Source organism: Rhipicephalus microplus, chromosome 1 (assembly GCF_043290135.1).
Source record: "Rhipicephalus microplus isolate Deutch F79 chromosome 1, USDA_Rmic, whole genome shotgun sequence".
Lineage (NCBI taxonomy): Eukaryota > Metazoa > Arthropoda > Arachnida > Ixodida > Ixodidae > Rhipicephalus > Rhipicephalus microplus.
In genome coordinates, this window is record NC_134700.1 from 300,211,474 (window position 1) to 300,333,596 (window position 122,123).

Sequence of the window (122,123 nt, forward strand, 5' to 3'; positions counted from 1 at the left end):
AAGCAAACGATGTTTCTTCGTAATGAACCACTCCCGTCTACACGCCCCCTTTACTCGTTGAGGGTCGCATACCATAACAAGCATTGGCGAAAAGAGAAACCAACAATTAAAGGGCAAAGAAGCTCAGAGGGTAGCCGCGGTTCCCGAAACGGCTTCAGCGCAGCCCCCGGTGAGAAGGAGAGTGTCGGAGAGAACGTGCCATGCCTACAAGATTGGGATGACGACAGCATTGCAGTTTGGAGCAGAGTGCATAAAACGATACAAACTTTGTACCGGCTACTTCCATAGTCGCATTAAAAGAGATCGTGAAGCTTTCTTCTTCTCTTGCCTCGCTTGTCGAGCTGCACATCCACACCCGTCGCGGTCGATGGTGATGAGAGAGCTCACGCGCGAACCCGAAGTAAACGCCATTGTCCCCGCGACCACCTCTATTCATTCATCGGCAGCGAAGAAATCGCCAGCGCGTCTTTAACGAGCATTTTTTCCTTTTCATCCTACGTACGCTTGCACCGAGCGCTGACGCCTCGCAGGTCAAGTGCGTGCCTTGGAGCACCCCACCGGTTTGTCATATAGATCGCTGCGGTCTTATGGAGGCAGCAAGAACCTCGTAGGGATAGTGCCGCATTGATTACTTCATTGGTTCATTTGCATGCACACCAGTTTGTGTGAGGCCACATTAAAGGAAGCGGCCGAAGAGCATTATCGCTGCTATTGCAAAGGGAGCGAACGTCTTATGCAGACTTACGCTAAGTATTCGGTAAAAGACGGCCAAGTGCTGAATGTTGTTGGGGCACGTATATTGATTTGCGCTTACATTAGTTAACGTTATGGCCATCCGATCATCTAATCTGGGACTGCTCGGCATTGCTCTCCCAGCCTGTTCGTACGCGTATAAGTTCAATGACGTGCTATTTTCAAAGGGCACGTTCCTGTGCTGCTCGTGTGTGGAAGTTGTTGGACCGAGTAGTAAAGGACAGTCATAAATACAGCTCTTGATTGAGTACCACTGCAATATGTGAGAATGATAAGAAGTGCTCCAGAAGAGAGAAAGACGCTATAATTTGTGACTGATTCGAAGACTAGCAGGCACTGGATGCTGAAAAATCCACGCCTCTCCACGAAGTGACAAGTGGGCCATATGACAGTACATATGTTTCGACTGTACCGTACGGTGGTGGCGGTAGTGGTTAGAAAACGAGAAAGGCACCTAATATCTGCAGCCTGGTCGGGAGCACGGCGCAGTGCCTATATACCGTACGGTACACGAGCGTATGATGTACAACCTAAAGATTCAGAGCTAGCTCCGAAGAACCTCTACGTTTACGTCAAATTTAAACGGTTCGTGCTTGTTTACATTGTTCTGTCAAAACTATGATTATATTTCTTGTGTGAGTCCACGCATCTCTCCATGACAGACGGGCAACCTTCGGGCCGGAAGTTCTTCACCTGTAAAACAGAATGCTAGTTGCTGTGGTATCAAACTAAAATCAATAAATACTGAAGAGTTTGTTTGCGATCGCACCGAGGTATCATAACGTATACGAGTGATTGAGTGATGATTTACAATTAAAAGAAATTTAAAACAAAAATGTACGTCGTCGAAACAAAAACCTACGAAAAACTATTGCTATCACTGTTACGTTATCTCCCGCCCATGCGTCATGTACTCTTTCTTGCCTTCCTCCTCCCCACTCCACTATATATCTGAGACGAGAATAAAACTACAGATTATGCCTAGAGACGCTCTTTCAGTCACTTCCGGATGCATGGGCGCTTCGCCCAGCTCGACTACACGATTGCGGGACTGAAACCAGAAAAGAATCTACTCGAAAACGATGTCCGCCATGGCCCACATAATTCGATGAGGTAAGTGGCATCTTGTAAAAATTGAAGCGTATTTTGAAGCTAACATTCTTTATTGTGAGGTAATGAAAAACAAATCCTCGGCCCACACCATAAGTATATAGTAGGCAATGCCAATTACAAAAGAAAAAAATGGCCCCGTATCTGCATGCAATCTGCAAATGTCGTCGCAAGACCATAGTCTTGCGTGTGGAGAGAGCGAACAAAACATTTATTTGATGTTCTGCAAAAGAAAACCGGGGAATGGTCTTGCGGAGGTGCTGCTATATGGTGGCTAGAAGGCACCATACTTCTGCCTTTCTCTCTACTCTTGTTTGCTTGCTTCAGCGAATGAGACAAAGAGAACTGTTCGACACAGCATATGTCACCCATGTAAAACACCACTAATTTCTCGCTCTCTCCCATTTTTTTCCTGCACCACCATGTCGATGCGGCATGTTCGCATAGCGTCGCACTTGTTCACGAACCCTGACGAAGACTGGTCCACCGGCCGAAACCATTGAGAATAGCAACCGCTAAGTTGTGTCTCTTCTGGAAGCTTACTGCACAAACGGGGTACCAATCTTCGCGCGACGGCTACAGCGAGGAAGCGTAAATATATATACTTACGTGCTGTAAGCGCACGTCGAGAAACAATATTTAAAGACGATAGTCTTTCTTGGGGACCTTGAACGCGAAAATTTTGGTCTGTCTGTCTGTCTGTCTGTCTGTCTGTCTGTCTGTCTGTCTGTCTGTCTGTCTGTCTGTCTGTCTGTCTGTCTGTCTGTCTGTCTGTCTGTCTGTCTGTCTGTCTGTACATTTGCCTGTTTATCCACTCCCAACGGCATCGAATACTTGAAACGGCTGACCCCGTCCGCAGCGCTAACCTATGTTGCTCAAGGTTGAGCGCTCATGCTTGTGCAATTGTGAATCTAAAAGCAATTATTGCGCATGTCTGGGGTACCATAAAAACGCGTATATATTCTGCATGTGCGTCTTTTACTAGAAAACGCATACATAAGTTATGTTAAGGACCGTAGCGCTTATCACGCTGCGCTGACCATGGAACGCTTGCACGGAAAGGCGAGTCTTTCCCACGCTTTTTTAAAACAAAACGGAGGTGGCACCTACCCGCCGCCTTGCGTTCTACATCTTATCGCCTCTGAAATGGGCGCGCACACCCGCCACAGAACCACGCGCTTTGTTTTCTAAGACAACTGCCAGATGGCGCTTATGTCTCACGTGTGACGTCACTTGATGCGCTATTTCACCTCCGCCGCACGCTCGACGCACTCTAACGAAGCGCCTGCAGAATACCATTCACCGATTTTCTTGCGCAGAACATCAAATAAATGTCGTGTTAACTCTGTCCACACGCAAGACTACCGTCTTTCGACGACATTTGCAGATTACATGCAGACACGGGGCCATTTTTTTTATTAAATTTCGCAATGCATGCAGTGCCCCAAAAAGCTTTGACGATTATTCACGAACTAGTCAGCAACGTTTTGTGTTCTCTACTTAGACCAAACGGCCACGGCACTGAAATCGACGCAGTCAGGCGCAATTTTGGGAGAACCTATGCCACACCTACAACTATATTTTGCAGCATCAGCCTCCGTCTCGCAAACACCTCCCTCCCACAGTCGTAAACAAGCATAAAGAATACTTTTTAAAAAATTCTTTTGGCTGAAGTAGATTCAGGCGATGCTATATACCATCAAACAAAAATCGATAGCTCAGATGTGTTGCTTCAGTACATCAGGCAGTCTTTAGCGTTACGACAGGCCTGTCTACAGAAATAATATGTCTGAAAGCCTTTTCTATTCGGAATAGGGGCAGAACTTGATGACAAATCGATTGACACTGCAGTTGAGAATTTTATTACTATGTAATCAAGGACAAGACAAGCACCATCTGGTCAGGTAGATGTTTCATGGATAAAACTGCTCTATGTCCAATGACAAGGAGGACCGAAATTCTCAGCGATGCTTTCGGCTCTGAATTCGTTTACAGACAGCGGTGTTCTCCATCCACCTGATTTGCATACCTAATTATTTTAAATCGATGGGAGTGGCGATTTAGGCTTGTTGGTATGGTACTTGATAACAGACTAAGGACATAGACAAAAGGAGGTAAATTCAAGAAGTGTTCAATTGAAAGCTGTGTCCTCTTGATTCCTAAATGTGTCTTTTGTGCGTATTCTTAGTCTGCGTTACCATCAACTATGTATTCCCGTGAAAGTGAACTAAAGCTAACACGTGGGGTTAACCAAGAACAAGGATCAGCTCCTGTAAAGCAGTCTGACCTAACAACGGATACCACGTCAAGAACGACTCCTGTGTGGCGTAAACATGTCATTATAGTCCGGTCAACGAGCATAGAATGTGCAAACTGGCGTGTCACGTAGCTTTTCTGGTCTGTTACCTCTTTGTAAAGAGGATGGAGTTTATATTGCTTCCGTTACTCCATTTCTCTGCGTTTTGCAGCGCGAAAAAAAAAATGAATGTTTACCTTAAAGCAAAAATTGCCAATTAAGTAATGAAATAGAAATATAAAAATAGAAATAGGAAAAAGTCAGCTTCACACTAATGAAGCCAAGTCTGAAAGAAGTGCGGCGATCCTTCTTCCTCTCTTTCTTTTTTTTTTCCTTTTCTCTTATCTCTGTTTACGTTTATTTCTTTTTCTCTCTTTCTCGATTTCTCACTTCCTCTGTTTTTACTTCTCACTCCCACTACCTATTTTACTCTTTTCTATCTTTCTCGCCATTTCTTTCTTTATATGCCTTCGTATTTCGCTACTGTTTTCTCTCTCTTTTGATTGATTGATTCGTATGTGGGGTTTAACGTCTTGAAACCACCATAAGATTATGAGAGACGCCGTAGTGAAGGGGTACTAAAATTTCTACCACCTGGGGATCTTTAACGTGCGTCCAAATCTGAACACACGGGCCGACAGCACTTTCGCTTTCATCGAAAATACAGCCGCCCCAGCCTGGATTCGATCCCGCGCCCTGCGAGTCAGCAACCGAGTACTTTAGTCACTAGACCACTGCTGCGGGGCTTTTGTCTTTTTTCACTTGTTCTTACGGGCATCAGAGTTATTGCATTCCACGCCGGACGAATCAGCGTCTGCTGGGAGCGACAAAAAAGAGGGGAAAAAACGAAGTGTATGAACAGAGCCGGTGCGTGACGATTATAATCTTTGTTCGCGGCTGACGGAGCTTGAAGAGCTCTACTGTTTAAACAAACATGATAAGCGACATTTCGTCAGCAAAAGTTCACTTCGCAATAGAGTTCACTTTGGTCCACGCTCGCTATATACATCCCTATACGTGTGATCGCAATCAATCAGTGTGCAGGGAAAAGTTCGCATTTTGCTGAAAAGCGTGTCCCGCTCCTGTCAGAAGTGGCATGGCTTATCTGTCCCCGGGCTTTTACGAGTCACGCCATAGCGTAGGCCTCCGGGAACTTCGACCATCTGGTGTTCTTTAGCGGTCACAGCTCCGTTCCCGGGCCTTCGCAAAGTGGCCGCCATCGAAATATGATCACCACAGCCGAGATGGAGCCCACGACTTTCGGGTCAGATAACAGCTGATGAATCGGGGCGGACTTGCTTTCAGCCGTATGCCTCACCACCAGCACATTCTGTAACTGCGCCATGTTTGCTGCCTATCATCATCATTCTCATAGATGGTTAAGACGCTTTCACAAGATATATTTGAACCTCGATCGTCATCCCCTTTGAGCCACTGACACTGTTCACGGGCGCGTCAGCGAAACTTGCATGCAAGTCTGCCGCCATTTCGTGAATAATTTTCACGCCATGCGTGGAAGTTAACGCAATTTAACATTGTGTGCACTGCACAGCAAATACTACAAAAGTGTCACGCTGAAACCATTGAACATTGCTTGTTCATGAACATTGAACTGCCTTAATTATTCATAAGTTTCAGAAATACCGTTTTATTTTCGGATGTGCTCCGACGAACTTTTGAAAACTCATTTAATGTAAATTCTCATACTCTTTGATATCCGGATGTCAAGTACGTTTAACGACGTTATCTTTCACACGTTTCTATTCCCTGTAAACTGTATTCAGCGGAAGACCGACAAGATGCAACGAAATTCTGAGCCGATAATCAGTTTAGCAACTTATTTATTTCAAGCAAAGTAATAAAAGAAAAAGTCAGCTAGATAGGCGTTTTCTCTTGGCGAGGTATACCTTCAATCTAGCAACCCCTGTGGCAGTGCTTGACATTACCCCTTTAGGGACGTGTGTAAACTCTATAATGATTTGTATGTGCCTATTCGTCGCCATACAAGTAAGAGATATATTAGATACGTGGGCATATTGAAGTTTTCTGCAAGTGCCATTTCATTCTAAAATAATTATAACAAATAAATGAAGGGTGGATAGCTTAGCAGAAAGCGCGCCTGCCTCTTCAGAAGCCATCGCCTCATCAGTGTGAGTTTGAATTAGTCGTCGCGAATCTATTATATCGTACTTCGGCAGTAGCGAAGAAGGGTACGTCGAAGTGCCCTGACGATGGTAAGAATAGCCGTTGTATGGCATCGACATTGATCGAAGTACTCATCAGAGTCATCTAACACATATGTACAAAGCAAACCTAATTCCCAAAAGAATAAATTAACGGAAAGGAGACAATGAGAGGTTGGGCGCGACCTCAAAACAGACTTTCGACGTAGAGTTTTTTTTCGCTGACGCTACTGCTGCCGTGCCGCACTCACGAAGAAGGCAGCCCTCTTTAGTCAGGGCTGACAACGGAACCGCTAACAAGGTCAGCTAACACTGAACACTTCTTCATCGACGGCCAACAATCCCCCTCGTCGCTCGCCGTCTGGCCAAGTGGAGCCGGCCACGCACGAACGCCGTTTCAATCCTTTCGCGTTGCCTTCTAGACTCGCCAAGCGGAGTGCGCCGGCGAGCAAGCCGTGTTCTTCGCTAATTAAGAAGCTGGCTGCCGCGAAAGTATCGGACTTCGTGGCGGGGCACCACTCCACTTAAGTGTCTTGTCCTCGGGGGAAAGAAAGTTGAGAAGTTCGCGACCCCGCCCGGCTGCCTGTTAGTGGTCAACGCTGGCCATAGAGCTTTTTCCCGCCGTCTTGTCCCGTTCGTTCAGGGTTCAAACTTTTGGGATTCCTTAAGTGCCGAGTCTGATTGAGCGCATGCTCGATCAGTGCTCCTCAACTACGCCGCGAGAGAAACGAAGGCACCGATTTCGCTCCTGTGTCGACAAGAAAGCGCGCACGCGCGCGGTGCAATCGTTACGACACGACAATGACTTCTTTACTGCCCTTGAACTGTTTCTCTTCGAGGGGTCCAATTATGCGATAACAGTACTAGCGAGCTTGATAAATAACATGGGAGCATTATCGTTTTCCTTCAAGTCTCCACCACCTTCGATAATTAACAGAGTGCTGGTGCAGACGCACAATCCCACACTTCACTCAAGGACGTCGTAAAATGAGTTGAATGAAGGGCTTCTTTTTCGTGATCCACTTTACATTATCCCAGCAGCCTCTCAATTAAAATGATTCATACAAATGATAACATTATCAGAAACTGTGCTTCGATCTCAAGCTTCTATCCGTACAACGAGCAGTGTCACGAAAGAGAAAATATTCTTCAATAATGTTTTTTCTTCAAATGTGGTATAAACGTCCCACATACGTTCCCGAACTTTCTTCGTTTCCTATTCGACGCCAAACTGAACCACAGTCATTTACTTAGTGCCAAAAAAACGCAAAAGTTTTGTTTATTTACAAACAATTCGCTTCTGCCTACATGCTCGTCCTGCAGCTACTTCTGGGGAAAAAATTGGACAAGGGTTTTTCCGACGGTTTAGCGTTGTCCTTGCTCGATCTTGCTCTGAGCGATAACGCAAAAAACAAAGCCTAATCAGGTTACCACCCTGCAGCTTTCGTAAACGCTTGTTTGGCGCAGGTTTTCAGCGTAGCACTAATGAGAGTGCCACTTGCCCCGTCTTGATTCATCAGCAACGAAAAGCTCAAATACAAGTACGCTGCTTCTCCGACAAATGCAGCGTAGTGCACATGAAAAAGAAGAACACGATCAAAACGTACGGTTCATCACACGACCGAAGCTTCTCATCAAGCTCGCGCCAACGAATCATCGTCTGCAGCGGGGAAAAAAGGACAGGCCGTTTCATTGTCTATAACGAGGTAAACAAGCGAACTTGCTCCGTCGATCGTCAGCTGTTATGACGTCCGCTTATTGTCGGCACGCTCGCAAACCGGGGGGAGGGTGAGGGAATCACTCTCGTCAGACTGGGCACCGCAAACATCGCGGCGTTTCAGCTGTCTTCGCTTTGCTTCCCTTTGCGTTTCTCGTCTTACTTTTATTCCAGGAACAAAAACAGAGGGCAGACTGATCGCAAAGAAGAGCGGCGGCAGCAGCCGGCATCGTGGAAGCAGGTGCGGCGACGGCCAGCGGAATCACGCCGCGCACGGGCCATCCAATTAGCAAAAGCCGCTCGTGTTTGCAGACCGGCTCATTGGGTGCTCCCCGAGCATGGCGGCGAAGGAAGGCAAGCCGAGGCGCTTCCCCGAGAGTGCGCGTCCTCTGGCAAGGGCCGCTCTTACTGGCAAAATAAAATCCCTCGCGGCCGTTCCTTTGTCTTCTACACGCGATTTTTGCTTCAATTGTTGCATGCAGCGCGCCGCGACTCACTTGACATCGCCGCATGGGGAACGACAGCAACGTGCAACCGTATACCTTATTCCGTATTCTTCGTTTTATTTATTAAACACGGCAGAAATGCTGCACAATTTACAAGCTTTTTGGCTAAATACACTTATCGCGTTCCCCAAGCTCTCGGAAAAAATCACTGTCATTGCTGCTGATCTTTTGCTGTTTCGCGCACCCTCAGGTAATAGGACAAGTGCAATAGGCGGGGACGAATGAAAGTGCTGCAACCAATCAAAGCACGAGGCTCTGCCGGGCATTCAAGCTTCACATTTTACGTCACTCAGTCGAGAGCCTGCCATTTCACCAGGCAGTTCCTTCAACTGTACTCGGAGAGCTTTCTTTCGTAGGTGTATTCGTGAGCTATCCGTAGTGTCGCGTTTTTTGCTAAAATTTGCCGTACCTATGTGTGTATCGCTGTTGGTTTTGCTTGCGAATAACAAATTGAAGGAAACTAAGTGCACCACTTCAATGTATGTATAAAAAAAATATAGGTTGACAGTTTGAGGCTCAGCCAAGACAGTTCTATGTACCGTTCGCACTTCTACTGAAACTTTCCACCCAAGTATTGGTTATTCTTGCATTAATTTATCTGGTCACCACTTCGATAGTGTTGTAGGCCTGGTAATGCATAGCTTGCAGAAAAAGGTGCGGAATAACCTGTCGCACGTCTCCGGTGGCTGTTTTCTTTTCTGTCTACTTGCAGTGAAAGGCGTAAATTATTCTTATCGAGCGCGCTCAAGCAACACCAACTAAACTATTTGTGAGATTCTCTTTGAATAGAAAAGAAAACAAGACTCGCAAGAACATTGTTTTAATAATTTCTTTGGTGTTTTCCTGTTCCCGGAGTGTTATTTTTTATATTGCGCGTTGAAGCCAAGTTTCATCCCAAGAATATTTACGAAGAACTCCTGCACTAAAGTTAATCTCGTCCCAAAACCAGCATGGGGCATGCCGTGAAGAACCTCTTGTGATTCTTTACAGTAGCCCTGCATATAAATACACGGGCTTCTGCCATTTCACCTGCCTCGAAATGCCGCGGCAGGGAGCGACTACTTGGTGAGCCGCCATAATCACTGCGGAGGCCTAATCGATCTTCTGAAAGAGCGTATCGCTTGGCTAAACAGAGAATAAGAAACAATAGCCCGAATAAAAAAAACTTTTGTGAGATTTCCCCGCATCCTGTCCAAACGTGACGGGAAAGTAACAGCCCTCTAACTGCACGCAACTAGCCGAACAGCCTTCCGGGAAAAGGAGGCTCACGGAGAGCCAAATAAGGAACGCTTTTCTCGCGTCTGGACGAGCCCAAACTTCGCCGTTGTTGTCATTCCCCACGCGCCCATCATTACGCGCGGCATCGAGTCGGCATACCGTGGCGCCTCTTCCGGGAAGCATCCGCAGTAGGGTACATCATGGCAGCCTTCGGTAGAATGGTGAACTAATGACACAGGAAGGAAACACACACAGCGCCTGCTTTAATTGCGCTGCGCCATGCTTCACCAACACGCCCACTCCATTTTAAATAGAAAGGCGTGGGCTCCCCTTGGCTGGCCAGCATCGCAGATATCGGAGAAACTATCTTAGGTACTCTTCGAGCATCCTGTACCTGTATCGCGGTACGTCTCGCAAGACGAATATCTGTATGTGTATTCCTGTTACGCTCGATAATGTATCGTGTATCTTAAGATACAAGATACTGCTGTCGCAAAGCTACACCGTGCGAAACATTATTCTCTGATTGAAATCAACTTCTAAGGCTGGTACTGGTGTCACTAAGCAACCTGAATAAAACTACGGATGGTGATATCACTTTATCTTTTTGTCCAACTCCACCAGTCAGGACAGGCGATGAGATGTGCGAGTCTCTTTTCGGGGAAGCAGAGCAACACGACAGCGTTCGCACCGTCTATTTATTTATAATTGTTGTCCTGTTTTAGTCCCCCATATTTTTTACTATTACTAATAGCCAGGTATTCGTAGCTATAGGCGGAAATAGCGGGATTAGTGGCGTTATTCCGCGACGATTTGTGCAACTATGCTGCCACGCACTCTGACTTTTTTTCATTTTTTGGGGATCAGGATTTCACAGCATATCCACGGAGTGAATGACGACGAAAGGGAAGAAGCGTGCGTCCGTACATCCGTCCACCTACCTGCCTGCCTGCCTGCCTGCCCGCCCGCCCGCCCGCCCGCCCGCCCGCCCGTTCGCTTGCCTGCCTGCCGGCCTGCCTGCCTGCCTGCCTGCCTGCCTGCCTGCCTGCCTGCCTGCCTGCCTGCCTGCCTGTCTGCCTGCCTGCCTGCCTGTCTGTCTGTCTGTCTGTCTGTCTGTCTGTCTGTCTGTCTGTCTGGCTGGCTGGCTGGCTGGCTGGCTGGCTGGCTGGCTGGCTGGCTGGCTGGCTGGCTGGCTGGCTGGCTGGCTGGCTGTGACGGACAAATGAATGGACGGACGGAAGCTTCATTCCACTCATCATCATTCACTCCGTGGATATGCTGTGAATTCCTATACGAAAACAACTAGCGCCATCTAGCGATATTATTTTCAACGGACGGATGGACGGACGGATGAATGGATGGATGGATGGATGGATGGATGGATGGATGGATGGATGGATGGATGGATGGATGGATGGATGGATGGATGGATGGACGGATGGACGGACGGACGGACAGATGGACGGACGGGCGGGCGGGCGGGCGGGCGGACGGACGAACGGACGAACGGGCGGGCGGGCGGGCGGGCGGGCGGGCGGGCGGGCGGGCGGGTGGATGGATGGATGGATGGATGGATGGATGGATGGATGGATGGATGGATGGATGGATGGATGGATGGATGGATGGATGGATGGATGGATGGATGGATGGATGGATGGATGGGCGGTTAGTGAAGGTGTAGAAAATTCCTCTAACAGCAGTTTCCTTCTTAATCTAGCGCCTTTCAAGAATCTCGATGCCGATAATACCTAAATACCAGGCACATTTAAAGATGACTTGGCCAGCGCATCTACCATTTCATTCTTATAAATGCCCTTATGGCCTGGAACCCAGACCAATTTGATCAGATTGAGATGTGAGGGAACTAATGCTTTGAAAGCACTCTGAGCATGCGAGTTCTCATCTGCAGTAAGGGAGGCAAATACTGATAGTGAATCTTTTAAAATTATTGTGGACTTTACTGAAGCAGTTATTTTACGGAGACCTAGAATTATCGCGAAAAATTCTGCGTTAAATATGGGCACAAAATCTGGAAGGCGAAGCGAAAAGTACCAGTCTAGGGCAGGAGAAAAAATATTAATTCCACAATTTTCTTCCCTTTGTGACGCATCAGTTGCTACGACTGCTTGTATTGGCGTATGAGCCAGGTAATTTCTTAATATAGCTTCTAAAGAACGGAGTGGCATCAATTTTGAATTTTTTGGAAATATATATTCAAACTGTAATTTAATAGCATTGTTAATGGTACTGATTAAAGGAACATCAATAATTTGAACGTCTAAATCATCTAGAAGACGCTGTATAACCAGAATTTGGGGTATACGATATCTCGACCAGTATTGTCCAAAAAACAAGTCAGAACGTTCAATAAAAACTGTTTCTAAGCGCCTTACCAGCGATTTATACAGCCTGAGAAATGCCTGTGTAGCTAATAATTTAAGACGGGTCGCAAGTGAGCGAAGCCTAGCTTTAAGATACAAGATCTTGATTGAAACAAACTTAGGGAGACCTAAGCCTAGTCTCAAGGCTTGTCTCTCTATGACTAACAGAGGATGTATCTTGTAGGCAGGTGCCCCCGCGTATAACACTCACCCAAACTCAAGCACCGGGCGAATATACATACAATAATACACTGAGATAAGAGTACTTCTCCGCATACCTAACCGACTTTCACTGAATTTGCTTAATATTTACACCGCACGACCTCCCTTTGCTGCAATGTACTCAATGTGTGTCTTCCAAGACATTGATTGGTTATAGATCACCCCCAGATATTTCCCATTCACTACTTAAGGGATAGGATCCAGATGATAGGAGAACTAAATGTGAAAAGGGTCTTTGAGTGGAAATGTTAAAACAGAACATTTCGTGACATTTAAATACAGATGTAAGCTATCAAGCCACATTTCTACGGCAGATAAATATGTCTGTAATATTTGAAATAACTTATGAATGTCCTCTGCTGCTGAAAAGAATGCGATGTCGTCCGCATACACATATAGTGTGGACGTCCTGGTGCCATGGTACAGAGCTCATCAAGATATTGAACAACACCGGGGAAAGGACGGCCCCTTGCGGGACTCCTCTCGTTTGCACATATTTAGAAGACGAGATGCCGCTTTTGTAACAGTAAAACGTTCTATTGCGTAAACATTCTGCTATCCATGATTGCATATAGTTTGGGAAGTTAAGGTTATGCAGATGGTTGATTAACACTATATGCTCAACGCTGTCGTACGTTTTTGCTATATCGAGAGTGATGAGCGCAGCATATTTTCCTTCACGCTTAACTAATTTTATGCGAATTTCCAGGTCTATATGGGCCTGCCATATGGAGCATGCGGATCTGAAGCCAATTTGGGACGGATTCAGAATTTCTCTCTCATGGGTGAAATTTGTTATTCGAACGTTTAGGATTATCTCAATTACTTTTACAAAGTTTGAGGTTACCGCAATGGGTCGAATGTAATCCAAAACGTATCCTTTACCCGGAACTTTCAGTATTGGTATTACCTTTGCTATTTGCCACTCCAATGGGAGCCATGCCGTTCTTAAAGAATAGTTGATTATATCCAATAGGTATTCTTGGCACTCTTTATGCATCATTTTCAACATGAACGACGTAACTCCATAAGGGCCCGGAGCCGCTGGTGGCAAGTTAGCCAACACCTGCGACACTTTATACCTGGAAACTTCTGTGATCTCCTCGTCCCTTAGCGCATGTGAAGGAGGTGGTGATAGTTGGCTGGAAAAACGTTGCCCCAATCTCTTACCAATCACTTCTAATGAAGCTTTTATTTCTTCGGCCGACAAAATGATGGAGTCTGCATTTATTGATTGCGGAATCATTTTATTTTTACGTAGGAATCTAAATAACGCTTTTTTATTCTTGGATTTGGAAAAATAATCGAACTTCCGCCTTTCGTAATCTTCTTTTGACTTGGCAACTGTACGTTTAAAAACACCTGCAACTAACTAGTAATCTTTTTAAATTCGAGGGCACTGATTGTACAAAAGCTTCTTCCATGCAGCCTTCCTGGGCCTGTAGGCCTTCGAGCAATCGTCGTTCCACCAAGGAGAATTCGAGTTATGATTAGCTGACGACACCACAAATTCAGATTTCTCACGGGAATTCTTTCATAAAGAATTTAAGCTCCGAGCCTTTGGCATTGTGCTATTATCTGACAAAGAAAACAGTGAAGAAAGGAAAGAATCCTTGAATTTTGAGTAGTTTATATGTGTACGAGTAATAGAGATTGATGAGGCTATCTGAATTTCTATTTCGAAAGCTATCGGTAAGTCATCGCTGTTTGTTGCGCAATCAACGACTGACCAAGATGAAGCATTAAGGTTCGAGCTTGTAAAAGTTAAATCTAGCGCTGAAGAAGTATTACTGCATACGTATGTTGGGCTTCCTGAATTATGACATGAAAAATGGTTATCTTGGGCCCAATGCCAGAACCGGCTGCCACACGTATCAGTTTTTACTCCCAATGTAACATGGTGGCAGTTGAAGTCACCTGCTAGTAAAATATTACCTCCTCACATGGTTATTAAAGTATCTAATGGTCGAGTGTCATGTACGCCTGAAGAAAGGTAAGCATTTACTACTGACAAAACCTGCCCGGTCTGGAGAGTTAAGCCTACAAATGATATTTCATCTAGACTCTCTCTAACTTTCTCTAATTTCGAATAATTTCGCTCAGCAGCTGTCACGGTTCTCGAGCGGAAAGATATGGGATAATCTCGGTTCCCAATACGGTGTGACAGCCCAGCGCCGACCCCAACCGGTGAAGCATCGCATTCAAGCCGCAACGGCTTTTCGGGATCGTAGTGTACGAGAAGTTCCGCTTCCACCATAGCGCGCTTGGCTGCCTTCAAGGCTTCCTCGTGTTTGGCTCTCCATTGCCATCGCGCTGCTTTAGCCAGCAGCTGATAGAGTGGATCCAACGTGGCAGCAAGGTTAGGCAAAAATTTGGCGTAATATCTAATCAGTCCCAAAAATGATTTCAGCTGGCTCACCATCTCTGACCTTGGTGCCGCGGTGATGGATTCCATATTGTCAGGGGGGTGGAGACCCGTTGCGTCGATCTTGTGGCCTAAGAACGATACTTGCTTCTCGCGAAACCTGCATTTGTCGAGGTTCAACTTGAGTTCATTGTCCCGTAGCCGCTCAAGAACTCGCCGTTCTGCTTTTCGGCTATGATGAAGTCATCCAGGTACACCTTGACGCGAGGCTGGCCTTGCAGAATGGACTCGAGGCGGCGCTGGAACAAAGCTGGAGCAGATGAGAAGCCGAAAGCGAGGCGGTTATATGCAAACAGCCCCTTGTGTGTGTTCAACACAGCCATTTTTCGTGCCTCTTCGTCCAGTGGAAGTTGATTATAGGCGTGCCGTAAATCCAAAGTGGTGAACACCTCGTCCCCGTGCAGAGATGTGAATATGTCCTCAATTTTCGGCAACGGATATTGTTTCAAATATGTTGGTGGATTCTAGGTCAATTTGGAATCCGCGCACAGCCTTATATCCCCGTTACGTTTCACTACGGGCACGACAGGCGTAGCCCACTCCGATACTCTCACTGGTGACAGCACTCCTTCCTGTCCTTGGTGGTTGATTTCTGCCGACACCTTATATCGAAGCGTGAATGGCACTACTCGAGCCTTGCAAAAGCGTGGTACAGCAGCTCTTTTCGTGTAGCTTCACAGGCGACCCACATGTACTAAATTTGGTATCACGTGACGTCAATAGACGAAGGTAAACGACACATCCAAACATGATAATCATGACACGGAAGTCATGTACGGCATTTACCTCTCCCTCGTAACGTTGTGCTGATTTTAAAGTGACATATCAACATTGCTCATTCATGCTTCGCATATAATCAATTCCCGCTGTACGTAGAATCTGCCAATTTTTTTCAAGCGAAATATTACGAAATCTTTATTATGCATTCATTCATTCATTCACATTTTGCGTTGCTATATGGGGTTGCACGGGTTGCACGTGCAAATCTCACCTTAAATCTGTTCTAATTATCCAAAGAAGAGCTCTACGCATAATAATGCTTAATAATTCCGACGTAAGAAATGTCGACTTGTTCCAGAATTCCGATGTATTAAGTGTACAGAATCTGCTTACTCATAATATTGCATTTTTAATATACAGATACTTTACGGTAGTCTCAACTTACTGTCGGTGTCTCTTCACCCGTTACCTCGAGCTACCAAGTGTTTTTTACGCACCCGACTTCAACTACCAAAAATAAATGCTAATTATGGTCGTCAAACTTGAGAATTCAGAGTAACTAACATTTCGAATAGCCTGACTGCTAGTCTGAAAACAGCCCCGCCACTCGCCTCTTTCTAAGCATAATTCAAAATTACAATCCATAGTAAGTATTCCAACTATATATATTTCTAGTATTGAATATCACACGTATTCAAATTACCACTTACACGTGTATATCACATATCTCCACCGTTTTGTACGCATTACATCAAATTACCGCGTCATTTAAGCTTTGATGGTTTGGTAACGATTATCATTTGTTATAGAAATAATATATGTAACTTTATTGCTGGTGTTTTTCCATATAAGCTACTATTTAGCGCCTTACCAATGAGAATTGCCGTTTATTTTTTTGCGTGTGTTGTAAAGCCGTTAGGGACGCTTTAACAAGTCTGCTGGGTGTCTAAGAGAGTAAATACATATACCACAGAAAAGACCAAATAAACTTCAAACTAATTTACTTCGGGACAAACGCTTTCTATTCCAACAAACATTTAATTAAAATGAAATTAGGCTCAATTCCGAATATTTCAAGCCATCGTACTTGTGCACACGAGTTCAATACTAGATTTGTGGGGGTCTACAACAACAAATTTGCGAATGTATCGAAGTATATTAAGATACAAGTGGCAAGCAGTGTATCGGATACAATTTTTGCGGCAGTATCTTGTATCTGTACCTCCAATACTATTTGTCTGAGTATCTGGTATTGAATCACAATAGAATTTCAAAGTATGTTTGCCCAGCACTGCCTTGGTTACACGCACACGTCGTGTCTGAGGCTGAAGCTGTATAGAAGTGGGAAAAGCCCGCACGCAGTGCGAAAGACCAAGCCCCGTGGCGGCATGTGATCAAAGAAACCGGACAGGCGCCCAACGCGAGGCCATTGCACCATCTCACTACTGATGGCGGAAACGCGGTGAAGTTGGGGAGCTCTGAAGACCAGTTTATGTGGCTTACCGTTAACCTGCATGACTACGTACAATTCGTGGCACAGTGGCTTGCGTCGCGCGATACTAAGTGAGAGGTTTCTGGTTCGATGCTCCACTACGGAACTTTTCCCTCTCGTTCTTTTTCTTCGCAATCTGTTAATGTATATTTTACTACATCATATTCCTGACGAAATTACGTACGCGGAGCCATGAAGGAGCCCGGCATAAAACACTTTCAAAAAAAGTGTTTTATTTATTTCATTAAGTATTTTATTTAAGAAAAGCTCTACGAAGTAAGCGGAATTTTTTTCCCGCAGTTTCGGAACATTTTTCTTTCTTTTTGCTGTCGGTTGCGAATGGTCAGCTTTCTTAGGTGTTTTTTTTTTATATCCGAACTGCCGCAACAAAGCTATATTTTTTTCTCATCTTTTTTTTTTTTTTGCTTGTAAAGCGTGTACAACCAGTCATGTTGCGGTGAAGTCACCGAGCAGCTTAAAAAGGCCCTCGAACACCTTTTTCAGCAACCATGGAATTAATTCACAGGAAATACGTATCACCTCACAAATTCAATGACGCAAAAATTTTAAGAATCCGTCCAGTACGAGCACAGTCACAAAGATTTGTCACACGCTGCAAAAACATGATCTCTTCTCTCGTCCTGACGAAAGCGCTGGAAGCTAAGCAGGGAGGGATGGAAGGGGCAAACAAAAAACGTCACTCGCGCCTCGAGGTCTTGAGCACTTTTTTATTTTTTTCTTTTCTTCGAACACACGGCTTCTTTAGTGCGATCACGCGTGCACGCGTGGAGAAGTGACGGCCTCTTGCGGCACCCTCTGTAACAACCGAGAGCGCCATGTTCAAATCAGCCAATGGCTGATAGATGGGCTTACTACGAGTGATTTTTGGGCTTATTCCGTGATTTGTCGTTAGAAAAGAAAGCAATTTTTAGCAGTTATTGGTAACTTATTGTGAATTCCAGGCCGCGTGCGGCGCTATAATATTTGACTCACGTGTTGTCGGGAGCCTCTACCACCGATCGGCAGCATTTTCTGCCAATGCTCAAAAAGTGTTGCAGGGCGCCTTTAACATGATAGATGAATGGATGGATGGATATGGCTGTAACCTTTAGATGGAGCGGTGGCTAACGCCACCAAGCCGTAATACTTCGTGAACCAAAAACTAGATTTATTTTTTCCTTTAAATAGTCAGAATGAGGACTCGTACTTTGCAGTGAAGGGTTTAATTTTTACTCGTGCCTTCACTTTAGCCACCGATCAGATAACCTCCTTCTAGTTAATTCTACCCACTTAAAGTCTATTTAGCCCTCCCTATCCCAAAACCGCAGTGCTTTGAAAAACTCTGCGCCATCATTCTGAACTATAGGGTGAGCCCTTTACAAAACATTATCAAGTGTTCGGCAGTTTCTTCTTCCTCTCCACACGCACTGCATACCGTGTCTACCCCTTCGTATTTGGCCCGATATGTCTTGGTTCGCAATACTCCCGTCCTGGCCTCAAACAATAGAGAACTACCCCGAGCATTATCATAGATCCTTTCCTTGGCAATTTCTTGCTTAAAGGTTCGATAGATCTCTAGTGCGGACTTCTTAATCATGCCAATTCTCCACGTGTCTCAGCTTCCTTCACCTTCTTCTTAAGCGATAATTCTTTTTGGTTTGGCCCCCTGATGTTTTCCAAGTATTTACCAGTCAATTTTCTTGTTCGCTTCCTCCATTTTGTATCGACATTTTTCATGTACAAGAATCTGAATACCTTCCTAGCCCAACGCTCCTCCCCCATTTCTCTCAATCGCTTCTCAAATTTTATCTTGCTGCTAGCTTCTCTGCCCTCAAATGATGTCCATCCCATATCACCTTGTACACCCTGATTTGGTGTATTCCCATGAGCTCCTAAGGCAAGCCTACCTATTCCACGTTGCTTAATTTCTAATCTTCCTTGAACTTCTGATCTTATGCACAAGACCGCATTGCCGAACGTTAGACCAGGAACCATGACCCCTTTCCATATTCCTCTCACAACATCATACCTATTGTAATTCCACAGTGCCCTGTTTTTTATTACCGCTGCATTCCTGTTACCTTTAGTCGACACGTATATTTCGTGTTCCCTTAGGTACTCGGCCCCATTGCTTATCCATACGCCCATATATTTGTATTTATCTGTTATCTCTAGCGTCACCTCCTGTATTCTAAGCCCACTACCTTCATTATCATTAAAAATCATGACTGCTGATTTTTCTTTACTGAATCTGAAATCTAACCTATCTCCCTCATTATACCACAGATGTCCACCAATCTCTGCAAATCTTCCTTGTTGTCGGCCATTAGCACTATATCATCTGCGTACATCAATGCTGGTAGTGCCTGTTCAATGAGTTTTCCTTGTTTGACGAAAGAGAGGTTGAAGCCCAGTTTACTTCCCTCTAATTTGGCCTCTAATCCTTGTAGGTACATTATGAGTACACCCCTGCCTAAGCCCCCGTTTTACATCTGCAGGCTTGGATACCTGTTTTTCCCACTTTATAATTACCTTGTTACCTTTATAGATATTCTTTAAAAGATTAGTGACTACATCTTCCGCGCCTAGTGTGTCCAGTATTCCCCACAATTCCTCTTGAACCACGCTGCCGTACGCTCCCTTGATATCCAAAAATGCTAGCCACAGGGGCCTGTGTTCCTTTTCTGCTATTTCGATGCACTGAGTCAGTGAGAACAGATTGTCTTCCAACCTCCTGTGTTTCCGAAACCCATTCTGCAGTTCCCCCAGCACCCCCTCACCTTCTATCCATGCCTGCAGTCTTTCCTTTATAATCTGCATCGCCAGCCTGTAGACCACTGATGTCACTGTTATAGGACGGTAGTTGTTTATGTCAGCTCTGTCCTCCTTTCCTTTATAGATCATGCTCATCCTGCTAAGTTTCCATCCATCGGGAACTTCTCCATCGATTATTATTTTGCTCACTGCCTCTCTCAAAGCCTGCTTAGTCTTCGGACCTAATGTTTTTATCAGCATAATTGGAATGCCATCTGGGCCTGTTGATGTACCACTAGGAACCCTTTTCTCAGCCCTTTCCCTCTCTTGTTGTGAAAGTGGAGCCATTGCGCCACTTTATTTATCCTTGTCTATTGTGGTGCATAAAGCTCTTCTTTGTTGAAATTTTTCTGTCACCCTTGTTCTTATATATTCAATAGCTTCGTCCCCTTCTAGCCTAGCACCTTGAGCTGAAGTTATAAACCTCTGCTCTAGGCTCGTCTCATTTCTTAGGGAGTTTAGATGGTTCCAAAATTTCGCAGCTGCCTTTCGATCTTTTTTATGTACTTCTGCCAGCCACTGAGCTCCCTTCCTTCTAATCTTTTCATTGATCAGAAGGGATGCATTCCTTTCTACAGCTTAGAAAGATTTCCCATTTTCTTTCAACATCGTCTGTCGATTCACTCCGCTGCTTAGCATGTCCGTGTTCCCTAGAGGCTTCCTGACGTTTTGCTATGGCTATCTTAACTTCCTCATAACACCAGCTTTTGGGTTTGTGTCTTCTTTTCCGGGGTGACTTGTCACGTGCCTTAGTAAGCTCTAGCTCAAACAGTCTAATTAGATTTGTGTATGTCCATACTGTTTTATTATTATACTCAGTGATTACTTTCTCAATTTGTTAAGCGGCTGTTCAAGTTGCCTTTCTGAATAAAAATTTTCTTGTAGTTGCTCATCTTGTCTTTTTCCCACTTTCACTGCTCTTCGAAAACTTAGCTTGATACGTTTCTGATCACTACCCAGACTTCTGGAGCCACCTTCATCTATGTGCATTCCCCTGAGCTTAGCATACATCCTATGTGACATAAGTGCGTAATCTATCGTCGACTGCAGCCTTCCTACCTCCCATGTTATTTGCCCTTCACACTTTTTGGTACTGTTGCAAATGATCAATCAAGCCTTTCACACATATCCATGATCATTTTGCCTGTTGGGTCGGTATACCCATCTATATCTTCTATGTGCGCATTCATATCTCCTAGTATAATTATCTCATCTCTCTTCCTAACTCCTGGATGTCATTTGATATACACTCTACCATTGCCTGGTTTTCATCTCTGGCCTTTGCTCCCGTCCACAAGCACACGAAACCAAGGAGTGTCATTTGCCTTGCCACTTTCCCTTTTAGCCATAAATGTTCCTTGCACTCCTTCTTGACCCTTTGCCAGTCTGTACTTTTATGAATGAATGCCCCAATACCACCCCCCTTTCTGCTACCTTCTGTTCTATTACAATATTCTCACGCGTAGTCCGCATTGTTAGGAGGTTGTTCCATGTCCCTGAGATGTGTTTCTATAAAACCGTATACCATCGGCCTCTCCTCCCTCAGCTGTTCTTGTATCTCTTCCCACTTCAAACTGTTCCTACCACCCTGCATGTTAATATACTCTATGTCTGAATTTGCTCGGCGCTCGTGGCTACGTCTATTTCTGCCCCGGACTCTACTTATCTTAGATACTGGTGCCACTTTGGAATCGTATCTGTCCATACCACCTGTTAAAGAGTCTCCCTGGTTGTTTTCCTCGTTACTCGCTATCCTGCACCCCGAAGGGCCCGCTTGCTCCCCAAAAAAGCTACTGAGCTTCCTGCAAGTCGCCAACCCAACTCATGACCTAGCCGCCCATCGAAGTTCTGTCTCGTTGAAAACCACCCCACCTATGCACCTCTCTGTTTATTTCCACCAACTCAAAGCATTTCTCTTAACTCATCCCCCATATCTCTTGGTTTGCGTTGACAACCGCTCTTTGCAGGTTGCTATCACGCAGCGGTACCTCCGGTGTCGTGCATATCACTACCTGTACCTGAGGAGAAATGGCGCGCATGTCATCGACGCCTTTCGCCAGTGTGGTTGCTAGTCCTGCTGTATCTTCATTTAAGACATCGTTTAAACCACCTGAAATTATCACGAGGTTTCGTCTATCAGCTGTAGTTTTGAGTTTTGAGCTCGCTGGCCTCATGACTGCTTCCAGCTTGCGTCCTGGGAACGCCCCTACTGCAACCCTCTTGTCACCTCTTACCCTCTCTTTGATGGCTTCTGTGCATCGATTTAAGTTCGAGTCCCTGGCGATTATCACATGCTGTGACTTTTCAGCTGGAGCGTCCTGCACCTGGGGGCTACTTGCACCTGTGACGCCGGCTGCTTTGTCCCCTCCCAGCCCCACCACTACTTCGCTGAAGCTGGGCCTTGCGACAATTGAACCGGCTGAACCTGTTTTTTCAAAACTTGCTTTCTCTTTCTTCTCCGCCATTCTGGTTGCCGGTTCCCTACTGTTCTCTCCGTAGGCCGCTCCTCTGTTTACCTTGGCTAGTGCTTCCTCGGCGGACTTCAGCCTTTCTCCCATAGCCCTCATTTTCTCTTGTTCAGTCGCCAACGTAGTCTCGAGCTCGGTGATTCTCTTCAGCAGGTCACTCTGGGTAACCATAATTTTCTCCATTTTTTCCTCGACCTCACATTGCCTACACTTTGCGTCAACCTCTTCTCCTTCCGCTTCTACACTTGGGTCCACTTTCAAACCAACCCCACATCCTGAACACTTTACAGTCTTTTTAACCATGTCTTTCCGACACCAATTGTCCCTATGACTTGTCTCACTCGATAATTACTAAACTTGAGCCCTGCCCCACGAAAAAAAGAAAGTTTAAGCTCTACTACAAAAATTTGCGTGTTCAATGTACGTGCACCTCCCCCACCAGGTAGGAAAAAGCAAAAAAAAACAAAAAATCAAACACATACACACACACGCACAAACTAATAAATACCTGGTGACTGACCACCGAAAAAGCCGTACAATAAAATAAGTGCGACAGGGATTTTCAGTGCTGCCTTATAATTTTAAAGACAAGCTCAAAACATGCAAAACAACTTATCTCCGCAGTCGATCGGGAGCGCTCAAAAAACACGTCCATCCACCATGACAGTCCGAACCGAAAGTTGGGGAATACCCGCGCCCCTTTCATAACAAACATAAACATGAAGAATAAAATTATTTATTTTATTAAGTAGTTCCTGAAAACACTTACTAGTTCTCAATCGTAGAAAAATTGGCAGATACCACGTACAGTGGTAATCGATGATATGCGAAGCACGAATAAAAGTTTGATATGCCACTTTAAAATCAGCACAACGTTACGAGGTGGAGGTAAATGATGCCGTAGATGACTTCAGTGCCATGATAATCATGTTTGGATGTGTCGTTCACCTTCGTCATCTATTTACACGTGATGCCAAATTTAGTATATGTGGAGCTAGCAAAACGACCGTGAGCACGCTATGAGCGTGGTATGTTGTCATGTTCTTACATGACACGCGTGTCCAGAATTATCATGTTTGCACCAGTCATGTATTTCGTCATCCAACGACGTCACGTAACACCAAATTTGGTGTATGTGTAGCTAGCAAAACCGCCGCGAGCGCACCATGAAGAGCCCAATATACTCCAGCGTAGCGTTGACGCGCACGCACGCTGGGCACAGCGACGCTACGTTGGCAAAACGCGAGCTCTATATGACGCCAGGCACGACCGAAGCGACCAGCGTCGGTTGGCGCGGCCCGACGGCAACTGGCGCACACTGCGCCGATGCGTTACTCAGACAACACTGCGTCTCCCTCTTTTCGTGACGGAGGGACGCCAGACGCGCTGAAACGCACATGCGTCAAAGCAACGCAGCGCGGCGCGCGCCTGCGACTTTATGGCAGGACCAGTGCCTGGCGTTGCAACGCTGGCGTGACCCGGCGAAATGAACGCTGATGAGCACGCGCACCGCGTCACGTCGAAATACATCGGCGCCTTGACTGTGGTATGAGGTCACGTTCTCGCAAGACACGCATCTCGTAATTATCATGTTTGAACCAGTCACGTGTATACCTTCGTCATCCATTGACGTCACGTAATACTAAATTTGGCACATGTAAAGCTAGCGAAATGGCCGCGAGCGCATCATGAGTGTGGCATGTAGTCATGTTGTTACATGACACACATGTGATTATTATGTTTGTATGTGTCATTTACCTATGTCGTCCGTTCGCGTTGCGTAATACCGAGTTAGTACATGTGAAGCGATCGAAGCGGCCGCGAGCGCATCATGAGCGTAGCATGTAGCCATGTTGTTACATAACACGCATCTCATGTTTATCATGATTGCACCAGTATCAAACCTTCCTCATCCATTCATGTCCCGTAATGCCAAATTTTGTATAAGTAAAGCTGGTGAAACGCCACCAGCACATCATGAGCGTGGTATGTAGTCATGTTGTTACATGACACGCATCTCATTATTATCAAGTTTGCACCAGTCGCATACCTTCGTCATCCATTCACATACCGTAATACCGAATTTGGTATATGTAACGCTAGCGAAACGCCTGCGAACGCATCATGAGCTTGGCACGTAGTCATGTTGTTACATGACACGCATGTCATGGTTTTCATGTTGGGTTCTGCCACTTGTGTTCGCTACGCAATCATGCCACATCATGCCAGTTTTGCAACATGCCATGTGAACAAAACCACCGCAAGAGCTGCAGGACCATGAAATGTAAATCATGGCATTCATGACATCCGTGCCATGATTTTCATGTTATGAATAGTCAAATATGTTTATCATACAGCCCTTTCTTGGGCCGTGCATAATCTGAGTTTTCTGCCAGAAGTGGATTTTTTTGGGGGGGTAAAGCTCGTCATCATTAACCTCTTGGATATGCAGGGATTAAAAACGGCGGTTATGCGGACTTCGAGCATGTTCTGTGGGGCTGTGCCTTTGCCGGTCCCCCTTTTCGAGAAGAGGAAATGAACACGCCGATTAAGGTTCAGGACCTCACCTCCCAAATCCTGTCCGTCCAGCGGGCCCAACGTCCCCAAGTGGGCCTAGTCAGGTGACGCTGAGTTAAGTCGCGTCTATTTTGGGCCCAATATCATCTCACTCACACGCAAAGTTTCTCTGAGCCTAGCAGGTTTCTAGAAAGTGGCATAGTGACCCAAGGAGGGTGCAGTTTTTCGACATTACCGCGGAGTTCACTTGCCTCGCGCGTGCGAGACGAGTGTGCATGAGTGCACATTTTTTCAAGGACACGTTTGTCGGTTTTGTTGCGGTGGCAGGAGATATAGTGTAAACAAACTCAAAGAAAACGTTTAACAAGCGGAGTACAATTGGAACAGAAACGAGACCCAGGGGTGCGAGCAAATTGGTTTCCACGTCACGGCAAGAACATCCAGCTAAGCTTTGATTGATCACATGATGATTTGGACGTTCCTCATGGGCGCTGGTAACTTTTCGTGTTGGGTGAGCTATCTCAGGGTTTCGCCTTACTGTACATAACCTGCCCCATGCAGGATTAGCGAAACCGCCGTAGTCTGCCAGCAGAACGTATACACCAAAAATGCTGGAAAAAATTGGCGCGTGCTGCCGCATTCTGTGTTTTGCCATCTTGTGCGAATGAAACCCGTGTTTTTGAGTGCAAGTCCAACCACGTGACTCGTGCCAGATTAAGCAGCATTCCTGCATTTGCAACTATGGCGTCGTCGAAGTATAGAAAACAGCTCATCGGGCTGCAGTTGTAAAGCGCAGTATGACGGGCGCACTCCCGTCTGTACTCCGAGCGGAGGATATAACAGCGCTATCACAACAACACGCACGCACAAGCGCTATTCTGTGCTCGCATCTTCGCAAGCGCGCTGCTCCTCGGCAGCTCTCCTAATGCGCAATTTACCCGCCACGCACGTGTACCGCTCCGCCTTTGGAGCTCACTTGGTGCTGCACTGCCTGCGGGAACCTTAAAGCGATCCATGAGGAGTGACATCATCTCGCCATGCACGTCGCAATGACAGCGCAACTCTTTTTTTTTTCGTGATTTGTGATGATGTAACGTCATCGCCCGCTCGGAGGATGTCACGAAGTGTTGTTGTTTTGTTTGCGGACGGACGAAGACAAGAGTACAAGCTACAGCTCCTTTGTAAAGGATACCTGCAACTGAAGGCGGGATGCAGACCTGGTTGCGTGGTAAAGTGTGCAGAACCTGTGAAGCACGAACAGGCGATGCACCGTCTATGCAATCAAGGGTACTTCGAGGTGCAGACGCCTCGAGCATTGGTGTGGACGAAGGCCAAACGTAAAAGAGGTACGTAATGCGCAGTCACTGACATAGAATAAAGGTTTCTCAAGCTGCACAAGGAAATGTGGCAATGCAAGTGCAATCATGATTTGTGTACAGTATTTGGAGGAAAGAAAGGTAAACCGGTTTGCGATCTTACTCCAGGGGATTGAGAGATGAAAAAAAGGGAACATGAAAAAACAAGCAACCTTTAACTAGACTGCTGCGTTCGATAGTAGTGGATGCAGAACTTCAGGCATATCACGTTCCACCACAGGTGTCGGTTCATAGTGCCTACTGAAGGCTTGTAAACACTGGACATAGAACGTCCAGTACTTGTCGTACGGCCTCAGTGTGTGCCGATTTCAGCCTGCCTATGAACACTTGAACGATGATTGAAGAACTATGCTCGAATGCTACAGTTCACAGAAGTATATATGCTAACTTCTATTGTAAAGCTGCAAGCTTATACGCTCCATGCTCTAAATTTTCTAAACATTAACTTATGGTTTCTTACATTAACGATTAGCTTCAGTCTGTAGAATTTAGCATCTTTACTGCCCTAAATACAACAAACTTACTTTAGGTTGGTACAGTGCGTGTATGCACTTGTAAGATGTATCTGTTCTCATAAGAACTTCAAATGCTTTGGAGCAGACAAATTTAAGTTCAGCCCAATGTAAAGATCTTCTCAATACACAATAGGACTAATACACAAAGATGATTCTTTGCTCATTTGTTTTATTTTACATTACACAGACAACAATTGCACAGAAAACAAACACTTGGAAAGACAATGGCGCCATATCACCAGCCTTGCATTAACAGTTTACTCACCAAAGGCCGCAAGGAAGCAAAGCCAATGACACGAGAGACACCCGCCTTTTAGGCCAAGCAATATTACAACAGTAACCAGCAACCTTGTGTATCAAGACAATAAATAGTAGGTATATGCTAGTGCACACACACAACCACACAGCAATAGACTGTAATGTACCTTCAAGTGACATCAGCAAGCCAAAATTGCTACATGCTGTCAACATATACTGAAACATAACGATAATATGTACTAGACATTATTCAAGTTTAATAAAATGACATATTGATATGTTATGGCTATATAGCTACAGGTTTTAAATGTAGGGATTTACCTAAATAATTTGAAATTTGGCGTACAAACAGGCATAAGCTGTCCAATCTCTTAACAGGGTGAGCACGGTTATTCAAATATTTTTACCTCATACATATGAAGGTTTAAGCATAAGCAAGCTTTCACATAAATTTTTTATCTGCAGGATCATTATGGTGAAGCCTAAAGCAAGAGTAATGAATTGGGACAAAGATCCAAGAGGAATGGTGTATACAGAAAAAATCCAATGGTGTCAGACGCTCAGCTACAAAGAACACAGATGATTTCATTACAACAGAGTACCTTTCTTTTTCGTGAACAATGAGGACTGTTAAATCCCTTGCATGCCTTCCTTTTCCCTTGCCCAAATTCAAAACCAAGTTCCCCGTTTTCTTGATACCATTCAACCTGTATTAGTCCAAGATATTTTAACAGCAGGTGTATTCCCATAAAATTTGGATGAAGAACCAACACCACTGCAATGACCAACTATTCGTTGAGCCTCAACACCTTCTGTGCAAAATGATGTTCTTCCCAAGCATTACCATGCATGATACAATTGTTCTCTCCACCACCAATCTCTAACCATGCATTTGTAAAAGTGTATAAACAAGAGTGATGAAGGCTCAGATGAGCCCCTGATATTGAGTTTTGCCATCTGTAATCAAATGTTGGCAAGATTTCTACATAACTCAACTTGTCATTGTGTTCTGGTATGAAAGATACATTAGGATCTTGTACAAAAGGTAGACTGTAGACTAACTGTCATTAAAGATGCTCAGACAAGCTAAACCTTCGCATGATAATCTTCAAAAGTTCAATGTGAAATAAAAGAATGACTGCAAGTATGCAAGAAAGACTCTGGCTTCCTTACTTGCACTATTTAAAACATTCACTAACTGTGGCGCACCCAAACTTGCCGGGTTAATAACACCCCTTATGGGCAAACATGTCTGGCGAATAGCCACTTGTAAACTGTGGAGAAGACAGTCATGCTTTTTTTCGGCCATTTTCTGTTGTCTTACGACCTGTTATGTTAATGTGTGAAAGAAACATTCAGTACTTTCGACTGTTTTCACCAGCTAGGTCAAGAAGCCAGCAGCCACATCAAAGGGCCTACTTAAAGCATTTCACCATTCACAAGTTGGCCACACAAAAAAGATGTGGCTTCAACCTAGGAAAACAATACTTCTATGCATCTCATGTGCTGCATGTCTCTTCCCATTCGCACAGCAATTGCCAAATGCACCCAGCCCACCCAAATGTTGCTGTCATCAACTTCTTATTGGAGATAGTTCAACTGGTTTTGTTAACCAGCATGCTATAAGGATGATTAATCCAGAATACAACCATCAAAAACCAAACCAACACCAAGTACACAAGGTAGGCACAGGCAACAAAGAAGGTGCACTTCAAATATGTTTTAGTAGACTGCATTACGTATTTCCCTCTTGCTTCAGGATGAGCTCTCGACAATGTTGTATAACACCTATGAACAAAACATGAACCTGCATAAGTTAAACACACTATACAGGCATATATCCATTTTCAGAAACTCGTCTAACAAACAGCAGTTGGTCCTCATAAAAACTTGCGCTAAATTTACATTCACAGGTAGTGTCAGAACTATTCTTAGGATTGCTAAAACCATACACAATGCTAATTGATATATATATATAGATAATGTGCTGTATGATGAGTAAAATCAAAACAAAATAATATCAAAATGTTTTTGTTTTTGCAGATATAAACATAAGGCAAGAACCAGTGTAATATGGCCACATCATTAGAACAAAAGCGAAAACAAGGACTGAAATGACATAATGAAGTAAAAAAAAAGCCTTACTGGTCCTTAAAATGCAGCTTGTATGCAATAAAGCCTAGTAAAAGTACAGAGTCTGAAAAATTAAAATATAAAGTTCACTGAATAATAAGGAAGAGCATAAAAATATATAAATAAAGAAATCTTTGGGCAGTCTACAAATAACAAGAAATAAATGCAGCAACAACAAATACTACTGTTGAAGATGACAGTAGCTTCACATAAATAAACACAAGCTCAACTGCATACAAATTTGTCATCCCGAGATACCTTCGTGTTAAATAGATGATTTTTTTTTCCACCATTATACTGTCACTACAACAGTGGCTATATGTCCTCCTCCCAGCAGTACAACACCATATAGAAATATCTGTAAAAAGACTCCGATTACAGCAGTGGCCGCAAAAGATATGCGACATGCATTACATATGCAACAAGATATATAGTAGTATATCATTGCACACGACAACACTGCCAGACAGCACTGACATATGTTACGTTTTCATGGCAGGCAGAACACTCAACAACCAGAACACTCAGAAATAAAACAGTATTTTCTTTTCACGAAGCAAAGAACAAACGATTTCACTAGTAAAAACCTGACATGCTTTAGCTGAGGCATTAAATCTAGAATTCAACTCGAGGAAAGCCCTAGACCATATGAGCCTATTGTTATGACAGCACAGCCTTCTAAAGATTGAAACACAATATGCATGCTGTTCTTTTGGTATACAAGTAGCTAAATAGTAATAAACAAATATGCATTTAGCATGCTCAATGTTTGTTCATGAAGAACAGAAAGACATACAGTTGCTGATACCATTTTTATGGCACTATGTCAGTAAGCTAACATCATGTGTGGAATAAAGAGATAGGAACATAAAACTTGGGCTCAATAATCAGGAAAGCCATTTCACGTGATCATTACTCTGACTAAATTGTTATTCGAGACATACTCTATTAAAGGGGTACTCTCCTTCTTTTACAAACACATCTCAAACATGCATAGTGGACTAAACTTCTAGGCATAAAACACTTCTGCTTCAGAACATCATTTCAGGTAGGCTGGCACTCGCATGAAATACGAGGTCTCATCAGACTGTAGAAACAATCATGCAAATGAAATGTAAACAAGCAAATGAAAATTAACCTCCAATAAAGATTACAGAAAGAATATGAATGCAGAAGGAGATACGGCTCTTCCAATCAAGCAGGCAACACTTAAAATTGACAGAATGGATGTGACAGGCCACAAAACTATAATTACCAACAGCTAGAACCAAATATGCAACACTGAAAATAATTATCAAGAACTACATTTCATAAAATATTGTTTTCAAGCGTCAAATGATACAATGAGGATAGGAATATTGAACACTGTCTGACTGCGTCAGCCAGGTAGCGTAAATCACAAACAACCAAGCTATTTCCATGCCAGGTACAATATTGTTTCAACAAGTGCACCTCAAACACAAAAGCAAAGATGTGTGATAAGCACTTAAAAAAGGTTAAGCAACTACCACTTCCAACTGATGAGACCGACTTTCTCCGTATAATACATAAACAAAGAAGCCTATAAAGGCACAAAGAATAAACCCCATCTGTCGCACAGTGTACATCACTGCAATCTACATGAATAGACTTTCTTGGAGGTCATATAAAGAAAATGAGCATAAGCACCCAATTAACGAGACGTCCTAAGAAGAAGAAAATGGACAGAAGAATCAAGCAAGTACGGTGTTTTTGGCAGACTACTGAGCATGCACAACGCAATGTATAAAGAACGTCTCACATGAAATCATTGCAGTGCTATCTGGAAGAGAGACAGCTCAGAAAAAGCAACATTGGAAGCAATGTTGATTGCTAATTTTCTAAACATCAGAATAAATACAATAATGATAGATTAGCCACTTCATGTGACTACTTTCTAATCATACAAGAAACAATAGGGAGATTGGAAGTAACATAACTTCAGGGAAAAAGAATGTTTTCTACCAACCAAAGTCAATGTTTTACTAGATTTAAATAGATGACTAAAATACAGTTCAGCTTTATGGCAAAACAAAAAAAGTATGATTACTTGGTAAAGCTATGCATGTCTTGGAATACTCTTAAAAGGCAACTTAAAACTGATGATGACCGATTCCTTTGTATGACAACCCCATTATGAGCCTGCTGAGACGAATTTTTTTTTCCAATCAATTCCTCTCTACCTTTACATCTGCATCAGCCGTGTAACAACACTTTGGGTAGAATTAGCCCTCTCAGCACCGCTTTCACTTGGACGTGCAACTAGGCATTATCATCACCACACAGGCTGCTTAGCATACATTGGAAAATTAAAGAAATGAAGCAAAAAAGTGCTGCCGTTACTTGGGTTAAAGAAAAGAAAAAGAACCCAAGAGGTGATTTCCAGAACAAATAGCAATATTATAGTTAATGCACATGCAGGCACAAAGCAATAAGTGTGCATAGTGGCAACAGAATTTGCCGCAGCAAACCAACTTTGCATCCACACATTGAAAGTGACCCAGCGTGCTGCACCAAGTAATTCTGAATCAATAACTGAGTAGAGATGGTTAAAACACTAAGAACGCTAAACCCGCAGAAACATAGCCTGTTCACCGGAGAAGAGAATACGCCTAAGAAACTTTTCACCAAAGTGAAATCCTCAATGCAGCATAGCCCTGGAAACACTAAAAATCCTTTTCTGGGACATTCACAAGCACATATACCTAATGTAATATTGCCAGCAAATAACACTTAATGACTAATGTGCAACACAATGTAGAAAATGCCCTAGATTCATAAATTTCACAGTTTTGCATAATTGTTTCAAAAGTGTAAAAAGTAAAAGAGATTCCCGAGAAGTAATGCTCTAAAAGCTGTACCTTGTTCTGAACAAGTTTCCTGAACATAGAATATACTTTTACAGCGCAAACATAAAACGATCCACAAAGAAAGCGACGACACACACCGTGTGTCGTCGCTTTCTTGTGGTGTGTGTCGTCGCTTTCTTTGTGGATCGTTTTATGTTTGCGCTGTAAAAGTATATTCTATGGCTATGAACCAACTAGGCCCAAAAGAAGTTTTACTTAAGTTTCCTGAAACATTCTCCAATCGTACCGTGACAAAGAGTAACTCGCGAAACCAACCTGAAAACATCTCTGAACACAAAAGTAGAGTGCGACAACAGACAATACAGACAGGCGTCTTCTTGTGTCCTGTCCTTTTGCGTAGTGCTTTTCATTTTCAGACAACGCACCAACTTGCACAGTAGAGCATTCTGTGAAAACAACCCAGTGGTTAAAACCAAACTGGAAACCAAGAACCAGCGTTATGTTGTGCTAAAGTATTTGCATTAACACCGTAGTATATTTACCTAAGAAAATTATGCACAGGGTCACACAAGTGAAATGGCTTTCAGTACGAATGTAAGCTGTCTCCAGAAGTGACAGAAAAAAAAGGAGTATGAAGACTCTATGATCTCTTCACATTTAATCATTACAATACAGGAAGAAAGGTCAATTCTAAATTAAGTAAAAACCCTACTGGGACTGTAGAAACTGCAGTAATTTCTTATTGCGGCATGTATGAAAAATTTCTTTTACGGGCGAAGCAGGCAGAATGTAAAATTTCTGAAATATGGGTCAAGAAAAAAAAGCAAACTCGTACGACTCCAATATTTTTTTTTATTATTTGTATTTTCATATGTCGCTTGTAGATGCAGTTTTATAATTCAATGTGACGAAAGCAACTTATTACATCCATGTCGCTAATTTTTAAATCATTATTGTCTCACAAAAAAACTAACAAGGAAAAAATATTTTTATGCATACAAGAAGCATGCATTGAAAGCCCCTTTAGCGAATCGGACAGCCAGATGAATTTTTTCGTTTCTGTCCATATCACTTGAATACATGCAGAAAGCCACAGCAGAAGAAAAATGCTAAAAGTTCGTGGCAAAAATCACATATAAGTCCAATTATGTTCAAAAGAACAAAAAAAATCTCTGGCAGCCTTTTGAAAGGTCCTCAATCGCAATTCTCAATTCACAGACTCAGGAGACAATTGAGGCAAGACTCTTGATAAAATATTTAGCATAGAGATCCACAATCAGTAAGCAAAAAAGTTACAAAGACCAAAATTATTAAAAGAGAATGAACCAAACTAATAAATTACTGCCCAAGACAGAGATCATTAACTGTCAGAAAGATAGATGTATAAGAAATCAGATCAACAGGGCAGTTTCAAAGCATTAGTTGTGTCATCAATCGGTGGGTGTGTGCGCTTGCAGAGGCAAGGTGGCCTCCTCCGGCAAAGGCGTTCGGCGGTATGATGTTCGGGTGGCCAAGTACACCACCATGGCCGCAAAGCACACCATGCACAGTGCTATCATGTGGCCCAGCACCGCCTCACCAGGCAGCGTCTGGTAGTTTGCTTTCCTGCACACATGAAAGCAACGCTGTTGTGTAAGGTAGACTTGCAGAAACACGTGGTGCTGAACAAAAATAGTGAATAATTTCCAAAAAGGCTTGCCACTACCATGCTCAGGAGTAAACAATCATTGATTATTAACAGGTTCATTAACTTTTTGTACATATTTCTAAATCAAAACAGTTGCAGTAATACTTAAAAGATGAACAAGGCATTTGACTGTCAAAAGGTATAGGAGTGCAAACAAATTTTGTACAGACAGAGCCATCTGTGGCCTCTTGGTGAAAAGTATATACATATGTGAATGATTGATAATAAGACAAAACATTTGATCAATAGTGGCTATTGCTGAACTCCCGATCTACAGCAGACTCTCAGTAAACGAAACCTGAAGGGACCGGCAAAATATGTTCCATTCAACAGGAGTTCCATTTACTGAGAGGTGAACATGGGTGCAGAATAAAAGCCTGAAACCGAGGATTGCCGAGGCCAATAGTTTCGTTCAAGCAGTAGTTCCGTTTAACAGATTTACGTTTACTGAGAGTCTACTGTACTGAGAATACTCACAGTCATAGGGGTGAAAGGTATATTCACTGAACAAAAGTTGTTCTAGCAGATCCCGATGACTAGGTGTTTGAACAACACTACCCCTCATTGAGAAGAGTTAGGGATAAGAGTTAATGGAGAGTAAGCTGCATTGGCTTGATGTCAAGGGATGAATTACAACTCATGATTACTGAACTGATCAAGAAAAGCAGAAAAGTTGGTCGGAAAATAAATATGCACAAAACTAAAATAATGTGCAACAGTCTCGCCAGAAAAGAGCGCTTTGCGATAGGTGGAGAGACACTGACAGATGTAAAGGAATATGTATACTTAGGACTGGTAGTAACCATGGAGCCGAACTATGAAAGTGAAATAACTAGAAGAATAAGGATGTGGTTGATCACATTTGGCAAGCATTCTCAAATCATGAATGGTAATCTGCGACACGCCCTCAAAAGGAAGGTATATAAATGCTGCATCTTGCCAATACCTACCTACGGTGTAGAAACCTGGAGGCTTACAAAGAATGTTCAGCTTAAATTGAGGACGACGCAACAAACGATGGAAAATAAAATGGTAGGTGTACCCATAAGAAACAAGAAGAGAGCAGAGTGGGTCAGGGAACAAACCGGGGTTAAGGATATCATCGCTGAAATCAAGAAGAAATGGACATGGGCCGGGAATGTAGCACATAGGCAGGATAACCACTGGTCCTTAAAGGAGCAATGACGTCAAATTTCAAGATCGAGATGGGCCCATCATTCGATAGCTTGGTATGCATAGGTCTTCTTGGGCAAATTTGAACGGCATCCGTCGCGTGTAAGTTATTTTAATTCGATGTCAAACAGCATAGAAAAGCTAAGGAGAAAAAACGGAAAATAGACTGCCCTGCGACATCGACACTAGTGCTACACGTTCGGCATGGTACATTCCACAAATACCCTCCTGAGTGGCAATGCCCTTGTAGCGATGACAAGTACGATCCGAGTGTTCTTATCATGGCGCCCACTGGTGCCGAAGTGCAGAAACGCACTCGCTCGTCTACAGCGGGGCTAGTGAGCGCAGGTGCAGTCTAGCCCGGCCGTGGCTCGTGGCGTCTGATCTTCATCACACCGGTTTGAATGATTACGCGAAATTATCAAGATAAAAACCACCTTTAAAAGAATATCGAAAGAGCATGATTAAACGTGTGCTTGTCGGTCAGCATGTCGGGGAATCGTTGTGAGTTGCATGTGAGTCGCAGTCGTCTAGTTTGAAGCACAGAAAAAGCACAATCGGGGTGTGTTGTCATATCACGTATGTGTTACACATCAACACGACTGCAAGCTATCAAACGTGGAAGAGCGTGTAGTCAGATATCATCACTAACAAGTAAGACACAGGTATCATTGAAGTTTAGTACATCTGTAGACTTTGCATACACGTAAAAGTGGTAATACGTAGGTGTTCTGTGGTAATACCGTGTTAACCGCGAGAAGCTGGATAGGTGGGGCCATCTGGAGGCGCAAAAAAGAACCTGACAAGCAGAAAACGTATTCTATTTCTCTGCTGATGTTCATTCGCGGTAGCTATATTGCATTGACCCCTGTGCGTATACCGGAATGCTTTGCATGACAAAACACACCAACATAGCTGAGACACACGAGCGAACATGGCTGAAGCATGCATCCTTGGGCACCTCTCCAGCGCTGCTTAGAACAGCGTCCATTTCAGAATCACTGTTTCGCAAAAGGTTGATCGAAGGAAAACTAATTCACGACGTCGCAAATCGCGGGGATTCGAAGCTCCTGACTATCGTATTGAATCCGAGCCGACACTTTGTACGGCTACTACAGCAATGTAGGTGATAAGACATGACTGAATGTGTCCGCCTAGCAGACGAAATGTTTGCGTAGCAGCTGAGCCTGACGTCACTCTTTTCTGTAAAGAAGTGGTCAGCTGTGGCGTGATCTGGAGGGGACCGCGAAGTAGCGCCACTGCTGGTGCTCCCAGCGCTGAAAATGGCGGGATTGCCGGCCGTTTTTGAATAGTGCTAGATCCCAGTGATATAAATCAATAAAAGTGATAGTATTGATCTCTCTGTTGTGTTTCAGGTCGTGAATCGCTGCTACAGTGTCTATAGCTACTCGCTGACGCAAAAATCTTGGCATGAGTAAATTTGATGTCAGTGCTCCTTTAAGGGTAAATGAATGAATTCCCAGAGAATTCGAACACACAAAAGGGAGACAAAAAGTTAGGTGGGCCGAAGAGATTAAAAAGTTTGCAGGTATAACGTGCCAACAGAAAGCACAAGACCGGGTTGATTGGTGGATCATGGGAGAGGCCTTTTCCCTTCAGTGGACATAGTCAGGCTGATAATGATGATAATGACCCCTTGTAGAAGCACACTTGGGACTTAACACACCACAACAGAAAGCAAAAGTCACTTGTTGACTTCATGCTGACTTCAACACGGTGCTAAGAACCTCTGTTGGTCTTGGGGTTGACAATGTTCACACTTTGAAGATATGCGCTTTGCGACAGCATGTGTCTTACAATATGAGTATTAAAAATCAAATTAAGTAAATGCTTGCATTAACACAAAAGTGTTTTTCGCCAAACTCCACCAAGACTTCACTGACATATTTTCCTCACAGGTATGACGTCCATAAAATAACGCACGACAAAGAAAAAGACAGAATAAAAATTTCTGTTGCCAAGAATCACACACACGAGTTGGCGGTGATAGGTGCCCAACGCTTTAAGCTACGGGTGCACGAGGCTCTACCCATGGGCCTCTCACACATTCTTTCTGAGAGCACAGGGCTTTTGGCTGAGTGGTAGGGTCGGGTGGAGCGGTGAAGTGCAGTATCGTAAAATTATACAGAGCCAATAGGAGTGATATGAGGGAGTAACGCTAATCGTTCATGCCTCGTTTTTCCACATTCAAGCCTCAACCTATGAACGTGTGCCTCTTGTGTTATTGAAGCGCAGTGTGGTAGCGCACACGAGCACAGGCATATTACTAATGAGCACACAGCTTGTCAATTCTCTTATCAAATTAAGTGCTTTAAATGAGTGCATATCAAGTACCAGTATTCATCATGTGCTTGTTGGTACCATATTATCATACCGGATGTGTACATGTGCATGTTGAATAGTAAGCTATCACAAGGGTGAAATCATCATCACAGACAATAGTCATCAGGATTTAGATGTGCCACTAAGCATCCATGTCAAACGGTGCTATAACGGCCAAGCATCAAGAGGCACTGAACAAGCTCTCATATCAATGTACTTCTGTGAAGACGCGTTTCACTCTCGTGCTATACCTATTTCTACGGCAGTGGGATCAGCCATGTTTTTTCAGTCAGAATTAGACAGATGGCACCACTTTGACTCTTTCGTTACCGTGGAAAATTTAGCCACATTTTGTATGCTATAGCAATTACCCAGACGAAAATTTGAAGCGGGATTTCAAGTGGTCCTGTACCACTTGCTTTAAAGTGGAAATTCAAGCTGTCCAAAGAGGTACCACTTGCTATCAGATGGCCATTGAGGTGGTGCCACTTGCTTTCAAGTGGAAATTCAAGCGGTCAAAAGTTGTGCCACTTGCTATCAGGTGGATATTGAGGAGGTGCCACTTGCTGTGAAGTGGTTTTCAAAGTCGTACCACTTGCTCTCAAGTGCCCATTAAAACGGCACTACTTGTACGGCAACTGGTCCCACTTGCTTTCAAGCTGTTACTGAGATGGCACTACATGACCGACACCAGCTTGCTTTCAAGTTTCCATTGACGGTGACGTGATGCAGATTGACCACGCAGTACATGGGCCACGACTGGTTCGATTTGCTTTCAAGTGGCTATTCAAACTGTGTCATTTGAACCACAATGAACTTGTTAGGTTGAATCAAACTGATTGGACAGCTAAGTGGCCCATATCTTGCTTATCATTCTTACTAGCAAGACAAGAATTAGTATTATTTGCAGTCACATGGTACCTTAATTATGGGAATAGCAACTAGCTAGATCTCTACTATTGTTAAGATGGCCTTGCATGATCATCGCACGTATATCGGGCACAATTGACAACCATTATACACCCAGGCGCATGCGTTTTTTGTGTTGTAAAATAACTAATGCTGTGGAAACAATGTACTTTTATTCTATAGCCTTGAAGTAGATGTGCGCCACACCAACATGTCGAACAAATCTTGCTAATCTAAACATGAAAGGAGGTGCTTGCAAAGTTTGCTCATACTGAGCCATCGTGCGAATGATTTGTGCTTAAAACGTTGTGGTCACTCCCTATGAAAAGAAGCTTTTTTTTAACATTTGCTACTATCTTCCACAATCTAAGAGCAGTTCTTTATAGCTGCCACTCCCCATAACTCCGCTTCTTCTAGAATGCCACCATGCTAGTAGCCCCGTCTAACCTTCCCGACAGTGGAGCTTCGAGCAATCACAGCGGCGGCGAGACTCGCGATGGCGGCCGCGGCGCCTGCTGCTTGTTTTCGGCAAAATAAAGTTATTTGCATTGGTCTATGCAAATTTTCTACTTGATTCTCAAGTTCGACGCACGAAATTACGTATCATGACACCATAATCTCGTTTTCTTTTTTTAAGTGTTTAAGTGTCTCTTCAACTGCTGACACGGCATTGCATTCCCGGATGAAGGATCGGGTATTGCGTGAAATTGAAAAAGTATATTTCGCTCACAAAGCAAGTACTAATTTCTGCATCGCTGAACCCTCGGTCATGTTACTTGCCACAGATTTGGACTTCTCCGAAGTGCCCTTCACCTCATCTTTTTTTGTTGTTGTTGTTGATCATGGCTTTTTAACACGTGTTCACTTAAAGACACATATATTCATTTTTTTAAATAAATTCTAAGTCCATAGTTTGCGCCTTGTCCTCATTACTTTATCGTGTGTTATTGTTCTTTTGAGCACCATCTTTCTAAGATGATTCTTGCCTGATGGCAAAAAAAGTTTGTCTTGTAAAATTGTCTAGATCATACGCAATGTCGCAAATCTGCGAGAACTTGTTGAGTTAAAATTGTGTGCACAATAATTAGTGCATTACTGGGGTGAAGTTTTTTCGGCATTGCCGGACGGTGTCTCCTTTGAGAGTGTAATTCAAGAAGGATTCCCGGCGATCGGTCTGGTGGTGGCTTTTATTGCAGTTGGGAACATGAATTCATGCGCCTTTAATAAATGTATTCAGTTGTAATGTAACCATGTTGAGCCGCTTATGCACATGCACACCCCTCCGTGAACAATATGCGGATAGAGAGAAATAAACATGATTAGAAACAGATGAGAGCCTTCGCAGGTGGGCAGTCTTCTTAATTCAGAAAACGTGGACTATTTCCCTGCTAAGATCGATCAAGTCACGAGGCAAGTCTCAAAGCAGGGCTTCCTCTGTGCTGAAGTCGACTGCCTTACCTATCGCATTGTTGAAAGCCACCACAATTGTTTAAATATACCATAGTATAACTTAGGCGACGATGGTAAATTGGAGACTAAAGTGCAATCCATTTTTAGCTCTCCCTACTCGGGGCCTTTCAAGAATACTTCTACGCCTTCGTTTACTCATAGCAGCTGAGATATAGAGCAGCCCTCATTCAATTCTTTTTCTAACAAAGATAATAATCTTAAGGCAGGAAAAGCGCACGATCAATTCATAAAGTGTTTCCTATTTGGTTCCCGCCTGCACCTACGTCACTTGTGATGTAAATTTCAGATCAAGCAAACCACAATAATGGCATGACAGAGTGGTCTAACATTCTAGTGCCCCTGCTCAGTGGTAGCTTCCTCTGCAATGCCTGAGTTCAAGGCACGAAAGCATTGCATAAGCAGCCCGCAATGCAGAAAGCCATGTTCATGGTCGCTAGACACAGAAAACAGCCTTCTCAGCAGTAGGCAAGAAAAAATATGTTACGAAATCTCATTATATATACAGTAGACTCTCAGTAAATGGAAATCTGTTAAATGGAACTACTGCTTAAATGGAACTATTGATTTTGCACCACTTGGTTTCAGGCTTGTATTCTGCACCTATATTAACCTATCAGTAAACAGAACTCCTGTTTAATGGAACATTCTTTCCTGGTCCCTTCAGATTTTATTTACCGAGATTCTACTGTAATTACGTGACTGCTACGCTGAATGAAAATTTTCCTTCAGTTCGTTTTTCAGTGGGCAGCCGAGAGTGATCACTGCCAAAACTGGGGGGGGGGGGGGGGGGGGGGCTCAGCTTCCCTTACTATTTTAAGTGGGGGAGCCAGCGCACCCTTTGCCTTCCCAAAGATATGCCTATGACAATAGAGTGCAAGTACTGTCGTACCACCAGCAAATATATCGGGACCGGTTCGTGACAAACTATGAAGATACAAGGTGTTATCTCTTAAGACAAATGTGCATAAAGAGCCGTCTAGCAGGAATGATTGCATCCATAGCATTGTTTGGCTTAAATTGATGGCTTAGGTTGATGCTTAGGTTTGGCTTAGGTTCACCTCACACTGCTCGTTGATGAGGCGAAGTAACTGGGAAAGAAAAAATATGCAGTTGATGGGGTCAGTGCTCGTAGAGTCCTCATCAGCCACAGAATAGTGTGACAAGCAATCCGCGTCTAGGTGCTGTCTTCCCCTCTTATATGCTACCATGTAGGTATACTCTTGCAAGCAGAGTGCACAGTCAGCGAGACGACCTATAGGATTTCTCAACGAGGCGAGCGAACAAAGTGCATGACCTTGAACTGGTAGAGGCCATTAGGTGGTATGAAAGCTGTCTTTTCTCGGTCCATGGAGTTTACAGAAATCTGCCAATACCCGGAACAACGGTTGATAGAAGAGAAGTACACGACACCATGCAAACACTTAAGGGTGTCGTCAATGTGCGGTGGAGGGTAGGCGTCTTTTCTTGAGATGTTGTTGAGGTGGCAATAGTCCAGGCAAAAGTGGCATGACCCGTCCTCCTTTTCAACTAACACTACCGGAGACACCCAGGGACTAGAGGAAGCCACTATAATGTCCTTTGCAAGCATTTTGTTGACTTCTTGCTGGATGACGCCCCGCTCAGACGCAGACACCCTGTAGAAGCGGCAGTGAACAGGTTTGGCATCCCCAGTGTGTATGCGATGCTGGACAACGGATGTCTGCCCTAAAGGTCAATCATCAAAATAAAAAATGCTCTGGTAGGACCCGAGAACAATCTGGAGGGTTCCAACATGTTCAAGTGGAAGGTCAGCAGGGATCATGTATAAAATTTGACGGCTGCCACAATTTGTTTTCGGTGGACCATGCTGCATAGGAACAGCATCCAGAGTGAAAGCTTCAAACTGTGAATCCAGCAGCGAACGAAGATGGACTATAAATATGCCTTGTGGGAGAACTTGACTTATGAAGCCGAAATTTGCAACTGGTAGCCAAGTTCTATTTATTGTGATGCTCAGAACAGTAACACAATGTGTGAGCAGCAAATCTGGAAGAGGTGCAGCGTAGTACTCGCCATCTGGCACAGCCGGTGAGCAAGCATAATATGTCAACGTACGTAATAGCTATATGAATAAATTAAAGCGAAACGGAGAAGTGAGCGAGTTGGTAGTGATTCGTTACATCTTTGAACTTTGAACTTTATTTATTCCAACATACCATTATTTGGAACAACATAAATGTAGCACGAAAAAACACGGACAAGAAAGGGTACGCCACAAGCGCTTCTTACTGCTGCAGAAAAGAACTACACCATCACCGAGCAGGACTGTTTTGCTGTTGTTGGTGCAGTGCAAAGATTTCTACCATATCATCACGACCGTCACTTTACCGTTGTTACCGACCATAACGCCCTATGCTGGCTTATATCGCTGAAAAACTTATCAGGTGGCCTCGGTCGCTGGGTGCTTCGCTTGCAGGAGTATGATTTCAATGTCGCCTACAGATCTGGGAAGAAGCATCAAGATGCTGATGCTCTATCGTGATGTCCTTTGCCCCGCGGAGGCCACTCCCTATCGCTACTCCAAAACGGCACCACCTCTCCAATCCCAGGGCTAAGTACATCACCTGGCACCCAATTCATCCTTGCTTCACAACAACTTGTCGACCCATACTGCCGCATCATTGTTGGCCGCTTGACCGGCTCTACTACTCCTCCAAACGCCCGACTCAGTCGACAACTTAAACAATTTAATCTTGTCGGTGGTGCTTTATAATATTTATAATAATATTATTAATAAATTTATTTGCCATCTTTGTGAAATATAGATGGGGGATTGTACAAAAAAGCCGTCTTCGAACAGCTTGACTAATCTACAACCCTATGTATTTGGCAGTGCAGCAATATTACATACAAACCTATGAAATATTAATATAAATACATATATACTCCTGCACTTTTACATAATTGTACAAACACAAAGCCACACACACACGCATATATACATACAGGTGCATGCTAGTGCTTTAACATATTTCAACACACACTTCCCTCTTAAAAGGCAACAAAATCAAAAACGTGGAGCACACCAGTGGAGCAATCAATAAGCACGAAATTGGCGGCGAGAAAATCTAGTCCAAGTATAAGGTCATGTGGCAAGAACAATAAACAGGACGACCACCTGCAATGGTAAATTGTGCAGTACACATTCCTACAACAAGAACAGTCAGCGACTTGTACCACAATGATCAAGGGTAGCGTAAGGAACTTCTTCATGCAACGACGAAAATCTGTGCTCATAACAAAAACATGAGCGCCGGTGTCAATTAAAACCTTGGACAGGAGTGCCGTCAACATGGACTTCATCCGATATATGCAAGTGCATAAGAGGACTTTCGAGTAAGGTCAACCATGCAACTTGACCTTCAGATGCTGTGCAGCCTAGTTTTCCAGGACATGCGGATACAGTAATACTATAAATCAATATAAAAACTAAGCATTGCACATTTAAATGGTATTACTTTATATATTTCATATTAAAGTATAATATACAAAAAAAATTTAAGAAAAACAAAATTCACTGAACATTTTATAAAATATTTTTAATTTTATGTTTCTAAGAAAAAAAGAAAGTAATGATAAGCGATATAGAAAAATGCTTGCTCAACAGTTTTCTATATAAGAGGAAAGTTTAAATTAGGCTTATGCGAATATTCGGACGCTTCGAATATTCGAACGAATAATGCAATATTCAAATTTGCTTTGAATTGAATTTATATTAATAAATATTTCAAATTATTCAAAACAAACGAATAGGTGCATAATCTTAGCGTATATTTATGGATATTTACTGTATTTACACGTGACGACAATGGCCAGGACCACTGGTGAGTGGGGACCAGTCTCTATCCACTTCGTAGTTGTTTCTTCCAGACAGAGACCTTCTACCCCTTTTTGCCCCAACTCCACTACTACCTTGTGGCACTATCCCATGACGTAATTGTGCCCGACCTGGCACTTCTCACGAAAGTGGAGTGTTGGGCAACACATAAAGCTTCAGCCTTACGACATACACAACAGTAGATGGTGGTGGCATTGAGTGCGCAGCATCAACGAGTTGCTGTATCTCGTAGGTGAGGTCAGTGACCTAGTCCAGGACTTTTTATAGTGCATCATAGCGAAATAAGAGCTTTTCAGAGGGGCTGATGTGATGACATGGTGTCCACAAGAGTACTATGGAACCGGGTGTATACAAAACTTCACAATGGTGGCAATCGTACCAATCTTTCTGAGAGGCTTGAGAAAGTATGAGCCGTTCTCGGGCAATCTGTCGTGCTGCGTCAGCTCGTTCTATGGCATCACGGACGTATGTGACAGGGGAGCTTGAACCAGCGGGAAGGAGAGTGTCAAGAGGCAGAGAGGGTTCACACCCATAAAGAAGGTAGAACGGGGAATAGCCTGCGGTGTCATGTCTAGAGGAGGTGTAAGCGAAGGTGACGTAGGGTTACATTGCGCCCCAGTCCCGGTGTTCTGAAGAAACATACATCGACAACATGTCGATTAAGGCGCTCTGTAAGCGAATACATGTCGATTACAGGTGCTCTGTAAGTCCATTAGTTTGTGGATGGCATGGTGTTGTGAATATGTGGTTCTTGGAACAGGAACGTACGATATCCTGGATGACGCGAGATAAAAAGTATCAGCCTTGGTCAGTAACGAGCTGTCGAAAAGCACCGTGATGCAAAATGATCTTATGCAGCAGAAAGTCGGCGAGATCAGCAGCCCAGCTGGTTGGGAGAGCACAGGTGATCATGTAACGTGTCGTGTAGTCGGTCGCCACAGCAAACCATTCGTTCCTTGATGCGGAAGTGGGAAATGGCCCGAGAAGGTTGAACCCTACGCAGTAGAATGATTCAGCAGGGATCTCAATAGGGTGAAGGAGGCCAGCTGGAAGCATTATTGGTCGTAGGTGGCGACATTCTTTTGCAAAGAGCGATATAGGCATGGCCAGAAAAACCGGCGCCGAATACGATCATAAGTGCGGGTGACTGCAAGGTGACAGGGGGAAGGTCCATCGTGAAGCTGTTGGAGAACATCTACACGCAAATTGTAAGGCACGACAAGAAGGCGGTCAGGACCATTAGGGCGCATGTTGTGGTGGTAGAGAACCCCTTCGTGAAGGAAATACAAGTTCAGAGAAGGGGTGGAGTAGCGGAACGCAAGCTTTCTATGATGAGAAGTAAATACAAGTCGCGGCATTGCTCAGAAGCGATATCAAGAAAGTCTTATATCGATAAGACGCAAGCCTCAGTAGCTCTCTCTGTGGCATCTGGCGGATCCACTGGATACCGTGATAGGCAGTCGGCGTCCTGATGGAGGTGAGCAGATTTATACATGACTGAGAAGGTGTATTCTTGGAGGTGGAGAAACAACGACCGAGGCATCCCATGGGATCTTTGAGCGACGAAAGCCAGCAGAGCGCATGATGATCAGTTACAACAGTAAAACTGCGGCTGAACATGTGCAGGCGAAATTTAGTGACAGCCCACACAAGAGAAAGACACTCTCTGTGATGGAATAGTTCTTCTCGGCAGGGGACAAAAGGCGGCTGGCGTAGGAGATGACGCAGTCATGTCCATGCTGACGCTGAGCTAAAACAGCACCAATTGCGTGGCCACTCATGTCAGTGCGGTCTGATCGAAATCAGGCTAATATTGGCGTAGTCGTGAGGGCTGCCATGAGCTCAGAAAATGCAGCACTTTGAGGCGAATTCCAAGTAAAGGGGGTGTCTTTTTGCAGAAGCTTGGTGAGGGATGACGATAGTTATAGCGCGAGAACAAAACGACGACACAGAGACAAGAAGGACACGAAAGACACGAGCGCTCGTGTCTTTCGTGTCCTTCTTGTCTCTGTGTCGTCGTTTTGTTCTCGCGCTATAACTATCGTCATGCCATACCAACTAGCCCAAGCTGCCACACTTGGTGAGGGGCCGCGCAATATCGGCGAAATCCCGGATGAGGCGGCAGAAATAGAAGCACAAACAAAGGAAGCTCCGGACATCCTTAGCAGACAAGGTTACGGGAAATTGAGTCACCGCACGAATTTTCTCCGGATCGGGCTGTACCCCAGATGTGTTAACGAGGTAACCAAGTACAGTTCTTTTGCGATGGCCGAAACGCCTTTTGGAGGAGTTCAGCTGGAGACCAGCGTTGCGGAATACTTGGAGAATACTGGACAGTCGCTCAAGATGGCTCGCAAATGTTGGTGAAAGAACAATGATATGATCTAAGTAGCATAAGAAAGTAGACCATTTGAACCCGCACAGTAGGGAATCCATCATGCACTGAAAGATGGCCGGCGCATTGCAAAGCCCAAACGGCATTATCTTAAATTGGTATAACCCATCAGGGGTTACAAATGCTGTTTTCTCTCGGTCCCGTTGGTCAACAGCAATCTGCCAATAACCAGATCAAAGGTAAATGGACGAGAAAACCTTGGCGCCATGAAGGCAGTCAAGTACTGCGTCATCAATTCTTGGTAAGGGGTAAATGTCCTTCTTAGTGACCTTGTTGAGATGTATATAGCCGACAAGAAACTGCCACGTATTGTCCTTCTGCTTGAGAAGCATGACCGAGGATGCCCATGGCTTGATGAGTGTTCGAGAACGCCTTTGGCAAGCATTTTCTCGACCTCTTTCTGGATGACTGAGCGTTCGGCAGCAGAGACACGGTAAGGGCGGCCATGTATTGGTTTGGCATCGCCGGTGTTAATGTGATGGGTCACAACTGATGTCTGGCCTAAGGAGCGGTTGTCAAAATCGAATATGTCTGCATAGGATCTCAAGAAATGGTGGAGGTCTTGTGCTTCGGAGGACAAAAGATCTGGCGCTATCATTATGGCAATGTCAATGCTTGAAAAGTTGAGTGCAGTGAGCAAGTTAATGTGCAGAGTAGGTTGTTCAGCTGACAGTTCAGAGATATCACACTCTTGCAACGACGACACAATGCCTAGTTTAATACCAGCAGGCAGCACGTGCGCGGTGAAACCAAAGTTCAAAAGAGACAAATAGATCTTGTTGTGGCGTACTCTCACCACGGTGTGCGGGACAGCAATGGAATGCTTCAACACAACGTTGGTAATGGGTGAAATGACATAGTCACCATCGCGCACAGGCGGATTCTGTCGATGTCTGCACGTGGCATTCCAGGTCTTTCCTTGTGGCCTGCTGTTGCCCAAATGGCCTGCTAAACAACTCGACAAACTTCAGTTTGCAAATGTCCCAGCTGGTCAACTCCGACTCATGCGTCTCGTACCAGATGAGCGCCACATCCCTCAAGTAAAACATAACGTTGGCCAGCATCAACGTGGGGTCCCACCTATAGTATTTGCTCACGCGCTCGTATAATGCAACCCAATCTTCAACGTTCACCTTGTCCTTGACGATGCCCAAGAGGATTCCGGGGTCTGACGGAGGCAGGAGAATCAGAGGAGGCAGCTGCTGCTACTGCTGCTGAGGCTGCTGTTGCTTTTGTGGGTTGGCCTGTTGAGCCATTGCAGGAAAATGAAGGTGGCGATCGCTCCGAAATTCCGTGTTGGTTTGCCGGGAGAACCAGGTAGGCGTACCTCGCACCTCCACCAATAATCTTACAAGGAAACATATATTTACGGATATTTACAATATTTACATGCGACGACAATGGCTGGCACACTGGCAGGCGGGGACCAGTCTCTATCCACTTCATAGTCGTTTCTTCCAGGGAGGGAGCCTCTACCGCTTTTTGCTTTAATCTCACTACCACTTTGTGGCAGTATTAATCTACATGTAATGCTCTGTAAAGGTGGTTTCACTGCAATAAAGAAGTGCTAAGCCGTAAAAGCACCTGTCTAAAAGTATTAGTCCGCAAGTAAAAATGGCTTCACTGCAGTAAATTGGTGCTAAGCAGTCAAAACACATAATCAACAGAAATTCGCACTGCAGCAAAGCCCTACTTCAGGTTTAATGAAGAATTACTCTCACATCATTTTTTTGCTTATTTTATTTTCAATTTAAAAGCTCGTTACACCGACTTATATGCTCTAAGTATAGCAAATTTTAAAATGTAACCTACTTTACTGGCTATCATTAGGACTGCACCGAAAGTGAAATCGCGCTACTATTCCAAGTTGTTGCCACTTCCTTTATTGCAAGAAAAACAGCTTTCGCATAGGCCTTGGTTTAATTAACGAAAATATCATGCACGTTAGTTTGGTCCTGACAAATATGCCCCTTTTTCTTTATAATATATGATATATGTACTTTTTGAATTCGATTCGGAATTATTCGACCAAAATCATGATTCGCTTGGAATTCGCTTCAACCTGAAATTCACTATTTGCACAAGCTTAGTTTGAATAATCTAGCACAAAAAGCGAATCAGTTACAATTTTTTTTTTTGCCTGCCCAGTCAGAATTCTTATACATACTATTTGATGAGGTTACATGACTATATTTTTAACTTCTACAATTTTTTCAAACACGATATAAAAAAAATAACCGCGAAGAGGAAAAAATCTGCTATTGAGTTATAGCTATTCTAGCATGCTATTCTAAAAAGTAGCCCAGGAAAAAAAGCAAGACACCAAAAGGTGACACTTAACAAAAATATCGTTAAACACTGCACACAATAAAAATATTTAAAAAATTTAAGATACAGTAACATCTGTATATTTTAATGTCTGACATTATCAAAATATGTGGAATCATGTCTGAAAGCTCCAAGATGAAAAAAAATTTCTTTTTCAAAGGTTGGTGTGCCACTGGGCAAAACAGCTGTTACAAGTGGCATTGTCCAGTCCTCAAGTTTGTTGTCCCCTCAGTAGTTTTGAATCTTTCTCTGCCCCTTGAATCAATACAATTTGTTATGAATGCAAGTTTTTGAGAGGAGGTGTAGTTCTGGGAACCCGGCTATGCCCATACACATCAGCAGGCAACCTAAGACTCTTTCTGCTTTTGCAGTATTTGCAAACATGCACACTCATTTTTGCTAATAGAAATTTTGTTTATTGGCCAAAATGCCAATTTCCGTTGTGACACACATCATTTCAGTGCTCAACACTGCTCTCGGGTCACGGCCTTGTTGGGCTGGATGTCACTTTCTGCTGGTAAAAGGTTGTGTCACCAAATTTTTGCGCCTTACTGTTGAGACACTACAAATAAAAGACACGACATAGTCCAACCCCTTTATAAGAGACAATGATGTAGGAGACAAATGCGACAATGGTGTGCCTTCATTGAAATAAAGAAAATGCATACATGGTGCCCTGCTTAAAAGAGACAAGACAAGAACTGCTGTCTGGTGCATCTCTTTTATAAAGAGGCTCCAATGTTGGGCCAACATGCTCAGGACATCTCAATTAGCATGAAAAAAATCTATGTGGCAGAAAGTGTAATGTGCTGATCAAAACTGAAGAACCATCGAGGCTCATTTTGTGGTTTTTTATGGTCCATTTATTTCCGTCATTTGACATCATCCTCAGAGTCACTTCTGCTAACAGCAGAAAAATTGCTTGCGAACACAATCGTCCATTGAACAACATTTCCGAGTGGGTCTCACTATTGTTTCGTCTGCTATTTTTGCGGACAGAGCAAGCGACCTTTGAATCTTTAAGTCGGTGTTAAATATCACTGCCACTCGAGACAAAAACTAACTATACAGAAAATGACACATTAGTGCTTACAGAATGTGCTAGATTGGGCAACTAGTTGACAGGAGTGTCCGTACTTTTAAACTTTCACTCGGCACATTTGGGTCTCTGGTGACCCACGTGCAGTAACAAAGGAGTAAAAGAGCCTTGCAATAATTTTTGAAGTATTCATGGAATGATGACCCTGTAGAAATTTATTTCCTTGTGAAACTCTTGTGAAAAGAATTTTCCATATCCCTCAAGTACTGGCAGGGTTAAAGGGGCCATAAAACACTTTTTCAAGTAACCATGGAACAGATTTACTAAAAGAGATTATTGCCTCATGAATTCAGTACCGCCAAAATCTTAAGAATTCACCCAGTACGAGCAGAGTTAGAATGATTTGTCATACGCTGCAATCACATTCTCTCTTCTCTCATCCCGATGAAAGGGCTGGAAGCTAAGCAGGGGCAGATGGCATGCGCAAAAAAAACAAACATCACGTGCGCCTCATGACTTTGAGCAATTTTTCTTTCTTTTTTTTTTTTTTCTTCAAATCGCGGTCTTTTCACGATGATTGCGTGTGCACGCATGGACAAGTCGCGGCTTCCCACGGCAATCCTTGTGCAGCTTCTCCTCATAAGAAGCCGGCAAGCGTTGACATATTGTAGTCTGCCGTCTGATTGAGAGTCCTTGCCACTTCATAAAGCGGTGCAGCCATCCGCGGCTCGCACGGAACTCGTGAGGTAGGCCTAGCTCCCTCGAAAGTTGCCGCGCTTCCACTTGAGCCATCTCGGTCGATACGGCGTGATCCCTGCTTCTCACATCTTCGATGAACTTTACTAGCTCCGCCTCCAGCTCAGAGTAGGCACCGGTCTTGGGACCACGAAATGACCTACGGTCGCGGTGCGCGGCTTGTAGGCTCTCTTTCTTCTTTCTCCACAGTCGCACGCAGGCCTCGTCTGCATCATGCCGTCTTCCAGCTTCATGATTTCCAAATTCCTTGGCGACGGCGATGATCTTAAGCTTTTGCTGTGCTGTGAAAGCCTGCCGCGATACGCTACTCATGGTGACAGAACAGATCGACTTAGGCTTGGCGAACGGGTCGAGATGTGGAGAACTATCGGTATCAGCGAGGTAAACAGCGCTCACACTTGGCGACAACTTGACAGCACTACCCCACAGAACACTTACACCCCTTCTAGTACACTGTAACAGCACCCTGGAAACAACAGAACTGCAATGCATGCCTGCTACCGCGCCAAAAAGTAGTACATTAATTTACTGATAATATCTCTATAGGCACTCTAACATCTCATTTGCCTTGCTGAAATAAATACTAATTTATTTATTAAGGAACTTACTTTATTTGTTATGGAACTTTCTTAGACAGCACCATCTTTTCGGCAAGCCCTTTCCAAAAGTAAACATGGCGTCCGTGACGTAGGGACATGTGGAGGGTCACTGAGCGGCCGCGAACGTCCAAAAAATATACTTGTGGTGTGACAGTGAGATTTTACACTGAACAATCGAATTGTCTCTCCCCAAATGTTTGTCTAAACGCTTCAACGATACAAGCAAGCGAAACTGAAATCGGCCGCAAGCTGTCGTGCTACTTGCGGAGCAACACGAATTTGCGGAAACCGCCTCTGTAGCCTTCGCTACACTGTTAAAGGGTTTCACAGCACAGCACGCATTGCTGTGAAGCAGCACTATAGGAAAAACCCTGCGTATTATTCGCACCTCCACTTTGCCACTGAAATTTTTGCGTTTTTGGTGCGGGTTATACGCGCGAAAATACGGTACATTTGTGCATGCACAACGATTTGTATTTGAATTTCTGAAGCGCAGTGGTATCCTGTCGGCACTTTTGAAGACCAACTTGAAAAGTGCCACATGTGTAGGACTTGAAAGTTGCAGTTACACATGCTTGTAGTATGGCTGGTGGCCTCTAAAATAAATGAGTCTTAGAGAGTTTATTTAGATTCTTTTTATCTACGTATAACCTGTTGTCGGCAATGTCAAATTCGTATATGTAGCTCAATGTGAGATGCGCACCACCTCTTCTTGTCCCCATCATCATCTTCATCCCTCTTTCTTTCCCCCTTCCCTTATCCCCTGTGTACAATAGCAGGCTAGAGCGAACTAGCTCAGGCAGACCTCTCTGCCTTCTAATAAATTCGCACTCACACATTAATTTGCTCACTTTATTTTGCTTCAGGGTTATCCAGCACTATATCTTTAGTAAAAGTCAAATGTAATGACACATTCTAAATGTTGAAGTGTAACTGTGAGGAGTTACTTTCACTTTATAGGAACGTGTAACGAAAACTCATTCCATAATTGGGGAGGAACGAGGAATGAGCTTTCATTCCTGTTTCAGAGAAATGTGTACAACACCGCGTTAAAGAACCCTAGATGGTCGAAATTTCAGAAGCCCTTCACTACGGCATTTCTCATTCATTCATTCATTCATTCATTCATTCATTCATTCATTCATTCATTCTTCATTCCTTAAATGCCCCAAAAAGAGGTATTACATAACAGGTAGGTTCACAAAAATAGAAAAAGAAAAAGAATTATGGTGACGGAGGACGCGTGAAGCGCCCGGCAGTAGCAGTCGCTCGTCGCGTCGGCTTCGTATTTTCTGGATGTTTCTCGGCGGAAATTACCATATCCAGAGGATTTGTCATTACGAATCGACGCCACAAGTCATCGCGACCATCCTGACGAAAAATCAGGTGGGAGGACTTGCATTTGACCATTTTATGCCCGTGTTTGTGTTCGCTGCGCCGGCAGAAGAGCCACCTCCATAGCGTTCGCCGTAGACACCGCCGTAGACACCGCTGCGACGCACCTAGGCGTCGCGTGAAACCACGAAGAATGCGGCGCCCTGCACGCTTGGCGTTTCGAGTTTTTTGACCAGATGGAAGTGACCGTGGAGGGAGAAAGCATTTCGAAAGAAGAATTTGAGAATAATACCGGATGGCGACCGGTGGGACAGCAAAAAATTACAAAGTAAATGTTAGACCAACCAAGCGAGCAGCATTCGACAGGGCAGAAGGACAAGAAACTGAGAGAACGGCTTCGCCAAATCACCAGACATAGCAGAATGCCACCCCTTCCAAGGGAAGACTACAAGATAATTGTTCAACCTCGTGGGGGACTTCGCGTCAGTGACCACGGTGCCGCCCGCATTGGCAACAGCGTCTACGAATCGGCCAATGTACCAAGGGAAGTCCGAGAGCAAGACACAATCTGCCTCAACTACCAACAAAACATTGTTGTGGTCAGCAATCCTGTCGAAGAACATGCCAACAGATACCAGCGAATTGCCTGTATCAAAATAGGCACGCAAGCTTTTGAAGCCAGCCCTTATGAAGCAGCCCCAGAAAACACCTCCAAGGGAGTGATCCGGGGAATACCGCTACAAGACACTGCCCGAGATATAACTGAAAACGTTGTAAGCCCCAGGAACCCAACTGCGCTCGTGGCCAAGCGAATGGGCAATACCACCAATGTGATTGTACTATTCGACGGCTACCATGTGCCAAGCTACGTGAAATACGGCGGGGCATTGCTAAGGTGTTCGTTGTACAGAAAACAACTGGACGTGTGCTACCACTGCAGACGCTTGGGGCATAGGGCGGATGTTTGCCCCAACCCTAAAGATAAGATCTGCCGAGGCTGCAGGATGCCGAATCCTCCCGAAAGCCACGAATGCAAGGCCAGGTGCCAGCTGTGCGACGAAGACCACCCCACAGCGGACCGAACCTGCAAAGCAAGGTATACGACACCATTCCTAGTGCGGAAACGTCGCTGGGAAAGAGCCAGACAAGAACAAGAGAATGCGTCCCTTGCCACACAAGACAGGCCATCTTACGCCAACGCAGCAAGGGACAACATATCGGAGTCCTCCCCCAGTTTGCCGCATGAGAGGAAAAGACGCTCAAAATCGAAGAACTGCTCCAGGTCCAGGAACCGCTCCAGGTCAAAGTCACGCTCCCAGTCAAGGGCCCAGGAACCCGGAAACCCCGGCGCCGATACATCGTTCAAGGTAAGCTGGGCAAACAGGGTCAAGGGGACGCGCGCGAAGGCGGAGGCTGCTTCTGACCAGAAACTCGCCAAACTCGAGGCAGAGTTAGCACAACTGAAACAAATGATTATGCAAAACAATCAGATAATTGCCACCATGAGCGAGGAGAATAAAAAATTAAGGGAAGAAATTTCTAACTACAGAACCGGCACGGTACAGTGCAATGATGCAATAATTACAACACCGGATAGTGTAACCAGTATGGAGGAGAGCAATGATTCCCCTCTCCCAAAACGTAAAGCTTTAGAGAACAACGACAATGGTACTAGCAAGCACAAGAAAACCAAGACTGCTAACATGTTGCACAAAGGTCGAAAGTGTTATGGAGTGTGATGTAAGTGTAATGAAGTGTAATGGAGTGTAAATGCGAAAGTGTAATGGAGTGAATGAAAAGATCTAAAGGAGCCACTGCCAATTGTACAATGATTGTTGTGTATTTGTCTTCAGAAAGTAGGTCTTAATAGTTCGAACAGTGAAATTCCTGTGCAAATCGAATAGCAAGCACCATTCATAAATATTCTAAATTTTGCACACCCATACAGATAACTGCAATAACTTTTCCACATCACTGCATCATTAAACTTGTCGGCGCCACATCCGAATTTTCGATGATGAGAGAGGCTGGCCGATCCTTGATGATCCACATGATCGCGGCGATGCCTTCGCTGTTAAGTATCAGAAGGGAGAGAGTGATGTGGCGACTGTCGACAATCGAGCCATTAATTAAGACTGATTTATCAGCGCAAAAAGACGGAATATTTAGAAAAGACACACACACAGCACTGTACTCACAACTGATTTACTTTTTCAAATGCAGGGCCTTTTTGTAGGCATACATCGAAACAGTCTGAATAATCAGGAACCAACTCACCCAAGCAACAGTTTTAACTATTATTTAAGGCTTATAGCTGTCATCGCAGTCATCTCTGCTCGGCTGCATGTGTGGTGTACCCATCCTGTGTGGATTGACAGTGGTACACGCACACCATGCTGCTGTTAGCAAGTTCGCTCCCACCTCATCATGTGAGACCACTTCGTAGAAATGGCAGTAGCTCGCTGTTGTTGAGCAGCGCGAGCACTGAGAAATTTTGGTGCACACACTGTCTGTCTGACAACCCAAGTTCACCACGAATAAAAACAAATGAGAGGAAATGCACCACAGAAATTCGAAGCACTCGCTTCACTGTGCTCTGCCACTTCTTTTTTCACATTCTAGTGGAAGGCAATTTGTATGCACCGTCTAATGCTGGCAGATCTCGGAGGCACTTAGGCCTGTTCGGTACAATGGTGTGAAAGGAGCGCTTCAAAGCATTGTGCCCACATTTTGTTTCAACTGCTCTTGGGGCGTGCAGTGAAAGTGGCCGACTTTTGTGCTCTTTCGTGATGTGGAACACTAGGCAAGCAATGCTTCAGACGTCAACTTGCCACAGGATGCGTAGATGGGTCACTCCTGCAGCCCAGCGTTCAAGAAGAAGGCACCAGCACAGCTGACGCATGTAGCGCGCAGGTCATACACAAAGATGTAAAAATTGTGACAGTTATTAGTTGCCATTCGTCCTGTGTACACCTGTATATTTTTTCAAGTGTCCTTTTTGTGTTTGAGCGGCTAGGTGCAAGTGTCAACCTGTGATGCCTCTTAGTTTGCACTCGTTCGGTATCTGTTCTTTTACTGCGAACTTTGCACTTGAGTGGCAAGCTGCAAGTATTGAGTTGCTTCCCGTTCATTGTGCAACATTCCAATTTGCTGCTATCACATCCATTGCTTTGCCCTTGCGGCAAGGATGGACACAATGAAAAGTACCCCCTTGCATTACAATCACGCTCGTGTAAGTAGGGTACATCCCTATCTGCTGCAAGGATAAATAAAGGACTCACAGTGAAAAGATGAGCTTCTCCAGGATCCCCATCAAAGCAGTGGCCACAGCAAGCACGAAAATGGCCAGTCCGAAATAGACGTGCAGTGGCAGGTATTGAGCTCGCAACCACTGGCGCACTCCAGGAAACAGGAAAGCCACGAATCCACATAGCAGCTGCAATTGCACAAAATGGGGCTGTTTTCAAGCATAGTCTGTTGATCAACAGGCTTGCATTTACAAATTTCACAGCGACCCCAGAGGTTAAAATGCATCAGGAGTACCATGAGCATGGCTACCTCTTGAGCCAACACTCATGCCACCACTGAAGGTTTTTTCATTTGTCCACTAATCAGCTTGCCAAGAAATACAGCAGTTAGAGTTCCACCAAAGGTGAATGTGATGTTACAGGTGGTTTCCATCTGCCTCTTGAAGATTTAATGTACCAAAAAATTCGATTGCACATCCCAAATCAACACACATGATATAAGAGTTGCCACAAAGAATAATCCTAACTAAAACTGACCAACTCAGGCTATTTGTACTACGTGAGCCCGTAAAGGGACCCTGTAACGGTTTTTCCAGGTTTTTTGAGCATTTAGGCTAGAGCATCATCAAATAATTTGCACCACAAATTTAGTGAACCACCATGTACCAAAGCCACTATGGACAATTATATCACACCTTCCTTCTCACCTATGCCTGGCCTCCTCAACTCACAAGGCACGCTGGTGATCGCAGAGCTCTCGCAAGTGCGCTTGAAAATTTCAGCTTTTACTAGTCTAGGCCTCCGAGATCGCACACCGACAGCTTGTGCGCAGTCTCCAAGGCCATCACACAGTGTGCCTGGCAGCACGCACGATGTCTGGAAACAGATCGCAAAGTGTTTTATACCTGCTCCGACAGGTGCTGCCACCTTACCAGTCGATTTTACTTCCGCGCATTCTACAGCCCACGACGGCCAATCAAATCAGCAGCCACAGGCCTCATCAAGTGGCCAGAGCATGTCACTCTGTGAATGGGTGGTTGAAAACACGTTTCGCCAAGTCTCAACAATCTGCGATTAGCAGCTTTAAAGCATTTTAATAAATTATGCAGTTTATGTAGAGCTCAAATCAGTCTTTAAATAACCCTTGAAATTCGGTCTATTGCCCAATGTGTTTGTACAAAATTGCAAAAACCGTTTCAGGTCTCTTCAAGGTATTGTTGTCATGATTTGCCAACAGTGACAAACTACTATCAGATGGAGTGGCCACAATTGTCAACAGCATCACCTGGAACTGGTTTATAGCTGAAGCCTCTGGTGAAAGCAAGGAGGAATGGTGAGGGCCCCAAGAAAAATATACACTCGTTGTATACTTGTTTTTTTCTTCTTGGCATACTCGCACCACAAACTAGTGAGCCTGGCATAACTTGGGCACAGGAAGATCTGCATTGATGCCATGGACATTCCTGCCAGCACAACAGCAATGTCTGCTATGAAGTTGTCAATGTGATGCTGGAAATCATGTGACGTTTGGCATTGCCAAAAAAGCAAAATACCACTACATGGTGAGCAGCTTTCTACTAACTAGTACCTTCACCATAATGAAGTGATTGAAACACCTAGTGCATGATAATGAACTCTGATACTGAACTCTCCGTCAATTGCTGCTCAGGATCGACCCTCATGAGTAGAATTGATTGATTTGTGGGGTTTAAGGTCCCAAAACCACCGTATGATTATGAGAGACGCCGTAGTGGACGGCTCCGGAAATTTTGACCACCTGGGGTTCTTTAACGTGCCCCCAAATCTGAGTACACGGGCCTACAACATTTTCGCCTCCATCAGAAATGCAGACGCCACAGCCGGGATTGGATCCCGGGACCTGCGGGTCAGCAGCCGAGTACCTTAGCCACTAGACCACCGTGGAAGGGCACATGAGTAGCATTCCGAACTATTTTTTTTTTTTTCTCCAATGGCCCCTGAAGGTGGCCCTTGCCTTGACTTCCAACATGCAACTTTCTAATCTACCAGAGCTTTCCAAAACGGTTGTCACGCCGACGGAAAGACGACATGAAAAACATAACGCCAGTTTATTCACTTAGTAGCAGCAGTGCATAATGACATTACGCTCGTCTGAGTAGCAAAGGAAGGAAGTCTTGGCAGCCTGCTTTAGTAGCCACTGCCGCATACCTCTGATGATGCTGCGGTCATAGCAAGGCAATGCAGCATGTAGTCATGACATGACAAGCTGGAAGCTAGAGAACGATGAATTTGTCGCATAGGCTGGTGACGCGTAGTGGAGTCCATAGAAGAACTTCGTCACCAGGGAAAAAACTCACAACACGGCGAGACGAGTTATAGCGAGATTTTCGAGTGTCTTGAGAGAGGCCGGTGTTAACACGGGCCTGGTGAAGGCAGTGTGCGAGACGAGATAGGAATTCTTCAGAGAAAGGAGCCGTCAAGGGTGCAGGGGCCGAAAGGAAAGAGACATCCAGAGCGAAACTCGGCGAGCGAACATGGACGAGAAAAAATGGAGAAAAACCGGTAGTGCGTTGAGCAGCCGTATTATAGGCGAATGTCACGAAGGGTAGAATTGCATCCCAGTTAGTGTGGTTGGGGTGAATGTACATGGCGATCATGTCCAATAGGGTCCGATGAAACCGTTCAGTCAATCCGTTGGTCTGCGGGTGGTAGCTAGAAGTGGTCTTGTGAACAGTGTTCGAGGCACGGAAAAGCTTGCGCGACAATGGAAGATGGGAAGACTTTGCCACGATCACTGAGGAAAATGCGTGGAGCTCCATGACGCAAAAATGTGTGGCGAAGAAAGAAATCGGCGATCTCAGTGGCAGTCCCAGATGGTATAGACAGCTGTTTCTGCGTAGCGGGTAAGGTGGTCGACGGCCGTGACAATCCAGCGATTCCCACTGGATGATATAGGAAGAGGGCCATACAAGTCAATTCCAACGACTTCAAAAGGCGAGGCGGGACCAGGAAGAGGTTGCATTAAGCCAACCGGAGCAGTTGTCGGCCGTTTTCGCCGTTAGCAATGGACACAGGAGGCGACGTACTTAGCGACGGCTGAAGAGAGGCCAGGCCAAAAACAACGACTTCGTATTTTGTCGTAAGTCTTGTGATAGCCTAGATAAGCGGCGGTTGGATCATCATGAAAGGCTTCCAGAACTTCACGTTGCAGAGAACCTGGGATGACGGGTACCCACTTGTTGCCATCGATGTGGTAAATGTAGCGACATAAAGTATCACCAACAAGCTTAAATTGTTTAAGTTGTCGACAGAGTCTGGCGTTTGGAGGAGTAGTAGAGCCGGTCAAGCGGTCAACAATGGTGCGGCAGTATGGGTCGACACGTTGTTGTGAAACAAGGACGGATAGGGTGGCAGGTGATGAACTTAGCGCTGCGATTGGAGAGGTGCTGTCGTTTTGAAGTATCAATGGTGAGTGGCTTCCGCTGGGCCAAGGACAGCGCGATAGAGCATCAGCATCTTGATGCTTCTTCCCAGATCTGTAGGCGACATCGAAATCATACTCCTGCAAGCGAAGCGCCCAGCGACCGAGGCGACCCGATAAGTTTTTCAGGAATGAAAGCCAGTACAGGGCGTTATGGTCGGTCACGACGGTAAAATGACGGCCGTGAAGATATGGTCGGAATCTTTGCACTGCCCAAACAACAGCAAGGCACTCCTGCTCGGTGATAGTGTAGTTCTTTTCTGGAGCGGTAAGAGCACGACTTGCGTAAGCAACGACGCGTTCGCATGAGTTTTGGTCACGCTGCAAGAGTAGCGCACCAAGACCATGACTACTTGCATCGGTGTGAAGGATGGTGGGTGCGGTGGAATCGAAGTGGTACAGTACCGGATCCGACGTGAGGGCTTGCTTCAATGCCGTGAAAGCACTTTCGCAGTCTTCGGACCAAATGAAGGGGATGTTCCTTGCGAGGAGTTGATGGAGCGGAGACGCAAGTTCCGCGAAACCACGTATGAAGCGCCGGAAGTAAGAAGAAAACCCAGAAAAGCTGCGCAGGTCCTTTTGACGTAGTGGACGAGGAAAATCGAGGACAGCGGCAAGCTTCTCGGGGTCGGGCCGAATTCCTTTTTTGCTGACAAGGAGGTGGCTGAGAACCTTGATTGTCTTGCTAGCAAAGGTACATTTCTTGGTGTTAAGCTGTAGACCGGCTTTTGCAAGGCATGTGAGGACTTTGTCAAGACGTTGTAGATGTTGCGAGAACGTGGATGAAAACACTACTATTTCATCGAGATAACACAGACATGTTTTCCATTTCAAACCACACAATACGCCGTCTGTCATGCGTTCGAAGGTGGCGGGCACATTACAGAGTCCAAAAGGCATCACATTGAACTCGTACAACCCATCTGGCGTTGAAAAGGCGGTCTTCTCTTTATCAGACTCCGACATTGGTATCTGCCAGTAGCCTGACCTAAGGTTAAGGCTAGAAAAATACTCTGCGCTCTGTAATGAATCCAGTGCATCGTCGATCCGAGGGAGGGGATAAACATCCTTGCGCGTTATTTTGTTTAGCATACGGTAATCGACGCAGAAACGCACTGTCCCATCTTTCTTTTGAACGAGAACAACTGGGGATGACCAGGGACTCGAGGAAGGACGTACAGTAAACCCTCGTTAGCTCGAACTCGCATATCTCAAAATCTCGGTTAAGTCGAAACTTTTTTTCGTCGTGCATTAACCTCCCATAGGTGCTATGTATTTGCCCCCTCTTATCTCGAAACATTTTCCGGAGGGAACAGTGGATATCTCGAAATCTTTACAGGGAGGGCAGAAGGCAAAGTCTACTCCCAACAGGAAACGAGGGCTCCGTGCGAACGCTTAGCTCTTACTATACGTGCCGAACGCAGTCGTGAAGGGCGAATTTGAAATTCCCGCGGACGCAGCCGTTTCCTATCAGCCTTGTCAGGCAACTGTGGGAGTGATCACGTGTGCGCACCTGCGCGCGACTTATGCGCGGTGGGCGGCGTGTGCAGCATGCGCCCGTCAGTACCCAACCTAGCCCTTGCATGTGCGAGCTGGTATTCTTTGTTTTCCTCGCGATCTGTGCACGACGCATCTTGAGCTCAGTTTTGCTGAGTAGTGAGTGGTCTGTGCAACGGATGCTTCCGTATCGACCAAGATGTCCCGCCCAAAGCAGTGCAAATCTCTTACGTTGGAGAGAAAAGTCGCGCTAATCAAGGAAGTGGAAAAAGCAAGTCGAAGCAAGTCGTGCATCGCCAAAGAATTCGGCATCCCTTTGTCAACCCTCTCGACAGTGCTTAAGAACAAACAAAAGGTTTTGGAAGGCTTCGAGCAAAGCTTCTTCTCAAGCAAGCGGAAGCGCATTCGAGCGTCCAAATTCCCGGAAGTCGAAGCAGCACTTCTGTTGTGGCTCTAAAACGTTCGAGCAGCCAATCTTCCCGTGACAACCCAAATGATGAAGGAGAAAGCAGACGCTTTGGCACTGCAGATGGGTCACGCGGATTTCAGTTGCAGCAATGGCTGGTTCGAGCGGTTTAATACGCGAAATAACGTGTCATCGAAGCCTATCCACGGCGAAAGCGGCATTGTTGACGAACAGGCTACAGACGCATGGCGCAAGCTACGCCTAGCCGAGCATCACAGGCGAACATCACGCAATTTTCTGGTCCCCGGTAATAAATTTTTTTCCCCTCCGAATTCTTGTGCCTTTACTACGGTAGCTGTTTTGTGCAGTGGAGCTTTTCCTAGCAGCACTGGCTTTTCTTTTACAGTGACCTGGGCGAACATTTTCGGCGTTTTGCTTAACTCGAAATACCGCCTATCTCGAAATTTTCCCCCCATTTGATGGCTTCGAGTTAACGAGGGATTGCTGATGTTGCGTCGTAGCATGTCTGAGACGTTTTCCTCAATGATCTTGCGTTCTGCCTGAGACATGCGATATGGACGCCGATGTACAATACGAGAGCCGTCAGTGGATGCTGTGAGTAGCGATGGTAGTCATGCTGAGGGCGGGCGAGTTCACGTCAAATAGAGAACGGTGTCTATTTAACAGGGCGAGCAAATCTTCAGCTTGATCAGGTGTTAAGTCATTGCTTATTGTTGCCGACACAGGTGTGGCAGAGGCATTTAATGGCAGTGATTGCGACTTCGGAACATCGTTGTGGTTGTTGTTCGGAAGAGTAACAATCACAGCAGGCTCACTGTCGACCACGCAAGACACTGTTGAGCCACAGGGGAGCAGTACACGCTCGGGCGTTTGATTTATGGCGGTTAGGTACGTAGACCCATCGAAGAAGCGAATAAGCCCTGGTGTGATCACAATGCCCCTACGTACGGTATGACCGTAAGGGGAATTAGTACGTCACCATCCACAATCTCGGTGCAATTAACACTTATAATTTCATCGATGTATGGCCGAAGTACATAATCTGACTTGGTGACAAGGCGGATGCGTCCGTCGTGTTCAAGCGGAGAAGAGTCAGTGGCATTTAGACGCAGGAGGCGCTGATGACATGATATGAAAGCGGACGCAGAAGACAAGAAATACCACCCAAGAATGAGAGCGTGGGTGCACTCACGAAATACCGCGAAAACAATGTGATGACGAATGCCTTCTATGCAGACACGAACGGTACACTGTGCTAGTGGACGAATGAGAGTGTTGGTCGCAGCACGTAGAGGTGGGCCGCCATAAGATGTGGTGACTTTTCGAAGGCGGGAACAAAAATCAGCACTAATAATCGAAACGGCAGCGCCAGTGTCTACAAGAGCCTCAACACGTATACCTTCTACAAACACTACTATCAAATTCGATGGCCGCTCTGGAGGAATTGTTAGCTGTCCAAGGGATGCAGTTTCCCCTCCTAAAACTGCATTAGGGAGTTTTCCGCGTGGGCGTTCGTGGAATGGGAGGCGGGCCGTAGAGGCGACACTGAACGGCGACCTGGCGAAGGCGTCCTGCGGCGAGACGTACGGGAATTCCCATGCATGTCCGTATGGTAAGTAGGAGACGGTGAACGGTAATAGGACGATCAGGAGGGTGGTCGTAGGAAGTTCATGGTCGGACGGAAGCTTCGATGTTCTTCGGGAGCGTAGCCGCGTTGCACGTCTTGTTGGCGCCTTCGACAAAACCGAGCGATATGTCCTCAACAGCCGCAGTAGTAACAGATTGGTCGAGGTGGGCACTGAGGTGCGTAGTAAGGTGGTGCACACACAGGCGGTGATAACGAAGCCACAGGCGTATGGTCTGCTGTTGTAGACACAGAAACGGTGGGTGCGGCAGAGAGCGCGGCAACTTCGGCGTACGTGCGCGTCTGGCGCACGCAGGGACTGTTGGAACACGTCGCGCGCGATGCGGAGGCGATCTCTTGTTTAATAAGGTCTCGCAGGCTATCTTTTTCAGGAGGGAAAGTAACTTCCGCAGCACAGGAAAAGCAGCGCCCGTGCAGCTCTTTACAAACGATGTCGCGAATAAGCGCATGCAAGTCGAGGGTTGCAGGCAAACGAACGTCGGTGGCATCGTAGCAAAGGCGAAGAGACTGAAGCTCGTCAAGTCGCTGACAGATGGTTATCACGCCCTGGGTGGTGGCAGGATTTTGCGTGGTGAGGGCATTAAAGGCGACAGTGTTAATGCCTTTAATAATGTGGCGTATTTGGTCGTTCTGAGACATGCCGGTGTTAACGCGCTTGCACAGTGCAAGGACATCCTCAATATAAGAGGTGTAAGATTCACCCGGCAGCTGCGTGCGTTCAGCGAGTTTCTTCTTTGCTGCCTCAGTGCGAACTGCAGGGGCACCAAATATCTGACGAATTTGCTGCTCGAAAGTGTCCCAGTCAGGAAGATCGGGGTGGTGGTTCCAGAACCAAGTTTTCGCAACATCGGACAAGTAAAATGGGACGCTGCGCAACTTCTGTGGAATATCCCACCTGTTCAAATCGCTGACGAGGTCGTAGTTCTTGATCCAGTCTTCGACATCATCGCCTCGGAGACCGGAAAACACAGGTGGATCACGCAGGCGAATGTTGTTGGGCGGAGCGGGTGGCGGTGGCTGCAGTAGGACGGCGACGTTAGATGGGCCAGGGTTTTCTTGGGCCGCCATGGCAGGCGGTTGTATGCGACGACCCGAGCGGAGCTCCTGCGAGAACTGGCAAGAGGACTTGAGGGAACGAAAAGCACAGTCCACCACTTGTGAGGAACCGGTTTATTCAGCCAGGCTCGAGCTAAATCACGCTGGAGATGATATTTTCAGATGAAGAAGATGTACAGGTGATGATGATATCAAAGAGAATAAAGAGTCATTCGCTTGTCGCGCTCACAATGAGAACTTCTACTAGATGGCATTCATATTTTTGTTGTTGTTGTTGTTCGAATCAGTTTCCACCATTGGCGTGTCTTTGTGACGGAAGAGCTGATTGTGATTGCAACGCAGAGTGCCTCAATTCGATTCGTATTGAAGTTCTTTGTTATTTATTCTATTGGCAGGTTTCTTTGTTTTTTTTTTTTTTTTTTTGTCACGGACAAGATGATGTTTTCTCACTCACAACCAAAGATGCCGACATCGAAACTTCAGCTAAACAAGCTCTTTAACGCTGTCGTGTTCAAATATTATGCAGTGCAAAAATATTATAAATATAATCATAGGTGAAGAGACAGTCGTTTATCCGACAACGTAGTTTGAGGGCATGACCAAGACACACACTGAAAAGTAGTTGTAACCTCCAACAATAATACCCCAGGAAAGTGAGCGGATGAGCGAAACAAGTTGAGACCCTGTTACCATAGCGGAGTTGGAGCAGTTGCCACTGCATCTTTTGAGTTATACTGCTCATGATAAGAACGAAGAACGTGATCCCTATAGTAGCAATGTTTCGTATTGTGATGGGAACTTAGTATCCTTACTTTTTTCTTTTTTTTTTTGCAAGAAAACCAATCAGGAGTTTTTTTAGAAGGCGTAAAATGCGAGAAAAAAGGTGAAGTTGCTGTAAGATGTTGCACTCTGCTCTCGATTATTAGCCATCGCAAAGACTTGTCTGGTGAACAGCGTATAGCATAGATACTGTTTTTTTTTCCTGAACGTCTTTTTTGCAACTATTACAAAACATGAGTACTGTTTTTCTAGAGCATTTTTGTATTCCAGTAAGCCAATTCGTTTGAGGCTTTTACAGACGTTTTGGGTCGTTTTTCCTCTCGGCAAGATGGCTCTCGTTAAAATGATAGCGGTCGTCATAAAAGCTATGCTGAAAACGCTCATTCTAGAAGAACTTTCTCTACTTTGAGGTTAAACGCAATGCAGACAGCTCAAATATAGGCAAAACATCGATCCTCAGCCAACTTGCAATGGGCAACGCATCCGGCCTAATCTATACGGGCAACCTTGCATGTATTCACATAAGCAGTCCACAAAGGCAACGCGAGAATGTCGACTGGAAGCATGATGAATGGTAAAGTTTGATAGTATTACAACAAGAAAGCCACCGGCAGCAACAGCGGGGCCGACCGCCGCGGTACGCCGCCTCAGCAGACAATGCGCCGAGAGTAGAGCAAAATCGGACTGCAGCGCCGCTAGTTCTCACGATCATCGTTCGGCCCACCCTCCTCCGTTGGTGGAGATACGGAGCTTTTAAACTGGGTTTATTCTAGTAACATTGCACGAGCAGTGTTGAGTCAGCCTTCTCTATGCTTCATATAATTCTAGTACACAGTAGCTTCATCTCTTGGTGAGATATGCTGAATGCGCCCTCACCAATCGTTAGGCTTCTTCCAGCCTACTGCTGAGCATGAAAGCTGCAACAATTTTATGGTCACGAACCTAGCAGTAGTATCATGAGTCAATGCCACAGTAGACTCCCAGTAAACGGGAATCCCTTAAGTAGAACTGCTGCCTAAATGAAACAACTGCCTCTAACACAATTCGTTCCATACCTGTATTTTGTAGCCTCACTGATCTCTCAGCAAGCTGAACTCCCGTTAAATTGAGCACATTCTCATGGTTTTTTGAGGGTCTGTTTAACGAGAGTTTACTGTATATAGTTAGACGTGGAAGGACAGATAAGCCTAGGGAGTGCTGGAACATGGTATAGCAAAATTTGTTTCAGTGTCAGGGCTGTTGTATGCACGATGCACAAAGCACGAGCACATAACGCATGAAAAATAATGTGTGAAACAGAGGCAGATTAGCCCCACATATTGCTGATATTCCTTTTAGAAATTAAAAAAAAAAATACACACACATTCTGTTGGTATGTTTTATTATTCATTCATGTGTTCATGTAAAAAATTATGCGAGCACATGTCGCGTCAAGTACCTCTCACAGTGTCACGTGGACACTGTGGGAGCCCCAACGTCACCCTCGTCAACATGCAGCATTAATGTAGGGCCATTCCTTGTTGTATGTCATCTCGTGCACCAGCTATGTAAAAAGCAAGCTGCATTCAGTTTGAAATCTGACCTCTGCATGTATGGTAGACTGCATGTATCACAAAGGCGTACTCGTTTCGCATCGGTATGGCAGACACCTCTACGTGCAACCCCTGTGGAGCTGAAGAGATCATCGAACATGTCCAGCGCAGCTGCGCTCGTTATGACAACCACCGATGCCAACTACGAATGGCTTTGAACCAACTGGACTCCATACTATTTTCTGTGCAGATGATTATGGGACCATGGACGTATCCTTCGATAGCGCAGACTAAAGCGCTACTGCAATACCTGAACTCAACAAACTTGAGCGACTGCCTGTAGACTGCGCGCGCTCCCTGGAGTGTGCTCGTGATTGTGTGTATCTCTCTTCCCTCTCTTTTCTCCTCCCTTTCATACCTTTACTCAGCGCAGGGTAGCCAACCGGATGTGCATCTGGTTAACCTCCCTGCCTTTCTTTGCATCTCTCTCCCGCAAAGCCAGGTGCCTATAATGTGGAGAAGCCCTTCCAAAACGTCGTGGTAGCGATATACTTGACTGATAAAACTGAAATTGGTCAAACAACTCAGCGTACATTCTCAGGTGTGCAGCTCACTGAGTGGTCACATTTGTTTTCTAGCCTCCACGCATCCGCAATGATTTTGCGTCCAGAATTCAAGTTATAATGCTTGGTAAGTACAACGGTGTACTTCCCGTACCAAATTTATTACCTTTATTTGCACCAGGCTGGAAAGATTGATTTCCGAAGCGTAGGATCACACCAACTGTTCTGTTCGGCCCTTGTATGATTAAAGGAATGCATAATGCAGCCTCAGCTCCTCGCCCTGGTGCGAGTTTTCATGCATACCCCAAAACCAGGAAGCAGTGGGATGGATGTTCGTTAAAGTCAAGAACGGGGAAGCAACCCAGCATTCATTATTGCATGTGCAGCAAGTGCTTTCACGAAAAAGATCTTGTGCTACATGGGGCTACAATCTTTGGTAAATACAACTTCGGACTTTCCGGACAAAGGCATTTGTGACATGTATTCATGCAAGGCGGGTAGGCTTTTTCCAGCTGTCAGCAGCACAAGGGTGGCGAGAATGATATTGGCCTGATGCTGCTCCTTTGCATTGCATATTAGGACGTCTCTCCTTGTGTTAGCCGTGATATGCTGAACTGCTGGTACACGAATTGGTTCGTTCAGAGACCGGCAGAATCACTGGAAACAAGATACGGGAATTGTAATTATTAGTCGAGCAAGTGATGCATGCAGGCATCACAAGACTCTCGTATCATACCACACCAGCCAATACAACCCATGTAGTGAAGCACATGTAGTGAAAACGACAATTAAGGAGGCAAAAATATATGCGTGTGAAGTTCCACTTGTAGAAATATACCATATTTGTCATAAATAATCGTCCAGTAATAATTTTCGTTAAAGTAGCAGTCCGCACAAACCACAGTTGTTGTGAAGCGTAATGTAACCAAAGAGCTTATGGATACCCTTATGAAAGGTCAAGCGAACTGAAGAACTAATGTCAAAGCATCATTCGCCTTTGGCCACTTGATACCACTTTGAAAGCTAGGGCAAGGTGTTGCCCTGAATAGTACGTGGCAGTTCATGCAGATTGAAACGTTACCTCTCAGCCGTGAACTTTCTATGCAAAAGCAAGAGACAGGTGCACGCCATTGCGCTTGCCTCAGTGAACAAAGCTGTTCTTGAAAAGTGAGAATGCTTCAATTTACAGATTACTAGATGAATTTAATAATAACTCACCTTTTACCAGAGCACCTCTTCACGTTGGGCGTCCATGATGCCATATGCAGGTGCTCCGCCAGAAGTGCACAACGCAGCAATGACCGCACATTGGCATGCTAAAAATCGCTGTTGGCAAACACTCTAGATCGTTTCGCAGATAATGCAAACACAACCAACACTCACAAAGAGAGAAAAAAACGCAGCTGAACAGCCTGAATCACTGGAGTTGCTGAACACTTGGCACAGTCGGTACTACGCGACATTGTTTTATACGTCACAGAACAGAAAAATTCATTAGATGGCACCACGGAATGTTTTTGCCACGGCCTTGTACAGCACGGCCTTGTACAGTACGGTCAACTGTTAAAGGGAACATGCAAGTTTGTTGCCGGCGAGCCACACAGCCATGAGCTCAAGAGAAAGCAGAAAGCTGTGTCGTAGGCATATGTAGCGTAGGGAACGTAATTGTAGGCGTACAAACGTAGGGAAGTATGAGGTCTCATGGTAATAAGGGCTGCAGCGTGAGCACGAAGGTGCTAGAAGAAACAGACGAAAGACGAGGCAAGGAAAGCAAAGAGGACAACACGAGCGCTCGATGTCCGGGCGTGAGTGTGCTGGCACGCCACATGAATAAGTTAACTCGTGAAATATCTGAAGCCTATTTTATTAGAAAACATGGTGAAGGATGCGTAAGCCAACCTTCGGTGGCCTTGCATGACAAAGAGTTCACGCTTTTAGATAAGGGTTAGCCATTTTATCATTGTACCTTCTTTTTATCAGACCATTCCCCAGAATATATCACGTTGCTCACGTTTGCTGTTAAAAGGTTGCCTGTTGTATATATTATCATGTGTGCTGCGAATAATAAAATTCAGTTCAGCGCTCGTGTTGTCCTCTTTGCTTTCCTTGCTTCGTCTTTCGTCTGTTTCTTCTAGCACCTTCGTGCTCGCGCTGCAGCCCTTATTACCATGAATTCAAACCAACTAGCCCAAATAGCCGTTCTTCTTCAATGAGGTCTCAGTTGGTGTGGTTAAAGGCAGCAAACATAGAATGCTTGACGCCAAGAGTTTGGTTGAAACGCTTAGTCAAACCATTTGTTTGCGGGTGATATGCGGTAGTACAGTGGTAAATCTCATGGCATTAAGCTCCAAGTTCCTGAATAACATCCACGAGAAAGATGCGACCTCGGTCCCTTATAAGTTCACGAGGAGCACCATGTCGTAGATTAAGGCGTTGGAGCAAAAAAGAAGCAACTTCATGTTCCGCTGCCGCTGGTAGAGCCACCGCTTCTGCATATCTGGTGAGGTGGTCTATCGCCACAATAACCCAGTGGTTTCCGGCGGATGTGTACAATAGAGTGTCATACAGGTCGATTTCAACGTAGTGAAATGGCCGCATGAATCACAGCAACAGCTGTATTGGCGCAGAAGAGTGAGAAGGATCGGGCTTTCAATGTTGGCGTGCTGTACAACATTGAAGGTACTTTCGCACGAATGCGTACACGTTATGCCAATACTAATACCGAAGACAGTGTGGTGTAGGTTTTACACAAGCCACTGTGTGGACTCTGTGGATTGGCATGAAAAGCTGCACATATGCTACCGCGGAGTTGCCAAGGTATTACAAGCAGCCACTTGCGGAAATCCAGTTCGTAGTTGCGGTGATAAAGAATTCCGTGACAAAGTGAGAAGCCCGACGGCGTAGCGCTCGAGATAGCGGGCGTGCTAGCAAACCAGAAAGGCAAGCCATCAAAAACGCAATTCACGAATCTTTGTGTTGCTCCAAATCCATGTCAATGAATCCTAATAGTGAAGGTAGGTTGTCTGGAGCTTTTCCTGACGTTGAACAAAACTGGCAAACTTTGTTCGGGAGCAATGGGTGGCACATCTCCCTGTAAACATCGAGCTGCTGCAAGCAAAGACACGGGAGATCGCACGAGATCGAGGCATTGAGCAGGCAGTCTTCAAGGCAAGCAAGCATTGGGTGCCCTACTTTATGTGCCGCGCTGGATTTTCCCTATGACAGTGTACGTCGATATCACAGAAGCTGCCAGAAAGCTACGAAAAGCTGCTTGTGGGCTTTCAGAAGCATGTGATTACCTTGCGAAAGGCAGTCCCCTTTCAGCCGAGCCAGATCAGAAATGCTGGTCAGGCACCTGCGTACCTTGATATGCTCTCGGCTCTGACAGTTTATGAAAAAGGCGCCAAGCAAGTTGCCGCGCAATCAACTGGGAATGAAAAAATGTGGGCGACTGTAATGCTGGCCTGCACGGCAGATGGGCAAAGCTGCCACCATATGTCCTGTTCAAATGAAAGACGCTGCCGAAAGGGGAGAAGTTCCCAAGAAATGTTGTTGTCCACTGCCAGGACAAGGGGTGGATGAATGAATCACTCGTACTTGACTGGATCAAGTTCGTGTGGTGTCGAGGACCCAAAGCACTGCTGAGGCTCCTATCGATACTTGTGCTCAATGCATTTCGGTGTCATCTGGTGGATTCCGTGAAACAATCGCTGAGCGACTCCTGCACCGAGCTTGACATTATCTCTAAATGGATGACACCCCAACTGCAGCAGCTTGAGTGCCTCAATAAGCCATTTAAGGACCACATCAGGCACCTGTATGCTGAGTAGATAAGGTCCGGACAGCCGCAAATGACCCCAGCTGGACGACTGAAACGAGCCTCACCAGCGATGCTGTGCTCGTGGATCACTGAGGCTTGGGCCTGCATCCCGAGGAGATCGTATGCGGTTCCTTCAAAAAGTGCTTTATCTCAAACACCCTCGATGGCACTCAAGACGAGGTGCTGTGGAAGAGCATGTCCGACAAGGGAGTTTCGTATGAGAGCTCATCTGATGACGATGAGCGACCAAGTGTAAATGAATATAGTTTTCTATTTTTCTCGGTGAAAACGCTTTTTTCTCACATTCGCTGTGCACAAAATGCACTTGGACTGTATGTCAGTCTAACCCATACGCGGGTTTTTATAGTACTTTATTCAACATATGGACTAAGTGCACAAACAATAATGTTTACTGGTAAAGAACTGCAAATTATTGATGAACATAAATTACTAGGCATTACTTTTTCTTCACATTTTACATGGGATAAACATATAGAAAATATCTGCAAAAAACTGTCAGCTATCAAATGTGTTTTATCTAGATGAAAGTATCTTTTTCCACTAAAAGCAAAACTTAACATTTATTATGTTTCATTTTCTTCCCATTTAGGTTATTGTAGCTTAATCTGGGGGACTACTGGAAAAACAAACACTATGAAATTATTTTTTTTTTTTTGCAAAAGAGGATGCTTCGGCACATTGAAAATATCGGTTTCTTGGAAGCAACAAGGCCAGCTTTCCTAAATGATAAAATCATTAAAATAGAATATCTCTACACTTTTACACTACATAATATCTCTTACAATATCTCTTTACAATATCTCTACACTACACACCTGTGTAATTCTTTTTATTTCTATAAAAAAGCTTTTAATAAATTTCTTGCGTCTACTGCATCATCAACCCCTAGTGTCACTTCTGCCAATACCAGAAATAATGACTTGTGGTATGTTCCTAGATTTCATAATACTTCGAGCCTACAATCATTACAGCACAACTTGCCACATATTTTAAATCAATATAAAGATGTCAAATCATTACAGCACAACTTGCCACATATTTTAAATCAATATAAAGATGTCAAGTGCTTCTCAGCGAAGACACTCAGGGTGCACTTTGTAAACTTGTGATGACTGAACGTATTCCTATTTTTCGCAATTATTGTTTTCAATGTTTCACTTGGCAGAGCCAATTGTGTATGATTTCCTGTATTCATGTTAGGCTTGTGCGATTATTCAAAAGCTTTGAATATTCAAACGAGTAGTTGAGTATTCCATTTCGCTTCAATTCAAATTCAAACTATCGAGCATTTCCAAAGTATTCGCATTGAACGAATAGGTGTATATTAATCCGCATCTAGCCATTTGTAAAGGTGGTTTCACTGCAATGTAGGAGTGATGAGCCGTAAAGCACCTATCCAGGGGAAATTCACTTTGCCGCGAAGCCGCCCTTCAAAGTTAAAGGGTCCCTGCAACACTTACTGAGCATGGTCAGAAAACGCTAATGATCGGTAGTTGAGGCTACCGAGAACACGTGAGGCAAATATTAGAGCGCAGCATACGGCATGCAATTCACAATAAATTTTCAAAGCTAGAAATTGCTTTCTTCCCTTGTCAAATGACACAACAAACATAAAAATTTAATTGTCACAGCCAAGAAGCAATATACGGCGTGGTCACAGCCATTAGCTGATTTGAGCATGGCACGCTCGCCATTAACCAGGTCCGCCGCGGGAGGCCGCCGCTTGTCCTAGAGTACGTGCGCGATCGCACTTTTAAAAAAGCCGCGTATTTTGAAGAAAAATAAAGAGATGCTCAAGAGATGCGTGTGACGTATTTTATTTCGCTGTGCCATTCCTCCCTGCTTAGATTCCAGCTATTTCGTCGGGACGAAAAGAGAGAATGCAATCGCAGTGAGCGACGAATTTTCGGAACTCCACTCGTACTGGACTGATTCTAGAAACTCTGCAGCGGTAAATTTGTGAGGCAACAAACACGTTTACTGGCTCCATGGCTACTTGAAAAAGTGTTGCAGGGCCCCTTTAAAGAAACATGTTACCCTCAAATCATTTCTTCATTTTATTAAACTTGTTATAAGGGCTTATATGCTCCAAGTATAGTAAATTTTAAAATGTAAAGTATCTTACAGATTATCACTCACACCCTACCCAAACTACTACTCAAGGTTGTTCTGACTTCCTTTGAACGAAAAATGAAAGGCATTTGCATAGAGCTCCTATTTTAATTTTAAAAAAGATATTGTGCAGGATAGGTCATGATAAATATTCCCTCTTTTTTTATATGTCATACATACCATTCGAATTCGTTTCGAAATTATTTGATCAAAATCACTACAGCCGAACACCACTACAATGAAACTCATGGGGCGGGGAAAATATTTCGCTGAAGCGAAAATTTGGTTGTAGGGAAATTGCAAAAATATAGCTCATGTGATCTAGCAAAACAAAGGAACGTTTATTCTTAAAATTAAGAAAGTGTCTATTGCTTCCTATTCTTTCCCAGCAGCGTCACGACGCGATTCACAGTTATGCATAGCGAGGCCATGGTGAAAACCACGCTAAAACAACGCCTGCAACCGCTTTCATGAACGTACCAAACAGTTGCATTAACACGTTAACACCAGCAGCTGCCCGCCATCAAAGTGTATTCGACAACACCGAGATGGCGGAAGGGTATCGTGGAGCGGTGATTTTTGCCTTATTCTATGGCGTTCTTATCATCCATCATTCGCGGCTAGCTGATTTGGTTGGTAATGTGGACAACAGCCGCTCTGATTAGGTACCACACTGGCCAAGCGCGAATAAAACTATAAGCACTGGAATCGAAAAAGGCATCGCTCCACGGTTGCATGCAGCAGCTGCGTGAAGGAAACTATGAACTTGGCAATCGAGCTTCAGCTTCGAATCGTCTGCAGCTCGAACGCAAGCCAGTAGCAAAAGCAGGGCAATCTCATAGCAATCGCTATCGAGCGATGGCGGCACCCATGCTTGCTGAACAGCGGCGGTTTCTGCTGGTGCCAATGCGTGTTTCAGACTTCTTCAACATATTTTCAGGTTCGACAAACGCATCAAATTGTTAAAGATTGGGTTTTCTGTATCGCAATAATTATCTGAGCCTAGAATTCCATTGTGAAATTTCGTTGAAGTGGGACGGCAGAGGAAAAAGTGTTTGTTGTGGCGACAATATTTATGCATCAACTCCTATGAACTACTGACGGGAAACCGTGAATTTTTTGTTGTAGCAGAAATTTCATTGAAGGGGCATTTGTTGTAGTGGGATTCGACTGTATTCGCTTCGAATTCGCTTAGAACCTAAAATTCACTATTCGCACAAGCCTACTTCTTGTGCATAGAATTTTTGTTTTCATTATTTTCAACATTTTTAAGTCATCGTTTTGTAGATCTGTGTGAACATTTAGTTTTTCTTGGTTTCTAGGAATGTTGATTTTTTTCTTACAACTGCCACATATGCCTTGTAACGGGCCATAGACACAATCAAGCTGTTTAACAACAGCTTTTAGCCGGTGGTATCCGCCAGAATCTTTGTATTTCTGGAAATAAAAGTCTATTCTATTGCAAGACATATACTATATGCCATAATTTTCTATATGCCTTGTAGCAGGGAATGTGCTGATTTGGGGATCTCCGATAATAAATGCGTTAAGCAGAGCCGTTGGCAAGCAAAGGAATGTCAAACAGTACTGCAGCTGATTATGAAACTGCTCAATTTGAAGATAATATAATGTGGGGTTTTACATTCCGAAACCATGATATAATTATGAAGAACACTGTGTTGGAGGACTCTGAAACCATCTTGTGTTCTTCAGCATACAATGCACCGTTCACCATTTTGACGCGCCCTCGATCGAACTCGCGACCTTAGAGCCAGCAGCCAACCCACCAAAGCGGACATTCAATTTGAAAATTATAATGAATGCATAGATAATGATAATTAGAAACAATAATAATGACAATAAAACATTAAAGCAGAGCTCAGGGCAAGCAAAAGTACCTTGAATGGTAATGATGATAGTGATGATGAGTGTCATTCATGACAATAAAAGTGCCGATTGTGGCAGTAATGATGATGATGTTTGATGTTTTGTGGCGTAAGGGTCATTTCATTGCCAAAGAGCGCCAGCTCATCTTACTAGAGATATGGACAATGATTGTAATATGCGGCAGTATAAGGGCCGTAAGATTCCTCGCACTAAGGCGGGTAAAAACATAGAAGTAATAAAATCATGACCGTTCCGTGAAAAGTGTATGGTGTTAATGGATGACAAAACTTTGTTGTATTAAAAACGATGGTGGACATGTATGGCATTGCACAAGTGCTTCTCACTCGTTCACACACTTGTGTCCAAGGGCCGTGAGGCAAGTGCTTTATTGAGTGCAGAAACCGCAGCGGAGACCTCTCTGGAGAGGTCGTGCTACGGAATGCCCAGGTATATGATATGAAAGGTACGAATTTCTTTTAAAAACGCTAAAAATTATTTATGACTAAAAAAGTGGTTCCCTACCGACGAACATTGCAGGATGGAGTGGTATCTGTTGTCGGTAGGGTAACGGAAAGTGTTGTCTTCTCAGCGCTTCTAATTCTTTACACTAGATTAAAATGTGAAGTACAATGAGTGCTTCTTCGCATCTATCACACAAAGGTGGATCGCCCCCAGACAAAAGAAATGAATGTGTTGTATGCGTATGTCCCGTTCTTAACCTTGTAAGGATTACAGTCGAGCCCGACTATATCGAACCCGTTTATATCAAATTATCCCGTATACCGAACAATTACTAAACACGGTAAGTTTACATTGAGAATATATAGCAAAAGTTACTGTTTTATCGAACGAAAATAGCAACAACAACTGATATATCAAACTCCATGTGCCTCAAAAGTTCCCCAGCAAGTTGGCTTTCCCTCACACTGGTGGGGATAACTGCAGGCGCCACCCTAAAAAAAATTGGTTAGACCCGATTGTGCGCGGGCGAACACCCCCCTCCAAGAAATGGTCCTGGACCGCTCCTAGCGCTTACAGCCAATCAGAGGCCGTCGTGCTTTCTCTGAGGCGGTAGAAGTGAGCGCCATTTTTTCTTTCTTTATGCTTGTGTGCCTGCTGCTGCCGATTCAGCTTGGTCTGTGGTGTTGCCTGTTGGTGCTCTGTGAACTGTATTGGCGCGCTGTTATCATGGCTCGCGCAAAGAGGCAAAATTTGCCGTTCGCCACGAAACTCGAAATCATCAATCGGGTTGAGCGCGGTGAAAAGAAGTCCCGACATCGCCGCCGCGTACAAAATTCCAAGAAGCACCTTGAGTACTATCTTGAAGAACAAGGCAGACATCAGGGCCAAGTCGGAGAAAAGGCCAGGTGCCCGTAGCGCTTGATGTGTGCGCGCTGCTGTGTACGAAGATGTTGAAGCGATCGTTAACAAGTGGTTTGTGGACGTTCGGTCGCAAAACATCCCGGTGTCTGGCCCTATGATCGAGCAGAAAGCCAAAGACTTTGCTTTTTTGCTTGGCAGGAATGATTTCCAAGGCGGTTCAGGCTGGCTTCAGCGGTTCAAAGAACGGCACGACATCGTTGGCAAAGCTGTTACAGGTGAAAGCAGAGTGGCGGACCGGGGCAGCGTATAAAAATGGCTCGAGGAAAACTGGCGAGATATCGCAGCAAGATATAGAGCCCAAGATATCATCAATGCGGATGAAACCGCTCTATTTTGGCAAATGTTGCCAAACAAGACACTTGCGTGTCGTGGCGACAAGACAAGCGGCGGCAAGGCAAACAAAGCTCGTGTGTCCGTGCTGTTGGCAGCTAATTTAGACGGATCAAAAAAGCTTCAACCTCTGGTTATCGGGAAAAGCACGGCACCGCGGTGTTTTCAAAATGCGCTGTCGCTTGCAGTTACCTACCGAGCAAACTCAAAAGCGTGGATGACCGGGGAGCTTTTCAGCAGATGGCTATCGTCGTGGAATGATGATTTGATAGGCGAAAATCGCAAGGTGTGCCTGCTCGTGGACAATTGTTCATCGCACCACCGCAGTACGACCTTCAGCAACATCTAGCTGCGTTTTTTCCCCCCGAACACTACGTCTGTACTGCAACCACTGGATCAAGGCATTATACGCACAATAAAAGCCGGCTATCGGAAGCGCCTGGTGGAGAGGTTGCTGCAGAACCTTCGTGTCGGCAGGGAGCTTAAGATTGACTTGCTCGGAGCTATTTCTATGTTGAGTAGATCGTGGGCAGATGTCAAGAAGAAGACGATCCAGAACTGCTTTAGGCATGCTGGCTTCCACATGCCTGGTGATGACACCCCAAATTTTGACAGCACTGAAGACACCGCAGATGTTTCCGCCGAAGTTTGGAACGAGCTGGCAGAGTTCTCGGGTGCTATTGACGGATTGACATTCGACAAGTTCGTCAGTGCGGACGATGATGTCCCCATCATGGGCCAATTACAGGATGAGGATTACATTGCAGACGTCGTGCCGACCATGAGCCAAAGTGACAGCAATATGGAAATCGACGACGGCCCATTGTCTACATCCTCCGAAGTGATTAGTGCACTTGCGTTGGTCCGGCGCTATTGCTTGAATGTGGAAGGTTGTGGCCTCAGCTGCTCAGACTCGTTGGACAACGTGGAGGCGTGCGTGCTGTGGCAGGCAGCGAAGTCGTTGACACAGAAAAAAATCCGGGACTATTTTGTTCCACAGTAGGGCACGCAAGTAAGCCACCGTATTAATAAAGTACTTTTCTTCTAGTTTGTTATGTGCCTTTGTGTCAAAACCTATACCGAGCCTATATCGAATTATGCCATATATCGAACTAATAAACGTTTTTTGGCGAGTTCGATATACTCGAGTTCGACTGTACTTCTGTGTGGCATGACTTTGATACTGGTGGCCAACGACGAAGTTGCGGCTTGATGACATGCAATTTATTATCTGTGTATGTGTCCCATGTGACCTGCCAAGAGCCTCTGAGCTTTCGTTTTAAAAAAGGTTTCAAGTCGAGTGCAGGAACTGGTATCGTTGTATTGGAAGCGGTTTTGTTGGCGGATCCAGCTAGCTGGTCCACCAGAACGTTGCCTTGAATTTCGCGCTGTCCTGGCACCCAGCATACTATAACATGCTGCTTAGATGAGTAGGCTGTGCATAAGAGCGAGACAAGGACAGGGTTCTTGTGCTTTTTAAGAGTTTTCACAGCTTTTACTACGCTGAGGCAATCTATATGTTATTGCCCTCTGTAGTTTTATTTGTTTAATGTGTTTGACGGCCCCGAGTATCGCATAAGCTTCGCCGGTGAAAATGCTTGAATCAGGGTGCAGAACGCCGGCTTCTGAAAAGGATGGGCCGACGGCTGCGTACGAGACAGAAGAGTCGGACTTAGAAGCATCCGTGAAGAACTCAGGACGTGTATTTCTGCTGTAGTTCTAGGAAGTATGTCTGGATGTGTGCAATTAGTGCATGCTTCGTAACCTCCAAGAAAGACACGTCGCAATCTATTGCCTGCCATTGCCACGGTGGCAGGTACACTGCGGGAGCCATCAAACGGTGTTCTAGTGGCACACCGGTTTTTTTCGCCAGGCCCCTCACACTGAGTGAGTAGGGCTGTCTCATAGAAGGCCGTTTTTCAAACACAGCAAGGCTTGACATGTTATTAATTGTGGAATGTGATGGATGATTCTTGTCTGCATTTAAATTAAGATAATATTTAAAAGACATGTAACATCTCTCTAGGTGGAGCGACCATTCGTTTGATTCCACATAGAGGCTTTCCACGATGCTAGTGCGAAATGCACCCGTGGAGAGACGGATGCCTAGATAGTGAACAGGGTCAAGCACTTTAAGGGCAGTAGGTGTCGCAGACTGGTATGCTATTGCCCCATAGTCTAGGTGGGTACGTACGAGGCTTTCATACAAATTCATTAGACGCTTCTTGTCACTTCCCCTTGTAGTGCGTGACAACACTTTCAGAACCTTCATGGCTTTTATGCACTTGCTTTTCAAGTACTTAATGTGTGGTATGAAGGTTAGCTTGGTGTCCAGGATGAGACCTAAGAATTTGTGTTCGGTGTTAACAGAAAGGCGTTGCCCATGTAGCTGAATATCAGGTTCAGAATTAAGGCCTCTCTTCCTAGAAAACAAGACACACGTGCTTTTCTGTGCATTCAACCGGAACCTGTTTTCTTAAGCCCAATAGGAGACTTTGTTCAAACCAAGCTGAACCCGGCACTCACAGATGGCCAGATTGCAAAATCTAAAACCAAGCTGGACGTCATCGACATATGCACAATAAAACATATTGTGAGGAATGGACAAGCGCAAAGAATTCATTTTGATGAGAAAAAGTCTGCAACTAAGTACACCACCTTGCATGCCGGGCATGCCTGTTTCTTGGACAATTGTTTGGGAAAGAATGCTGCCTACTCGAACTCGGAATGTCCGATTTGACAAGTAACTTTCGATTATGTTAAACATTCTTCCGCACACGCCAAGATGGGACAGATCTCTTATTATTCCAAAGCGCCATGTTGTATCGTAAGCCTTTTCGATATCGAGGAACACAGAAAGAAAGTATTGCTTATGAACGAAAGCGTTTCTGATTTGTGCCTCGATACGGACAAGGTGGTCGGTGGTGGATCTACCCTCTCGAAACCCGCACTGAAATGGGTCGAGCAAATTGTTTGTTTCAAGGAAATGTACAAGTCAGCAGTTAATCATTTTTTCGAAAAGTTTGCACAGGCAGCTTGTAAGCGCAATTGGCCCATAACTCGAAACTGAAGGAGGGTCCTTGCCCTGTTTTAAAATGGGAGTAACAATAGCTTCTTTCCAGGAAGTAGGAATAACACCAGAGAACCAGATAGCATTGTACAAGCAAGGTAAGGTTTTTTTTTTTTGTTTGTTTCAATTGGTAGGTTTTTTAACATTTCGTACACCACATGGTGAGAAACTGGAGCGAAGTCACTGCAGGAGTTCAGTGATGTTTTGTGGTAGTAATGAACAATAGTGATGAAAATGTTGAAGCAAGGCTGTTAGCAAGCGGAGGCCTTATAAGCGATTATGAGGATGACGTTCAACTGATGACGTAGGTGTTGACTATGATAAGCAGTGATAATGATGAACGAGTAGAACAGCAAGCAAGGTTCCTAACAAAGGAAGATGGTGCTCACACACTTGTTTTCCTCTACAAATAAAGCTAAATTTTTCTGATTTTGAGGATCATCATTGTTTCACCTGTAATTTTGTAACCCCAAAAAAGTGTACTTGCACAATTGGACTGCCCGTCGGATATTAAGAGTTAAATATATGTATTAGATTTTCTCTTGCACTACTGCAAGTTGCTTGTTAATCTAGCAACCATTCAGGTAACATCAGATCTGCTGAAAGATGGAGGACAGATTGTGTTAGAAAAACTAGCCACCCTGTTTACGAGGTGTCTCCTGATGGGAAGAGTACCAGAGTCTTGGAAGAATGCTAACATCATCTTAATACATAAGAAAGGAAATGAGAAGGACTTGAACAATTACAGGCCGATCAGCTTGCTCTCTGTAGCGCTATTTACAAAGGTAGTTACTAACAGAGTGAAGAAAACATTACAATTCAATCAACCAAAGGAACAAGCAAGATTTCGAACAGGCTACTCAACAATCGACCACATTCATATTATCAATCAGGTAATAGATAAATGCTCAGAATATAACCAACCACTATACATAGCCTAGTGGATTACGAGAAGGCGTTTGATTCAGTAGAAATATCAGCTGTCATTCAGACACTGCGTAATCAGGGCGTCGATGAAGTATATATAAATATCATGGAAGAAATATACAAGGGATCAACTGCTACTATATTCCTTCATACAGAAAGCAACAGAATACCAATCAAGAAGGGTGTAAGGCAGGGGGACACAACCTCCCCAATGCTATTTACCGCGTGCTTACAGGAGGTTTTCAGAAGCCTAGAATGGGAACAGCTAGGTATAAGAGTTAATGGAGAGTACCTTAGTAAACTGCGCTTCGCCCATGACATTGCATTGCTGAGTAACTCGGAAGACGAATTGCAACTCATGACTGCGGAGTTAGACAAAGAGACCAGAAAGGTGGGTCTTAAAATTAATCTGCAGAAAACGAAAGTAATTTACAACAATGTCGGAAGAGAGCTTGGCTTCGAGATACGTAATAGTGCACTTGAAGTTGTAAAAGACTATGTCTACTTAGGACAGGTAATAACCGCAGAGCCGAACCACGAGACTGAAGTAACTAGAAAAATAAGAATGGGTTCGAGCACATTTGGCAAGCACTCTCAAATTATAACAGGTAGATTGCCACTATCCCTCAAGAGGAAGGTATATAACAGCTGTATCTGCTGGTACCTAGCTACGGAGCAGAAACCTGGAGACTTACAAAGAGGGTTCAGCTTAAATTGAGGACGATGCAACGAGCAACGGAAAGAAAAATGGTAGGTGTAGCCTTAGGAGACAATAAAGAGCAGTGTGGACTAGGGAACAAACGGGGGTTTTAGGATATCATAGTCGAAATCAAGAAGAGGAAATGGGCCGGGCATGCAGCGCGTAGACAGGATAACCGCTGGTCATTAAGGGTAACTAACTGGATTCCCAGAGAAGGCAATAGGGTTAGGGGGAGACAGACGGTTAGGTGGGCAGATGAGATTAAAAAGTTTGCGTGTAGAAATTGGCAGCAGCAAGCACAGGACCGGGTTAACTGGCGAAACATTGGAGAGGCCTTTGTCCTGCAGTGGACGTACTTAGCCTGATGATGATGATGTAGCAACTATTGCAAAATATGATGCTTTTCTGCCATGACATTTTATAGCAAGGATATTTTTCAAGACATTTCAAGACATCCAAAACCTCCAGTAAGAGGGTTTCTCATGAGGCAAAGTCTTTTACATGCACTAGGCATAATACAAGACCCGTATAATATGTAGTATTGCAAGAACAAATTGATTTCATTCATGTTTGTAAATAGAAGACTTCCCTACCCTACACTTCTATACTACAGCTGCGGTTTATACTAGTACATAGACTTTTTTGGTTACATAGGGCAAGTACAAGTGAGCATTTGTTTTCATTTTCATTTAAATGTGGCCACCACAACAGGAACACGTGAAATGATGTTCAATGGGAAAAGGCTGAGTCCAGTTAGCTACTGTAGTTAGAGCTAGTTATGTCCGAATTTCTTACTGACGCTACCCTGTACTTTCTGGGTCACGTATGCATGCTTCTTAGTTTAAAGGGCCCCGCAACATTTTTCAGCATGTTCACAGAATGCTGCCGATCGGTAGTCGAGGCTCCCAGAACAAGTGAGCCAAGTATTATAGCGCAGCGTGTGGCTTGCAATTTGCAATAAATTCTCGAAGACTGTTAAAAATCACTTTCTCTTCTCTCTTTAGATCATGTTATATACTCAAAGGTGATTGCGATATTGGCCAGAGTGTCATGCCATTGGCTGATTTGAGCGAGGCACGCTCGGGAGTTACTCGGGCTGCCACAGGAGGCCACGATGTGTCCATGCATGTGCGTGCAATCGCACTAAAAAGGTGCACATTTGAAGACAAAAAGTACTCAAGGTCACGAGCCACGTGTGATGCAGCCTCCCAACTTTGCTTCCAGTGCTAACATTGGGATTAGAAAAAAGAGAAAGCAATTTCAACATGCGGCAAATTTTTGTAACTCCCCTCGTACTAAATCTTTTTGCGACAACGAATTTATGAGGCAATAAGCTGCTTTAGTGAATATATTCCATAACTGCGGCTCCCTGCTTTCGGACGTTATTTCTTCTGAAATTTGGAGGATGCTTTTGAAAGTTAATTTTTTAAGCGAATTGAGCATTTATTATGAATCTCATATTCTTCTAAATTTCATGTTTAATTTCACATCCTAAATAGTTATAATGTCTTTTTAATTTTAGTTCCAATGAAAACTAGCTGTTCGATTGTTGATATTCCTGTTTCTGCATTGTTTGTTTTGTTTTTCTCACTTCCTGGTCATTTATTGCACTAAAAAGACACTAAAGAGCAAAACAACTTTTCATGTATTACGTAAGCACAATTTCACAATACCGAAAACACCCCTATTATTGCGACCTGGTGCTTAGTAAGCAAGAAAACATGCAATAAATAATGCAGCCACCTTGAGATTCCTGCACCAAACACCGTGACGTGAGAAATTTTGAAGCCATCTACTGGGTCTTACGTGGCTTCCAATCGATAAATATGAAGTACACAGTAATCTGTGGGTGCCATAGACTTAGCATACAAAGTTTCAGAAGATTTTATCAAGCCAATGCCGCAAAAATATCAAAAACACATCTTGAAATTTCTTATGTCATACGTGGAGATTTTGGCAGGAAATGGAAAAATGAAACTACCGCCTTGAATTTCCCCGCTAATAATGAACTTATGATAGTGAAACATATGGCATCAGAGTTTTCAGAGTGCAGTTCTAAACCAAGTCCTCTCGAGTGTCCCTCATTTGTTGAAGTGCACTACTGTAAACGTGCCAAAGTGTACTCCAGATCAAGCACAGGAGCTAGCTAAGCTCCTTCATGATTTTTTTCTCTCAGCCTTCATCATCCTCTGGATGAAGAATGAAGGACCTCTTGTTATTATATTACACTCACTACTTCAAAATCTTAGATGAAATGTAATTGGAACATGAAAACATGTGAACACACTAAGTGTATTATGTCTGGTAGCTTTGAACGTGCAAACACATATACACATAAGCACAAATACTTGCACCGAAAACCCCTACTTTGTTGAACATTTAAGCTTACAATCTTAAAGCCTGTTGTAAATAAGCAAGAATACAAGATTTATGCTACTAACAGAAATGTACTTTTTTCGATTAATGATCATGAGCTTTGAAAATGCCCTTTGAACTTCGAAAATACCCTATTAAAATCTGAGCTTGTCGGATAAATCAGACTTGTCAAAAATTTTACCGAGAAGTGTTTGGTGGACTTTTTTCAGATTTATCTGAAAACATAGAGCTGTGCAGATAACCGACAAAGGCAGATAATCCTTAAAAAGATTGATTGAAATCAGAGATGACTGTATGTTCTAAAAGAACAGTGACATAACATTTCAAGCTTGAATTGTGGCCTTCACTTGACAGTTTGTTATCGTAGGTTTCTTAAGTAAACTATGAATCATGTCGGTTACATAGAAGTTATTTTATTTGGAAGGCAAACAGCATACGATAGGCTCATTATACATTCAACATCCTGCAGCATCTGCAAAACTACGGTGCATTGAGCAGGCCCTGCCCTCGGTGCTAGGTGACAATATGCTAGTAACGATGACACCAATGATCTCAGCATTGTCATCATGATGCTGAAAGGCAGCAACACCTGGCAACAGCTTCGCTTTGGTTGTCTGTGTCGGTTCACAAATATCTGCATCTTCACCGCGCTGCTTCAGCTGATATGCCCTATTCTCATCAGTGTGCGATCATTCAGAGCAACAATCTGAGCAGCAGTACATGCCAGCATGTCGTGAAGCAGTTCCGCGCAACTTACACGAGTGCCACTTCCATAACAGCAAGAAGGAATGCATTTGTGGGAAAAAGTTAATGGTCGTTTACAAAGCTTCCAGGTGAAAGTGCACGTCTTGGCAATGCATTGAATGCTGGCCTTACGACAAGTCAGCACAGATGCCTGGATGGGGATGAGACAGGTAGAGCGTTGACAAAACAGGTGTGGGGGGTGGTGAAAGGCGATTCTGGTGAACCAGAAGAATACAGCAAATGAACTGCTAAGCAGAGTTTTGCCTTAAAGACAATCAATCATTTGCACTAAATAAATCATTTGTTGTTGTTAGCCCCAAGACTGGTTATTTCTGTGGACAAGATAGGAGCCCCTGTTCCTTCCCATTCTGTGTTCTTATCAGTCAGCCAATGTCTTCTTTGCTCCTTGAGCCCAAGCAAGCACCTCCAGGTGCCTTCCACAGTGTTGCTCGACCCAGCGTCAATATCAGAATCGCTGCTTCGCATAGGATCAAAACGAAAAAAAAAAATTCACACCATATCCTTGGAGTAAATAATGATGAGTGGGACGAAGCTTCCGTCCGCCATCCTATCGAACTATGCCAGGCCTCCGCGCCATCTAATGATCACTTCTTGTACTACAACAGCACAGCGCCATTTCCTTAACATCGTGAGAAGTAAGGGGTGGCTACTACAACGAAGAGACTGATCCACAGTCTAAGGAGCTTCGCCCCTAAGAAGATTCCCGAATAGCAGCGATTCCTCCGTGTGTGTTTTCTTCCTTAGACATTGATGACAGTGGTGACGAAAACGGGGGTGACAAAAACATATGGCTCCACATGCAGACGAAACGTCCGGTGAAACTCGCATCACTGTTTAGTGTGGCCACATGGGGAGCCCTTTAGCAGCTCTGCAAGCACTGGAAATTGGTGGGCTTTGTGCACGTTTTGAATAGTGCTCCATATTGGTCGTATTACTCAATATGACAGATATTCATTTGCCCCTGCATTGCACTCTTAGTAGTGAATCATTAAGAGGGACCAATAACTACACGTGAACCCAGAAAATACTACATATGTAAAGATGCTGTGACTGATCATTGAGTTAGTGGGCAAATGCTTTCACATATTTGACATCCTGCGACCTTTCAATGACTGCCACCATAACTGAAAATAGCACTATATAAAAGGAACTAAGTACATTTTCTCTGTGCATTTACAATACAACAGAGCATACACTAGACATTTCAAAAGAAATGGATTACAAGACACACAAAAATATATAATGCTTGTTCTTTTTGTTCCTCGATTCAACTAGCTCAGACATCTCACTATTTTATTTTCATTAACACGGCTAAAAGTATAATTATCATAGAGGCACCAAAAAAAGTTGTTTACCTTTTGTAAAATCTCTCAAACTTGAAACATTTTGTAATTGCATAAGCCTCAGTTAGAATCTTTTTAATGTTGAAAGAATCGGTTCATTTTCAAAGATAACCAGGGACTTTTTCTGACCTGTGCAGAGAACAGGATGACAGTGAGCAGCCCCATCCAGCTGTGCAGCGAGTAGAGGTTGGGAATTGGTGGACTGGCAAAGTTGTGCGAGTCAAACACAGTCTTGAGGGCTACTACGGAAGACAAGAAGGCCAGGGCGTGCAGGGCCCCATGCAGCAGCTTGAGGCGCGACTTGCGCTCACTCCTCAGCGCACGGTACACCAGGATACCTGGGTCAAAATACATTGCTCTCATCAGAGCGACACAGGTTATTTTTTACTACCAACCAGTCTGCTAGAACTTGCGGGATAAGATTGCACGTATTCGCATCAGTGCCTTCTCATCAAATTTAAACTCGCACTTCCTTTCCCAAAAACTTGGATTCGGGTTTAGTGTCGCACTGCAGCTCCGCACCTTTTATTCTGAACTGCCACAAATTCTGGTAGCAATTGGAATGTGCAACATGCAATCACACGGTTCCTGAAGCCTAGAATTCATCCCCAGTCGCACAAAGTGCCATCAGCCAATGGGACACAGTTTGACAGGTCGGGTGCTTTTACAATGTCATCACTTCTTGTCCATGTACTGCACTAAAGCGCGACTTTATTTGGGCAGAACACCACTTCATGGTTTCTACTATAATGGGTAAACCTCTTTCGTTCAATGGCTGTAATTTTGCAGAAGTGTTACCACTGCATTTTGAGAATGAACAAACGTAACTGTGATTTGCCTACATCATCTGCAAGCTCGAAAAGAAATTAATCCTATAAGTTTCATTTTGAAGCAAGCACTGGTGTATCAAGGCTTCAAGGTTCTTCCACTGTGCAAGATGTGGTGAAATGACAGAGATGCATGTGTCAGCTCAACTTCTCAAATTCTGGGGCACAGAAGCCATTACACAGCTAAAGGAAGAGCTTTACAAATGCACAGACAGATTACTATGTCAATAGCAAGTCCTTTTTAACAATAGCATTGGCTACCTATGTAACGACTCCCTATTGTCAACTGCGCAAAAGTGTGGCGCTGTGCTTTGATGCACCAAATCAAAAAGGGTTAGCGGATGGCGCGTCACTACTGTGGACAGTACCTTTATGCCTTCACAGACAGGCTGCAGTGCAACTGTGCTAGCAGCAATGTTTATAGCAGACAACAGGCAGTCCCATTCTCGCATCAGTTTCAACCATCTTTGTTTAAAGGGGCCCTGTGACACAATTTGAGTATGTCTTTTTCATCAGTTCTCCTAGTACTGTGATATGCGCCGATATTTTTGCACAAGCGGCAATGCCGAAATCAAAGCTGTTATTATTTTAATTTACAAGGCAACCTACCTTGATTTCATACTACGGCGGCACACATAAGCTATTTTTGTTATGGGAAGTGACGTCACATCATGTGATATGAAGACGAAGACCATTCGTTTTTGATTGGCTTGACACAACAAGTAGCGCGCAATATATATATATATGGTCGCAGCTAGGCCATGCGAGCGAATGCTAAAACAGTAAAACCTGTTTCATACTTTCTTAGAAAGAAATAATTTGTTGCTAAGTCATGTATTTTCAAAACAATGAACCCGACACTTATTTCTATAGTCAGCGAACGCGGTGGCTATGGTACGCCAGCAAATAAAAGTGAAAACGTATGTCGCGTTTTTAGCTAGCCAAAAATGCAACATGCCACAAATGCCAGCGTTACCGTAGATTGTGTCTTGAACGCAAGCTGATAAGTGTTCCCGCATAAAGAGTATGTACACTGTGACCGTGAGAGCATCTGCTACCTGACGCATGTGGTTCATTGTAAGCATGCTAAAGATGCCGTCAAAAAGAGTGGTAGCGAGGTACTATGTAAAGGCCACCATGAGGTGACATTTCCAGTGCGTCTTTATGAGACGCCCACGCGGTCGGAAGTGCTCTAAGACGTCAATAGGTGAGCGAAATGTGAAGGGAAACATTTCTTGTTGTGTACTCAGTTTTGAACTTTGAGAACTCATAACTTCACTTTTCGAGCACTAATTTGCATCATTATTGTTGCGCTTATCTCAGCGATGATTCCTACACGCATTTCGGTGCTAAATGAGGCTGTCACAAGAGTGTCGCAGGGCCACGTCCAGACTTCACCGATAAGCGAGAGATTTGAGCTACTGCAGTTTTAGGAAGTTACCCACCGTTAGAACTTGCATGACCACGCATTTGTTTTTTTTTTTTTTTTTAGTGTGCTCGTGTGTGAGTGCATGGCACGCAATGCGACAGAGGGCCTCACTACGCATGTCTCGCCCGATTTGTCAATGAAACACCCTTCCTCAATTTCTCGCGAACCTACCCCTTTAGTCTTGAGAGCACCTCAGTTTCTGATAGCAAGGGTGCACAGCCGCACTCCCTGCAATGCAAAAAAGTATTAGAACAAGGTTCCCCTCTCAATCAAGCCTCATATGAACTAATAATCTATTGTTCAAACACCGACCCGTCTGCTCGACATAGCATTTTCCAGAAGATAACGGTATATCATATTACTACCTATTTTACCACACTCAACCAATTTATCACAATGCTTGATGTCACACCTGTAGTCCCGCTTTCTCTGTCCTGATACATTTTACCACAGCCGCACAGATCCCCAAAGCTTGTCTGCAACAGGAAAAAGCACACTTTTTTCGACTTATGGGAACCCCTGTGAACATACGAAATGCTTAAAAAAGGTGCACCTTTCTTCCGTTTCACTTGACTTACACCCCGCGCTTCCAACTTCATCTTTTTTAAGATCCTTTCGCTTAAGATCCCTAATTGGCACTCCGGGAAACTAGACTGCCGGAGCCTCTCCATGCTAAACTCTCATGAATGCGATGTGTGCACGACATTTTGTGTGACGCTCTCAGACAGGACATCACACACCGTTTTTTACTATTTTAGGGAAAGCCTAATGGAAGTCGATGATAGGTTAGACACTACGGGGGGTGTACATCCAACATACGTGGCTTCCACCAAAAGATATGCTCAAATCTAAGAAGTGTATGCAACCATTGCCGGAAACCTCACAAGTAAACTTCAGCCCCAACCCGATTCTTCGAACACCTTCAAAAGATTGATCCTCGAGCTTACGCACTGAATGTCACTTGTCCGTCTACTCTCGTCTTTATTTCGCACAAATAGATACCGTAACAATATTTATGTTCAAGTACCTTGAATAATTCACACACAAAAAAACAATTGCGTGGTCATGCAAGTTGTCATGGTGCATTACTTGACTTCCTGCATGGCTTTTTTGAAGGTGACAAAAAGAGGTGCAGCTGTTGTTTTCGTGTGTACAAACAAGCTGTAGCTCTTTGCTATTGTCTAATATGAAATTCCCGAAGCCAGTATAAGAAATAGAGCCCATTATATGTGACAATAGTCATGACAAAAATTTGGATTCATTTATATTTGGTAAAAAATATGGGAAGGTAGGCTACACTATTCAGGACAATTGTACCCATGCTGGCCCTGCAAGTGCTCACCATTTCCGTAAAGAAAAACCATGCCTAGAACCATGAAGACTGGGTGGTAGTTGAATTCAGTCTTGGGATTGCTGGGGCCAGAGAAGCCACCAAAGTAGTGGCTTGTCCACACAACCACCATGAGGACACAGCTCAGCCCCAAAACCTGGGCCAGCCCATAGCCGAGGGTGAACCCTCGTAGGTCCTGGTTTACATTTCCACCATGATCATATGCTTCCATCTTCCTGCATTGAGTGCAAATGTTCCCTTTTGAAACACCTCAAGCGCTCACAGATTGAAACACAGCATCAATTTTTCTACTGTAATGACGGATTTGAGCAATTGTTTTGAGACAATATTGCGTTGTATTGCTACGAATCCGGCTGCTAAAGGCAATGTTGGCTGCAATGCAAGTGTAACGAGAGTAAGACACGAACTAAAGATATTGCAAACAAAAGTAGCCCTGAAGTTTCTAGTTTCCATCTGTTAGTGCAAAACAGAGTGCGTGCGATATGCATAATTTTCTAGCTCGGCCTCCCATTTGGCAAGCATGAACGATAACTTCAACAAGTTAATGGCTGTGACCCTATGCAAACACCTGCAGCAGCTAAAAGGTTTAGTAAATTGAAAACTACCAATATACATGAAAAAGGCTAAACTACTGCCCATACAGTCTAAAACAAAAACAGTGAATGGTTTCATTATCCTTTGCTTTCAGAGGTCAGCGCTTGCTAAACTGACGAGTGACACGCATGGACAGGAATATGTCATTTGAACGTGGGCAAACCGCGATTAGGATTAAACTATTAAATGTGATGCTGGAGGCCTGTGTGCGCGCGAGACTGGTTCGCATATACTATTGGACGATACGGCTTGTTCGGATCGAATGCCACGACAGCGCAAGCTGCTAACGACCGGCTAACAGCTGTAAAAGCCGGCAATATGCAAGGCCAGAGAGAACATATTGCGGCTGCAAAAATAACTTTTTGAGTTACGTTTAATCTCGACTTAGAACTTAACGGACTCATAATTTGCGTGAACTGTTGTATTTAACGACAAACTTTTTTGTTCATGCATTGTATCACACGTTGGCGATATTTTCTCAAAGTACAACTGCGCTGACGCGCGCACTTATTACGTTATGGTTTGAATTACGTTATGGTAAAACGATACGTCGAACTAATAGTAATTAAAACCAATGCCCACATTGTCGCGTCTTGAAGTAGTACATATTCACAGTCACCGCCGCCGCAAGTGTTCGCAATCACTCTCCTATTTGACATCGGCGGCTATGTCAGCTGTCGCGGGATTTCGCCCGTCCACACTGCCGCACTGCAAGCCGAAACCTTGGACATTCAGCACTGTGGTACGACGACGCCGCTCTCGACCGCACAACGCTCAGCTTGATGCAAGCCAGCGTTCCAAGATCGATACGAACGGTTGCGTGAGGTTTGTACGAGGGACCGGTGAGACGGAACAGGTGGCACGGCTAGCCCGAAAGCGTCGCGGGAGCGACCATATGCTTCGAAACCTGTGGCGCGCTAGAACGAGAGAGGGCGAAGAGGATGTTGCTCGCGCTCGCACAAACTGCGTTTGACATCATACCAATACCGGACGTAGGCTGCTGCTCCCAGCGGCGACGATAGAACAAACAATTGTACTCAAAAGAGATGCCTCAGATCTGGGTATATAAACTAAACTACACAGTGGTTTTGTCCACTGCAACGGGCGAGATCACAGTCTGCCTTTTTGTTGTTGTTTCAGCGTTGCACCAACAAATTTTAGCCGCCAAACTTGGCCGGAGAAAGGTTCAGTTGCGTTTCCTGATGCCAGGTGGCACCACACGGGTTTATTATTGAAAAATAGGGCACTGGGCAATACACGGAGTCCTCCGTGGGGCAATATGATGTTGTGAGAGGAATATGAAAAGGGGTCATGGTTCCTAATCTAACGTTGGGCAATGCGGTCTTGTGCAGGAGATCAGAAGTTCAAGCAAAATTAGAAATTAAGCAACGTGGAATAGGTAGGCTTCCTTGAGGAGCTCACGGGAATACACTAAATCAGGGAGTACAGCGTGATATGGAATGGACATCATTCGAGGGCAGGGAAGCTAGCAGTAAGATAAAATTTGAGCACCAGTTGAGAGAAGTAGGGGAGGAGCTTTTGATTTTGACTGAGAAGGTGTTCAGCTATTTGTACATGAGGAATATGTTGATACGAGGAAGCGAATCAGAAAATTGACGGGTAAAAACTTAGAAAACAGGCCAAACCAAAAAGAACTATCTGTTAAGAAGGTGAAAGAAACAGAGACCGACATGTGAAAATTGGCATGATTAAGAAGTCGGCCTCTCAGACCTATCGAACATTTAAGCAAGAAATTACCAAGAAAAGGATCTATGATAATTTTCGGGGTACTTCTCCACTGTTTGAGGCCGGGACAAGAGTATTGCGAACCAAGATTTATAGGGTCAAATACGAAGGCGTAGACACGGTATGCAAAGCGTGTGGAGAAGAGGGGGCGACTGCTGAACACTTGATAATGTTCGGTGAAGGGCTTCACCCTATAGTTCAGGGTGACGGCACAGAGTCAATTTTTTAAACCACTGGGGTTAAGGGACATGGAGGGCAAATAGACTATAGTCGGTGACAAGATAAGAAAAAAATTGGCAGATCCCACGTACAGTGAGAATCGATGATGTGCGAAGAACAAATGAGAAAGATTGATATGCCACTATAAAATCAGCCCAACGTTACGAGATAAATGATGCGTACATGACTTCGTGTGATGATTATCATGTTTGGATGTGTCGTTTACCTTCGTCATCTATTCAAGTCACGTGATACCAAATTTAGTGTATGTGAAGCTAGCGAAACGGCCGCGAGCACGCTATGAGCGTGATATGTTGTCATGGTCTTACATGACATGGATCTCAGGATTATCATGTTTGCACCACTCATACACTTTTGCCATATATTGACGTCACGTAACACCAAATTTGGTATATGTGGAGCAAGCGAAACGGCCGCGAGCGCATCATAAAGGCTCCAATATACCACATTGTAGCGTCGACGCGCGCGCACACTGGGCACAGCAACGCTACGTTAGCAAAACTCGAGCACTCTATAGTCTAACGCCAGGCGCCCAGCGTCCGTCGGCGCGGCCCGACGGCAACCAGTGCGAATTGCGACATGCTGTTTTCGGGCCGAAGCGTTACCCAGACAATACTGCGTCTCCTTTTCGTGACGGAGGGACGCCGGACGCGCTGAAACGCGCATGCGTCAAAGCAACGCAGCGTGCGCCGGCGAGTATATGGGAGGACCGGTCCTGGCGTGGCAACGCCGGCGTGACCCGAAATGAACGCCGGTGAGCATACATACCGCGTCACGTCGAAATGTATTGGCGCATTAACTGTGGCATGTGGTCATGTTCTCCCATAACACGCATCTCATGATTATCATGTTTGCACCAGTCACGTACTTTCATCATCCATTGACGTCACGTAATACCAAATTTGGCATATGTGAAGCCAGCGAAACGTCCTTGAGCGCATTATGAGTGTGGCATGTAGTCATGTTGTCACATGACACGCAGGTCCTGATTATCATGTCTGTATGTGTCATTCATCTATGTCGTCCGTTCGCGTCACGTAATACCGAATTTGGTACATGGGAATCTATCGAACCGGCCGTGAGCACATCATGAGCGTTGCATACAGTCATGTTGTTACATGACACGCATCTCATGTTTATCATGTTTGCACCAGTATCATACCTTCGTCGTCCATCCACATCCCGTAATACCAAATTTGCTATATGTGAAGCTAGAGAAACGGCCGCCAGCGCATCATGGGCGTGGCCTGTAGAAATTTTGTTACATGACACGCATCTCATGATTTTCATATTTGCACCAGTCACATACCTTCGTCATCCATTCACTTACCGCAATACCAAATTTGATATATGTGAAGCTAGCGAAACGACCGTGAGTGCATCATGAGCGTGGCATGTAGTGATGTTGTTACATGACACACATCTCATGATTTTCATGTTAGGGTCTGTCGCTTGTGTTCGCCATGAAATTATGTCATACCATACCAGTTTCCCAACAGGTCATGTAAACGGAAACACTGCAAGAGCTGCAGGACTATGCAATGTAAATCATGACATTGATGACATCCATGTCATGAATTTCATGTTATGAGTAGTTAAATATGTTTTTCATACAGTCATGTTATGCATAGCAAGTTTAGTATCGATACCATTATCGAAACGGCCAAGAGAGCTAAAAGTCGTGGACGGCTAGATAGATAGATAGATAGATAGATAGATAGATAGATAGATAGATAGATAGATAGATAGATAGATAGATAGATAGATAGATAGATAGATAGATAGATAGATAGATAGATAGATAGATAGATAGATAGATAGATAGATAGATAGATAGATAGATAGATAGATAGATAGATAGATAGATAGATAGATAGATAGATAGATAGATAGATACTCTCAAATTCGCCGAAGTTTGCTAAGAAATGCTTCGCATTCAATAAAAAGTCGCCGCTTTGCCGCAAAGGCGAAGCAATGAGCACGATAGCAACAAATCGGAAGGTCACGCGCAGAACAGCAAGCAGATCGAAACGTGCCCCGCGTTTCTCACGCACAAATGACGCACGAAACGTACTCAAAGGCACAGATGAACGCGAATAAGCGTCTCAGTTACTTCGCTGTGTCTGAAAAGCGCGCCCTTTTTTGCAAATGTAAGCTGTGCAACGATTGCAATGACCTTTAGGCGCCCAGTAACTAGAACAGAATCGTTCCGGCGAAACCCTGAGAATAGCCAAGACGTGCGATCCCCCCCCCCCCCCACTGCACAATGGAGGCACGTGAACGAGCGTACACCCCCTTATTCTCTACGCGGACAAAAAGTGCTCGTGGAGATGAGAGCAGCCGCGCGTAGAGCCCCTAGATGTTGGGCTTTAGCCGCGCGACGATCACTGCGCCATCTTGCTAATAATGCTAAAAACACAATAGCCCCCCCCCCCCCTTCCTAGAGATGCCCGCCAATAGCAGTAAATGGTAGATATAAATAGCTTGCCGTTTAAGTGTCGGAGGAGGTACCCTTCGGTGGCTCATTTTCGTTCTGGTCACCGACGCGTGTGGACGAAGGATGGCAGGCTCGTCAAGAGCTGTGAAAGCGGCCGACGCTGGCCCCGGTTTCTCGTGCACATCACTTCTTTAGGACTACCGTTTAATTCTGGCACCATTGCCTTCCGGAGTAGGACTCAGACGCGCGTTGGTTCAGCACTGCGACATTGGAGGGTGTCCGTACAGCATTGGCTTCCGAAAGCAGCTCAAGGAACTAGGCATCCATCATTCAAGAGGTGAGCGGCATAGGAGCGTATCAGATGTCGGAAGTGTGGCTTCTTAAAATGAAGGCAGATGAGACCAAGAAGACACTTCTGGAAAACGCTGGCCTACTCTCCGTGAAACACCGGTCCTGCCTCGACGTCGACCCAGAGAGGCAAGAGGATCATCTCAAGTTGCCTTTGGTAGCCTTTGACGTCAACGCAGAGACTGTACGGCGTGCTTTCCGGGAGTACGATAAAGTTAAAGAAGTCATCAGCGACAAGTTGTGAGACGAATACTTCGAAGGAGTTGAGTCAACCACAAGATTCGTTCGACTATTACTAAAGGAAGGCGTTCCCAAGGGGACATAGTAGGTGGACGACGGTCGCGGTTAAGGGTCGGCAACCGTTCAGCAAACCAAAACAGTCGGCAAACAAACAAAAAAAGTGGTCGGCCCGTGAGTGGTCATTGACTAGTCCGGCAGTAGGTCCACCAGTGTGCTTGGCCCGACGTCGCAGGTTTACCATTTTTCAACACCCCTCGGCCAGGTTGGCAGTAGGTCGGCCACCATACTTGACCCGATGTTGTAGACTTACCATCAGCACACGCCATTCGTTCAGGTTGGCAGTAGGTTGGCAAATGCGCTTGGCCCAACGTCACAGGTTTACCTTGGGTCAACCTCTTTTAAGTGCGAATGCACTTTATAAGCGACCCTGAATCCACCGTCCACGGTGCGCCTCCTCCTGTCCCCAAGTAACGGCGCGAGGAGCGGAGAGGAGCGTCTGTAGCAACGGCGCAGCGACGTCACACACCACGTGATTGCACGCGCTCCGCCTTCCGCTCCGTGGCTGCGCACGCCCGCGCCGGCTCCCGCATCGCTCTCCGCGCCATGACGTCATGGTGCGGTGAGCAGCTGGCGCCTCCACGCCGTGGCTGCGCACGCCACGCCACCTCCACAGGTTTACCATGGGTCAACCTCTATTAAGTGCGAATGCACTTTTATAAGCGACCCTGAATCCACCGTCCACGGTGCGCCTCCTCTTCTCCCCTAGTAACGGCGCGAGGAGCGGAGAGGAGCGTATGTAGCAACAGCGCAGCGACGTCACACAGCAAGTGATTGCGCGCGCTCCGCCCTCCGCTCCGTGGCTGCGGGCGCCCGCGCCGGCTCCTGCATCGCTCTCCGCGCCATTACGTCATGGTGCGCTGAGCAGCTGGCGCCTCCACGCAACGCCACCGAGACTGAATTTCCTCTAGGTGATGTTGCTCCACGCCGTCTAGGGAGCCTACATACGCCGCGCCGCGCCTTCGTCGTATGTAGGCTCCCTAGCCGAGGCTGCGCACGCTGCGCCGCCTCCTCGCACCTCTCTCCCGCGCAGTGATGTCACGGCGCCATGCAGCTCGCATGCCTCTCCCCCGTTAGGCTTGCACTCACTCTCGGCACGCTCCTCTTTTTATGCCTGAGAGCTTCCTCTCGCCAGTACTGCACGTTCACGCGTGTCTTTCCACCGCAGGCGCTGCACCGTGCTCCCGACCGGGTTGCAGAAATTAGGTGCCTTTTCTCATCTTCTAACCACTACCACCACCACCTTTCCACCGCTCCCGTCCTCTCCAACCATGTTTCGCTCCGCCGTCCTTGTGTGCGCGTTCGCTGCGCCTGAGCGTCAGTCCGTATATAGACGTCCGCCGGCTGCCGCTCGTTCTCACTTCTCGCTCGCGGTTTGCTGGATGACTTGCTGTGAGGACTTGCTGCTATGACGACTTGCTCGAGATTGGCAAGTCGTCATAGGTATGGATCTATCGCAGGCACCAACCTCAACTGCGATACCTCCAACAACGAGTACAATGCAATCGAATACGAGCATTGCACGCGTCGTTGAAGATGTCGCGCCAGTTGAAGACAAGGCAGCGCGGCGAAGGGTCCGTGATGCCGAGCGCAAGCGGGCGAAGCGGGCCGCGGATCCCGAACTTTGCGCACGGGAGGCCGATGTGCGAAGTAAACAGCCCATCGCCTGCGGTGATGAAGGCCTGCGGCGAGACGCCGAACGAAAGCGGATGACACGAGCCGAGCCCCCCGAAGCCGATCTGGCGGGGGGACGCGCTTACTCCCCCTCTAAGCATCACCCCATGCATTCGCACTTAACCATGTTCACCCTTGGAAAAATGCTTGGGAGCTTTTTTTTTTTTTTTTTAGATCGGTGACAAATGCAAGCAAGCGCGATCCCGCTTGTCCATTTTCCCATCACGTAAGCAGACACACGTCTATGCTGCATTTTTAAATGCGAAGCATTTAATAGCGAACTTCACCATCTTTGAGCATATCTATCTATCTATCTATCTATCTATCTATCTATCTATCTATCTATCTATCTATCTATCTATCTATCTATCTATCTATCTATCTATCTATCTATCTAGCCGCCTATGACTGTTAGCTCTCCCGGCCGTTTCGATAATGGTATCGATACCAAACTTGGTATGGCATTACATGACAGTATGTAGAACACATTTGATTAGTCATAACATGAAAAGCATGATATGTATGTCATGAATGTCATGATTTACATTTCATGGTCCTGGAGCTCTTGTGGTGGTTTCGTTCACATGGCATGTTGCAAAACTGGTATGGTATGACATAATTGCATGGCGAACACAAGTGACAGATCCTAAGATGAAAATCATGACATGCGTGTCATGTAACAACATTACTACATTCAACGCTCATTATGCGCTTGCGGCAGTTTCGCTAGCGTCACATATACCAAATTTAGTATTACGGTACGTGAATGGGTGACGAAGGTATGTGACTGGTGCAAACATGATAAGCATGAGATGCGTGTCATGTAACAACATGGCTACATGCCACGCTCATCATGCGCTGGCGGCAGTTTCGCTAGCTTCACTCATACCAAATTTAGTATTACGGGACGTGAATGGAACACGAAGATATGATAGTGGTGCAAACATGATAAACATGAGATGCGTGTCATGTAACACCACGTCTACATGCTATGCTCATGATACGCTCGCGGGGGATTTCGCTGGTTTCACGTGTACCAAACTCGGTATTACGCAACACGAACGGACAACATAGGTAAAGAACACATCCAAACATGATAATCACGACATGCGTGTCATGTAATAACAAGGCTACATGCCACACTCATGATGCGCTGGTGGTCGTTTCCCTAGCTTGACATATGCCAAATTTGGTATTACGTGACATCAATGGGTGACGAAGGTATGTGACTGGTGCAAACATGATAATCGTGAAATGCGTGTAATGTGAGAACATGACTACATACCACAGTAAAGGCGCCAATAGATTTTGACGTCGCGCTGTGCACGTGCTCACCGGCGTTCATTTCGTGGCGTCACGCCGGCTGTGCCACGCAAGGCGCCGGTCCTGCCATATACTCGCAGGCGCGCGCCGCGCTGCGTTGCTTTGACGCATGCGCGTTTCAGTGCGTCACGAAAAGAGGGAGACGCAGTGCTGTCTGGGTAACGCTTCGGCGCGGAATGCAGCATGTCGCATTTCGCACTGGTTGCCGGCGGATGCTGGCCGCACTGGTCGCGCCTGGCGTCAGGCTATAGAGTGCCCATGTTTTGCTAACGCAGCGTCGTTGTGCCCAGCGTGCGCGCGCTTCAACGCTACATTGGAATATATTGGGCCCTTAATGATGTGCTCGCTGCCGTTTTGCTATCTCCACATATACCAAATTTGGTATTACGTGCATGATGTCAATGGATGACGAAATATATGATTGGTGCAAACATGATAATCCTGACACGCGTGTCATGCAAGAACATGACAACATATCACGCTCATGGCCTGCTCATGGCCATTTCACTAGCTCCACATATACTAAGTTTGGTATCACGCTATGTAAATAGATGACGTAGGCAAACGACACATCCAAATATGATAATCATGACGCGGAAGTAATGTACGGCATCATTTACCTCCACCTCGTATTTTTGGGCTGATTTTAAAGTGACAGCCTTTCTTATTCGTTCTTCACATATCATCGATTCCCACTGTACGCGGAATCTGCCAAATCTTTTAGGGGCGAAACAGGGAAGTTTATTGCAAACTGGTAACAACATTTGAGGTGAGTACAACTGTCTGGTGTAACAAAATCACTTCAGCAGCGTGTACAAACAAGATAACATAGACAGGATCTAACACACAGCACTTCCAATATTCTCAGAGATCACGAATCACTCAAGAAAACAAAGAGAAAAGAAACGCAAAAAAGCAGATAATTGGAACAGATTCACATATTACGTGCGACGATCGTGAAGCAATTTTTTTTTTCTTTCGAGTTAAAACGACCGTAAAGGAAGTTCAACATTCCCATTCCGAACTAAAAAAAAACAAAAAAACGTGTATGCCACCTTCTGATACATGCTTATTGCCCCTGAGTTTCAATCTGTTCGGTAAGGTACCGAACCATGATCATTCTAATCTTCTGAAACGCTGGGTATGCAGCTCGTTGGGGTCGTCGCCGTGCTTCGGCCATACAGTGGCGACGCCACAAGACGAACATTGTGACGTACAGTACGAGTTGTTCAAATAAGCCCCTTCTGCGCTGTCAGCCCGAAGGAATCAACACTCCAAATTGACAACGCACGACGTGCCACGCGCCTTTGGCTGCTACGCATTCAAACGTCGTTTGGCGGGTCGTTTCTCTTTTCCCGCAGTTGGGGCAGTGGTTATTGGGAACGACGCCCCACTTTGACAGTCTCTGACGAGTGGGAAACGCGTCCCATCGCCGCAGCCAATCGAATTCTCTAACCATTTCTGGTACGTGGTTGTTCCGCCATTTCTTCCACTTGCTGGGCCTCCATCTGTTTTCCCTCGTCAGTAATCGAGTGACTGATTTACATTTCGCTAATGCGTGCGGGTGCGAGCTTTGAAAAGCATTCTTCGGTGGCATCGCCGTCAATCGAACGCTTGAGGCCCCCTGCTGCCTTATAAAAGGCATTTGGGTGTTCTGCTTGAGGTCCCCAGTACATTTCCGACGTGAATGCAGCTCCAAGAGTTCCGGTTTAATATAGCAATAAGCTACGGCCAGGATAGTCATTGTCCTGAAACAATTTGGCAACTGTTTTAGCTGCAAGTGCCTTTGTGAACGTCGCAACATCTGGCAGACTTAGTCCTTTACAACTTTTTGGGAGCTTCAGGAACTTTTATTGAACTTTTGGTGTCTTCCCGTCCCATAGGAATGCTCCAACCAATGACGCAAGGCGGCTCGCAAAAAGTTTGAGTATGAGTGCAATGTGCCCGATATAAAAAGCATATGCGCATGCTTTGGTTTTCACCACCGTCATTTTGGCGTCAAGTGACAAATTGAACTCGTTGGCATACGCGAAGATCTGCGTGGCTCTATGTACGGCGTCCTCCCAATTTCTTTTGGTCACCTCCTCCTCTTGAAAGTATACTTTGAGGACTTTTACGGCATCCACGTATTGAATACCACCCAGCAAAGAGCCGTGGAAGCTACCGAAACGAAGGGCTTTGCTTTTCTCCGCATTCAGGAAAGCACCCGATAAACTGACATACTCTTCGAACAGCTCCAAGAAAGCGCGGTAACTGGCTTGGTTTCGCACGAACACAGAGATGTCATCCGCATAAGCGGTGATTCTAACTGACTACAGTCCTGTCATTGGAAAGCCCCGAATATTTGGGCACTTTGCCACTTTCCTGAGGAGAGGATCTATGGAAAGAACAAAGAGCACCGGTGCGATTAGGCATCCCTGGCGAACACCTCTTGTTACTGGAAAGCTTGCTGTCTCCACGCCGATGATGAGAAGTCGGCTGGTCATGTTGGTGTATAGAAGCTTTACACAGCGAACTTACTGCTCAGGCAAACCAAACATTCTAAGTACGCAGTATAGGTATTCATGTTCGATCCTGTCAAAGGCCTTAACTTGATGCAATCACACGAAAACACCGGTAACGTTCTTGGCGTTAGCATAGTAGAACAAATCTCTTATCAGAGTAAGTGTTTGAAAAATTGACTTACCCGGCACTGCACACGTTTGCGTGGGTGACACTATATCGGGCAGAAAAGGTTTTAGCCTCAAGTGAAGGATCGTAGCTACGAGTTTGTAGTCCGTGTTAAGGAGGGTAATCGGCCTCCATGACCGTTGATCGGCAGGATCCATGCCCTCATTTGGCAGCAAGACTACACGGCCCTCACTGGAAGACCTCGGCCTTTGCCCATCAACAATGAACCCGTTAACCATGTCAGTAAGTGCGTCGCCTAGGACGTCGAAGAAAGTTACATAAAACCCCGTCAGTGTTCCGTCTCGACCTGGAGCTGTGGTAGTGTTTATTTTCCTCAAGGCTTGCCAAACTTTATCTCAGTCACCTCAGCGCAGAGCATACCAGATGCCTCAGGACACAGCGCGGGCAAGCCTTCGCAAAATTGTGCGATTCTTTGATGCAGGTTGCTGTCTTTGGAGCGATGATATGCAGAGCAGAGCCTTTCAAAATGCGCCCTAAAGACCTCCTCGATTGATTTGATATCTGTGACGATGCTCCCACACTCTGTCTGTGCTGCACGGATAAAACTGGGCTGGTGTTTTCTTACCCCCCCCCTACTTTTTTCTTCTTACCCCCTTACTTTTTTTCTTACCCCGCCCCCCCCCCCACTCGCTGTGCGTATGCCAAGTTACCTAGTTCATCCGTAGGCAGGTGCATTACCTCTGCGCGTTTAAAAGCCCTGGACCTTGCCCTAAACAAAAGGTCGTATTTTGCCTTTTTGGCCCCAATGTACTCTTGAATTGCGCCGGTTAGATTACCTGCGCGCTCAACGATTTGAATACGCCTCGATGTTTCATTCATTTTTGATGTTAGACGTGCTTGGCGCATTTTCCCGGCCTCCTGCGCAATCACACGCCATCTGGCCATCAAGAGATCCCATGCTGTCTGTGTAATTTGCGGCCTGTCTTCCAAAGACGAATAGATATTCATGCGCATTTCAGATACCGAAACTTCATCATTTAAAATTGATGAATCCATTCGCCACAACTTGGAGCAATGCCTCCCCAGCTGGTCCTTCAAGGTGAACAGCACTGGCATGTGGTCGCTGAGCTTAAGTTGCCCAGGCGCTAAAGAAATGCCATCGCATGTCTCTAAACTTGCAACGAGCTCGTTAGGAATATAGACTCTGTCAATCCTGCTCTGAGAGGTACCCTGAACGCGCGTGGCTCCAAAAGTGTTCCCGTGAAGCGTTGTCCATGCATCGACCAGCTTCAACTCTCTACATATTTTCTGCAACTCTTTCGAATGGTATGTGCTTTGTCCTTGACTAGGGCCTCGGGCATCTCGAATTGAATCAAAAACACAGTTGAAATCATCTAACAACATGCACGGTGCTGAATTTTGCAGGAATGACCTGGCACCTCTAAAAAATTCATTGGCAAAAGACCTATCCACGGGCGCGTAAAAGTTGGTGAATCGAATTTTCTGGTCGTTTATCCACATGTCCACCACAATAACACGGCCTTCTGCATCGAAGAGGCAGTGTGCACCCCGCCTGAACCTTGGATTGAGAAACACGACACCGGTACCACGCGACTTCGTCTGCGTTAAGGAAAAGAAAGCTTCAACCAAAAATCTAGTATGGAAGGTCATGACATCGTGCCGCGTTCGAAAGTTGGTCTCTTGCAGAAAAAGCACGTCAACCCCGAGCGGGCGCACAAGGTTCGTTATCTCCTGTTGTTTTACAAGATCTTTGAAACCACGAACTTTGAAAGTCATAAAAGATAGCCTATCCATTCAAAATAAATTTAAGGGGAAACAAGACAATCGTTTTTCCCTTTTTTTTTTACAGCGATGCGTAAGGGGACGGCACGGCCTCTCCTGTGTCAAGCGGCAGTGGATGAAGTCAACGTAATGATACCCGAAGGACTGACGCAGAGATTTACTCACGCGCACAGATAGAACAGACCGAGTAAGCAACACCAATAATAACCGAAATAGTACACGCAGCATGCAACGTAACTCACATGATGCAATTACTATAACAGGGCATAGCCGCCACAGCATAGAGCCCACAAATCGGCCCATGAAGGTTCCATCGTGAATGACAATAAAATATGGAATACTAAACACTTTGCATGCATCAAAGACAACGAATACATAGTGGTTGTACGGCTTGGAAGCAAGCATTGCAATGGTACAGGCAACAGGAAGCGGAAAGAATGGATGTGGGCAGCACAAACTAAAAAAAAAACCTTGAGTCCTCACTCGCATCAGGGGATGGATCTCGGTTTGGCGAATCCACTCGGGGCTTTTTGGATGTTTCGGAGGTGGTGACATCACCTCCACTGCTTGAACTACCAGGCTTCGTGCGACGCTGAGAGTTTGTGGCTTTAGACAACTTTGTTAAACGTATTTTCAGGAGACAAAGATACCGATCGTGAGGCTTGCGAAAATCTGTCACTCCTTAATTTCGTGATGGTGACCGGCTCCTACGATGTCTGCATGTCTTGTCGGACGCTGCTTCTTGGGCCTGTACAGCGTGTGTGCGAGGCGTTTTAGGTTTCCTTGAAGATGTGGTCTTTACTTCTTTCGTGGGCATCGTCTTCACGCTACTACCTTCCAGGCCCACAGGTGGCCGTTCATGGAGCTCGTCACATGCACTTGTTGCCTCTGAAGGTCAGAGCGATTTTACCGGTTGGCCAGCACTCCGAGATGCTTGAGACGCTTCCTCCAGTGGTGATGCGTTCGAGGATTGTTCATTTTCTGTGGCCTTGAGTTCCTCTGATGAAAACGTAGCAGACGCACTCAGTGTCTCCACAGCGTGGCTGGGCTCCTCTGACGACGTTGTGGGAGGTGACAACGCTGTGGTGTCCCCAGTCAGCGCAGAAACGTCGTTCTCACTCGTTGTGCATGGCGACGCGGCATAAACGTCAATGTCGTCTTCTGTCTTGGCGTCATAAAATTCTGTGTCGGTTGCACTGTCTTCATCAGAATAATCTGGAATCTTCTGTGGCCGTGGCTTGGTTTTGCGTTGCAAAACTTCCATGTGCCTGGAGGTTCCAATTTGGGTTGTTCTCTTCAAAGCACTCTCTCCAAGTTCTGGGAATTCTTTCAGTGACTGTGAGGTGCTCTGCGCTGCGTCTGCGTATGCCTTGGGACGGAAGCAATGAGCTTCATTCATTTACCAAGTCCCGGATCACTCGCGGACGGCCCGCGGACGCCTCGGCTCACAGGCGGCTACGTCACAAGCATGTGATCTAAAAGTCCCGAGCCAGCCCGAGCGGCCTCGGGCCATCTGCGCGCTTGATGCTGACTGCGCTGTCCGCATCCGCTGTGGCGTCTGCTATGCCGGGCCATGCCGTCTGCTCCCTCCATAGCTGTAACACAGGCCACAACGTTGACCCAATTACAACCTAAACAGCAGTTAGGTAGTGAATTATACCTATTTCTGTTGTGATGCAACTTACTGTAAGTGAACGACCGAGCGCGTGTGCATCGTAGACCGGCGTGGTCGTTCTACCGCTGTTTCTCTTAGCGAGTATAACGCGTGTTTGCCCGACCTTCGGGAATACGCACATGCTCGACGTGGCTCAGAACACTTATGACAAGAACTGGGTGCGCAAACAATGTGAAATCCAGAAACATGTGAGAAGCGGACAAAAAAGCAAAAAGAGAACAAGAGCACATCAAAAATTTCCCGTGTCTAAATTAAGATGGCCACACAGCATGCGCACCACGCTGTCGTCTGCCAGTGGCCCAAAAGAAATTGTTCGGGCGGTCCCGCGGGCCGCCCGCAGGCCGCCAGGCACGCGAAAAACCACTGACCTCCCTAGTGGAGGTCAGTGCGAAAAACGAACATGCGTCCGAGTGATCCCGGACCAGTGGGCGGAGCTTTCAGTTGGTCCCCGAGAAAAACAAATGCGGCACCGGCGTCCGGGGCCGTCCGGAGCCATTCGGGACGTGTAAATAGAAGAAGTCTGTTATTTTGTCGCGTGGTCCCCCATCACAGCGTTTACACTTGGATACACAATCCTCCGATGTATGACCGAAGGTGCCACATCGTTGACAAAAGGGTGTTGTGCAAGTAGCCGCAACATGACCTTCTCTGCTGCAGCGTGCGCACACTCTGCGCATACCACGATACTCGAGCATCACATGATGACCTTGAATTGATAGGAATTTAGGGGCGGGCTTGGCCATCTCGATTCGGACGATACGGTTGCCAGTGTATGTTGATTGATGCCTTTGCAAGGTAACAAATGTGATACCCTTCACTTTTTCTTATGGCTGAAGAGCTGAAATAACTGCGTTATCTGACACGTACGTACGGCGGGAGGCGGAACACACTGACTTGTACGCCTGGCGCCCCGACTGCTTCAACTTGTACATTGTGACTGTTGAGACGCGTCGCTTGGCAGAGCTGCGCAAGTGAACAACTCGCGTCCCAAACAACAACTGACTTTTATTATCACCCTTCCTCTCGAAGATAACTTTCTCGTGCGGGCGCATGCGCTCTCTGCACCGCACACAGAAGCACCGCTTTGCGTCGCCACAGTACTCCCCCCCTAGTGAGTGCGCGCACAACGGCCGCACTCGGACGACCCACTGCGGTTCATAAGTTCATGCGCACCGGGGGTCTCGTACACCGTCCACTCCGCGTAAACCGTTTGAGGACTTGTTGGGGCTGCGCTACGTGGTCTGCCGGGGGTGCCTGCGAAGATGGAGCTCGAGGTGGTGCAGGTGCTTCGCTGTCGGAGTCCACGTGTGCTGATTTTACGCGGTCTAGAGAAACCACGTCGTGACGACCACCTTTGTCGATTGTAATGTGCTTGTCTTCCCGTCGCAGCACCTTGAAAGGCCCGTCGTACGGGGGCCGGAGTGGAGGCTGTACGGCGTCGTGCCTCACAAACACGTGAGAGCAGGAGGAGAGTTCCCGGTCCACGTAGACTGGCCGGGCTGCGGGCGGACGCGGAGGAACAGCGCGTAGCTTGCTCATGATGTCTCGCAGTCGCACGGCGTAGTCCGCGTTCGCGTACACATTTTCGTCCTTACTGGTAGTGAAAAACTCCCCTGGGAGGCGAACCGTTGTTCCGTACACCAGTTCAGCGGAGCCGCCTCCAATATCTGCTTTCAGAGCCGTCCTAACGCCCAACAGAACAAACGGCAGTGCCTCTACCCAACTGTGACTCGCAGTAGCCGTCAGGCTCGTCTTCAGCTGGCGATGGAACCTTTCCACTATACCGTTGCTAATCGGATGGTAGGCAGTTGTTCTGATGCGGTGAGTACCCAAGAGCCGGGTGAAGCTTGCGAACAGGGTGGACTCAAACTGTGTTCCGCGATCCGTAGTCACGGTTGCCGGCACTCCGAAGCGGGCCACCCAGTGGAAGATAAATGCGCGGGCGACGGTATCTGCAGTCATGTCTGGAATGGGCACGGCCTCCGGCCATCGCGTGAAGCGATCGATGCAGGTTAGCAAAGAGCTCTGCCCCTGGTACAGCGGCAGTGGTCCCACAATGTCAACATGCACATGGGCAAATCGACAGTCCGGCAGAGGGAAGGATCCCAGGGGGTCACAGTATGTCGCTGAACTTTAGAGCGCTGGCATGCGATGCACTCTCGTGTCCAGTATCGGACATCCCGGTTTATTCCTGGCCATACGAACCTCGCTGTGCATAGCTGTTGCGTGGCTCGAATCCCGGGATGCGCCAGGCTGTGCAGCAAGTCAAAAATGCTGCGACGGAGGTTCGAGGGGACGAACGGTCGGGCCTTGCCTGTAGACATGTCGCAGCATACGGATCCTGTGGGTTCTGCCAACCATTGCAGCTTCAAGGCGCTGGTTGAAGACGTCAGTAGACGCTTCAATTCTCCATCACTGCGTTGAGCCGTCGTAAGTGCGGTGAAGTCCACGCCGCTCGGCAGGCTGATGGCATTGACTGGACCGCGCGAAAGAGCGTCGGCAGCAGCATTATCCGTGCCACTAACATGGCGTATATCTGTCGTGAATTCTGCGATGTATGACATTTGGCGGAGCTCCCGTGCCACGTGCGCACCAGAATCGGAGTTCGCGCGCAATGCGTAGGTGAGTGGCTTGTGATCCGTGAGCACAAAAAATTCTCGTCCTTCCACATAATGTCAAAAATGCCGGATAGCCGTGTATATGGCCAGGAGTTCCCTACCGAAGGTGCTGTACCTTCGTTCGGACGGGCTCAGTTTTTTGGAGAAGAAGGAAATTGGTCGCCACACTCCGCTCACCCTCTGCTGCAACACGGCTCCAATCGCTGCATCGGAGGCGTCCACCATGACGCACTGAGGAACACCCAGCTGCGGGTACGTGAGCATGGTAGCATTTGCGAGAGCTTTATCATCCGGAATGCTTGTGTGGATTGGTCGTTCCACTGAATGGCAGTTGCCTTAGATCCAGATGCCGCAAGTAGGCTGTGGAGAGGGTGAAGGATGTTGGCGCATTTCGAGATAAACCTACGGTAGAAATTCACGAGTCCCAGGAACTCTCGAAGCTGGCGGATGTTTTTCGGCTGTGGAAACTGCCGTACTGCTTCCACCTTGTCCTTCTGGGGCTGTACTCCGGCACTTGAAATGCTGTGGCCCAAAAATGATAGTGTCGGTACCCCAAACGCGCACTTTGCCGTATTGATAACGATGCCGTTCTCTGTCAGTCGCTGAAGTACGTAGCGCAGATGCCGCTCGTGCTCTTCAGGAGTGCTGCTAGCAATCAGAAGATCATCAAGGCATACCTTGCAAAAGTCGAGGCCACGGACAACGCCATCCATAAACCGTTGAAAAGTTTGGCCGGCGTTGCGTAAGCCGAAAGGCATGCGTAGGAACTCGAACATTCCAAACGGCGTTGTTATTGCGGTCTTGGGGATATTTTCCGGTGCTACGGGTACCTGATGATATGCTCGCACTAGATCTATTTTAGAGAAAATGGTAGCACCATGCAGGAAGGAGGTCATGTCATGAATGTGCGGGACTGGGTAACGGTCTGGCACGGTTACCCGGTTCAGCGCTCGATAGTCCCCGCAAGGGCGCCAATCACCGTCTGTTGATTTTGGGACCATGTGAAGAGGTGACGCATATGGGCTGGATGAAGGACGTACTAACCTGAGTTCCATCATATGGGCAAACGCCTGTCGAGCCAACCGCAGCTTCTCGGGTGACAGGCGCCGTGGTCGCGCATATACCGGTGGGCCTGTGGTTTCGATGTGATGCAGGACGCCGTGCTTTACTTCTGGAAATGCCTGTGGCTGTCGTGTCAGCTCTGAAAACTCTTGTAGTATTGCGGTGAAGTACGCTTCTCCAGCCGGACTAAGCAAGGCCGGGCTGATGGGGGGGGGGGGGGGGAGTGCCAACACGGCGTGCCTTGTACCGCTCCCCGAGAAACGGGATCTTGAAGCCGTTTGTTGCGGACGTCGATCAACAGACCGAAGAACAGGAGAAAGTCTGCGCCTAGTATGGCGAATTTGACATCAGCAGCTATAAACACCCAGCTAAACGTTCTGCCGAAACCGAAGTTCAGCGACAGTGAACGATGGCCATATGTTGTTATCACAGTGTTATTGACAGCTTGCAAGGGTCATTCAATTCAATTAAATTTTATTTCATGCCAAGGATGAGGGCAGGCTCGGGAGAAAAGTGACGTTTTGTCACTTGAGGAGAACCCGAGCCTCCCTAATACATGGCAAGCAACGTGGACATGAGTAAAGAAACATAAGCCATGAACATATAGGCAACGAACATAGGCCATGAGATGTTTAGCGCAGTACAAGTCGGAAGATGCACGTACAGTAATGATATGTACAGAGACTAATATGCGTAAGTAGTTCGGCACAAATTCCGAAAGTACAATGCAAACTATGACGGAATACAAAATACTATATATATGACAACAATGCTATTGTCACAGAACGAGCGCTAAAAATGGGCGCGCCGCCAAATTCTTGCGATAACGGGCGGGAGAAACGCCGCGAGGTCAAAAGAAAAAAAAAGAAAAACATCCAAGGCTCCCCGGGCGCGCGCTCTCCCCGCGGAAGCGTGGCTTCGCCGACGAACCTCCTCACCCCACAACGGCGGCCGAGCAAGCACTCGATTTTTCTGGAAGGAAAGGGGCGTGGCCATACCAAGTTGAGTCATCCTCCGCGGAGGGTGTTCCAACCGTCTCGCTCTCCCCCCAGCCTTCGCTGCGTATCGCGCCGACAAAATGACGAGAACCTTCTGGAATGTCGCGCGGAAGGTATTTAACCGAGCAACCGAGACGAGAGATCAGGAGAAGACGGAAGTAGCGCCAGAGTGCGTAGGGATTCCGTCGTGTAGTCGGCGAAGGTTTTGTCCGTAGGGACGAAGCAGGAAATGAAGAGGATTTCCACCTGAGGGGTGAAGGCTCGAGCTACAGGCAAGAGAGTGTGTTTACCGCTATCGAGCGAAGACGCGTGGCGACAGCTGCGTGTGTGAAGCCGACGTGTTCGGGCGAAGAAGTTTCAAGCTTGGAGAGTGGCCAATTGAAGACGCGAGGTTTCCTGGAAGAGAAACTTCGAGGGCGCGGAACGACAACAACGCTGGACTTTGAGTGAGTGATTCTCGGAAGAGTATCATCCAGACTTCTGTTCCAAGGACTTTGGACTGAATAGGTTTTCTATCTCTTTAGTCTTTAAGTGTCTTGGTTGTTAAATGCATGCGACTGCATTGTAGTGTGAATTGTTGTCTGTGTCCGTTGTTTTGAGTGTGGCTGATTGTACTGTGTAGTACGTTGGTTGATTGGTGACATATTGTACTCAACTATTGTGGAGGGTGCATTCTTGTGTATTGTTTTCGATCTGCCATTATTGAGAATATAATTTTGTTTGTTTATCAGCTCTCGGCTCTGACTTGTTCTTTGGGCCACAGCCGGCGTCTGCTGGCGCGCCAGAAAGGACCACTTCTAAATTGTCCACGCTTTCGTGGTGCGGTTCGGGGGGCCAATACTTCAGCCCTTGGAATTAGCCCGGCGATCGCCTCCCTAAATAACGGGACATGAGTGTGACAGCTATGCATAGAAATTGCGTGTACACACATACACATAAATATACACACATATATGCAGATGCATATACAGACATATATATATATATACACACACATACACACATATACATATACATATATATACGTACATATATATACACATATATATACACATATATACACACACATATACATATATAGACAGTTCCATGAATGCCTGGACCACCATTTTCTCAATTTTCACGATAAAAGCACTTCCCTAATGTCACGTGCACTGCATTTCTCAAGGATTATTTTTGCCTCCAGTGATTTATTTCATAGCAAAGAAACACTAAAACATAACATTTGTCGCCCAAAATTTGTTCTACAGAATGGAAGGTTCTAATGTTGTTGGTGACGAGTAGGGTACGGATTAGCATGCGTTTCCAGTTCAAACATATCTAAGAAGGCACGATTGTTATGAAAAAGAGTTTGCTTATATCTTATTGCTAGGGAATACTCGTAAAGTTTGTGAATTGGGAATATATTATAGGGCTGAAACAGTTCATCTGTGTGTGCATAGTAGTCGACATTTGCTATAAACCTGATCGCTTTTTTTTGTAGTCTGTATATTTTATTTATGTTGGTTGCTGTCGTACTTGCCCATACCAAAAGACAATAATTTACATGCGACAAAAACAAGCTGTTATAAAGTGTTAGTTTAACAGAAACTGGAATAAAATAACGCATTCGTGCAAGTATCCCCACACATTTTGATAGGTTGGTAATTAGGTTATTAATCTGAGGATCCCACGACATTGGGCAATTAAAAAGTACTCCTAAAGTTTTAACGGTTTCTACAATTTCAACAGCCGCGCTACCTATACGTAATCTATTGTCTAAGGAAATCTGTCTCCGCGAATGAAAAACTACAGCTTTTGTTTTTGTCTCATTAATGAGTTATGAATTTCGTTCACTCCATGTGTTTAAGCTTTCTAGCGTAGTGTTTATAAGTGTGGTCTAGGCAGTCATGTCGTTACCTGTAAAGAAAATGCTGGTGTCATCCGCGTATATTATGTATTTAGCTTTGTCACTGACCTTGACAATGTCACTTATGTATAGGTTAAAAAGCAGCGGTCCTAGAATGCTACCTTGCGGAACCCCTGTGGTTATTGCCTGGAGAGAAGAAAATGAATCCTTAATTTTTACACATGAACTTGAAGTAAGATTTACACGCGGTACTTAAAGTAAGATTTCAAGAGGGAAAGTGGAATGCCGCGAACACCATATATTTCTAATTTTTCAAATAAAGTATGATGACAGAGACGGTCGAAAGCCTTAGAAAAATCTATGAAAACACCAATGCAAAGTTCTTTTCTCTCAAACGATTTAAGGATTATTTTTTTCTGAGCTAGTAAAGCAGTCTCCGTCGACCTGCCCTTCATAAAACCATGTTGAGATTGGGATATTATGTTAAACTTCTTACCAAAATTCATGAGTCTTTTAAAAATAATTTTCTCCAAACATTTTGAAAATATGGGTAATATAGAAATTGGCCGATAGTTCGTAAGATCATTCTTGTCTCCTTTCTTATATAACACGCTGACAACGGACGTTTGCATTTGTTTTGGGTAACAGCCTGTTGATAGCGACAAATTATAAATGTGAGAGAGCACGGGAGCTATAATATCGATTGCATGTTTGATCGGGGAATCTGAATACCATCTATGTCACGAGCGCTGCTCTGCTTTAGCGTGGAAAAAATTGAAACTATTTCTTGTTCATCGGTTGGTCGAAGAAAGATGTTCTTTGTCTGTCTTGTCATTGCGTCAGTTATAGCTGTCTGCGCTGTTTGCGTCGGCTGTGCAACGTTTGTAAGAAATTGATTAAATCTTTCTGCGAGTTCTAAATCTGTAACCGCTCCACCATCTATATTTATTTCAGTAACCCCAGGAGAGATCGGTGTCCTGTGAAGCAAAGCGTTAAGTTTCCTCCACAGTTCTGCACTCCCTTTGCAGTTGTCTGCATGAAATTGTTGATTTGCGATGTACTAGGTTCCTTTCTTGCAGCTTGTGACGCCGGTATAACGCTCACCTCGGCGCCTGTGTCCACTAAGAAACGTACTCCGTTGTTGCGGTCGGTAATAAAAAATACTGAGGGACGACTTGCAGGCAACGTAGTAGCACTGGTCGCCCTCAGTGCCTGCCGCGGCTGTTTCCCGAGTGCGCGCACGGTGGGACACATTTACGCGCACTACTTCCGAACCTCCGATGATACCAGCAGATATGCTCGTGCTGCTCTTGCGATAGCGGCGTGTTAGGCTCGGTTATCGTTTGTGCCCTCCTGCTAGCGTGCGAAGCTGATACTGTTTCGGCAAGTCGAGCAATCTCCTCACGCATCTCTTGAAGTTCGTTTAGAGGGTGTTGCGCTTGCACGACAGCCATGGGTGTGGGCGGTGTCATTGCTACCAGTTTGTCAGCAAGTTTGGCGGCTGCGGTTAAATCCTTGTGCTCTGAGGCCGCGATGACTATGCGGACGCCTGAAGGCAACTTTTGCAAAAAAATTTCTCGGAGCAATACTTCATCTATCGTGTTTGATGTTCCGCCAAGCAACTGTTGCATGTGCCGCAAAAGCTGACTAGGAGTACGGTCGCCGAGTTCCATGCCGCGAAGCAATTGCTGCAGTCGTTGTGGTTCGGAGGGTGTAACTCGGCGAATAATGGTTTCTTTTAGCGTTGCATATGCGTTTTCGACAGGTGGTGCGAGCAACAGATCCCTGATTTCACTGGCTATGGTGGGCGGCAGACTGTTGACTACGTAGTGGTATTTCGTAAGGTCTGCGGTGATTCGTCTGGCTGCGAACTGAGAGTCCACTTGTATGAACCAAAGTGCGGGGTCCGCAGTCCAAAAAGGGGGCAGCTTACCGTCGACTGAGGAGACTGTCGGAGGGGCGTCGGTCGCGGAGGTTGAATCTATATTGCGGCTGGTTCGACACTCCGGTCGCTGTGTCTGTATTCCGAGTCCGGGTCACCAATGTTGAGACGCGTCACTCGGCAGAGCTGCGCAAGTGAACAACTCGCGTCCCAAACAGCAACTGACTTTTATTATCACCCTTCCTCTCGAAGATAACTTTCTCGTGCGGGCGCATGCGCTCTCTGCACCGCACACAGAAGCACCGCTTTGTGTCGCCACATGACCTTGTAACTTGAATCCTTGGTTTACCATCAACTTGGTTGCTTGTGCAGCAGACCGAGCCGCAACTAGGAACTTCGATGCTCCGAGGTGTTGCAGGAACAGCACCCCTTCACTTCCCATGACGTCTTCGAGGCCATCGATGATCTCGTCGAAGGACGCCATCCCCTCCGGGACGGTGAGGTTGACGCAGTGCTCCTTGAGGGGGAGCACCGCAGGCCTTGACGCCATCCTCACTGGTCCCTGCAGGGGCCGACGACGATGGGATCAGGCCTCAAAAAAAAAAAAAAAACTGGCCGGCAAAGTCGCGAGCGGACACCCGACAGCAACGCCACCGGAACGCTGACCACGTTGAAGACTGGAACGCCAAAGCTCCTTATAGCGGCACCCATTTGTGCCTCGTAGCCGTAGTAGTAGTGTGTAACCAGTAGTACATTTTGACCTCCAAGGTGGTGCCGGAGAGAAATTTCTTCTGTGCGTTGTTAAACAATAAAAGATCGTGTTCAATGTACATGCCAATGGCTGCTAAGTGGGAATGAAAGACAGGAGAATACGGCTTTTAGTTAACGCGCACAGTGCGAATTTTTTATTGTTGAACAACGCACAGAAGACAAGAAAGAGTTGCTATACGTTATACTCTCTGGCCATAACCTCCTAGGTTTTAGAAAAGTTTAACGAGCGTTGGGCCGCAGTGCCATCAATACAGTGAACTAGTATATACCTCGAACTCGAGGTGGTTAAAGGCAGGAAGTAGACACGAAGTGCAAGCCGTAAGAAAGTGTGTGTGTGTGCCTCCTCTCGTTCAGTCCTTCGAATGTCCGCTGGATGGCGGTGCTTTTATATGAGGAATATATGATGAAAAGATGCGAGATGGTGGTACTTGGAGTGTTGAATATGTGGACGAATGGACACACAGACAGATGCATGGACAGACGCACGGGTGGCTGCATGGACGGATGGACGCACGGGTGGCTGCATGGACGGATGGACGCATGGACGGACGCAGGAGCGGATGCATGGACAAAAGCAAGGACGGACGCATAGATGAACATGCGAACGCACGAACAGACGCACGCACGGACAGACGGATGGACGCACAGGTGGCCACACAGACGCACGCATGGATGGACGGAAGCAAGAACGAATGGACGGACAGATGCGTCGCCCCACTATTCATCATTCACTCCGTGGATATGCGGCCATTTTTAAAAAAAATATGGGCAGTGGTATTACTTCAATTTCAGCGTAATTGCAGTGTACGTGATACAATAAGGCCGTCTATGGTGCAATATTTCAGGTAACTTTTCATTTTTGCACATAAATTTCAAGCGAGTGTGCCAAGAAAAGGTAACATAATTGTTCCACAACTATAAATTTAATTTTCTCGCATTTTTAAAATACTCTACATTGGTCTAGATGAAGATACGCATCTGTGGAATAGTAATGGTGGCTGTAACCACTTGGACGGCTCATTTGACAGGAGAGAACCGCCAACGTGCTAACAGCGTGGTGCCAAGTTCGGGGAGTATACATGCTGTTAGAAAGAAGGTGTCGGCACATGCCGACATTTCCGTGACTGTGGCGACCTTGGGTAGCGTGGTCCCGGCTGGAGCCATCCGACTGGCGGAAAAGACGAGTCGAGGAGCCGGCGCAGATGAGAAGAAAACGTTTATGTACAATATTTACATGTTGAGAGTAGCGTAGAACAGCATGAAACAAGTGAAGCACACCCGAGCGTCTCTCCGCTCACGTTTTCATACACTGCCTTCCCAGGATTCATTGCGAGGGAAGACAAGTCAGTTTAGGTCCCTCCAATAGGATTGTCCACCTCCACTCCGACCCTCTGCAGACTAGTGCGCCAAACCAGTTTCTAGAAAGGTGCAAAGACACGCACACCCGGTGGCACAGGGAAGAGCAATACGGCACCACTGGCTCAGCTAGCTCCTTGCAGGCCCCGAACACATTGCACCAAGGCGCGGTCGCTGGCCCAGGAATGTAGAAAGCGTGCTGTTGGCACAAGTCCAGATGCGAGGGCCATTGTTCAGTGCACCATCCAAAGGAGGAGGCGGAAGCACAGGCTGCAAAGGTTCCTCCGGGTAGTCAGGTGGAAAGGATTTTTAGGTCCGTGGGCCCAGCAGACTCACCGCACCACCATTGTAATTTTAAGCCGCCCTGGAATGTCGCTCCCGGCATAACAGCACCCCCGCCACTAAATGATGCATCACGCGGACGAGCTGCCACACGTGGCTCGGCGGAATTGATGTGGTCGGACAACTGGCTTCTTCCTGGGTCTCGTTGCGAAGCCCTCCGGACTGTCATCGTCTCCGCAGGCATTTCCCACGATCAGGCCTCTTGCACGGACTCAAGCTTCTTGTGGATACGACGAACTCGACAAGACAACCATTGTCAAACCACACCTAACGTTGCAAGCGCTTTTAGCACACCCCTCGCAATGCCAAACTAGACGTAATACCAAACTAGACCAAAAAAAAGCTGATGATTCGTTTCGGCCCTTAACTTCAACGGGGGAAGTGCATATCTCATGGCGATAAGCTAAAACAGACCTCGATTTCGGCTGTTGCTACAACAAAAACGTCAAGAGGATACAAGAATGACAATCGCGCTATAGCTACTCGGGGAAGAGAATTAAATATCAAAGAAGCCAACGGAAACTCTCAGATTTCACTAATCCTCCTGAACACTCCGCTGAGTGGTAACACACTGTGCGTGATACACACACAAAAAACTACCTGAAAAGCGTAAGCACATGAAAAAAATGCGTAGCAGTACAATAAATTTTCCTGAGAATGCTGCCACAGCTCAGAAGGCACAGCTAAGACCATCGGCATTAGCATGCAGTTTACCCTTCTTATAGCGAACTTCAAAATTGTGTTCCTGAAGTGCCATACTCCAGCGGAGGAGACGGCCATTCTTTGAGGACATTTTGTTGAGCCAAATTAAAGGGAAATGATCGGTTTTTACGATGAAGCGAGACCCGGCGATGTAGCATGCCAATTTCTGAATTGCCCATACAAGACAAGCACATTCCTTCTCGGAAGTGCTATACACTTCCTCCCTGCTACTGAGTTTACGACTCAAGTACAAGACTGGCCATTCGTCCCCTTCAATATCTTCCTGGCACAGCACTGCCCCCAGGCCACGGTCACTGGCCTCGCACTGGATGATGAAGCTTTTTGAGAAATCGGGTGCCATGAGCACAGGTCCTTCACTCAATGCCTGTTTTAGTATGACAATAGTTATAGCGCGAGAACAAAACAACGACACAGAGACAAGAAGTGCATGAAGGACACGTTTCTGTGTCGTCGTTTTGTTCTCGCGCTATAACTATCGTCATGCTATACCAACTAGCCCAAGCTGCCACACTTCTAAGTGCCTGTTTTAGCTTTTGAAACGCGAGTTTTTTCTTGGTATCCCATACGACGACCACAGGTTTCGTTTTTCGGAGGGCGTCAGTTAGAGCGCTAGCCAGATTAGAGTAATCTTTTATGTAATGTTGATAATACCCTGCTAAGCCTAGAAACGCCCGCACCTTGGTCTTCGTAGACGGACGGCGATATTTAACTACAGCGGCTACCTTCAGCTTCGACGGCCTCCGTTGGCCGCGCCCGACAACCTGTCCCAAATAGCTGACTTCAGAGCGACCAAAATGACATTTTTCCGCCCGTACTGTGAGCCCTGCCTTCTGCAATCTTTCCAGCACGATCTGAAGATATTTATGTGTTCTTCCCAGGTATTGGAGAACACAGCTACTTCATTAAGGTAGAAAAGCGCGAAGTCTGACAGCCCATGTAAAACTCTATCCATTAGGACAGGAAAACAATACGGAGCGTTCTTCAAGCCAAAGCTTAACATTACCGGACGAAATGTTCCCATGTGGGAAATGAAAGCAGCGTAGCGGCTCACGCGCTCGGTTAAAGGGACTTGCCAATAACCTCTAACAAGGTCTAAGGTAGAAACGTACATGGAGTTAGATACAGTCTCCACCCTTTCTTCCAAGTTCGGTATGGGTTATGTCTGGTATATTGTTATTGCATTCAACCTCCGATAATCCCCGCAGGGCCTTGGGTCTTTGCCCGGCGCTTCTACGAAGATTAGAGGTGAGGTGTAGTCACACTCGCAGGGAATATCCACTACCAGCTCGCACATACGCCTGACCTCTGAATCCACAATTTTCCTTTGCCTTGGGGACACTCGGTAAGGTTTGATTCGAATTGGTTGATCACTTGACAACTCGAGGTCATGCTCAACCACTGAGGTTCTTCCTGGTCTGTTGGAGAACACTGCCCGAAAATTCTGAACCACCACTTCTAAATTCATTTTCTGGTTTTCATCGAGACCTTGGTCCCTGCTTACTTGCTCTAATAAGCCCTCTATGATGGGTATCTCAGGATTTTTCAAGCTTGGGATTTCGGCAGTTTCCTCTACCGGCATATTCACCGTCAGATTTACGATAGCCTGCAGTACATACGGTTTCATGAGGTTACTATGAAAAACTCTGTTCTGTTTCCTACCCAATTTGACCTCATAGTTCGTGTCAGATAACTTTGACATTAGTTTTGCTGGGCCCTCCCACTGCACTTCAAGTTTGTGTTTCTTGAAGGGATGCAGCAGCATCACCTTATCGCCCACACTAAACGTGCACCGATGGGCTGACCTATCGTAGTACGTTTTAGATAAGACCTGAGCAGCTTTTATGTTTTTTTCGACAATCTCTTTTGATTTACCGTGTCTATCTCAGAGAGCCAGCACGTAGGCGACGTTAGGTTCCTACCCACATCCTTCCCATGCCTCGTGGAGCAGGCGTAAAGGACCTCGCAAGCCGCACCCGTAAACCAGCTCCGCGGGGCTGAAGCCAGTGCTCCCGTGAGGGGCGGACCTAATCGCAACCAATGTCTCAGGCACGCGTGCCTCCCAGTCACACTCGTTCTCAAAGCAAAGAACTCTCAAAATACGCTTTAATACAGAGCACATTCATTCAACCGGATTCGATTGAGGGTGGTTCACCGAACTTTGCACAATCTTTATCGCGCAACGGTCAAAGAAAGTATTTGTTAAGTTGCTTGTAAAAACTCTCCCATTGTCACATCGAATCTCGGACGGAAATCCTACACGAGAGAAAATGGACAACAAAGCGTCCACGACAGCAACTGAAGTTAGCTCCCTTAAAGTAATGGCCTCGGGAAATTTAGTGGCCACGCACAAGGCTGTTAAAACATAGCGACAGCCAGACGGCGATTCTGGTAATGGGCCTACAATGTCAATCACAAGCCGACGAAATAGCTCTGAAATGACTGGCACCAACGTCATGGGGTATTTACATTTGTCCGTGGATTTACCGACCCGTTGGCATGTGTCGCAAGAGCAAACGAACTCCTCTACGTCCTTCCAACAGCCGGGCCAGTAATACTCCTGAGCTAGCCTGGCTTTGGTTTTTTTGATACCTAAGTGGTCGGCCCTTGCATTGCCGTGTGCCAGATCGAGGAGTTGTCGGCGGTATTTCTGCGGTACTGGAAGCTGGTCGGACACGCGCCCTTTTGCATCTGCATATCTTCGATGCATGATATCAGAATTCATATAGAACGAAATGTTCTTTTCGCTACCCCCTCTTTTACATGTTCCTGCAGGGATTTCAGGGATGGATCTGTCCTTTGTTCAGCGACAAAGTGCGGTTTATCCACTTGAGTAAGGCGCCGCCAAGAGTTTGACATGGGTGCTACAACTGACCCTTCCACTCGTTCTGGACACTCAGCGTGTTGGCTCACGGTCCTCCCGTTTTTTTTTTTCATGCGCGTCCCGATCCGCCTGAGTCAGTACGAGCGATTCGCTAGTGTCCTCCGTTGATTCTACCCCGGTGCTTACTGACATTGGCGGCTCAACTGGTTGCGTCATCCCTAGTTTTCCAGAAATTTCACGTGCTTTAGAACGCGTGAGGGCCATGAACGCAATTTCGTTGGAAAACGACTCGCGTCGCTCTCTAAGAAGTTTGGCAGATTTGTTGGAGAACAAATAGGGAAAATTCTCCGGCAAATTTTCGGATACCACTGCCTCGGTGTCTAGTCGGCCGAAAGGGCCCTCTAGAATTACTCAAGCTATTGGCAGGCATGCACTTTGCTCCTCAGCCACCTGTCTGATCCAAGCACACTCTCCGGTAAAATCCGAAGGAGAAACGCAACTTGGGTGTGCGACATCCATCGTGGTGGCTGAGTCGCGCAGTACCCTCTTCTTCCTGTCGTTGACAAGCATTTCCTGCGTGTACGGCTGCAAAAGTCTCACGCTCTCGTCCGACTCACGTATGCTTGCAAATGCCATTTTCTTTTTGCAACTTCTAGCAAAGTGGCCTGGTTCATTGCAGTTGTAGCACACTGCAGATCTTTGCGCATCAAATGTGTGGTTCACGTCAGCAGATGCCTTGAAAGTGCTCCCTGTTTTCGACTCATTCTCACGCTTTTCATTCGGCAGCTCCTGCGACTGCTATTCTTCTTTTCGGAAGTTGTTACGTGGAAAAAACCTCTTTCCTTCAAACTGCTTAGACGTGAATCTCTTTGGATTATTCTCGGGCAGCGCTGCCTTTCCGCACAAATTTCTACGCAGTTCATAGTCATCGGCAAGCTCAGCCACTTTGCTCAAATTAATTTTTGTGAGCCTATCTCGGAGCCACAGCTTTGTTTCTTCTGGAATGCCACTGTAATACTGCTCTAGAGCAATGCATTATATTACTTTATCGTGGTCTCTATAAACTTCCGCACTCTTCAGCCATTCTACAAGGTTAGCCTTAATCTGATAGGCGAAGTCCTGGTGTGACTTGGCCTTACGTGCATGCCTGAAATGCTGTCGGAATGCCTCCGTGCACAAGCGATATTTGCGCAACAACTCCCCTTTAACCTTGTCATACACTTCCGCGTCCTCTCTACTAAGTCGGGCTATCACGTCTGTGGCCTCGCAGGAAAGCAGTGCTAGCAATTTTTGCGGCCAATCCTCGAGAGGGATTCTATTTTTCTCGCATTGTCGCTTAAAATGGACAAGATAAAGCGCGATGTCTCCGCCAACCTTGAACGGCTGCACAAGGTCTGTTATCTTGTTTGGATTTCCCGATTCCCTCACTGCGGGAGCAGGTTCCCGGCTGATACCCTAACTTCCAGTTCTCTCAGTTTCAGCTCATGTTCCCTTCTTTCTCTTTCCTCCTGAGCTTCTAGCTCTTTTTGCTTTTCAGCTCGAATATCCTCCTGAGCTTTCTCCTCTCTTTCCCTTCTATTTCGAATTTGCTCAAGAGCTTCCTGGGTTTCCTCGAGAGTCACTTTCTCTTTCTCCATAAAAGCGATGATCTGCTGTTTCCACTTAGCAGAGCCAACCGCAAGCCATAACTCTTTGCAAATTTCGAGAAGGTCCAGCACTTTGAACTTGTCCATATTAATATTAATGAACTCGTCCATATTAATAAATACTTCACTCCGCCTCGTTTACGCTCTATCGAAACAATGCGGTCGAACCATTCAATTATAGGTCCAGCACTTTGAACTTGTTCATATTAATATTACTGAACTTGTCCATATTAATTAATACTTCACTCCACCTCGTTTACGTTTCAATGAAACAATACGGTCGAATCACTCAATTATTGGCCGACCCACACAGTTACAATGCCAAAACCTACTAACAAAGAGCGCCAGCTTGGTCTGGCCCTACGAGCTTTTCACTACGCCTCGTTTACCTTCTATTGAAACAACGTGGTCGAATCATTTAATCCTTGGCCGACCCACAAAGTTACCACACCAAAACCTACCAACAAGGAGCGCTAGCTAGGTCTGGCCCTACGAGAATTTCACTACGCCTCATTTACCCTCGAGTGAAACAATGTGCTCGAATCAATCAATACTTGGCCTACCCACAAAGTTACCACACCAAAACCTACCAACAAAGAGCGCTAGCTAGGTCTGGCCCTACGAGCATTTCACTACGCCTTATTTACCCATATTCATATTCTGTGATTCGAAGGCAGCGCTTCAGAGTTTGCAGTCTGCCATGCGTAGGAGGAGTCATGAACAATTGGTACAAGAAATAAGGCACTGCCATCATGAAGCTCTAGCACGAGGGCATGATATTATTTATCAATGGCTGCCTCGACATATCGGTATTACCGGAAATCAATTAGCCGATGATGCAGCCCGCTCAGCCCATGAAGGAACCCATGTAGTCCCGATTCCTCTATCAAGGAATGATGCAGCAAGACAACTTTACCCACTGGCTCGAGATCTTACACGCACGTTCTGGTCGTCTACCAGCTTCCAAGGGTGTAAATTTTATGAACTGGATCCTTCGCTCAAGATAAAGCTACCATCACAACTTTCCCGCTCCGATGCGACACTGTTATGCCGCTTTTGGTTGGGTGCTGCATTCACCAAGGTGTACTCCTTTCGCATTGGTATGGCAGACACTCCTACATGCGACTACTGCGGAGCTGAAGAGACCATCGAACACGTCGAGCAGCGCTTGCTACGACACACAGCGATGCCAGCTCCGGATGGTTTTGAATCAACTTGACCCCGGACCATTTTGTGTGCTACTACTCATTTTGTGCTACTACTCATTTTGTGTGCTACTACTCATTTTGTGTGCTACTACTCATTTTGTGTGATACTAGGACCTTGAGCATCTGCCTCAGTTGCGCAGAAAGCGACTAAAGCACTTCTACTTTACTTAAAGTCAACAAACCTGAGCGACCACCTGTAGACTGTGTGTGCTCCCCGAGTGTGCTCGTGATTGTGTGTACCTTCTCATCTCTCTGCAACCTCTTTTCTCCCCTTCATCCCTTCCCCAGTGCAGGGTAGCAAACCGGATGTGCGTCTGGTTAACCTTCCTGCCTTTCCTTGCATCTTTATCTCTCTCTCTCTCTCTTATTTACCCTCGAGTGAAACAACGTGGTCGAATCATTCAATCCTTGGCCGACCCACAAAGTTACCACACCAAAACCTACCAACAAAGAGCGCTAGCTAGGTCTGGCACTACGAGAAGTAAACTTCAAGCACTCACCACACCAAGGTAGCTGACACTGGCCGATCCCACCGAGCTGCCATCCACTGTTAGGAAGGAGGTGTCGGGACATGCCGCCACGTCCGTGACTGTGGTGACCTTGGGTAGCGTGGTCCCGGCTGGAGCCATCCGACTGCCGGAAAAGACGAGTCGAGGAGCCGGCGTAGATGAGAAGAAAACGTTTATGTGCAATATTTACATGTTGAGAGTAGCGTAGAATAGCATGGAACAGGTGAAGCACACCCGAGTGTCTCTGCACTCACGTTTTTATACACTGCCTTCCCGGAATTCACTGCGAGGGAAGACTCGTTTGCAAGATGTTCCGCGCGCGAACAAAGGAAAAAGGACAGGGTAGACAGCGCTTTCTGTCTACCCTGTTCGTTTTCTTTTGTTCGCGCACTGAAACATCTTGCAAATATGACTGCGCACCAACTAGCCCATAGCTTCCACTCTTGAGGGAAGATAAGTCAGTTCAGGTCCCTCCAACAGTATTGTCCTCCTCCACTCCGAGCCTCTGCAGACTAGTGGGCCAAACCAGTTTCTAGAAAAGTGCAAGGACACGCACACCCGGTGGCACAGGGAAGAGCAATACGGCACCACTGGCTCAGCTAGCTTCTCGCAGGCCCCGAACACAATGCACTAAGGCGCGGTCGCTGGCCCAGGAATGTAGAAAGCGTGCTCTTGGCACAAGTCCAGATGCGAGGCCCATTGTTCGGTGCACCATCCAAAGGAGGAGGCGGAAGCACAGGCTGCAAAGGTCCGTCCGGGTAGTCAGGTGGAAAGGGTTTTTAGGTCCGTGGGCCCAGCAGATTCACTGCACCACCATTGTAATTTTAAGCCACCCTGGATTGTCGCTTCCGGCATAACAATGCCCCAATTCTTCGTAAAACGAACGTTAGGAGGACAGAGAAATCGCTATGTCGTACCCTTAAGAAGTCCTCCCACCTGCCTTGCAGCAATCGTGTGAAGCTTAGAAGTTTAAGACCTAAAGAATGTAATGTAGCGAAATCTGTTAACAAGCAAGGGTAAAATATTCCGGCCATGTTTTCGTTCTTTTTGCTGTTAATGGCAAGTGCAGGTTTGGTCCTATAACACTCTGACTGAATACAGAACCGCATTTGATTGAACGCAGTTTGATTACCTGCACCCTGACACCAATTTCGTGGAGTGATCTAAAGAGAAGCAGA

At 45.7% G+C, this 122,123-nt stretch overlaps 1 protein-coding gene across 6 annotated transcripts; it reads right to left on the reverse strand.

Moving 5' to 3' along the window:
* Positions 1-26,862: 26,862 nt before the first annotated feature.
* LOC119159458 (transmembrane ascorbate-dependent reductase CYB561) lies at positions 26,863-121,044 on the reverse strand. 6 transcript variants are annotated; one of them, XM_075865478.1, is made up of 5 exons: positions 120,937-121,044; positions 88,384-88,607; positions 84,915-85,123; positions 55,125-55,279; positions 26,863-33,537 (listed from the first exon to the last, which is right to left on the reverse strand). In XM_075865478.1, exons 1-5 carry the CDS (start codon positions 120,978-120,980, stop codon positions 33,363-33,365), a joined length of 807 nt encoding a protein of 268 aa, XP_075721593.1. In that variant the 5' UTR covers positions 120,981-121,044; the 3' UTR covers positions 26,863-33,362. The 6 variants fall into 6 exon arrangements, with proteins under 6 accessions (XP_075721593.1, XP_075721602.1, XP_075721609.1 ...); XM_075865487.1 differs by lacking the exon at positions 120,937-121,044 and adding an exon at positions 111,621-111,741; XM_075865494.1 differs by lacking the exon at positions 120,937-121,044 and adding an exon at positions 89,974-90,131.
* Positions 121,045-122,123: the final 1,079 nt, after the last annotated feature.

Bases quoted from the DNA above. Each gene is read 5' to 3' on its own strand.
- LOC119159458 (XM_037412218.2), bottom strand. From the start codon at position 89,645: ATGTCAAATAGGAGAGTGATTGCGAACACTTGCGGCGGCGGTGACTGT. The intron at 85,124-88,383 runs GTGAGCACTTGC...ATTTTGACCCAG, and splicing joins GGTTTTTCTTTACGGAAATG to GTATCCTGGTGTACCGTGCG. The intron at 33,538-55,124 runs GTGAGTCCTTTA...TCATGTGTGCAG, and splicing joins GAGAAGCTCATCTTTTCACT to GAAAGCAAACTACCAGACGC.